Below are 137,282 nucleotides of genomic sequence, written 5' to 3' on the forward strand. Positions count from 1 at the left end.
GTGGGTTGTCTGTGTTAAAAAAATCACTTTCTTTGTAAATTTTCCCATCACTAAAATCTGTTAAGGTTTCAGGAGCACGGGATTCTGGCCTAAAAATTTGTCTTAAAATGTTAGGATCATTACATATTAATTCTAAGACTTTTAGAAGTGACATATACTGAAAAGTGTCCTGTTTCCCAGTAAAAGGATCTATCCCCAGGATACATTCAACAGGTTCAATCAGGTTTAATTTCTCAACACAGTATCTGTCTAGTTGATATGTGTTGCTGACTGCACTGAAGCAATGTTCTACCAAACTATTGTCATCAATATAATGAAAACTTGATATATCAAAATTAAGAGTCTGCAAACATTTAGAAAATATCTCCCTATAGTTTTCAATGAAATACTTGAAAAGTGACTCTACTTCACTAAGAACAAATGTTTGAACTTTTCTATTTACAATACTTTTCTCTTGAAGATTCAAGGAAAACAATGCCAGTTGTTTTCTCACAGTCTCTGTAAAGTTCTCTACAAGTTCACTCAGAGTTTGTTCAGATGATTGGGGAAATTCAACAGTTTCCTGGATGACAGGGTCACAGTCTGGGGCAGACTCTAATCCTTGTTTCTGATATTTATGTTTCTTCCTTGTGTGATTTTTCAAAGATTTCACAGACAAAAACTTTCTGGGACAGTCTTCTAGTCTGCAGACAATGAAGAATCCACATTCACTTTCATGGTATATCTGTTGATGTTTCAGCAGTTTTTCATATGTTGGTTTTCTTGTGGAGCACTGTGGACACTGATATGGCACATCCATAGAAATGCTCACCTACAAAGACCTGTTGATAATCTGCCAATTCATTTTCCCCAAGCCAAAGAGATACTTCTCCAACAGTCCACTGCTGAGCCATGATCTGTTAAAACAAAACAAAATGCCATTACATTGTTTTATTCTGTGACATCAAAAACTTATTTATTTTTTATTCATTCATTTTCCAAGCCGCTTTATCATCATAAGGATCGGAGGGGTGCTGGAGCCTATCCCAGCTGTTTTTTTTAGGCGGGGTAGACCCTGGACAGGTTGCCAGTCCATGGCAGGGTCGTCATTCAGATATGTATGTTTGGATTGTGGGTGGAAACCCACACAGAAACAGGGAGAACATGCAAACTCCACACAAAAAGGCACCCGGTTGACCCCGGGAATTGAACAGAGTCTTTCTAGCTGTGAGGCAGCAGCGCTAACCACTATACCACCGTTTATTCTAACTTTTAAGCCTTCTTCAGATAAATATTGATTATTTTATGCTTTGGATTATCTGGTCTTGTTAGTATAATGACCTCTTTTTTGCCTAATATATGATGTTGGATAAATGAAATGTACATAAAAAAAATTTAACTATAATAAAAACGGACATTATCTTGGTAACATCAAATGACTGGAGCATAATTTGTCAACTACTCTGAAAATAAGTTATACAGTAACAGTCAAAGACACAACTTCTCATGTGTCACATTTCTGTTTATTCAAAACACTTATGCATTGCTGTATTTTATACAGCTACTCCACAATTCAAAGTACAGGCTACTGAATTTCTGAGTTTCTAGACCAGACACAGAGCTCACACAACAGGCTTCAGGCGCCATTTTGGTGACTTTAACCATATTATTAATTTTAATATCTGTCTAGCTGACATTAGTTTATGTACGCAGCACGCAATATAGCCACATATTTTACAGGCCAAATTAATTGGGAGCACCTTCACTTAATTGTAACAGTGGTTTTGTTAGGAAAACAGTTCTTTATACCAGATACTAAACTGCGTTAACGTCAAAGGCTAACGTATCTAACCATTACTGTTAGCACAACATTAACAGCAAGCTACAATGACGAGTAACAAAAACAAAACAATAAAAAGGTTTTATGAAAATGTTTTACCTTTTCCAACAGTCCAGGAATCCAGAATCCTTTAAAGACCAGCAGGTACTGAAGACTGTTATCCACTGGCAACGTCCGAGAGAAAGTTTTCTTTCCGTTAGAAAGTTCAAGGCTCGCGCGATCTGTGTGCGCATGCGCATCCCTACAGTTGCCCCCCCCCCCTTTGGTTGTACTACGTGTTCTAACGTCTCTCTCACTCTCCATGTCTCTCTCTCTCCCTGTCATTTATTTGGCTTGACACATATAATAATAAATTGCGCAGTGATAAACAAGTACTCAGATCACATGTGCAATTATTATTTACTTATATTATTTTATAATTTGACTTTATATACTGCTGGGTGGTTTGTAAAGTTCACAGTAACTAGTATTATCATTATGATATATGATATATATATATATATATATATATATATATATATATATATATATATATATATATATATATATATATATATAAACCCTCATTAAAGTGAATATTATTTATGCCATTTACACCATCAAACTTAGATTGCTAAGGATGAAGAACCTTTTGTTCTTTAAAGAACCATTTGTAATAGCTGAAGAACCATCCACAAAATAAAAAGGTTCTTTGACGTATGATGGTTCTTTAAAGAACCATGAAGACATCTGAAGAACCATTTAAGAACCATAATTTTTCTGAGTGTACAGTAGAGTGATTCTACAAAGCCACACTTTAATTAACCTGATTTATGGTGACAGGAAGAAATAACAGGAAATCATTAATAATTATGGAGTTTGTGAGATGTTGTAAAAATAGATTCAAGGATAAAGATGAGTGGCTTTTTAGCATCTCTTCTCTGTAGGTAGTTAATAGTACAGATAATGCTTCAAAAGCAATCTTCTTAGAAATCTTTCTACATATCTGTTTAGTGCAAGATTAACCATACAAAACAACTTTCTTTGTGAAAATACAAACATAAAAAGAATCTCTCTCCATGACCGCCATCAGCCTGTTTAAAGTGGAAACTTTGCACTCTACTGTATGTCCCGAGGCCAGACTTCATATAGGAATAATGCATCATGCAGGCAAATACCGCACGCAATGTTTACCACATGAGCGCACACAGAACAGCATGAAGAAGTTCATGCACAGAAACACAAAAAAATTGTGTGGTGAGCAAAACAAAGCGTGCGTGTACTGTCTTGCAAAAATGACAGTAACGAGTCATAATATGATATTATTACAGATTAAAACCTTGAGATCTTGATAAATTGTTATGCACACATTCAAACAATATATCTTGTAACTGTAGGCGGAAAGAGTGAGCAGGTGTTAAATAGATGTGATTTTCTGAGGATCAAGTTTGCATAAAATTTACATCACTAATGTAAGCAGAGCTAATGCTACATTTGATATTTTCTAAAATGATGCAATTTAAAATAATTTGAAAAATTAATCTGTTGTTGAATAAAAGATGACATGATGCAAATCCCCTTCAACACTGGTTTTAACCCAACCATCTCCTTCAAGCTCATTTTGCTTTTACGAGTCCTTGGATTTGTATTGTAAATGTCCTTTCTTTTTGGCTAGAAATACTTATCCAAGTTATTATAAAGTTTCTTTTTAAGAACTTAAGAATTATGTGTATTTCCTCTTTGAGGAATCTCAATTTGATGTTGCTTTCTTTGCTACAAGTCCAGGAGCATTATGCCAAAAAGATTTTTCCAAAGGCAAAAAAAAATTTTTCCCAACTCTTTTTTCCCCAGCACTTACAACTTCTTGTGGTCATGCAATCAGTGTATTCTTACAAAAACATAGCACAGACATTGTATACAGATGACACATATACCAAGACACAATGTTGTTTCCTAGTAATGGAGGGCAAGCAATTTGCATTCACAGCCACTGGGGTATATGAATACATCAGTGCTTTGCAGAATCTGAGAATTCAACATTAAAAGGATTTAAAGTACCCTTAACATTATTACCCTATAAAAGATACAGATTAACACCTGTATATTATAAATAACTGCTATTTTCTATTACTGGGATCTTGCTTTAGAGACCTTTTTTTAAAAATTCAAGTATAGTTGTAAGCAGGCCCTGGGAAATCTGGCTCTGTCATCTACTGGCCACAAGTCCTCTTTCTTTCTTTCTTTCTTTCTTTCTTTCTTTCTTTCTTTCTTTCTTTCTTTCTTTCTTTCTTTCTTTCTTTCTTTCTTTCTTTCTTTCTTTCTTTCCACATGTGCATCACAAATTTTCAGTTACTCAGTGTATTGCAGAAGCTCACTAACCCATCAGTGACCCTCTATTTCTGAGCCCAGTCACTCACATTGACCTTTTCAGTTCGTCAAAGCTCTGCCATCTCCATCGCTCCTCAGCTTCCTTCTCTTCCTCTTCCTTTTGTGGGCACATTCATGGCTGGAGTGGCACTCGAAACCCTGCGTTTGAGGAGGAATATTTTATAGCATGGAGATTTTGAAAAGCCAACAAACCAGTTTCACTTTCTATTCTCTTCTTCATAGAAAGGTCATACAGAGATCCTAATTTAAAAATATATATATCTTAAGTATTTACTTAAAATAAGAGGGAAAATAAATCCCAGTTGCTTGATACTGGTTCACTAGAAATAAATAAATAAATGAATATATGAGTTTTGAAATTTGACTGATATCTTTTCTACTAATGTCTTTCTTTGAAGTCCAGTATTCAGGCTTGAAATGTGAATCCATTTATCTGCCTCCATTAAGAGACTAAAAGAGGTTACATAATTTGTGTAATTATATCATTAGGGTAGAGTCAAGATGTGAACCTGCAATTGTACAATACACAGTTTTTCCTGTTTGCTGCATCTTTCCCATATGCCGATACCCACAAAAAGATATCGCAGACATTGCATGAAATGTTGATGGACAAATGGCGAAAAAGGAGCATAGCGTAAATGCAAAGTGTCTCGTGGGGAATACAGATACACTGAAATGTGCATACATAATGAATTACTGTTGAATTCACAAGAGAGTTGGCAAGACTCGGTAGGGTTGATTGCTGTAAATGACCTGAGAATGAAAAGCATTAAATTAGATTTGCACCATCTAAAGGCAAGGGAATTGAATGAGTAAGTAGGCGGGTTTGGTTAAATGATGAAATTCCAACTACCAAATATCTCGTCCTGCTATTTTTTGTTCCATGTTATTTTCTTTCTTCCCTCTGAATCCTCTGTTTTCATCTATATTTTTTAAAGGTCTTGTATTGCATTTAGTCATGTTTTCATGCATCTTGCCCTCAGTTCCACAGATCTCTTCATCCATCAATCACATGTGCATATTACACAACATACCAACATATACTTTTTGTGCACTCAGCACAGTTCAGAGAGAGTGAATGAAGCGAATTCAGCTGAGAAATATGCACACTTCTATTTACATCAGATTACACCGAAGGGAGCACAGCTAGAATTTTCCATCCACCTCATAGTGGTTGTAACAATTATTAGGAAAATTTCCAATGCACAAAATAGCTTAAATCAATTTTTATACTGACGTTAAGTTTTGAGTGCTTAACAAGCACTAAGCATGAATTGATCCAGAAAACAGTAAGACAGATCAATCAGGAAATTGAACTGTGTTCAATATTGGCATGACTTGTGTCACGGCTGCACAGCAGTCGTGTGGTGAATTGAGAAAAGGATCCAAGATGCAGGCACTGACTGGGGTGCGAGTGAATGTTTATTTGCAGAGGTGATAAGGTGACAAAAACAGGAGGAGCAGAGCGGGGAGTAAACCAACCTAAACTGGGGAAAACTAAAGAACTCAACTTAAACCAAACACGCACAGGAGGAGGAACAAAATACACAATGAAAGATGGCGGAGAGACACAGACTGACCACCGGGTTACACAGAATGATGCAGACAGACATGGCGTTAAACAGACGACGCGACAGAGAGCACAGGAAAACACAGGGCTTAAATACACGGGGAGTGATCAGGGAATGGGCCACAGGAGGGAGACACAGCTGGGAGCAATTAGGCTAACGAGACAGGGGAGAGGTAAAACTGAACACACTGACATGAGACATGAACTTTCAGAATAAAACAGGAAACTAACAGACACAGAGAACCAGACAGGACACTGAACTTGACAGGCAGACTCATGAGCAGACACAACACCATGGACAGACAGAGGGAACACAGAGAAGTGGAAGCAGGCAGGCAAAGAACAGAAACCTAACAAATGGCAAAATCACAACAGAATACACACTCGGAATGAACAAAAGCATAAGGAAACACAAAACGCTGAGTCCTCAGACTCAGGACCATGACAACTTGTACCATCTCAAATGTTTTATTGGCCACATGACTTCTTATATGTGAAAGAGGTTGCATCTAAATAGAAAGCCCCAGAAAGTTATTGACCTACTCTGCGGCTCCTCTCAGCTCTTGTAAGCTGTAGCTTATGTTTAAGCTCATTGATTTTGTTCATTAGCTCACAACATCCCTCTAGCCATTTTCATAATATCATTTATAACCACACTCAGCAAACAAAAATGTTTTCAGCGAAACAGGGGGTTTAAGAGCCAAATGTCCTTTTTACCTGCCCAGCTCCAAGCGCCAGGCAGACAAAACTAGCAATTAGCTGGTACACAACTGGTTTATGATGTGTTCATTTGGCATTGATTGTTCTTCGTGCATATATATATATATATATATATATATATATATATATATATATATATATACATATGTATATGTTTCTAGATTTATGGCTGAAGGACATGTGCCAGCCGTAAGACTTGAGCATTTGTCCTGTCAGGTGGAGGACATATCGTTAATATTTCTCAGTGAAGGAGAGCATCTGTCATCTGCTGTGCAAGCTGCCTGACATTACACCTGCCTAAAGCAAAAACCAAACAGAACACAATGAAAAAAAAATCATAAATATGAGCTGGCTTTGTGAGAGGGCTGGATTGTGCTCAGACCATTAAAAGTTACTTTAATGGTCTGGGCTTGGTGAAATGCTCATTTGTGACATTTGTAAGCACATGTGCTTCTGTTCATAATAAGCACAGCCTAGCCAGGTAACCATGTTCTGTTGGCAAGCACAGAGTTGGTTACCATGTTCTACCTGTACAAACCAGAGAAAGTGAGCAGCAGGTACAGATGGCCAGTGGGAGTACATGGCACCATGCTGGAGACACACAAATGCATGCAAACAAACCATAGGGCCAAATTCAGATATTAAGCTCCTCTCAGCCTTTTTTGTTTTTTCAGATTAATCCTCAAATTTCAGCTCTATAATTACATTATGCACATGAATACATGGAAATAGAGGTGTTAAGTAAATTATTTTATTCTCATGATGCAGAGTGTGCCTCCCTTTATCCTCTGTTGAGCACGATCAGTTTTGTGGTGTAAGACAGCAAATCTGCATATTAATAAAGATAATAAAACGTGAATCAGGCACACAACTTAAAGTCTGTCATTAACTTTGCATGGATGTTAAAGGATAATCTGAATGATCCCCATTTTAGAAAACGCTTTACCAAACATGCTGTCGCTGCACACCTCCATCTTTCATCTCACACAAGTCAAATGAATTTTTAAGGAATACTCAAAGGCAATTTCAAGCCATGTGCACCGTGCCAAGAAATCATGCAAATGGGCAGAGCTGTATTGTATTCGGGGGGGGGAGGCAGACAAGTGTGGAAACCGATGATGGGTGGAAATACACAGTGCAATTAGATGATGTTAGAAACGTGTCAGGATGTTGCCATTTCAGGTATCATCAAAGCCAATTCAGACATAATATTATTCTGTATGTGACTGACCGCAAAATTTCAGTGTGATGGTTTATAATTCAACAAGGACGATGAACCCAGTACAGTAACAACATCTCCTCTTTTTTTTTTTCCAGCATTCCATCAATGGTCATTTTTTAAACCAGTCCATTTTGAGTCCAGTAGTTATAACATTAGCATTAAACAACCATGCAGTATATATAATCTATATAATCTAACTGGGAACTCACCTGACATCCACACCCTCATTATAGATTCTTATTCATTTACTCAAATGATTAAAGTCATTAGTCTGTAAAGCATGCACTCTTTCCAGGTGTCATAACCCTGATACGAGAGGCCCTGAGTTTCTTTGCTGTTTTAGCGTTCTCTTGAGATGGAACCCAAGGATTTAATACACAATTACTGCAGCAATTTAACATCACATTTCATATTGCTACTATCTTTACAAAAGGTGAAGTTGTGCTAGTGTAGAGCAGACAAATAGCTTCTGAGTACTATATACTGTTCGTCAAAATCTCTAATCTGAAAGACAAACTGTTCATTTGTGACTAAATCCTGAGCTTATAGGAGGCAAATCCTCAGTCATTTAATGTGAGAGTCAAAACTGAATGCAGCATTGTGAAGACTAAATGATAATTATTGCAATTATTAATTTAAAATTGTTTTCTCTTGGGCCCATTAAAGAGTTTAATCAAAGCATGTCCTGATAAATTCCCTGAACACATTTCTCAGGGGCGACATCCTGTGAACTAATTTGACATTTGTGAGCTTGCCATTTGATTCTGTTGCATTATTTAACCTTGATAAGATGTAATGAGGTCTCCTGTTGTCTAATAAGAGGATCAGGCTCCTTTAATCTGTTTCAATTTGATCCCTCAATGAGAATCTGAAACACATTAGACAGCACACAATATGGCCACTATCAGGTAGGAAATGTTTATTAACCTGTGGACAGCAGGACATGAACCCTTACATGCAGATAAGTGAGCAGTTAGTTACCCTCTGTTACCCTGTGGGGACATTTTGCTGGCATTTTTGGATCTGTTTGTATCTTTAGATGGACAGATCGCTGTATGTTTGTTTTGAGGGATCACCTCATGAGGCTGGACTCCTCCCGGATGACACTGTCTGTATATAAGGTGTCAGTGATTGCTTTGATGGGTGTGTGATTTACCAGATGTCAACCCAGTACACCTATGGGATATATTTGACCAGTGTGTTAAGACAACACTCTCCACAACGATCATCAAAACACCAAGTGAAGAAATAGCTTTTCACCCACTTGTGTTTATAATATATATTAATTTAAGTATGGCAGTCTATACTGTGTCTACTTTCAAATGTATTGAAATTTGTTCATAATATTCTGTCACTTCTGTGTCCAATATTTGTTTACTAGCTCTGTCTGGCGACAGTTTTGTACTCTGACCTTTAACAACGTGGTTTTTTTTTTATAGTGGAGCAGGCTGTCTCACAATTATGACCAGAATACCAAATAGTAGATTTATAGTTGTCTGTGCTTCTGTTAAAAAAAAAAATCACTTCATCTAAATTTGAAATAAAATTTTAGCTAACATCCTGTGTCACATCAGTGCTGGTAAGTGCATGTCCTATCTCATTTATCCTGTCCTTCACATTTCCCACTCTCCTTTTCTGTCAGTCTGTCTGTTTATAACACTGTCAATTTGCATGTGAAGGTGCAGCATAATATCTATATTTATATCAGTCACAAGCTGTTTTACCTCAAGACACAAACCTCTTCTTTGTTGTTGACTAGATAACTATTTCAATGGAATAAAAGTATCCATTCATCCTAAAAGCAGGGAAAACAGCTCTTAAAAGGGTACACAATTGTAATTTCTTTTCACATTTATTACAAGTCATAGCAAGAAGTGACACTGATGTGGTGCATTGTCAAAACATGAAATGCATTTTACCTCATTCAGTACTGAATTATCTTCTGATAGTAATGGTCAAGGAAAGTCCAGTGTTTTTACTGACTTTCTTTTCCCTTTCTTATGTTCAAACTGACAAACTGACTACAAGCATTAAATCCAAAGAAAATTCAATTGGGAAATATTGCAATGATTACTTTTATTTTACAGCAATTCAACAAAAACACGCTTAGTATTATATTTATAAATGGAAAATATGCTTTAAATATGCCTGTGCAGGTCATTCTGTGTAAACAGAATCTACAAACAAAACATAATTATACTGGAACAAAAACATATTCAGAGGGCTGGTAATAGCACCATCACATTAGAGTAAAAATAGTTTAACAACCTCCTTATGACTTGGGAAAATCAGTGATTGCCCAGGGATTCCAATGGATTTTTTCACATTGCTAGTAATTGTGGTGACTAGTCGCTCAGAGGTTGGTCCTGCAAAACCCTCAACATCCGGGCAACAACTTTCCATTTCAAGGTGATTGCACATGTTGACTGGTGGGAGAGCCCAACTCAAACTGACTGCAATCACTCCCAAACAGCTTGTTGTCTAATTTATAAACACAGCTTGCCAACACATTTTGAATCAGTCTACACCGATGACTGTAACTTATCAATGCATCTCTTTACAGACTCAACTGGCTATTTGCTTGTATAAAAGTAAGGTTTACAAGCACCTTTATGATTTTGGAGTTAAAGTGCCATTCTGCTGCAACTATTTTACTAGTGGAGGACTATCTAAGTAGTTAATCTGAATTTCTATCTATGTAGAAAGTGACAGATTTGTGACTTTCTTCAACTTCTCACACTTAATCACTTTATTATCACATACAGAATGGATGTAAAAACTGACTTGACACCATCTAATTCAGTGATAGCAGACTAACGACAGACTGATAGCAGACTCACGACCACTGTTGGTCAAGTTACTTGAAAAAAGTAATCAGTAACTAATTACTGATTACTTCCCAAAAAAATTAATCCCGTTACTTTACTGATTACTTATTTTCAAAAGTAATTAATTACTTAGTTGCTTAGTTACTTTTTAAAAACACGATTTACAACCTGAATAGGTGATAAAGCGATAGATCTTTCAGCCCAATTCTACTTTTTCTGCATATCCATCATACAAAATGTAATCAAATGGAAAAGTCTCTTTTTTAAAACTTGTTTTATCAGTTTTAATCTTTTGACTTTATGCATCAAGCAAAAATTTAATTATATGCAACATTCTCTGACTTGAAGAAATTAGTTTAACATTTAAACTATTTTCTGCGCATTCCAGCACATACAATTAAAATATTTTTTGTGTTTACACTCACTCTTTCAAATAGATGCAAGTAAAACACAGCAGAAAATAAATAAAGTCAAAGACTAGCGGTCCTGTTGCTCTATTTTCACCTGTAAAGCAGGAGTGGGGTAGGTGGGGGTGTGCTCTGGTGCAGGTGTGCCGCAGCAGTCAGTTGAAGAATCCGCGAGTTTCTCTGTGAATTTCTCATTACGTCGTAGCGCACTCGGTGCTTGTTTAGGGTTTTTTTTTTTCGGTGTACAAAGAAGTTTTCTTCTCACACACAACGGACGCTAATGTTTTTGTCACTTTTTATGGAATCAAATTCAAAGTAAAGTGAGTACTTCCACGCTTTAAACGCTGCACGCTCATACTCTCTCCCGCACTCGATATATTATCCATTGTTAATCAGCGCACAGCTGTTGTCACGAACGTTGCACTCGCTTACGTCACTGTCAAGAGACATTCTCGCAAAAAAATCACGGTTTTAGTAACGCAGTAACGCAGCATTCTTACGGGAAAGTAATGGTAATCTAATTACCGTTTTTGCAATAGTAATCCCTTACTCGTTACTTGAAAAAGTAATCAGATTACAGTAAAGCGTTCATTACTGCCCATCTCTGCTCACAACAGATAGCAGACTCGCATGCTGATTCTGTCATATTGCTATTTTATCACCATCCCTGTTTTCAAAGACAGAGAACATTTGAAATCAGCTGTTTTTAAGTTGTTGCTGTAATTTTAATCTTGATAAGGCCTCCAAACACTATTTTCTCTAATGTGACTGCAGCAAGTAACATTTACTTAACTCAGAAAGGGTATGTATGAATATGGTGTGCTCGCCAAAAGTTAAATGCAAAATATAACATTTATTTTGTTTTTCATTTTCTACCCGTGTACCAATACGTTCTTATACTTCTATATTAGAAACATATATCCTTCTGCTATTTATGCACCATTCAATTTCAGCAAACAAGCAGTTAATTTGTTGCACAAACATTTTTAGCTTCCTTTTGCACCTACCATCTTATTTGAATTTGCTCCTCTAATGTCTGCCAGTCAAATCAATGTGCATTGCTGTGCAACTAACCAACAACTGTACATCAAGACAAGCGGCCGTGTCATCAGACAAGAACACTCTCTCTTCTGAAATGAGAATGAGATTGTAGATTTACTCTGCAGAGTGGAGCATGTTCACTGGTGTTGAAAATACTGTCACCATCAAGACGGTTGATGTTCAAACCCGTGGATATCCAGGTTGTATCACATGTTTCTGGTTTATTGCCTAGTTTCAAATATGTCAAAAAACTAAAAGGGTTAATAATTTTCTGTAATATGTCACATTTCAAATACAGACTTCCCAACACTAGCTGCTTTGTACACATGAACACACTCGCTCTTCCTTTACTACAGTTAGAGGGTGTCCCTCATGCTCTCATGCTTCCTACGTTTTTTTACTAATACAACATTTCTACAACCAAAGCAATTATGTATAATTTAGAAAGTACATATCTTTTTGACTTATTATGAATCCCACATTATTAACAAAGATTTGACTGAATAGTCTTCCAACACAACAAGGTTTGCAAAGTTTGTTAAACTGATTTTGCCCATCCTTTAGTAGGGCGATGAATGATATTCAGGTTTTAAAATCTTGTTCAACCGACATGACCTTCTGGTTCCAAATCAAATAAAATGCAGTAGCATTTATAAAATGCGCGTTTTTTATCACAAGAATGCAGCAAGAATAGGCTTCTGCTATAAAGTGACTGCGGGGGCTGTTGAAGGCTTTTAAGGCTATTTAAAACCTTCAGGTGGGTTTAAACTGTTTATAGCAATAACTAAAATTCCACATTGGGTTTTCATTTTGGTTAAGTGAGTATTCATAACAACTGGATCCAAATTTAATTGGAATCAAGTTGACCTTTGTTTTATTACATGCCTGCTAGTGTATGTATTGCTTATTTGATTTTTTTTCTCTCCAGTTCCATTGTTAGTTTTGTAGATAGATGTTGCATAAAAATGTCTTGTGGCCCATGGAAAAGATAAAAGTTACACAGCTGGTTAACTGGGGGTGATACTCATGGGTTGTGGTCTGGTCTCTGCTGATGCACCAGTTAGAATAGAACAGAGCTGCCCTTTTGTCATTGTACATGTACAACAAAATTATGGTTGGTTATCTCTAACCATAAAGTATAAAGCAGCTAATCTCCTGATGTCATTTGTTACAGTAAAGACTGTTGCTTTGTATATTCAGTGTATTTGTGTTCAGCTTGCATTTGATTGCCTTGGCTTGCCATTTTGGACCCCTGCCTTAGTCCCTAGTTCACCTGCATTCTCATTCCCATTAGGTTTGGAGATTTGCTCAATCTTGTCTAAAAGTTACCTAGACTCTCAAACCCCCTGGACCAATGGATTCCTTGTACTTCTATTATTCTGGCCTATGAAAATATTTTAATTGCTGTCTGCTCTCTGTTGATTTCACTGTACTCTCTTATTCGTATCTTAAATACAGAACAGGATTAACAGCAGAGTGCAAACCATAATAAATGCAAATGTATTTTGGGATTTGATGCCACATTGATGTTTTGCTTCACAGCGGATGCCGTCAGAAGCGGATATCGTAGTAGTTAAGTTAATAAGAACATAATGTCGAGGCTGATTCACACATCTCTCAGGCAGCATAGCCTGCAGCACTGTGCTTGGTATCCTATATATACGTAAATCTTCAGTGATGTGTTTTTCCTGTTGTTGTAGAGAGTTTAAGGATGAACTGTGACTTCGGTTACCTCCCAAGACAGAAATTGCAGAAAAAAAACAAGAAAAACACCATAATAATCAGACATTAAAGGGAATGCTTAAAGAGAACAAATACAGTGTTTTCACCTGAGGGATGTATTTGTCTTATTTTATTGTGAATTACATTTGTTTGGAATAGTGCATAACCCAACATTCTGCTTTTATGTAATTCCAAAATGGTTTTTTATAGCTTCAGGCTTAACAAAGGGTTTGAATACAGAACATTAGTGACAGAGTTCTGTGTTGGTTACAATCGCAGAGATTGAACAAGGAAAAGTCAAAATGATTGCAAACACAAGCTGTGGGTGCTTTGTTGTACCTTATTATACCACATAATCTGAACTGCTCAATAAGATAAAGGGAACACTTGGTAATCACAGTATAATATAGTCAGTTAAACTTCAGGAATATGAATCTGTCAAGTTAAGAAGCATAAACCATTTTATTTCACTTTGTAAGTGACAACATGTTTAGTGGAAAGGCAACAACGAGACGATCTGCGGTGGCCACAGTTCATTGCTTTCTCCTTAAACCCTCCGTCTGATTTTCTCTCTGATTTTTCTGGTGTCCTTGTCACCAGTGGCATGACGTGAAACCTGCAGACCAATCTGATTGCACAGGTAGTCCAGCTCCACCAGGAAGTCACATCCATCTGTGCCATTACAAGACAGTTTGCTGTGGCTCAACGCAGTTTCAACAGTGTGGCAGAGATGGACCACACGAGAAGAGCTTGACAGGGGGAGAGAAGAAAATCAATCCAGCAGAAGGCCTAGCATCTGCTTCTTTGGAGAAATAGGTAAGACACTGACAGAGTCCTACAGTATGACTTGCAGCACGCTTTTCATGTGTAATTTAACATTTGTTTAACTGTAATAAATGTCTCAGTGAAACACATCAACAACTATTTGCATTTCTGTTTTTGCTTTTCTCTTGAAATAAAGGTTAGGGTTGTGTTTTGAAGCTGGGGTTGGAGCTGTAAACAGTGATGAATTAGACTTAAGAGGCATATCCTGAACAATTAAGCAGGAGTGTGTAAAATTTATTTAGGCTATATATTTACATAAACAGATTGTTCATGATTTAAGACTTTCTGTTTCATGCACTCAGTTACAGTGATTGTGTGGTTTAGAGATATGGCAGGATTTAAAATTATGGTAATTTTTTAAAACTTGAGTTCTTCCAGGGCCATAAAAACTGAGATACAACCAAGGCTTAATGAGGACATGTTAGTGGTATAAAGCAAGTTGCGCTGCAGCCAGGTGTTCCTTCCAGCTCTAAACAGTAATGTCACCCTACAGTTACAGTTACACATTCAACACATTGTTTTTTCCTTGTCATTCCAGATGTCAGTACAGATACTCAACAAGTATCAGCAAGCACAAAAACTCTTTGTGTGCAGTTTTACAAAAACTTTTGCAAGTTTTCCGGTCTGTCTATGAGCTAAAGGTACAGTTGTTTTATTTTCCAGGGAGACAACAAATCTGAATGTGTGATAAGTTATGTCAATAACAGTGTTGAGGTCATTACTCAAAAAAAAAAAAAGATAGAGTACTCATGGGAGAAAGTAATTTGTTACACTGCTTGTTGCATCACTTCATCATTACTTGAAACACGCGGTCTCATAATTACCAGTTAACAATATAACCCTTACACTACAGTCCCGCAGTTAATGAAGTGCACCTTTAAACCAGTGGACTATATGTTATTGGAAAAAAGCACAAACTGAAGATTTAAAGCTTTCTAAAGAGCCGTTTGATGTGTTGCAAACAGCAGGGTGTATACCATCACAGCAGGTGGATCTGTAAATACTTTGAGCCCAACTTCACAATTGAGCAGGATGAATGTGGTAATTCAGAATGCTGCTCCTCCGTGGACCTGGATTGGGTTCCTTGTGTTATTTAGGAACATTTATCCTAATCTGATTAGGATTAGCTCAAAAGCAATGAATGATTAATGTAGATAAAGGAAAAAGAATCCTCCCACTCATCTATCCAAGAAAATAGCTTTGAAGGACAATATCACTCATTTAATGTCTACAGCGTCTGTAGTGTCGTGTCTATATCAAATGTATTTGGTTTTGTGTGGTGGTATGTGGTATATGTTGTTCTGTTCCCATTTACATGGCCACCTGGAATCCCATAGTCCTTTGTTTTCAGTGCCAGACTCCCTAGAGAACCACTTCACAGTTTTATTCCTATGTTTTTCTGGCACCTGGCGACACACCGGGATCCCTTTTTTCTACCTTTATTCTTAGTCTCCTCTTTTTAAATTCCAAGGGCAGGTTCATGGCTTATATGCTTTTACATGCATTGGGTGAATATGCTTCTCCTCTGTACATGAGAGCTGGGGATTTATTGAAACCCGAGCCTTGTAAAAAGGATCTGTTTGTGTAGGTGGCCAAATCCAAAACTGCTAATTCAAATATTTATGACTGATGTATTACTGATTGAAATTATGTTTTCAGAAAATCATCCCAGAGGTGCCTTAAAATGGCTTGTATTTGTATAGCGCTTTACTAGTCCCTAAGGACCCCAAAGCGCTTTACACATTCAGTCATCCACCCATTCACACACACTGGTGATGGCAAGCTACATTGTAGCCACAGCTGCCCTGAGGCGCACTGACAGAGGCGAGGCTGCCGAACACTGCCAGACACTGGCGCCACCGGGCCCTCTGACCACCACCAGTAGGCAATGGGTGAAGTATCTTGCCCAAGGACACAACGACCGATTACAAGACGAACTGCCAACTCTTGAGCCACGATCGCATAAGGAACAAGCTTAAAAACATTCATTGTTGTAATTACTCATTTTTGGCTTGGCCTTTTTGCCTAATTTACATTGTTTTCCACTGGCACTCATTAAGTAATTTATTCAAATAAACACTTAGTCAATTGTTCTGAAGCAAAAGAAAATGCAGGTTAATTGTATTAACTGTAGGCTACAAGTATTATTAATTATTGAAACATTCCAAAAAAAAGTTCCAAATGAATTTCAGAAGGCCAGTATTTAATTGAAAATCGTGTCGTGAAAATGAGGCTTTTCATTACCTCGTTCTAGCACACGATCCCAGAGAGTTATGTTTAGAAAAAAAATGTAGCGTCCTTGAATTTACTGCTCAACGTTTGAAACCACGTTAATAGAACAGAATGTTTTTCCCTACAGCAATATAATCACAGAAATCTTAACAAAGTGAGAGACAGACAAAATGTTTTTACTACTTAAGCATTTTGTCATGTGTTGGGGCGATCGTGGCTCAAGAGTTGGGAGTTTGCCTTGTAATTGGAAGGTTGCTGGTTCGAGCCCCGGCTTGGACAGTCTTGCTCGTTGTGTCCTTGGGCAAGACACTTCACCCGTTGCCTACTGGTGGTGGTCAGAGGGCCCGGTGGTGCCAGTGTTCGGCAGCCTCGCCTCATTCAGTGCGCCCCAGGGTGGCTGTGGCTGCCATCACCAGTGTGTGAATGGGTGGATGACTGAATGTGTAAAGCACTTTGGGGTCCTTAGGGACTAGTAAAGCGCTATACAAATACAGGCCATTTACCATTTAGTGTGGGAAGCATAGTGCCATTTGCAACTTAGAGGCACATAATTTATTAAGAAAGTCACTATCTCTCTTCATCAACAGGGTGAATGAGGCTTTTACATAACCTGACAAAATTCAGCAAAACACCTAAGGAGACTTGAAGGTGAGTTTAGGGATGTCTGCTAGATAAGAAAGACTGAGACATAGAAGATAGCTCGTTTTACATGGCATGTAGAGTCAGAAGCCCAAATAAATGTCACGATCAAAGTTAGGACAAAGTAAAAGGTAAACTAAAATTAACCAACAAAAAAGTACATAAAGTAAAATGTGATGCGTAGTTACAGATTAAAATTTCAAATTATAGTGAAGTGTAGTTCAGGCCACCGTGTATCTACAATATTGACCGTCATTGGCAGAGTGTCCCGTTCCTGTTCTGGATTCAAGTATTTTTAATTATGTGTGTGTATTTCACTATTAATGTTTGTAGCTGTGTCTCACTAATATTAACCTTTCACATCAGCTCTGTATGAAACTATTTTCTATGAAGACAAAATATTTCCAACTCCCTGTTGCTTTCAGCTGGCTAAACAGAGGAAAGCGTTTACTCCAAAAATTTAGAGTAAAATCAGAAATAAAAGTATTTATTGAAAAGACATAAATTTTCACTCTTTAGCCTTAAAAGCCTTCAGATTCAAGGTCAAAGGTCAAGCTCTGTGAAAATCTTGTAAATACATGTTAGAATTAGGTACTGTAGGATTTTCAGAATGATACCATAGGGGCATCTACTAGAAGGCTGAGGGGTAACACTGGCAGAGAGTATTTATTTAGGAAATGATAACAGGTTGCACAATGTATAAAGTTAGAAGATCAATATAATATAGTGCTTAAGTAAAGGTGCCTTTTAATACAATTTTTTACTCTTTAGAGGGAAATACTGTACTTTTCACTGCATTTCATTTATCTAACAGCTTTGTTATTAATTACTTTAAAAATTAAGATTTATGTGCAAAAAACATGTGGAAACAAAAAAACAATATGATGTTGTGTTGCGGATTAAAAAACCTATAGTTTATAAAACAAAGTTTATAGTTTATTATAGCAAAGCTGAAATGTTAGCTTAAGTAATCAATCTGACAAATGAAAAAATCATTCCACATTTTTCACTATTTGTAAATCTGCTATTATTTGTCACTGGAGAAAATAATGAGCAGATTAGTCCATGATTTGTTTTTTAAAGAAATAACAATCATTAAGGACATACTTTTACATACTATGTACTTTCATAGTAAAATCAATTATATAATGATATCCACTGATCAGGAATTGCATTTAACCACCTAACATTGCCTTCCTAATATTGTGCTTGACCACCAAAACAGCCCTGACCTGTCAAGGTATGGACTCGACTAGACTCCTGAAGGTGCGCTGTGATATCTGGCACCAAGATGTTAGCAACAGTTCTGTAGGTGGCGTGGCCTCAATGAACTTGTTTGTCCAGCGCATCCCACAGATGCTCCATTGGAATGAGATGTGGGGAACACCTCAAACTCACTGATGTTCTCCTCAAACCGTTTGTGAACCATTTTGCACTGTTGAAGGGCTCATTGTGTTGCTGAAAGAGGCCACAGCCATCAGTTAATATCATATCTATGAAAGGGTGCACATGGTTTGCAGCAATATTCGGGTAGGTGATACTTGTCAAAGCAACATCCACATGGATGGCCAAAGTTTCCTAGCACAGCATCGCCCAAACCATCACACTACCCTGACTGGATTGTGATCTCTCCATACTGCATCCTGGTGCCAGGTGTTCCCCAGGGAAATAACACACATGCACCTGGAAATCCACATGATTTAAAAGAAAATGTGATTCATCAAACTCCATTGTTCATTGCTCATATGCCCATTGTTCTTTGCTTGGACCGCTGTTAATAGATACTGACAACTGCAGACCGGGAACACCCCAGAAGAGCTGCAGTTTTGGAGATGCTCTGCCTCAGTCGTCGAGCCATCACAATTGGCTCTTGCCGAACTCACTCAAATCCTTGCGGTTGCCCATTTTTCCTTTTTCTAACACATTACATCTGCCAACAACATTTTTACTTGCTTCCTAATATATCCCACCCACTGACAGGTGCTGTGATGAGATAATCTTTGTTATTCAACTCACCTGTCAGTGATCATAATGTTTTGCCTGATTTGTGTACACAGAGCCAGTCACAGAGCCATTTTTATGCATTAAGTACTTTTAATAGCTTAAACCCAGGAAATTGATCAATTTTCTCCTCTTATGAGCTGACTTAATGTCATTAATGTCAGGACATCTGTCACATTGTTCTACTTCCCTGCTGGCAGCCGTGTGACTGCACTGGGATCCTCCAAAGAGTTTTTGAAGGATTTATTTTAATTACAAACCATAACATATGCATGGTGTCAAAAACATCCTATGGCACACCTGGGCTTACCTTATATCACATCGTTTGGTAACCACTGTTCTAATCCACACTGATTTAATAGAACTTATCACTTATTATTTGCTCTTATGCAACACTTGGATGTGAATCTTTAACACTATGTCCAGTGTATCAGTACGAAAAACGAAATCATAAAAACAAAACACTGTAGGTGTTAAAAAACAGCAGTTGTGGGATCAACACCCTGATCAACAGAAATATTCTCGGCTGTCTGTCTGGGTCTGTGCTGGTTTCAACACAAGCAGCAGGATCTCTCAGATAACAAGAGAAATCACATTTTCTCTCTTAGGTCTGTAGCCCCGGGCCTTAGCTGGTCTTTGAGAAATAGATTGCTGTGGACAAAGACGCTCTTTGCGAGCAATAGTCTACTGCGTTTGGCTGTCTCTGCTTGTTGTGTCAGCTTTGAATGCATCCTCGTGTCCACAGCAGTAAAGACATTTGGCACTGGTCAGCGGGCATCACACACACAGAAAGAGAGCAAAAAACAACTTCTTATATAGTTGTGGAAAAATTTTGAAACACTCAGTGAAAAAAAATACTAAATACTGACAAAACTTGTAAGGTAATACTCATATAAATTGGCCATAAAACCAACATAATAATTAGAAATTATATGTGTGCAAAGCATTTCACAAAAGCAAGACAAGAGCTATATTATTTACATTAGCAAAATTACTCAATTAAGAAAAATACAAAACCAAAATAAAAATATATCCAACAATAAGATTAAACATAAACAGTGTACATTTATTGTACATGCCTGCAGTTGTAAAACTACACTGGTATAGAATTAAGACAATTATCAGAACATAAATTATTGTGATTTTTCTCTCTCCAACCCTCAAAATGACAAAATAAGGATACTCTTACAACATAAACTGGGTCATTTAGGTGCCTCTTTTGTCTTTCTTTTTCCTTTCCCCGATCAACTGTCATCCATCTCCTTTCCAGCTGATCTATACTGTCCTTCTTCCTTTCTCTCCTGTCTGTACACAAAGCAATGCCCCCAGGAAATAAATCTGTAAGTGAAGGTTTGCTTTGAAAATTAACGTCTCTTATTGAATCAAATGAAGCATGGACTCAGGGAGGAAGGAAAAGGTCAGCAGACTGAGAACATTTAATGAATATTGAATCCACCATTTTCTCTCTTTTTTTAACAAACACACACACACAAATAGGGGCAGGAAAACACGTGCATATAAGTAAAGATATGTATTCAGCATCAGAATGTTCACAATCTTTTTCACTGTTATGATATCTTCTCATCTCAAAAAGCACTCTTACATCTATTCTGACAAACATGACAAACATTGTTCTCTTGTGAGTCATGCTTGCTGGCTTTCACATCATCAGTGAAATCATCGCAAAGAAAATGCTAACTATTGAAATTCAGGGAAAGAATGTAAACTTTTAAAAGACAATAACAACTGAAATACTTTGTATGCTATATGTCATAGTTCTGCCTCCTAACATCATCCCACTTCTGTCATGTTTACGGCTGAACACATCTGACCAGTAAAAAAAATATCTAAGCATCTGGAGTCCCTCTGTGTTTATATTAATAAACTGACACATGTGCTGTGTCAGTTCTGCTTCACACGCAGAACTGACACAGCACATGCTATTATTTCTGTTTCATCATTACAGATGTAGCATTAGTTTTCATTAATTGTGGCCCACTGTGCAAAATTTAAAAAAAAAATTCACTAAGATACCATATAAAAGGTATTCCTCTGCTACGATCTGGTGTTGCATATTTCAATATTTCAATAGGTTAGTTTTGTTGTTGTGTTTTTTAGATACACTGGGTGGTTTCTCAGCAGACAGGCCCTTTTCTATTCACTGTATAGTAATATAACTTTTTTCTCTTGTTGTCAGGGGGAAAAAACAAAACATCAAAACTCAAAGTCTCGATTGCTAATTGTACTGACAGACAACAGACAAAGGATTTAATTAAGGTTGGAATCAAAAGATTCAAGGTTCAACATTCCAGACTTTTTATTATCATTATGCAATCAAAAAGAAATTAAGGCAATTACAGCTTTTATGCGAACAAAATCATATTCTTGTGTTTACTCATTATATTCTTATTAAAAAGAAAGAACGAAAGAAAAAAGGAGAAATCATAACAACAGAGATAGGAAAGATAATAACATTTAAAAACAAAACACCCGATTGACCCTGGAATTGTAGACATCCATGTCCATTTTATTGTGGAGGTTTAGATTCTTTATATTGATGAAAACTTTAAACCTAACCTTTACGAATTATTTTATCTGCAGTTTGCTTTTTTTCTATCTTTCTATCTTTGATAACATCAGTGTTAACCATCAACAAACGTTCATAACTAGTATGCTAATTCTTAATCTTGTAATTTGTTTTTGAGGAAATGTTTTCTTCATGTTGTGCTTGTCTGCAGCACATACACCGTCTGTAAACCTGGATAACAAACCATCCTTATCAGCACTTACATTTATGGTTAGTTTAACTTTTTGCTCATTTGGGTGTCACACTGATCCTTTCCTATACTGTATGTCTGAAGTTTTGTCAACTCATTCGTCAAACAAGGCCTTGCTAAACAGATTTTATGTCTGTATATAACATGGAGGCATAAAGTTATTGCAATCACAGAGAAAACTCTCCTAAAACTCTGAGAAAATTCCCACTCTCCCTTCATTGGTCCTTAACCAATTACTTTACCCTTACAATGGCTCCAGGAATAGTTTATCCATAATAGTGTACCAAGCTGGAGCTGAAATTTAAAAAGTGAAATATTGCTTAAATAACAGCATTTGCTGGTGTAAATGAATTGAGTTTTTCAGATCAGTGAAGCTGATTGTATGGTGGAAGGACACATTACTGGCAGCACTTTACATGTTAGTACATGTGCTATTAGTGGCACCTCAACCACATCCATTTTTAAATTTCACGCTGACATTTCAGGCTGGAAACTACATCAATGATGTCAGAGGTCGCGGGCCAACAAAACAGGTTTTATTTTACTCAAAATGAGAACAAACAAAGCTCTGCACTGCAGACATGAGGAAAAATCCATATCGCAGATTTTATGTATCAGCCAGTGTCTAAAGTTAGCACAGACATTTCTGAATTACTTTAATGCAATTTGCTATAAATAGGCAGTAGGCACCAGTAGAAATGGAGAGGAAGTCTGCAATAACAACAAGTAACAGGAAAGAGGACATGATGATGGCTCAAATAGTAACAAATATATGAAAAACAAAATAAAAGCCCAAAATATAATGTGGTATAGTTCCATACATGATTCATGTCATTGAATTAGCTGCAGTTGCTTTACAACAGAGCTCTCATTTATATGGAGCTATGCAGATGAAGAAGAGACAGTCCAACAACATTTTGAACATGAGTCCTGCTCAGACAGAATGCACCAGGTGCTGTGCTTGGACACAGACATCTGGCAAATTTGCACAAGATCTGCTTCATAGTACAAAGATTGCTGCAAATGCCAACCAAGATGGGGGTTTTGCACTCCCCTTTTTTGTCTTTTGGGTTGTCTTACTCATCTTTTTCAAAAGCTCAGGTTTGGCTGGTACAGAGAAAATCAGATGAAAGACAAATGCTGACTTTGAACATGTTTCACTAAATATGCATCTGATGTGCATGTATGGACTGCATGACAATAATTCAATCATTCTTTTCAGTTGAACCTAAATAAAATTCATTAAACTTCATGTAGAGTGCTGTGCAAAATCTTGAGTTGCCTTTATTTTCATTATATCTTGCATCCAAAGAGCCAGAATTTCTTGCAAGTTTATTTATTAGCTCTCCATGTTTTCTGATGGTCTTTCAAAGTTTTTCTTTGGATGTTGCCCGCTTTCTAACTTGTGTTTTATTTGTTTGTTTGTTTGTTTCTTAAGCCCTAACCTCCATCTGTGGGGAAAGAGCGAGACACCTGCCTGTCCCCTGTGCTCTGGAAGAGGGACCCTAGAACACCTCCTTAGCAGCTGCCCAAGGGCCCTGGCCGATGGTTGGTATCGTTGGCGGCACGACCAGGTGCTCAGAGTAGTTGCTGAAAAGATTGCCTCAGCAATCAGCACCAGCAAGCATCATCATGCTCCGAGGAAGGTAATCTCTTTTATTAAGGCTGGAGAGAAACCCCAGGTGCGCCCACATTTGACAACTGGCCTCCTCAACACAGCCTCTGATTGGCAGCTACAGGCTGACCTGGGTAAACAACTAAAGTTCCCTCAGAACATTGCAAAAACATCACTCCGGCCAGACATGATAATTATTTCTGAGGCCTCAAAACAGCTGATCATGCTGGAACTCACAGTGCCCTGGGAAGAGCGGATTGAGGAGGCCAATGAAAGGAAACGAGGAAAGTACCAGGAACTAGTGCAGGAGTGCAGGGGAAGGGGCTGGAAGACTTTCTATGAGCCCATAGAAGTGGGTTGTAGGGGCTTTGCAGGACGATCACTCTGCAAAGTCCTAGGCCGGCTGGGCGTGGCTGGGGCAGCCAAGAAGAGAGCCATCCAGGCTGTGAGTGAAGCGGCAGAGAAAGCCACAAGGTGGCTGTGGATCAAGAGGGCTGATCCGTGGGTAGCTACTGGTACACAAGTCGGGGCCTGATCACCACCGGCTGGGTTGCCTGGGCGAGGGTGTATGATGTTGTGAGACCCGAAACACCTGATGACCCTAGGATACATCACTGAAGATGCGTACCAGTGCATCCAGGAGATGTGTCTTTATAGTATAGCCACTTAAAACTGCTCTATTAATCATTCAAGCATATAAAGGCACTTAACTCAAGAGATGAACCCGTGATTTGTCAACCTAGCAAATAACCAATTTTAAGTTGTGTCTTTAGCCACTTTTTTACTGGCAGCCTGTCACAAAAACATATTATTTATTCCCATTCCTTTAGTAATTTTTTTTTTTTTTTTAAAGAGAGAGAGAGAAAAAACACATTTGACAGACATAGTCGTATTTTGTCTTCTACCAACAAGGTGATTCCTAAAAAGCTACTAACTGAAAACTTCGCATATCTCAGGATGGTGTGTAGTGTGTCCTTTTGAGGAAATTGGACAAGTGGGGGACAAAAGAAGTAGTGGCAGATGAACAGTATCTGAATATTATTAAGAAATAGGAATAACTGGCACAAGACGTGAGCGATACATCTGGACCTTGAGTTGATTCGTCTGTGCTTTGCTGAAGTCTCATCAGAAATGGCCTCAGTGGAAGGGTGGCTGAAACAGCGAGAAAAGCCTCACGTAACAGTGGCAGTTTTCTTGGTTCTCAGGAGGATATGAACACAAAGTTGTTTTGTTTTCTTGTTTTTTGTTTTTAATTGTCAGAGGTTTCAATAAACACAATTTTCAATTATTTCATGGTTTCAGCTTTACAGGGTTAAAGTTCAGGCTTTGCTGAAGAATAAAGGCCGTCATACTAAATATCGACTTTTAGGCTTATTAGAATTGGCCAAATTTTTTTTTTTGCTTTATATACTTTTTTCCGTGATTGCTTGAACATATTTTAAAACATTTCTCCACCTCTTTCCCATTTTCATAATGAAGCGTGGCTCAAGTGTTTTGCACAGCACAGCAAGTTATCTTTATGTAGCACAAACTGACTCAGCAATATAGTCTTTTAATTTAGACATCGTTGAGGTTAAGATTCTTTTTTTATTTCATTTTCACCTCCTACAACAGGATTCAAAATAAAGATGAAAATCCAAGTAAATTTCTTTTCCAGAGAATGTGAAAAGAGCTGCTAAATCAAGGGGTTCATCTGGTTTGCATAGAGTGATAATTAAAAGAAAAATATATAATTAAAAACAAATAGCGGGGGGAATTAACTCTATTTGTTTTCTCTGTCAGCAAACGTAGTTGAAATTTCAGTAGCCATTAAATATGCATTAACACTTAACAACAGTTTTTACTTCACCAAGAGTTATTTAGAAAAGCATACTATATAGGACACTGGGTATTGTTCATATATAAGAAAATTATTGCCAGCTCTGTTGAAACAACCTTGAAATAGTTGTCGACAGATTTTAATATGTTGAAAGTTTTGTTGATGAGGAGCTTTTCCAAGCAGAGCTATACTCCACACTAATGCGATGCCTGCTCCTGTTGTTCTCTGTGGTTGTATTAGCACAAGTAATAAGATAATCGAAGCCTGTTTATTGCAGTGGCTTGGTCTTAACGACTGTGTTTGTTTCAGGTCACTGATTGAATATACTCTTTATTTCATTATGACTTTCCTTAACACCCACAAGACATCGAGCCCCGCTGATCAAATGTCTGCTAACTGAGAGTTTTTCCCTTTTTTGTCGTTTCCTTTCTCCTTTTTGCTTTCTCCATTTTTCAGTTTGTGCTTCACTTGTTTCACTCTTCTTTTTCTCCTGTGTCTCACTGCTTTCATACAACATCTCAAACAATTTCTGTCTTTCCACCTAATGGAAGCTGAAGGGAGACAAAATGATGCCATCATCAAGCATGCTTTATATAACAGTCGTGCCACTGTGGCGCTCCTTGTTGTGACACAGCTTCCCACTGGCCTAATGTCTCTCTCCCCTTCTTGAGTTACCTCTCCAGGGACTTTTGCCAGAGTTGGGCCAGAAATTCTGGCCCAGTGTCATATTTTTTAATCTATAGACATATTGTCTTTGTGCACTGTTTTAAAAAAAAGATAAAATGTCAAGGCAAGAGTACATTTTGAATCATTTTTCATTTGATTTTTCTCTTGTGACTGCTGTTGACTTTACTAAGAGTTTTGGCAACTTGATTTTCTTGCTTATTTAATTACAATACTCCTGTGTGCATCTCATTTGACACGTTTTTACAGGAGCACACATGCTTTTTTTCCCCAAACTATCACAAAGCTGCACACAGAGAGAAACAGAGACCATTCATACATGCCTGTGCCCATATGGCCGATTTCATATTATTCAATTTTCAGTTCAATTAAAGAGAGCAACAGAGAAAGTGAGAGAGAGAGAGAGAGAGAGACAAATCACAACAACAGTCACCTCCAGATGCTTTATATTTTAAGGTACAGATCCTAGAATATTAGGGAGAAAATCCAACAATCAAACGAGACCCTTTGAGGAAGCACTTGACGACAGTGGGAAGGAAAAACTCCACTTCAATAGGAAGAATCCTCCTGCAGAACTGGGCTAAGGGAGGGGCAGTCATCTGGCACGACAGGCTGTGGATGATATGAGGAAGCCAGAATAACAGACAGACTGTAAACAGAGCCAGAGATTCATGATTACATGCAGTGTGGTGTGGAAGCACATAGTGACTGAAAAAGGTCCACCCACTGTATCATGGGAAGCCCTCAGTAGCCACGACCTATTGCAGCATTACTCATTCAGGTTCACTTGATCCAACCCTGACTATATGCTTTATCAAAAAGGAACATTTTAACCCTAATCTTTAAAGTAGAGAGGGTGTCTGTCTCAGTGAATCCAAACTGGGAGCTGGTTTCACAGAAAAGGAGTCTGAAAGTGAAGGCTCTGCCTCCCATTCTACTTTTAAATATCCTGGAACCACAAGTAAACCAGAAGTCTGCACGGGAAGTGCTCCACTGGGGCAATATGGTACTATGACATCTTTAAGATGGATGGTACCTGATTATACAAGACCTTAACACAAGGATTTTAAAATTGATTCTGGATTTAACAGGGAGCCATTAAAGAGAAGCCAATATGGAAGAAATTGGCTCTCTTTTTCCAGTCCCTGTCAGTATTCTCATTGCAGCATTTTGGATCAATAATAACGAATTACAATAGCCAGCCTAACAGTTATAATCATTGAACATTTTCTCTTTGAATTATGGGAAGAAACTAGAGACACTCAGATAAAACTTGCACAAGGCATAGACTCTTACTTCAGTGCAACAGCACAAACCGTTCTTGCTAAAAATTTACCAACAAAATAGAAAGGAAGAGAAAGTTTAGTTATTTATTCATCAGTTAACTCACTCAAACATTGCTCACTGAGTGTGCACAGATGCATATGGGGATGCTGCAGGTGAGGTAGACCACTGTGATGGGACAGAGAATGAAAAGTATACTTTTTTTGCAATTTTCTGATATTTTTACTGGGTGGTGTTGACCTTTCATGCTAGCCAGCTGTCCATTGGCAGGTAGACAGATTAATTAAGTGCGGCTCAATCAGTAGCAGATTCCTGGTGGACATTTCTGCTCATTAAATACCAACGCCTGTTAGCTGTAGAAGCTGTAAATAGAGATTAAAAACAAAAAAATGCTGAGAGAGAAATAAGGGCTGAAAATTTCAAGAACGTTTTGATTCTTTTTTTAGTTTCTTACATATGTAAATGAACACCAACTGATGAAAGTAAAGAGTTATAACAGCCAAATTATTCTAACTATGAATTAATTTGGTTCATCAAAAGGGGTACATAGTCTGTAGAAACGCCGTTTGATTAACAGTGCACTAAATGGGTGCTAAAAATGTTTTAACCTGAAAGGATATTTATTGAACATTTGTCTGACTTTGTTTTTCACATTTTATACAACCGGGTAGGAAATTGCAATTAAATCCAGGCATGAATACATCAGCATTCATCAAACATTAGATGCTTCAGCTTTCTGCCTCTGTTCCTCTTTTTATATGCACCCTCTAATTTTGCTTGTAAGTTTGATCCATTATTGCATGAATATTCTGTTGTTGTGTTGTGGCAATGATTCTTACTTTATGCACTGAACCCTGCAAAATCACAGAAACATCTGTTTATTTGCTTTTGGCAGGCTGTGTCTTCAAATTTCAATATATGCACATGTAAATCTTTTCATTTTTAGATGATCAAATTGACACAGACCACTAACTTTTAAACACTAATGTCTACATTCTGTTGGGAATATGACTGGATTCATCCTGAAGGACTGTGTTAGATTTCTGATCAAATGACCGTGTGATTTGTTTTGGACTTTTGATGCTGCCTGTGAGATGCTGCATAGCACGCGCCCACAAACCCATTATTGTTTTTCTCTCTCCCAGCCTCACTTCACTTCAATTCAGTTTCAGCTGGATCAGATTTATTGACAATAAAGTTCTGAAACAATTTTATCAAGAAGTGCAGTATAATGTGTTTCTGTCTCACTTTTTTTGTCCTCACAGTTTAATATAGTCTAACTGAATTCACTTCAGTTATTGTGGTATATAAGCATGAACGTTATAGAAACAATATACTCAAGGTCGGATCAATAATAAAAAATGTATTTTGTCTCTCAAAAATTTTGATTATCTCAGCTTTTTTTGATATGTAGTGAGCAAAACCAACTATTAATAATAGTGTGTGTGTGTGTGTGTGTGTGTGTGTGTGTGTGTGTGTGTGTGTGTGTGTGTGTGTGTGTGTGTGTGTGTGTGTGTGTGTGTGTTTGTTTTAACTCCTTTAAACTTTTAAGGTAACTGACCACTGACCCAAACTGTAAAAGTAGTTTTCTTCTGTTTCTCAGTGATTTCAAACAATAAAAGCGTTTCTCCTTATACATTTTTTGGCATTTAGATCAATTTTGAAGGATCACACAGTTTTTAGTTTTTTATCTGTTTGCCTGTTTTGGTTTGTTTGTTTGTTCTGGTTTGATTTGCAGGGTTTCTGTTTGTTTGCTGGCTTATTTTTATGGGTTTTATATTATATTATCTTTCTTTTCTACCACACCGTGTTAATAGGTGGTGTCACTCATGTACAGGCTTGATTTTTGTAAATGTTTTACCTTTTATTGTAATAAAACAAAAAGTCAAATCTTTAGGTAGCCTTTCAATGCTAAACTGGCCTGTGTGCAGTTCAGTTCTTTCACCAACTGAAAACATTTGCTGTATCATTAAACACAAAAAGTACCCAGGACTGATGCTTAGAGACTGTAGTTAAAAGAAGAGGCGATGCTACACAAGTAGTAAAACAGGTTGCTGCCATCAAGTTTAACATTAGTTAACATTTTTATTGAAGTGTTAACTAATGGCCCACCTTCTTAGCTGTAGGTACCAACAACAAATGAGAACATTTTTCATTTTAAGCTGAAAAAATGTTTTTCAGCTTAAAATGCATAAGCTGAAAAACATTTTTCAGCTTATGCATTTTATATGTTTTCTGTGTAGTTTTGTGAATAACATATGGGCTTATGAGATTTGCAAATCATTGCTTTTTGTTTTTACTTATATTTTACACAGTATCCAATAATAATAATAATAATAATAATAATAATAATGGATATCAAATTCTTTTCGTTTTCTTTTAGAAAAACTTCGCATCCAGTTAACAGGTATCTTCTTTGGTATCTCCTTTAAGAAAGCGGTGTTTCCGTCATCCCAGTGTTTTAAAGTTACTTGGTCTTTTCAACGGGTACTTGAAAATAGAGACAGCATCCATACTAGTACAGTAAACGCGTGGAGGCTTTCTATTTGCTGTCGGAGTCTGCAGCCTTGTTGCTAGGTAACAGCGCAGAGCGGCATTTCCAGTGTAGTTCAAGGAACGCTCTTTCCGCTTTAGTAGCTACAGAAAGGCTGCGCCAAGAAAATACATATCCCACAGTGCACTTCTCGCGGAAATGCCCGCCTCTTTTGAGCATATGACTTTCGGTACTCCAGTGAATCACAACAATACCCCGTTTGTGGTGCTGTGTGGTTCATTTAAGTATTTTGGTGGTGTTTTTCTGTCGTTAGTTGCGCAGAGTTGTTTTGAAAATGAGGCTGCAGTGTTTGTTCGCAGCTTTGTGTCTCGGCGTTGGTGTAATGGCCGGGAAATACTCCCGGGAGCTGAATGAGCCCAAACCGAACGACAGAGATGGGCAGGCAGTGGAGTTCAGGATAGCTAAGCTAAACCAGGTCTGGGAGAAAGCTCAAAGGGTATGTATTTAAGACGATCAACAGCACGATTCATGTAGCACAAATAATTTGAGGAAAATGCTGAAACAATGAAGACAGGGCAATAAGAGATACATGATCGACGTACTGAGCTATGCACAGACCCAGGGGATCAGGTGGACGTTTCCTTAGTTGGAAAAAAAAATCAGGCGTCTTTTGTTCATTGTGAAGTTGGTACTTACAGCTAAGACGGTGGGCCAAGCTTGGTATTGGAAAATTGTTGAAAAATGCGTTTTACTGCGGCTAATCCCAGTGAGCATCATTTAGCATTTAACTGCCTCTTCAGCTGCCTCATCAGACCTTTGGTCAATATTTAATAGACTGTTATTGTGAGCAAAATTCTCCAGTAGGATTATGGAAAAAAAAATATCTCTCTGTGTACTTTTCTGTTTCTGCAAACTTTCTCCCTCTGCCTGTCTAACAAAGCCAACATTTTCTACTCTTTTGGATTTAACAGATGCAGTTGTCTCCAGTCCGACAGGCTGAGCTGCACAGTGACCTGAAGATCCAGGAGAAAGATGAGCTGCAGTGGAAAAAAATGAAGGTGGAGGGATTCGATGAAAATGGGGAGAAGGAGGCCCAGCTCAGGCGCAACTTCCATGGTAAGACAAACTGCAGACTGCTTCAATCAGCAGTAGTTAGAGCTTTGTCCTGAGTCAGTTTCCTCTAGATCCTTAATCACCATCTTTAATAATCCCTGTACTGACATTTTTTATGGGTTTGATTAGTAATAATGACTGCAACGTATCCTAACACACTGGTAGTCACTAAAGCCAACAAAAAAACAGGAACAGAGAGTATCACAGGATTTCTTCTTCTTCCTCTCCTTTCACTGCTTCCTTTAGGGGCCACCACAGCAGATCATCTAGCCTATCCCTAGCATCATCTTCCATCCTCTCTGCCACTGCAACCCTCTGTATGTCCTCTTCAATTACATTTATGAACCCCCTCTGTGATCTGCCTCCTTCTCTCCTGCATAGTAGTTCCATCTTCAGCATCTTATCTTGCCTCTCTAATCAGTGGGTCACGATGCGTTGGTAAGAGCCATCTTCTCTCATCAAAAAGACAGATATTTTTAGAGTTAATGAATTTAAAGTTATTCCTTTTAATTTTCTTTTTGTCTAATATGGGAAAGCAGAAGGTTAATGACACCTGGCTTGAGAACAGCATCTTTAGTTTTTGTTTTAAACCTTGGAAAATAATAAAACGAAATCCTCTCATGCAAAAACACAAACAAAAGACTTTACAGAAGTTTTATCTTGTAAAACTGTCTGAGATCCTCCATTTTTCTTGCCACTGTAGACATGAAACGGGTCCTAAATTGCTTTGCTAGTGGTGTAAGAAAATAATAATAATCTTGAATCTAACTTTTACAAACTTTCTGAATTTCAATGTCATTTAAACCCAGTGCTAAAAAGAGACATGTTAAGACAGATTGTTTAGGTAGGTCTAATTTAGTCAAGGCATATACTGTAGATGTCAATCGAACAAAGACAAAGAAAATGTTTAATGATAGATTAAGTACATGTACTTTTTATAGTATATGTGCTAAACATGGCAAAGTTTAAGGATCACATACTTGACCATAAAAGTAAAAGTTTAACCGGAGTAAACATTCTGATGTACTGGTTTGTCATTTAAAATAAACTCTGAAGGTCATACTTCTAAGCTGTGGTAGTGATTCCCCCACTGCTCCTTCCTGCTGTTATCAGTAGCACTCTTCATATCTCACTTAATCTGTTCACTTGTCACCTGGCAGATGAGTTACTAAAAGCATACCAATTTTATTTTATGTGCTATTCAGGCTGTGGGTAAAAAGATATTTCTGTATTTTGAATTACACTTTAGATATTCTTTATGTAGTATTTAGCAGTGTTTAGACTGAGGTCCTATTGTATGATTTTTAAAGGATAGGCATACTGTATCTCCCTTTATTCCTTGTGAGAGCTCGGCCAGCAGTCCACCTGCTCTGGTTCCTCTCCTTCCTCGCTCCCCTGTGGTGCAGTGACCTTCCTGCTACAGGCAGAGCAACACAGTCCCTCCTTTAGCTGGCTAAATATAATTTTTTAAGGAGCACGTCGAGTCATCTTTTCCATGCTGAATCCTGTCCTTCTCCTTAACTCATTCTAATTGAGCTTCACAGTCATTTTGTCTCCCTCATTACCTTCATTTCCTCTGCGCTTGTTCTTGATGTATTTTATATGTCAAAAGACACTCCTCACACCGGTCAGTCGGAGAACGTAAACACACAACGATGAAAGTGTGCAATGTAAACTGTTTAACTCCTCCAGCACCACAGAGATTTTCTACGGTCTTAATAAAGATTTTAAACTAGCATGCTGTATATGTAAACACACTTATTGAAGTTAATAAATGACACTGGTGATTTGCAAAAATGCTGTGATGGTGCTGAATCAGCACCTACAATAAACGTTTACTGGAGAATAATGAGGGCAGAGATTTCTCAGTCTCAAGTCCATCTTTATATGCTTTGTTTTTCAATTTGCCAAATTCATCAAATTTTTTTTTTGACCACTTATTCAGTTCAGGGTCACAGAATAACTGGAGCGTGGCTGGTACACCCTGGACCGGTTAACAGTCACTGACAAATATTTACCTTTTTATTTGCCAATAATAATAGTTATCTTTCCTGAAGGTTTTTGAATGTGCTTATTATCGTTATTATTATTATTATTATTATTATTATTATTATTATTATTATCTCTTGTCTTATTCACTTTATGATGTAGACATTCTGCAAAATTGTGGGGTTGTTCACGATGCCACTGCTACTAAATTAATTAATTGACAAATACTACTTAATGTCTTGAAAAAATATTCATTCTAGGTTGTTTTTAAAAGCCATTGGCAGCCTTATCATTAGGGGTGCAACGATACTCGTATCGATATTGAACTGTTCGATACAGTGCTTTCGGTTCGGTACGCATATGTATCGAATACAAAATAAATTTTTAATTTATTTTATCAACTTTCCTTCTGACGATGCTGTCTGTGTTGAGCGCTCAGTGGATCTGCGCTCGACAGTGCAGCCTAGGCGGAGTAGTCGAACGCAGATTCACTGAGGGCAGGGCAAGCTAGCGAGACAGAAGTTAGGCTCTCCTTGCAACATGGCAAATTGAACCTCTCCCACCCTCATTCAGATCTGGCGTTTGGAACTATTTTGGTTTTCATGTGACGTATGACCCTGAAGGTAAGCTGTCATGGACTAAAGTAAAACAGTATGTTGGATGTGCCACGCAATGCTCAATTACATGGGTGGGAGCTAGTGTGTTAGCGCAGTTAGCTCGTTAACGTGTTGGCCGTCCAGCCCCATGCACGGGCGATCCGCGGTAGCTCGTTAACGGAGATTTGCCGTTGTGGCATTAAGGTCATTTCAATGAGATTTACGCTGACAGCACCAGTGGGAACACAACGAATATGACTGCACATTTACACCGACATCATCCTAGTGCAAAGACAAGTGGAAGCAGAAAACAACAAGCAGCATGCTACAAACTTTACCCGAGTCATTTAGACAGCCGTTAGCACATGATTCTCCTTATGGGGACCTGATATGTTTAATATGCTGCTGAGAATATAGCCCAGAAGAAGCGTATAGTACCGCTTTTATTTTGGAAAGAGCCATTTCTCTGTAATAAACTCTCTTTTCCAAAGATGAGTGATTCCTCAATCAGATACAGGGCTCGCAAAATCGCCTGCCCAACGTCCCTGGGCTAGCGATTTTTCGGGCTACCAAAATTTATCTCTGCCCTGCCCGTCGGCCTATCGTAGGAAGGAAAAATATATGTCAATGCTTTTGCATTCTTTCGGAAATGTAGCTGGGTAATTATGTCATTGGCATCGGTGAGCCACTGTCAATATGTGACATATTGAAATCGCGTTTGAATTTGCGCTTGTTTTTTGCTTTCACTTTGCAATTGCGCACTGTGTATAGAGAGCGACAGCACTGATTGGTGAGTGATGATAATTTGCGCACCAATTCCTCTGACATCGTCTTATCAATCGTTAGCTTACTATGCAAACATGACAAGTGAAATCTCCTGCAGCAAGCTTAAACATGTGAGAGGTTGATCGCGCAGAGAATCGCTGAGCGTTATGTGAGTGCGTGTGTAAAAGCAGCAGGATATATATTGTAGCGGGTCAGGGCTGTTCGGGGTTCTGTTTGTACAGTTATGTTTTGTTTTTATTGCCATAGTGACGGGTGACGCCCTCTCGCTGCGACGGTGTGTCCTTCCGGGGTCAGAGGGCGCCCTGTGTGGTGTTGTTGTTGTTGCTCTGCTGTTGCGGCGCTGAGCAGTTAGCTAGCGGCAGTGTTCTTCTGCAGATGTCAATAAACGGCTGTGCTCCCTGGCTAGCTCACGGGAAGCAAGACCAAACGACACCTCCGTCTCCTCCTTGTCTGAGCTCGCCACATTGGTGTCAGAAGTGGGATGATGGTGGCACCCCATGTTCTGACCCGAGTGACTTTTCCCCCGCCGGTCGTGACCGGCCGGTGCGCCAAAAGAAGGCACCTGGACATTTGCAGGACTTTGTGTGGGGTAATGGGGTCGTCGGGGACGACTGACCCCTTAGGTGGGGGCTATGTAGCGGGTCAGGGCTGTTCGGGGTTCTGTTTGTACAGTTATGTTTTGTTTATGTTGCCATAGTGACGGGTGACGCCCTCTCACTGCGACGGTGTGTCCTTCCGGGGTCAGAGGGCGCCCTGTGTGGCGTTGTTGTTGTTGCTGTTGCCGCGCTGAGCAGTTAGCTAGCGGCAGTGTTCTTCTGCAGATGTCAACAAACGGCTGTGCTCCCTGGCTAGCTCACGGGAAGCAAGACCAAACGATACCTCCGTCTCCTCCTTGTCTGAGCTCGCCACAATATTTTAGTTCTGCTGAGCCAAATAAGACAGGTCAGGGTGAAGAAGTGACAGCCAAAGAAAAGCTTACCACAAAACGGAAAAGTTATGACAAATCAGACTATAAGGCAAAAAGAAAGTGCAGCTTTATGGTTTCACGGACAAAAGAATTTCTGTGGCTGCAATATGACAAGCGAAATAACCAGGGCTGCACATAAGTGGTCCGCAGGTGCGCATTCGCTGTCAAAATAAAAAACGGGCACAAGATAAGAAGTTGCAACGCGTGTTTACATACATAAGATTTTCAGAAGGAGGACAGACATTTGTTTAGAACTCTTAAAGATGTCGAAGAAGCAAGCTCCTTTAAGCAATTGCTGTGATGTTCCTCCACCTCCAAAGAAATGTCAGGAGTCCGAACCACAAAAGAAGCACGTATTCTCGGAAAAGTAGTTGCAGGAGGTGAGCTGGCTTCAAACAAATGATGAACGCACAGAGATGTGGTGCGGAATGTGCCGTGAAAATTTAATAAATGACAAATTAAAAAGGCATGAACTTTTTTTTGTATCGAAAAAATATCGAACCGTGACACCAAAGTATCGAACCGAACCGAGAATTTTGTGTATTGTTGCACCCCTACTTATCATGTGCTATATAGACAGAAATATAATATAATACAGCAGACATGGGCACTCAAACAATCCTGAAAGGAAACCTATAAATCCAATGAAGTTGGCCTTTGTCCAGGGTGGCTGTAGCTCACTCAGAGCAGGTTACCTACTAATCAGAAGTTTGTTTGATCACCATCTGCTCCAGTCTGCATGCCAAATATCACTGGGCAACATAACCCCAAGTTGCTCTCCAGTGCATCCATCCGAGTATGAATGCGTGTGAATGTTAGATAGAAAGCACTTACATAGAAGAAAGTGCTTGTGTGAATGGGTGAGTGAGACAAGTAGCCTTGAGAGCTCAGAGTAGAAAGGTGCTATATAAGAACCAGTCCATTTACCATGTCCCACCCCTGCCCCCAAAGAGCTATAGCTTTATAATAGATCAGAACTTACTGCTCACTTTTTCCATATTAACTTAGGCACAGACTTATTCTTACTGGCCCAAAATGATTTCCCAGAGGTCTTTGACTCAGTAGAGTTGACCAAGTTATTGTTTGGCTGGTATTTAGTTGCTATAAAGAAAGCAGAGAAGGCTGTCATCATATGTCAGTCAGGGTAACATCTGACTGTGTTTTGCTGCTAAGTCACAGTTTATGTAGATTTGGCTGATATATGATAGAAACTATGACAAACTCATAACTGGATGAAGCTGGTGGAAAGTGATTAATTTCGCATTTGGGAGAAAATTACGTGCAGTGATGCATTAAGTCAGCAGCAACTATGTGATTACAAAGTTTTTAAATTACACCAAGCATCTTTTTTGCTTTTCTTCAGGGGAAGAAAAGAGTATATGCTTATATTAGACAACAAATGCATATTCCATTCTCTTCCACTTATCCTTGTCAGGGTCACGGGGGAGCTGGAGCCTATCGCTGCTACCATAGGGCGAGAGGCAGGGTACACACCTGGACAGGTTGCCAGTCTTGTCACAGGGCTAACACAGAGAGAGACAACCATTCACACTCACATTCAAACCTATGGACAATTTAGAATTACCAGTTAACTTAACCTTACTAACTGCATGTCTTTGGATTTTGGGAAGAAGCTGGACTCCACACAGAAAGGCCCCAGGAAAATAAAATAACCACTAAAAATATATCTATAGTCCGACATCGACTGACTAAAATATTGGTCTGGCTCTACTTCTTCGTTACCTTCATTAGGGATCCTACTCCCCTTGATGTTTCCTTTGAAATTTATGAGTTACTGTCAAGGGGTTTAGAGTCTTGTTAAATGATTAATATGCATGTCTTAGTCACTTTAGATTCTCTTGCCTATCTCCCGCTTCCTCCCAAGATACAGCCTCTGTTGTTGTTCCTTAGAGGCTCATGTCAGGATAATTCAACACAGCGTTTGTTTAAAGTCTTGTGGTTGTGTTATGCAGTGATCCTCGCCAAGTATGGGATGGATGGGAAAAGGGACACACGGCCACTGGAGAGCAACTCACTGAAAGATCACGACATCAAGGAGGAAGATGCATTTGAGGATCCCAGACTGGACAAACTCTGGAACAAGGTTTGTGTTTGTGTGCATAATTCTGAAAATGCTGAAGTATTGCTTTATGTAAGGTGCTTTGATTTAATGCTTGCATTGTTTGTAGTGTAACTGTAAGACTTCAATGCCAACCCTGTTGCTGTTCCTCTTTAAAAACCTTATCACAGCCAGTAAAAAGAAAAACTTATGGACATGAACTTCAGATCAGCTTAGTGCCACTCGGCTTCCAAGAAACAAAGAACAAGAGAACTAAACACTTTACAAGGTAACAAGCTTGTAAAATGTTTAGTGAGTCTCTGATTTCATCATTTTCACTGAACACAGCAAATCCACTACTGCGTGACAAATACATTTTTGCCACATTCTTCCATACACAGTCAACAAATACATTCAGTCTAATCAGAACTTCAAGACTCATTGATCAAATTACATCAAATCTGTAAGATCTAAACTTGTTTAATGGCCAACCAGTCACAAAGGGAGCAGCGTGAGCTAGTTCAAGCAGGAAATTCGAGCTGCATCACACACTGACAACACTAATGCAAGTGCTGATTGCTGCCTTGCATCACTGTTTCAGCTTCTCTTCCACCCCAGCATTCACACCGTAGACCCCAACTCCCCAATTTTCTAAAGTCTTTGTGTGAAAATGAGCAATCTCTGACTATTTTTATATGTCCAATATAGTTGATTGGCTTTAAAATATTCATATAAATGTAATCATTAAAATCACTACACTTAATAAGCCTAAACCTTCTCAGACTCTTACCAAACAGTCCTGCTGCACTAAGCGTTGATTCTTTTACTGCTACTTGTAATAGTAAATTCTTTCCCATGCAAAAGATCCTCGTTCTTCTGATGCCTTTGAAACTAACTATATCTCTAATGCCTCTTCCCCCACCAGGCTAAGATCTCGGGGAAGTTCTCTGATGACGAGCTGCTGAACTTGAAGAGGGAGTTCCAGCACCACAAGGACAAGATCCACGAGTACAACATCCTCATGGACACCGTCAGCAGGACTGAGGGTGAGCCATGTGAATCACTCCCTCTGATCCGCTGCAGGCGCATGTGTCGCACTACTTCTGTTTAGCTTTATTAGTGTTTTCTGAGGCCAGGTTTAAAAGCAGTTCAACCCAGTCCTCCTTTCTGTTGCTTCGTCCTTCGTCTATTCAAGAGATCTCCTGCAGAATATCCCTTTCTATCTTAGCAGCTCTTATTGACCCTTTTATGCCATTTACTGCTATTTTTTTTTTTCTCTGCAGACCTAGCTGGTGTTTGTGATCATATCAGAATCATTTTAAAAAACATAAAGCGGAGTAAATGTAAGAAATGTAAGAAATGTAAGAAATAAGGCTTACAAGGTTATAAAGTAATATTTTCTAGATGCCATGGCTGTTCTGCACACCCGTGTTTTATAGGGTTGAAGTCTGAAGTGCTCTCTGTCTGTCTGCTCAGTCTTGTGGTCATATACGTAGGTGGCAGGTATCAGACTGCACATGTTACCACCCTTTGTGCTCTATCAGTGCTTGTCAAATCACATCAAGCTGTGAGTTTTAAGAGGAGCTGACAGGCCCCACTGTGTTTCAAGTAGGCACGGGGAGGACAGGCACGTCTTCGGATGTGACTTGACACTTTGCAGCTGTTACGTGCCAGAACTTTCCCGATAGCGCTGCACAGCGCTGCGTTTTTGCCATACAAGCCGGGGGTATTTCTTCTGCTTGTCTGATGCTTTTAAATATTAAGCCAATCACATGTTGCCTTGAGGGATTGTCTGTGAACTTCCACAGTACCTCCACCTCCATCCACTGCCTGTCTAGGTTCCTCAGTTTTCATCCAGTTTGGCTTCTCTTCTTTTTTTCTCCCCCTTTTCTCATCCAAATGTCAACCGTTATCATTTAGTCAGTGTGGTGCTGTACACTTAGGCTTTGTTTGGCTTTTACTTTTTTCTAGCACCACACAGGCTGTTCAAGGTTCTCCTGAAAAAGTTGCTAAATAAATGACAAATAAGCCAGTTTTCTAAAATGACCTTAATCTTTAACGGGTTATTTAATGTAATAATGTAAAAAGCTGCTAATAAAAACTGCCTTTCTTTTTGTCTTTTATTAGTTTAATTTACTTTTTGTCTCTTTCCTATTCCCTTCTGTCATCCATCCCTCATTTTCTCCATCCATCTCCTCTGCCCTCACTCCTATCTAACCCACCCACACTACCCTGCGGGCTTTTCACTTCTAATTTGCCCCCTCTCTCCCTCTTCTCCCCTTTATTTCCTTTCATCTGTTCCTCTCAACAGAAATACACAAGAACGTGATCTCTCCCCTGGAGGGTGATACCAAAGAGCACGTGCTGCAGCAGAAGCACACAGAGCTGAAGCACAAAATGAGAGCCCTCAACCAGGGCTTTGAGCGCCTCCGTAAGCTCAGCCACGAGGGCTTCAGTGAAGATAGCGGTGAGACATGAAAAGCACACACACTCCCCGCTTGTCTCTTTTTGCATCTCCATTAGACGCTACATTTATCTCATCAGCTTAATTACTGGGAGTTGTAATCATAATAACACATTACTGTATCACGGCTGATGGCTTTAAGTGTTTTGCATTTTTAAAGACGTTCATTGAAAGCAGCTCACTACGCTGCATTCGCCCAGTGACGTCAAACAGCTCGGCCTTGTGCTGTTTAACAGACGAAACATTTCACTCACCAGTGCATTTTATCTCCACTCCTCAGATATGTAAGGCTGCTGTTAGTTGAGTGTGCTGCAGTTTGTGTTAGGCTTCACTTGCAGGTACAGGTTTCAGCGGGAGGTTGTTGAGAAGTTTAGATGAAGGCATTGTACCTTCTGCTGATTCATAATGATTTTGTTGCTGCGCCTTCACGTCTTTGCTTCCTCTTGCAGAAATCTGTTTTTGATCCCCTTCCCTCTTTTTTTTTTTTTTTTTTCTTTTACACTTGCAGTGTTGCAGTTTTGTAGTACTTCAGGAGCGAAGAGAGAGTGTGTGACAGCACCTCAAGATTAAATTCTTAATGCGAGCATTTTGCCTCTTTCATATTTTGTGTGTATTTCTATAAAATGATAGGTTGTTGTGATTGCATGATATGAAATATCTGCTGCGACTGCTCCTCCTCAGAGCTCCCTTTCTCTTGAGTGTTTGTGGCTCCAAAATGTCTCTTTGGATTGTTTATCTTTTCATCTGCCTTTCCCTTCCTGGTCTGTAGAGTTTCGGGAGCCGCGTGTGATTGAACTGTGGGAGGCTGCCAAGAGAACCAACCTCAGCAACGATGAGCTAGAGTCTCTCAAGGTAGTGCTTACATCTCTTGTGACTGTTTTTATGTTTTGGACACGCTCTTGCCCTGTCTGTTCCTAAATGACACTTTTTGTTTTAATGTGGTGCTACAATCTAACTTTGACTCCAACTCCACAAAACTTTTTAATCGAGCGCTCTTCTGGCACAGAAGCATTAACTGTATTATTTTCCACTACTTAGTAGCTAAGTACTACTTGTGTACTGTAAGCCACGGAAAGTGCAACTTATTATGATCATATTTTTATGTATTGCACTTTTGAAATTCACAAGTATTCCACTCTCCTGGATCTCGTTGTGCTCCTTTCACCGTTTGTCCCCTTGGGCAGCAGATTGCAGTGAACAACTCAATTTAAATGTTTTGGGGTTTCTATCAGGTTTCAGGATCAAATCTATCACAGGAAACATTCAGCTTGAATTTCCTCTGTGGCACTTAACTTCTATTTGCCTCTTGAGATACATATAAGCTACTTGTTCAGCTGTGCATGTAACTGAAGGTTAACTGAACTTACACCCCTCTATGTTGGCTGCTCTTATTCATTTAGGAGGAGCTACGTCACTTTGAGACTAAGGTAGAGAAGCACAGTCATTACAAGGAGCAGCTGGAGTTGTCCCATCAGAAGTTGCAGCATGTGGAGGCTCTAGGAGACAAGGAGCACATCAAGAGGAACAAGGAAAAGTATGACACACTCGCTGAGAAGACTAGGGAGATGGGCTACAAGGTAAGTAAGAATAAAGAGGTTCTCTTAGCATTTAATATGCTGTTTGACTTCTCACCTGCATTAGAAATGAATAATTATATGTAGTATTTGGTAATTGCTTGTAAGGCTGGAAAGGTCTGGTTGTTGGAGGACTGCAGTAATCCCAGTGTTAAGTGGCTTTTTATTTTCACAGCTTTTTGTTTGCGCTTCAAAGTTTATAACCATCTCAAAGCCATCCACACTTATCTAAGTGAAGTGTATGTATTAACGTGTGCTGTAAGGCCAGATGCATATAACAAACATTGCCAATACAGTAACATAAATGCATAAATAAAATCAAGACAACTGGTTTTCCAGTTTTCACTCCCTGCAACTTGAGCTTGAAATGTGAACAGAATTACAATTTACTATGAAAACAAGCAAACTATTGTTTTCATAGGAAGTAAACTAATAATCATTTGTGTTGACAAGCCCCTGTTTAGCTGCATAGTGGTCTTGCATTTAAATGGCGTGTGTGTGTTTGATTTCAGATGAAGAAACATATGCAGGATTTGTCCAACAAGATTTCTCGCCAGGGACTCCAACACAACGAACTCTGAGAGGTCATCACACCAGTGAAAGAACTGTAATGTTTTTGTTTAGTCACACACAACCTTGATCAACCATGCCACCATTTCTTTTTAACTTAATCAGTGTTTTCTGTGAGTCTTTTTCTACTTTTCTAGAGAATGAAATGCTTAATGAGTGAATTCCTGGTTATTTGTATGTAATATGCATGAAGTATTATAAAGCAGCTTAGACTGTCAGTCAAGGTACAGATAAATTAAATATAGAAGTGTGAGCACCAGTGTGGTACTCCATAGAACAGTTATTTGTATAACAAGTGGAAATAATGTCTTATTGTTGGTGGTAGATAAGGGATAGACAGCATTATTGGCTGTCTTGACCAGACCAGGTGCAGTTGGTCTGTTTGTCCACATTACATCATATGTGCTGTTGCCACTGTAGGACCTCATAGTTTCCCTATTGACATATTTTGGTGTTACTCGAACTGTCTGATCAATATAAAATGAAGATCAAGAATAGAAGCACTGAAAACTAGTGATCTGAAAATAAAATAGCAATCTTTAATATTCAGTAAGATACAGGTGCCAACAACAGACATACAGTAATATTTTAAAAATACAGATTTACAACATTCGTATGCTTTGGCATGAATAAAAGCACTTAATACACTGTAGAGAAAAGCGGTCTCTGTAGTGACATTAAAGGATATTTTTTGCAAAACGTTACATTTTCGTGAGTCATCCTCATGCCGTTTCTTTCTCCTCAGAGACACTAGTGGGGAACCAAAATTATAAAAATAAATTTGCATCCATTATTTTACAATTTGTCCTGATGATATCAGGAGGGAGGTGAGAAATTGAAACAAACACTATGCTTTTCCATTCATCTGTCCCTGGCCTCTCACAGACCAGAAGCAGAGGCATTGATTACTGTGATGAATAATGTTTCTGGATGGCTGATTACTTAGTCATGTCCTGCTTGGACCACATGGGCCTGGATTAATGTAATTTGCACCCTGGGTATAACTGTAAGCTGCTTATTTTTATCGAATGCTTTTCCGCTTTGAGGTGAAATGATCACCAAGGAAGTTGGGGCTCTTGGCATTCAATTGTAAGGCATGAGATGAGATGGGCTTTATCTCACTGTGAAATCTTATTTTGATCCAAACCCAATGGCAGTCGGTGACCTCTTGTGAAAAGAGGTAGCATAAATTATATGGTGATCACAAAGCCTGAAGAAAATCAACCCAGCAAGAAATGTAAATACATTGTTTTCCATACGCAATAGCGATGATAAACAATAGTTTACGCCCATCCCCTTATAATTAAAGCCATTCAACCAGTAATCTTGGTAGTCTTGAGATTACTTGTTGGCATCGGTAAGGTAGGTTTCCATCAATCCAAAGCATATACAAGGTGTGATCATAAAGTTCCAGGACTCATATAATAAAAGGACTGTTACATTCAGCTGCGTGCTCATTCCCAAAGGCTTGCCACAGCAGATGGATTCGCTGTTTTTGATGTGGCACAGATTTTATACCTGATGCTCTTCCTTATCCAGCCCTCCCTTTAATCCACACCTGGGACTGACACTGAGTACACTCGCTTGTGATCACCTGAGGATGGGTTTGTGTGTCCTCCTCAAACCAGAAATTTTTGCCTGTAAGGCAAATCTGGATCCAAAAAATACTAAAAGGACTTAAAATATGACTAAATTTGGGGAATCGCCCCTTTAAGGCCTTTTCCTGGATCCCAAAACACAGCAGATCATTTGCAACTACTGCTTAACCACAGACCTTGTTAATGATTTTGTTTTAAACTGGCTTGACTTTCATGTCTGTGTTGAAGAAGACATTGAGGGGGTTGAGTTTTTTGCATCTTGCATAAAAGCCAAGCAGACAACTATGTAACATTTCTGTGATAAAAGGTATCGAGACAAACGCAGGAAAAAGCTAGTTTAAAAGCAAGTAAGAGAAAAACACTTAACACAAAATAGAAGCTGCATAAGAAAGCTCCCAAAGCTTTACCGTTAGTGGAATGGACTGTGGGAATTTCATTACAATGTCACAACTGTGGGTGTGTTATTAAGTACAAAATAACCGGTATGATAATCCACCACATTTGAGTATGTCAGCTTTTCCAGAGAGTTGGAGAGAATCTGCAGTCAAAACTATTCTGAAGTGTCATCCAGTTGGGCGTTCCAGAGTCAGTTTGGTGGCCCTTGCCGCCTGCTCTCCAGCTGAGTCAGTCTGTCCTCCCTGGCCTGAACATGCTCCGCCCCCACTCTCTGAGCTGTTTCCATGGCAGTGATGTCCAGGTGGGCGTACCTGATGGAGCCCTCTTCTGGATGAGAAAAGGATGGAGGGGGTTAATAAAAAAAAAATAAAATAAAAAAAAGTCTTGCTACAGTGTGTCATATAATCTTAGACCAGTCTCCCAGAGATGCATTATACCCTCACTCTGCCCCTTCTGTCTCCTCAGACTGATTTTTAGTTGGTATTTCTGAAATACACATTTAACACATTAACTTCGTCTGTGTATTAAAAAGCCATAAATTGCCTGTAATCGAAATGCTCTCATTTTATTAGGTTTTAACTGATGTAAATTGCTTTCCATCCCTCTAATAAATTGCTTCATTTTCACAGTCTAAATACGTCAGATTATGTTAATTCAGTTAGTTTACACAGAAGCACCGGGAAATAAATTGACTGTTTTCTATAAAAAAAGAATTGCACCTCCTCATTTATTGAACGTATTTATCAGGTTTTTCCTAACAGTGTGAGCTGATCCAAGAACACATTTTCATACATATATATACATATATATGTGTATGTATGTATGTATGTATGTATGTGTGTATGTATGTGTGTGTGTGTGTGTGTGTGTGTGTGTGTGTGTGTGTGTGCGCGCGCAGCGTGATAGTGTAGTGGTAAGACGACCTTTTGAGTGGGAGTCACAAGTTTGATTCCAGTAAGGGATGTCTGGGTCCAGTAAGGTGGGCAAGAGAAAAACTAGTAGCTCAGCTTTCCAACATTCGAAAGAAGGCTAGAGATTGAAGGTACAACACACATGCTACGGCAAGGGGGAGCCAAGACGACAGGTTGGGGGGAGAATATCATCAGCCCCACCCGCTTGGGTGAAAGCTGCAACCTAGTACCTTATACCGGGTACAACAACAAGGGGGCTATGAACACCTGCCTGTGATAATAAGCTGGCCAAAGATGGATATTGCTGTCATAAGATCCCCAAATAACCATCATGGAAGGACAGTATACTGCCCAGTATGAACCGGCAGATAGAAGCAGTAACTGACATCCTGTGGCATCCATAGTGGTGGCTTACCATTAAATGATGCTCAAGAAGAGCCCAGTGGTAATCAGAGCACTAAGTGCAGTGACCCCCATCATACCTATCATATTGTTATGATAGATATGCAGAGAATAATCAACAAATCAACCATCTGTTTCATAGCTGTTTGCCCCAGCTTTGCTTGCTATTCTATATTCTAACAACGTCTCAAACATGCCATGCATTATAACAGTGGAGATATTGCACGCAAAATGGGATTTGAAGCTATTCACTTGGCATATATAAAACCAAAAAAGAAAGCAGCAGCAGGAAAAGATAAATAGTTATCTAAAACTGTTTGAGGTGCAATGTTCTTACTGAGTCTGCAGAGCTGCACTGAGTTACCTCTCTCAGCACTGTGCGGACTGGAGCCTGGAGCCGAGCTGGGTTTCTGCAGCTCCAGCTCTGTGTAGAGTAGCTCTCTAGTTTTATACAGCAGAGGGCTAACGGGGATGTTGACATAATTAGTACTGCTGTTACTGCAAGGCCCGCAGTCCAGGGATGCAGGCGGAGGAGCCTCGTGGGAAAACCTGAACATGCCTGAAGGAGAAAACCAAAAGCAGGGGAATTAAATCTGTTGTTTGCAGGACAAAAAGTGTTAAATGTAATTCATTTTAGAGTTAGAAGTCAGTATAGCAACAACAAAACTGTTACACCAGGAAAACATGAGATGTTTTGATTTATTGCAAATTTTCTTACCACAAGCTGATGTTGGTCTGTGCATGCTCGGTGGGACAGGAGGTGGTGGAGGGGCATGCAAGAGCAGAGATGGCAACAGTTTCTTCAGACTTGCAAGCTTAGAACTGATGTCACTGCTGTCGTGCCGTTCCTCCCTGATACAGAGAGGAGAGTCTGGAAACACATTTTTAGGACACTAGGATTAGACTCAAACATTCAGTATGCAGTATACATTAAGTAATGATGTAAAAAACAGTCCCTTAAGTTCTTATTTAACATTAATCAGCTAAACATCTATTAATATTTCCAGCAGATGTAGTTAAATTATGTAATTATTATTACTGATCCATAGACAGCATGTATTTATTTCACCATTTTAGGTGAAGGTCATTTTTAACAGCCTTTTCAGTCGGGTAGTTCAGTCTCAGCGGTGACTCATATTTGCTAAACTCTCACTTTTTAAGTGAAAGTAACTGATAATTGTCCCTTTGAATAAATGTACTGAAACATAATTTCTCATTAAAATGTACTGGAGTGGAAGCAAAAAAGTACTCATCTAAAGTACATTAATAAAACTGTACATCAGTGCAGTACTTGGATTAATATAGCCTGTGTTTCCTGAACTGCATTTGCAAACTGCAAACATATATTTACAATATAAATACATTTCTGGGGAAAGAACGTTTTTGTATGGAGGAAGTATCTTGCAGTGCTTCTAATGAAATAAGGACACAGTTTCATTAACAAACACACCTTGTGAATCTGCAGAAGGTGTCAGGTGCATCAGTGGAGAGCTGTCAGTCTAAAACATACGGGACACAAACAATTATTTTAAAGATTTCCCTTAAAGTGCTTTTGAATTGAATCAAAAACGTCTCAATTTACAGCTCAGTTTTAAAGACAAACATTCGAAGCTGCGTTTTGTCGTCCATTCAGAGTATTAAAGTACCATGCAATTATGCTTATTAATGGCCTTAAAGGGGCCTAGTATGCCCATAATCAGCTCCATACACTGATTCTTGGACTCTGCAAGAGTAGCAACTCTGCTACTGTCTTTTTATGCATCCTCTCAGTTCATTCACTTTGAAATGCGACGTTTCAATGTTTAAGACCCTTTTAAGACCACTCTTTAAAGCCCGTCTTCAAGCTTGGCTGGTGCTTGCAAATAGAAGGTGTGAACAGCAGGTGGGGCTACTGCGCTCACTGTTGTTCGTCTGAGACGTCACTATTAAAGGCGTTCTATAGCCTCAGCGTAGACTAGAATTCGTTTGCCTGCCAACTTTTTGTGACCCCCACAGGCTTATCTGCAGGGACACTACATTACAATCCACATACTATGCACACATCTTTTAGACACACTGCAAGCAGAATTCAGAACCTGCATCTCTCTGAATCCATGTCCATAACCTTGCCTAAGGGTATCTGCTTTGGTTCATTGGGATAATCGATTGAATATTGATTAGTAAATAATGGAATTTGAAAAAGGGGGGTTTAAAGTTAAAACTTCATTCTACTCCTTTTCGAGCATAAACGTTGTGTAGGTATAGAGATATTAATGAAAACTTGATGTTTTAAGTTTTTCAGTTTGACTAATAACCAAAAAGCAGTTGTATTTTTGTCTTCATTTCAGACAAGTAGTGATTATTTACAGCCCAGATGGAAGAAGTCAGCTCTTAACTTGGTAACTCGTTAAGCCTCTTTTAGCTGCAGCAGCCTGTATCAGATGTTTCCTGTATGATGATGAGCAGGTTAAACAGGACAAAGATTTCTGAGATGTCTTGATTTAAAAACACTCTTCGGGTCATGTCCGAACAGCTCATTAAAATGAAGGTCAGTACCTGCCAGTGCTTGACCATTTGATAACAGTTCCTTTCTTTTGGTTTATTTCTTTTCTTTGGGTTGTTTTCTTGTTGATCACCTTAGCTGCCCACACTTCAGGTCATAAACTACAGCTTTGACACTTTTCTGTTAAATTTCCTCCATAATCCCAGTGTGACCAGCCCCTGAGGTAGCAAGGCAGCCGAAGCCATGATGCCCCTGCCACCATGCTTTACAGTTAGGATTTTGGTGTGTTTTGCCTTTTTCTTTCAAATTAAGTTATTTCAAAAGACATTCAGCAGTCAGTGTTTTGCAGTGTTGAATCAGACTGAAATGTTTATGTAGAGAGCAGTAATTTTGTTTGTAGTGACCTTCCTTTAACACTTTTCCTTTTTCTTATAGTGGACACATACACAGAGACTTTAATGTGAAGAGATTGCTGCGGGCGCTTTGAGCTTTTACCTTTGAGTTCTTTAGTACTGAGCATCGTGCTCTTCGTGTAATGGTGGACAGCCAATCCTATCAAGAGTAGAAACAGCACAAGCATCTAACAGCAGCCTCAAACTTGCAGAGGAGCTCAACACCTTTTTTGCTTGGTTTGAGACCACCCCTCCACGACTCACCCTGCTCCCCACCTCCCCTTCACCCAGCACATCCCCCCTGTACCTCCAGGAACATGAGGTCAGGAGGAGACTGGGGTGAATCCCGGAAGGCCGGACAGCATCCCAGGGACTGTGGTTAAAGCCTGTGCGGACCAACTGGCAGGGATCCTCATCAGGTTATTCAAACTCTCCATGACTCATGCCACCGTTCCTACCTGTCTGAAGGCCTCCGCTATCATTTCTATGCCCAAAAAGACTGATATAGACAGACTCATGGACTACAGACCTATAGCCCTCACATCTGTAGATTACAACATATATATTGTTTGGGACTGCTTTGGTACCTCAGGCCAGTAATTCACATAACAATTAAACCAATTACTGTAACTATGAAAGGTTGAAAAAGAAGAAAATGAATGCTTGTGAATCGCCAACTCAAGGAATCGTGACCTTAACCCAATCGATGCTGTGGCATGATGTGGATAGAGTCGTTCAGGTTAGACATCCAAGATCTATTTATGAGACCAGAGAAATGGTCCAAATACCCGTCTGATCACTGTGCAAGTCTCTAAAGACCTTAAAATACAACTGTCTGAGTGTTATTAGTTTATTTGAATTTTAATGACCACTTTGCTTTTTGGAAAGGTCAAAACAGTCACTGCAGGATGCTTGTTTAAATACATGAACAGAAGACCGAATGTCTGCCATTTCCACTAACAATATTTATTACTTACAGTGTTTGTTTCCGAGCAGAATTTGAATTTTCTATAGTAAATCTAATTCTATAGCATCAAAACAAAACAAAAAAACAATACACTTGTGTTGGGAGCAACATCTGTGTGAGGTGAACCTCTTTATTTTATCACAGCTGACTAAATGGTAATAGCTCTACTCCCCCTGGCTTTTATACATATTTGGGGTTTGTTTGTTTGTTTGTTTGTTTTTTCTAACATTGTGACTGAAGATGCAATCATTAGAGATAATCAGTGCAGAAACCCTTCTAATTCCAAAGGGCAGAGTATTCTTGCAGCTGAAGACCTGCTTTAATCTTACAAAAGTAATTTTATGGCTCCTGCCCTGCACAAGCCAAAATGGGCAGATGCAATCTTACCTGCGTGTAGCTTGTGTTCCTCACTGACCGCCACTGCTCTTGTGTAATGTAGTTGTCTAAACCATGACTGCACTGGGTGGGAGATAAGAGGACATACTGTCAAGGCTCGGTTAATTGCTTTTACTGCAAAATTCAGGAAAAAGGCATGATTTTAAGGTACAGAGAAAGGGGATGCAGAGGAGGGAGGCAAAATAGCTATAGCCAAAGAGGCTTGAAAATAAACTGGTTTGGAGAAAGACTTAGGAAAAGGGGGAACAGAGAACAAGAGGTGAAGAGGAAAAAAAGCTGCAGAGCTGAGAGGTTAGAGCTGACATCTTTAGAGGCAGACTAAAGGATAGCTGGCTCAGACTCCTCTCCTCAGCAGCTAATAACACAGCAGGCTGGAGTTTCACAGATATTATCCATCATACAGTCTGTCTCAACAGACATGATGGTACACGTGAATTTAGTAGGGGTGCAACGATACACAAAATTCACGGTTCGGTTCGATACTTTGGTGTCACGGTTCGATATTTTTTCGATACAAAAAAAATGTTCATGCCTTTTTAATTCGTCATTTATTAAAATTATAAATATATATTTTAACTCAAAAGTACAGTTTTTAAATGTAATGTTGCTGAAACAAAAGTAATTAAAAAAATAAATATATCTCAGGGCTCTCAAAATTTCAAAATCCCTGGTAGCCCTTCGGGCAGGGACTCTTCAGTTTTTGGTAGCCCAAAATAAATGTAAGTAGCCCGAATAAAAAAAGAGAGCAATTTTTTGATTGATGTTTTGTTTCCTGTTTTGTTTCCTTTACAATATTATACATTAAAGTATAATATTGTAAAGGAAACAAAACATTAATCAAAAAATTGTTGAAAAACAAATTACAACATTGTATAAAAATTACAATCATCAACTCAAATACTTGGTTCTAATTGAACAGAAATTTCTATGAACTTGTAAGAACTGTGTAGGACATGAATCAGTCTGTGTCAGATCCTGAATTTGAAATTTCCACTGAAGTCTCGGGTAAGAGACAAGTGGAACCAAGATCTAGGCCATTTGCTTTTTGAAGTTTGCAAAGACTGCTAAATTTTGCCAGTGGTAGTTCACTCTTTGCAACATAGTACGCTGTTCTAAACAGATTTTTCAGGTTTATTTTTAGTATGTGATTTGCAATTGGTGTTTGTTCTGGGAAAGATATTGCAGACTGAGCAATAATGCATTTCTTGCATTTCTCATGGGTTCTAATGGGGGCCTTTCTTAAAATGACTGGTCCCAGTAACAAAGGCGCTTGTCGACTCAGAAATCGAGAGAAAACCAACAACACACCCGGCAGAACATTATGTTAAGTTAAGTGTTAAGTGGTCCGCATGTGCGCATTCGCTGTCAAAATAAAAGACGCGCACCAGATAAGAAGTTGCAACGCGTGTTTGCGTCCATATAAAAGGCACTGTTTTTGTCCGCTAGAGTGGGATTTTCACGGCACATTCCGCACCACATCTCTGTGCGTTCATCATTTGTTTGAAGCCAGCTCACCTCCTGCAACCACTTTTCCGAGAATACGCACTTCTTTTGTGGTTCGGACTCCTTCTGACATTTCTTTGGAGGTGGAGGAACACCAAAGTAATTGCTTAAAGGAGCTTCTTCGACATCTTTAAGAGTTTTAAACAAATGTCTGTCCTCCTCCAGAAAATCTTATGTATGCAAACACGCGTTGCAACTTCATATCTTGTGCGCGTTTTTTTTGGTTTTTTTTTTGACAGCGAATGCGCACCTGCGGACCACTTATGTGCAGCCCTGGTTGCAGCCACAGAAATTCTTTTGTCCATGAAACCATAAAGCTGCACTTTCTTTTTGCCTTATAGTCTGATTTGTCATAACTTTTCCGTTTTGTGGTAAGCTTTTCTTTGGCTGTCACTTCTTCACCCTGACCTGTCTTATTTGGCTCAGCAGAACTAAAATATATATCCTGCTGCTTTTACACACGCACTCACATAACGGTCAGCGATTCTCTGCGCGATCAACCTCTCATATGTTTAAGCTTGCTGCGGGAGATTTCACTTGTCATGTTTGCATAGTAAGCTAACGATTGATAAGACGATGTCAGAGGAATTGGTGCGCAAATTATCATCACTCACCAATCAGTGCTGTCGCTCTCTATACACAGTGCGCGATTGCAAAGTGATAGCAAAAAACAAGCGCAAATTCAAACGCGATTTCAATATGTCACATATTGGCAGTGGCTCACCGATGCCAATGACATAATTACCCAGCTACATTTCCGAAAGAATGCAAAAGCATTGACATATATTTTTCCTTCCTACAATAGCCCGACGGGCAGGGCAGAGATAGATCTTTGGTAGCCCGACTGAAAAAAATCGCTAGCCCCGGGACGTCGGGCTAGCGATTTTGCCAGCCCTGTATCTGATTGAGGAATCACTCATCTTTGGAAAAGAGAGTTTATTACAGAGAAATGGCTCTTTCCAAAATCTATACTATACGCTAAAGCTATACTATACGCTTCTTCTGGGCTATATTCTCAGCAGCATATTGTAGCGGGTCAGGGCTGTTCGGGGTTCTGTTTGTACAGTTATGTTTTGTTTATGTTGCCATAGTGACGGGTGACGCCCTCTCGCTGCGACGGTGTGTCCTTCCGGGGTCAGAGGGCGCCCTGTGTGTTGTTGTTGCTGTGCGGTTGCCGCGCTGAGCAGTTAGCTAGCGGCAGTGTTCTTCTGCAGATGTCAATAAACGGCTGTGCTCCCTGGCTAGCTCACGGGAAGCAAGACCAAACGACACCTCCGTCTCCTCGTTGTCTGAGCTCGCCACATTGGTGTCAGAAGTGGGATGATGGTGGCACCCCATGTTCTGACCCGAGTGACTTTTCCCCCGCCGGTCGTGACCGGCCGGTGCGCCAAAAGAAGGCACCTGGACATTTGCAGGACTTTGTGTGGGGTAATGGGGTCGTCGGGGACGACTGACCCCTTAGGTGGGGGCTATGTAGCGGGTCAGGGCTGTTCGGGGTTCTGTTTGTACAGTTATGTTTTGTTTATGTTGCCATAGTGACGAGTGACGCCCTCTCGCTGCGACGGTGTGTCCTTCCGGGGTCAGAGGGCGCTCTGTGTGTTGTTGTTGCTGTGCGGTTGCTGCGCTGAGCAGTTAGCTAGCGGCAGTGTTCTTCTGCAGATGTCAATAAACGGCTGTGCTCCCTGGCTAGCTCACGGGAAGCAAGACCAAACGATACCTCCGTCTCCTCCTTGTCTGAGCTCGCCACAATATTAAACATATCAGGTCCCCATAAGGAGAATCATGTGCTAACGGCTGTCTAAATGACTCGGGTAATGACTCGGGTAAAGTTTGTAGCATGCATGCTTGTTGTTTTTGTCTGCTTCCACTTGTCTTTGCACTAGGATGATGTCGGCGTAAATTTGCAGTCATATTCGTTGTGTTCCCACTAGTGCTGCCAGTGTTAATCTCGTTGAAATGACGTTAACGCCACAACACGGCAAATCTCCGTTAACGAGCTACCCCTGCTTGGGGCTAGACGGCCAACACGTTAATGAGCTAACTGCGCTAACACACTAGTTCCCACCCATGTAATTAAGCATTGCGTGGCACATCCAACATACTGTTTTACTTTAGTCCATGACGCGCTTACCTTCAGGGTCATACGTCACATGAAAACCAAAATAATTCCAAACGCCAGATCTGAATGAGGGTGGGGGAGGTTCAATTTGCCATGTTGCAAGGAGAGCTTAACTTCTGTCTCGCTAGCTTACCCTGCGCTCTTCCTTCTGACGATGCTGTCTGTGTTGAACGCTCAGTGGATCTGCGCTCGACAGTGCAGCCTAGGCGGAGTAGTCGAACGCAGATTCACTGAGCGCTCAACACAGACAGCATCGTCAGAAGGAAAGTTGATAAAATAAATTACAAATTTTGTATTGTTCGATACATATGTGTACCGAACCGAAAGCACTGTATCGAACGGTTCAATATCGATACGAGTATCGTTGCACCCCTAGAATTTAGGTATTCTAACCATTACCAAACATGAAGGACGCTGAGTTTCTGCTACACTGAACCACCAACTCTTGAGGAATGAAAATAAGGAAAACTCATTTGTGTTTCACACAGTGGGATTCTCCTCTCTGAGGATTTCAGCCAGTTTCATCACTACTTATTAACTTTTTCAGTCCCCTTTGCTCCCTCTCACTCTCTGCAGCATGCACGCTGTATAATGAACACACACACACACTCCTACACAACCTGTCAGAAATCACAAGACATGCTGTTTCCTCTCCTGTTCTGATGATAATTTGCCTGTTACAAGGGGGAAGCGCTTTTCACAACCCATCAAAAAATTAATTACACACAATGTGGGAAAGTCTCTTCTGAGAGCATTTGAGGTTTCAGACAAAAGTATGAAAATCAAAAACAACGCCAGCTCGAGACAGGTGTGCGACAGACACCCACACTGATTTTGTTTTCCTATATGGGCGATTGAGTGGCTCAGCGGGTGGAACTGTCACCTCACAGTGAGAAGAACCTGGCTTTGGTTCACACATACTTCTGCCTGTTTCTAAGTCTTCTCACCATGGTTCCTCACCCTGTGGTTTTCAGGCCAAAGGCATCTAAAATCATTTGGACCCTAAACTGCCCATATGGAAGAGACACAGGAAGCATGCTGCAAGTGCAGAAAAGCACCGCACTGTAGAACAGAACGAAGCGAAAAAGAAATCACATTTTAAAACAAATGAAAGGAAAAAAGTTTTGTCCCTAAAGCCCTGTGATACATCGATAAGGGTTTGCAATGCTAGAGCGCCTCAGCTTGAATCACAGAACAGAATATTTTATAGAGAAATTCATTCTTCCTACTTTTCTGCTCCTCTGGCAGATTTTTTCTCCCCTCCACAGTTTTTTCAGCTTCCTAATGATCCTTTAAAGCATCGACTGTACTGTAAATCACAATTACAAAAGCAGCCACCCAAGTTAGTCATTAGTTCCAAAGCAAGTAGTGGTGTCTATGTGAAAAGGCCAGATAATTGCTGCTTGAAGCACTGCTGCATCAGTTGCAAACACTGCAGGGTTATGTAATACTGTGAAGCAGAGGGCAAACAGAGGAAAAGTGCTTTAGGAAAATAGACCATAGACTTATTAAAATAGACTTAAGTTGAGATCTCTGGTGCTATTAATTTAAAAAGAAAACCCACTAAAAAAGTCACCAAATTACTGTTTAAGGGTATATTTTAGCAGGTGTTGGTGTTCCACTTTCAACTAACTTCCACTGCAAGTTTCTGTTTTAATCCAAGCTCTTAAATATTTTTCCTCTTGATTTTACTAGCAACAGAATTTCTGACATTAAAGAGAAAAAATACTAAATAGATAATTGGAGTATTCGGTCTACATAGAATTATTGATAGGTGGATGTAAATACAATAGTTTAACTTTTTTCTGCAGATGTTGCATATATATCACAGCATTAACAGCTGTGGTTTATTTTTATTTTAATTAAAGAACATAAAATAGAACATTATAGATTTTATTAATAAAACCAGTGTTTTTGAACCTTTGAGGGATGTGATTCAGGCTTATTTGCTGCACTAAGGTGGTTGATTTGTCTGTTTTTTAAGTTACAGACAGATTTGATTCACCTTTACTTGACGTTGATCCAGGAAGTTTTCTGAGGATTCTTTTACCGTTGAAAGATAAATAAAAATACAAATGAAGCTGAAATTTTAAAAAAAAAACTACATGATGAAATTGTTTATATGTTTTCTAGACATGATGACATTAAAATGTCTCTTTGAAAGCAGGAAAAAATCTGGCGAGTGATATTTTTGTGTTGTATTTTAGTAACTTGGGGTCTTATTCTGCAAAATGATTGACTATACTTCTTTAAATGCAATAATAAATAATAATGTTTCAGTACTTTCACACAAATAGGGGTTTGAACACAGAAGGTTTTCTTTTATTAGACAGGGAATTATTTATTTTCTACTAATTTCACTGAGGTACCTCAACTCTAGTAGAGCTAAATATTTTTGACAACAGGTCCCAGATTTTCAGGAATATCACTTATAGTCATCTTGCTCTCTTTCCTATTCCCATAACTTCCAAACTCTACTTGGGAGCACGTTCTTGCCTATTTACACAGGAGAGTTACATAAGATCTCTTTTAATAGCATAAGAATAGAAATACGCCATAGTGGGTTTATTTAGTGAGTTATGGAGATTTGCATTAGTGGGGGCAAAGTATAGCATGATTAGCAAGAGTGATTAACTTAATGATTGGTAATTATTAGTATTTCATTTGTTTTGTTTCTTTATGGAAACAGCAGAGAGAACAGAATGAGGGAGTGAAACACTGTGACCCTCCCTGTACCTGCTTTTCTGCATTAAACAAGCCTCCAGGGACCAACAAGGGTCTGGGTGTGGCCCTCCCCTCACTGTCCACAGAGGGCGCCCTCTCGCTACCCCAGGAGTGTGAGCGCTGCATCATGACTTGACGCTGAGCCATCACTCCTCCTTGTCCCTGACCATCACCTCCATCTCCACTGCTCTTATTGTCTTTGCTGAGCTCAGACTGGGCTCCGTGGGACCATGGCTTCTTTTGAGGTTGAGCTCGGAGCAGACTCCTGGGGGTATCATACCACAGTCTAAGCAGACTGGGAATCCGGTATTCTTCACTATGCCTTCGAGATGTACGAGATGCAGATCTGGAGGAGCAGGAACAGGAGGCTGTGTTCCCCTCTGGGATAAGCATGGGTTGAAAAGGAGAAGAAGGAGGAGTTGGCGGTGGTGCAGAAGGAGGTGAGGAAGGAAAAGAAGGAGCAGGAGGAAGGCTGGCCACCGAGCCAAATTCCTCCCCTACTCCCCCGCTGGCCATGTCCAGACTCCCCGTACATGAGGAATAGCTCCCTGAGTAAGAAGAGTGGCTGCCTGTTGCTATCCCAATCCCACTGTCTAATGAACTCTGCCGCCCGCTGTCATGGAGACCGCGAGGATGGATGTGGGTGGAGGAGGGATGGCTCCTGGAGCCTCCCACTACAGCAGAATAAAGCCGGTCATCTGAACTGGCCAGTGCTTTCAGCGTGGAAGAGCTTGAAGCTGTCTCACTGGAGAGGTGCAGTCTGCCTAATGGCTCCGCCCACACTGGAAGTCTGCTTCCATAGCTCGCATCTGATTGACTGGAGGAAGAGCTGGAAATACTGCTGTGGTCATCTCCAGCAACAGATGTACTGCAGCTGTAAGAGGAGGCTGAAGAGGGAGAGAAAGGTAATTGACTGTAATGAGTAATAAGTGAGACACACACTGAAATAAATCAGTTTGTAAGCACCAAACGCCAAGTTAAACTGCAGATAGTGATGTTTAATCAATAATATATAAATCACACCTTTAACTTGGTGCTGTGGGCAAATTATTACAACTCTGTGAAGTCAGTGTTCAATCATCTGCTCATTAATTACAGTACAGGTCATTAACAGGTGCTGCTAATCAGTGCAGGCAGGAAAAGGAAATATTTATTTCACTAACTCTCAGCAGACATGAATCATCTGCTCTGACTATACTGACATTCACATATGTACACACATAATTACGATGAAAATCCCGAAATAGCAGCATGAATATAGAGCAGGGATTAAACGACTGTGTGGTCAGGTCAGCGGTCCAAATATGCACGGAGCAACAACGTGAAAGAGATTCATAGTTCACAGAAACATCTGAAGGTCCTCAGATGATGCAATTTTTCCTTATGAAACATTATGAAAAGAGTTATGTGTTGGCTGTATAAGCTGAGGTGAACTTTACAAAATAACGTACCTGTGCTGCTTGCTAAGCTGCACTGAGACAACATGCTCAGTCTTTTCTCCAGCACTGATGCCTCGAGGTTGATTCGTTCCTCTGCTGAAGCTGGATCGGCACTGGGATCTGCTACGTAAATAAATAATTGAATGAACAGTTATTTGCAAATCTCATTAAGCCATACTTTACAACACAGAAATCTGAGACATTTTACTATTTAATGAAAAATGTTAGCTCATTGTTTTTGTTTTTGCTTTTAAGTTGATGACAGCAACAAATCTAAAAATCGGGATGGGAGCAGAAACAGGGCGGAAAGGTAGGACACACCTACAAACCTCAATCTACCGACACTGTAAAGAAGACATGGCCGAAATTCGTCCACAACAATGAGATGATTTAATAAGTTCATGAAAATTATACTTCAAGTTACTACTACGAAAGGTGGTTCTACTGAATGGTGGAGTGTGCTTTTAGTTTCACATGAAGTTACATTGCAGAATAAAACACCAGGCCATTGACATTTGATGATTTGTTAAGTATATTTCAGATGCTGCTGTGATCTTAATACAAAATGTATAAAATCAAAACTAAAGTTGTAAGACATCTGCTGCATTTATCAGACTGCTCTTTAAAATATGAGTGTGTGTGCATGTGTGTGTGTGTCCATCTAATTCTTTCAACAGCTTGTAAATTTAACATCTCCCGAGGACGCTATAGGCGCCTCGACAATCTGTTAGAACACTAATTTTGTGTAAAACCTTGCTAATTACACTCCTAATTCCTGCTATATATACATACTGTAGAGGTGAGTGAGTGTTAGAGGGGCAGCATGGCTCCTGTTTGTGTGTGCGCACCAGTGTGTGTGCACGCCAGTGTCCGCACATTGCAGTGGGTCAGTGGGTGCTTGTATAGGTGTCAACAACCTAACACCTGGAACTCTACTCCCTGGACTCCAGCAGCTAATGCTAATATGTAGATGCCAAGTTTCTTCACTACACTATGTGAGGTGTCAGCTAACATTTGCTAACGTAGCTACTTGACTAATTATAGCCAGTTCTCAGCACTGAATGTCACAGTGGGGTTACAGTGGGCCTCATAGCTGATGACGCAGGCTGGTTAATGCTGGAATAAACTTTGGTTTATTTTCAACCTGGAATTCATTTTCCCCCCATTCCTGTCAAACTGGTTGACCCAGATATTCAACGCATTCACACAGCTATTTGCCCTGATTTTGTTTGATCTAGTCCTAGTTTGTCTGTACACATGTTTTACTCCAATACCAGTATTTGCACTTGCAATGTTTATCTTTAAATATAGATTTATAGTAAGCGAAAAATAAAATATGTAGCGCATAAAGTTATGTAATGAATGTGGGCTTAAAGTGCAGAATTTGCAGCTTTAGCTGAACAGTACTGCATTTATCATTTTCATGAGTATAAGGAGCTTGGAAAGGAAAAAGAAACTTAGAGAAGTCCAGTCTCTTTCTTTCCAGGCTCTTTGTACTGCCGTGACCTTGATGACTGAGAACCTACACAGACATTTTCATGAGTCATTCTTATACATAGTTTCCAACTTTTGTCACTGTTCAGAAATGTATAGACCTACCTAAACACTATATTTAAAGGTATCCTCTGGAGCTACTGAACAGTACTGGGGGGCTATGGAGCAATGTTTTTAATCACTGGCTCTTCTGTTTTGTTTGTTTGTCTTATGCATGAGTTCAAGAATATTTATTATTCCTGGCTATGATTTCACATAATTCAGCTAATCTAAAGAGGGAATACACAAAGAAATGAAACAACAACAGGCAGAGAATATGAGGAAAAGCATAGATTCAGTATGCAAATGTTAACGCAGATAAAAACCTGTCCTAGTAAGCTGGCAAAGCCCTTGCTGTTAAAGAAGAACAAGTCTTAGGACTGATATTTGTCCTCAGTGGTATAAAACTTCAGTACAGCGTTGTGCTTACTGACATGTGAGATATAAATAATTCTTCAGAGACTTCCAGTATGATGGATGACTGGGGGGGAAATGGGTCCGGGTGAAAAAAGACATACTATTTTAAGTTTGAATGCAGAAAAAGTGTAGTAATGCTAGCTAATGTGCAATGCTGTGTCAATGTTCATTTCACTACAAACTGTAAAAATTATACGTTGATGCTAAGGTAATGTTTATTCAAACTCTCTATTCAGTTCCTGGAGCAAAAATTACTGTGGAATTAGAAATATATTACAGTAAAGCACAAGTCACACACAAAGGAATGACACCCTTAATCTACAGCATGAGTCTTGGGGGCATAAAGCATGTGGTGTTTCTGTTACTGTGGCGCCTGACACAAATGTTAAACATGTGCAGGAAACAGGCGGTAAATCTTTTCATGGAAGTCACAAACCGAGTCAAGTGTCCTTGACTTGTTTGGAAGTTGTTCTTCTAAACATGGAAATAATAGCTTCCTAGCTATCCCAGCTTATACTGGCATTGCTTTCGGGCTCATATATAAAATTACACAAACAGACTGATTATTTCTGATCCTCTGAAAATGTGGGACTATTAAGGACTAAAGTAAAACACATCACCACCACAACAGCTGTCCACAGTCTTATCACCAAGGCCTGTCCATCTTTTACCTACATTTTTTTACTTGCACACTTTTGTAAACATATTCCTGACAAATTTCACTTGTGTTCTGTTTGCAGTTTCTAAGTGTTTTTACCTGGCAGGTCAGGTTGCAGGCCATGTGGTGCCCTGCTGGGGTTGATGCCCCTGACGATGCAGTCGAATAGGAAACTGATCTGCTCTCCTTCTGAACAGGACAAGAAGAAAACACCAGCCCCTGGACAAGCGAAGAGGAGATAATGTGTATACCATAAAAAGCAGTTTAATAAATAATATAACAGACAGCAGAAGTGAGAAAACTGCTGTAGTAAATTGCTGAAATATTGAGTGAAACATTTTTAAACAAGGTCAAATAATATTCACTGTGGTTCAGAAGCCTGCTGTGAAGGCAAAGCTATTTTTTTAAAGGTTACATGTCTATCAATTCAAGCTCCCACTCTCCTATAAAACCCACACAGAGGTGGATGTCAGTGAAAACAAAAGGAAGGGAAAAAAATAAGTAAAAAAAAATAAAAAAAATAATGTAACATCAAAACTTCACGCTACAAACATTTAGGGGGGGGGGAAACAGCCATAAATCAAGGCATTACTCAGGGTTTTGGCTAAGAAAGAAAACAACGTATGAAACTGAGTTTGCTGTTAATATAAAAGCAGCTCAGAATCCCAAACAGAAAATTGTACACACAATCTATTGGCATGATAACATCATTCAGTCCTAAATAATGCCACTCAGTCTTTTAAATGTATTTTCAATAGTAGTAATTTTCTTAAAGGAAAAACCCAAATGTCACAAAGAAATTGTGCCCCCTCCTTTAATAAATAAGGAGCGCTGGTACAATATGCTTTCAGATGACCGTGTGGCTCCTCAGACTGAATAATTGAAAAGAGTTTCTCGTTTATATCACCACTGAACATTAAATGTAATGGAAATGCATTAGCTGAATTATGTGTTGCATTTTCCCTGAGTCAGAGCTATTAGACCTATGAATCATACAAAAAAAATACGGAGGTGGAAATTAGCATAATATTAGCCCCCCTTTAAACAAAGAAGACACATCGTAGCAGTCAGAGTAACTGGTATATGTTAGGTTGAAATAAACTCTTTTTTTCTGCAATTATCTCTGGGGCTGTTGTAGCGATGAGACCTTTTTGTACCTACTTCTCATTTATTTCTCACAAATTTACAAAACTCTGCTGTATGACAATTCATCTTCAAAGAAACAGGTTTTTATTTGCTTGTTGCGGTGGCGTTTTCCACTGAAAACAAGAAAAAAAACATTCCTGTGTGCAGGGGATTTGTGTTCATCTAAACTAACTAAAAACTATTTTAAGAAGACTTGTCCAGTCAGTCAGTCTGTTTTTAATATCTGCTGGATTTTCATTGTTTGGTTTTGATCCAACACCCAGTCTACTGAAGGATGCCCGATGGCTTTGACTGTTTCACTTCAAGAGAAAAAAATCATTTCTAATGACAGATTGAGACAGCAAGAGACATTTTAACCTCTGTGGATCACTTGACACTTTATCAAAAGACAAGAGAGTTGCTAAAGTTAGATTTACTTTTAAAATGCCCTTTCATCAAGAGAACAGGGAATAAACTAAAGGATGGAAAAAAGTGTGCAATGTACGACACGAAAGAAAAATGCTGTAACACGTGCATTAACATACTACAAGATCGGGGTGGGTGTGCCATTACCCACTGAGAGGCACTGAACAATTGCTGACATAGCATGTGAGCTTAAAATTGCTTTTATCTGGATCACAGGACTTGACGGCGATCCAAACTCTGCGGAGCGTCATTTACGTCTCTGCATGTGTGCATAAAGACGCGTGTGTGGATGTGCGTGAGTTTCTGTGTAACCAGGTCGCCGTGAACATGTGCGGCCCTGATAAGCCAGGAAATATCCATCCAGCTAAGATGCAGGCTCTCTTCCAAACATCATCGGTTACAGAACACAGTGGCCTCATTATCACATCTAATAGAAGGGGCTCTGATATCACTTTACACTGCTACAAAGTGCATGCATGTGACTCTACAACCCAAGGCACACACCCAACAGGCAACCGTGAAGACCTGATTACTGATTACTGCTATCCCAAAGGACCGCCTGGTCTGTTGGCTATCTGAGTGTGCATGATTAGTGCCCATGACACTAAAAAGGCTTGTCATCATTACTACAGTGCATGTCTTTAATTCTGAAGCAGACTTTGAAAATGCAGATGCAGCAGAAAGTACTGCAGGACTTGACAAGAGCAAGAGCAGTTCTACCAGCTTTCTGTAGCAAAAAAGGGCCACAGAACTGTTAGTCTCATTTAGCATAATTATTCCAACGCATTTGCACATCTTTGCACTGATGATGTTATAATAATCTTCTGGGAACCTTTAAAATTTACAAAGAGGACCACACAAAATTGCTGGTCTGTGAAAGAGCGCTGTGATTTCTCCAATGATGAATAGAGATCATAAGATTGTCCATGATTAAAAGCGGAGTGATAAACAGTATAATTTCCTCTGCTTACTGAACAGATTTAATGAGACTGATAACTCGAGTAGAGCTAAATACACTCATATTTTATTACCAAGTATCCCCAAGCATAGAGTGGTAAAGGAATCGCACAATATTTGCAGCAGAAAACACACAACTTAAGCAAAATTCAGGGAACAGTTTGAAAACACTTTAGATCTCAACTGGGAAAAATCTCATGCTGGATACTTATACTGATATGGACTGGGTAATGTGTTAGGAACGAAAAAATACCACGTCATTTGATGGATATTAAATTTGTCGGCCTGCAGAGTGCTGAATTCAAAGTGAAAAAAGATTCAGCAGGCTAGGCCATTTTGCCTGGTTTGTATGCCCCCCACATGCTTGTATGCATGCAATGAAAACATAATTTCCCAGAGGTGTTCAAATGGATTTAGTTCAGGCAGGTGTGGGCCAGGGACTAATGGTATTCATTTCTTCAACATCCAGGAAAAGTTGCACTCTTGACACAAGAGGCCGGGCCCTGTTGTGGATCATGATGCAGCACTGTATGCTCTGTCAGTAAGTCCAAGGACCACATCCTGATACCTGGCAGTCAGTGTGCCATTCTCTAGCCTGTAGAGGTCTGTGACCAACAAAATGTTATAAGCAGCATAACATTCTCCATGGCTTCTCCAGACCTTTTCAGGCCTGTCATGTGTTCACAGGGAGAACCTAATATGTGAAAAGCACAGGGTCCCAGTGGTAGACCTGCCAGTTCCAGTAGTGCTAGCCAGTAGGTGCAGGGTCCATAGAGGATGTCGGGCCCTCAGGCGACAGGCGAAGTTTGGTCCTGGATGGTTTTGTCAGAGACATTCACACCAGAGGGCCACTGAAGGTCTTTTTTTTAGTATTCTGACAGATCTCCAGCCTCTCTCCTAAAATCTCCTCCATGCTCTTGAGACTGTGTTGGGAGACAAACCTTCTGGCAGTAGCACGTATTGATGTGCCATCCTGGAGGAGCTGGATTGCCTGTGCAACATCTGTAGGTGTCGCCTCATGCTACCAGCAGTGACACTGACACTAGATATGAGAATGCTAACCACTGTACCACTCTTCCTTCGTTGACGTTAAAGTGTGGCTCTTCTGGCTTATTTAGAAAGCATTGTTTCCAGTTTCATGAGAGCATTTACAAGAGGATCTACAGAGAACAAGGCATGGCCCAAAAATATGATGTTCATTCTGCAAAAAAATATCAGTTTTCGTTATAGCCTCTATAGATTAGCTCTGGCGAGGTGTCTGGTAGAGTTAGATGCGAAATGTTGAAAGCCTGCACTCCACAAAACTACTGCTCGGTGTGGACGTGTCACATGTACTCACCAACTACAAATAAACATGTGAAAATGTAAACTAACACTCCGCTTTACCTTGCACTCATGCAAGGAATGTCAGTTGCCTACTCGACTCTCACATCTTTCTGCTTCTCGTGCTATGCCAAGAGAGTCTCTTCCTACTGCCCCTGTGACTGCTGGGTAATATGCAGATCAGATGAAGGGGAAAACTATGATTGGACATGCAGCCACCAGGGAATTTGTGACTGGCTGAGTGTCCACTACAGGGGAGTGACTGGTATTTATAGATGTTGCTCATCAGAACACTGAAACCAGACCTTGTGGTTATTCTTGTACACACACACACACACTCAAAAACACAGACAATCGCAAAGCAGCATACAAGGACAAAGAGTTCTAACTAAATGAAAAATTTAATCTTGTATTTCCAGATACCTGGGTGACAGCAACTTGAAAACTTCAAACAGGTTCCATTATCACCTTTGTCCATGTATCTGGCCCCTCCCTCTCTAATTCACACACACACACACACACATCCCACCTAAAAACATAAAGCTGCCAGTCATTCTTTACATTCATGCCCACATGAGCTGGACATTCAGAGGATATCTAAACCCTGGCAACAACACAAACACACACATACATGCCATTATTTGGTGGGCAGGTGGGCAGTGTGGAGGGTTCATACATAGAAAGTGGATATAGTTACGCTATAAACACTTGTAATAAATCACGTTTTTGCAAAGGTGTGTTAGCGTTAGTGTGACAGCTCTATTAACCCGTGAGCACTGAAGCAAACTTTAAAGGAGGTTATATTAACCTAAGTAAAGACCTTTTTAAAAGTGGAACTGCTGCTGTGATTGTGCACTCATCAACTGTTTCTGGACCAAAGAATTAACTAAAGAACGGTTGGTTAGATTTTAAAGTTGAGCTTCAAGTATTGTTAAGATGAACATCTGTCTTTGGTGGCTGAATGAATTCTCACGGGCGGTGACTTTCTTCTGTTGCGTCCTTCAGTGTGCAATTTCCACTTGAGTGAGTGAGACCTTGAATTTCCGTGAATATACTCGGGTTGTCTCTAGAGGACGAGCACAATCTGTGATTAACCAGGCACAGTTTTCTCTGTGGTCATTCGAGCTCACACCTTGTATGATTTTATATTTAAAAATTTTTAAAAAACGTATTAAATGGACTGTCAGTTCATTTAGTAGTTCTTTTGGAGCTTTAAATTACTGCAATAGAATATGATTGAAAGCAATGAGCGCAACAGCAACTGAATGAACAGTGAAACTGTTTTCTCAACTACAGTTTCCAAAATGAACTTTTCAGCTTAGGCTAATACGTCAAGAATGGAGAAAAAGAAGAAAAACATCTGTAACTTCATGACAAAAGGGGAAGTTTCATCTGCTGAGGAAGGTCATGTAACATGATCAAAAGCTCCAGAACACTTTATAAATGTGGGCCTGTTTTGTCAACGTACAAGCCCTTTCATGTCTATATGTCGACAATGTCAGATTTCACCTGACTGAACATATAAAGGTCTTTGATTCTGAGGGACTGAGATCGCATTGAAGTTTTGTAATCTCTGATCTGACATCATCCACTAAAACATAACAAATAATAACATCAAAGGACGTGATGTAGTACAGCACTGCGAGTGATGATTTTTCACTTGGTAATGTCAGAGTGTTTCATTTCTGGGTGCAGGCTGTAGGGCTAAATAAATTAAAGCTTCTCAGTCCACCAGATACTTACAATATCCACACCGAGTCCCTCCCTCGAACACGAAGCCATTTGGCACAGCACCGTAGCGACGTAACGCCGACAACTTCCAGTGGCCAACGACGACGGGAGGGAGGCCTCTGGTGAGGACCAGCAAGTTGTTGCACAGGTGGAGTGACGCAGGACCGCTTTCCAGTTTGGTACCTGGTTCAACGTTGACGCTAAACCTGTGGACTGGCAGGGAGAAGAAAGACAGACATTTGAAAAGAGCGTTTCATGGCCATGCAATCATGATGGCTTCGAATCACTTAGGCTGCAGACAACTAAAGTGCCACTGATCGTGCAGCACATCCATCACGTAACAAATGAGGTGGAGCATAAAAACACACACGTGCATAAACACATATGCACCACGTAACTGATGACTGTGGCAATAATGATTGAGCAGTTTTTTAAGCCTGGCAGGCTGCAATTTGTCATTGCCCAGTTTGTGCAGATGGCCCCAGTGCGGTGCCAAGGACTGCCTCTCCCTCTCAAAGCCATGTACTGCACAGTGCCACATAGAGAGTACAAGCATGGGAGTGAAAGAGCCAAGTAAATGATAGGAATTATCCTTCACCGTGTAGGTGACTAAGCACGAAATAAATCATCTAAAAATCTATAAAAAAACACTTTCAAAGAAACATTATGTAAAGACGTAATAGATCAAGCTCACTTTGTCGCCCTGAGCGAAGAGCTAGAGCAACAAGCAGGCTTTGAGGCTTTGAGAGGAGCTAAATACTCCAATGATGAAATAATGTGAAACAGAAGGGAGCTTTACAGGCAAAAGCAAAATAATAAAAATAATAATTTTAAAAAACTGGCAGCTTAAACAGCAGTGTAAATTGAGGGGAGATAGTTTCCAGAAAACAAAAGTGCTCAGTTTTATTGAGTGATGTTAACCCAAAATATTTCTAAGATTTAATCTTAATACTTAGACTGGCAAAAAAAATAATGCTCTGTGACATTACAACCTAAAAGGCAAATCAAGAACCGGCCATTTGTGGATTTCAAAGGTAGATAACACTGTGTGACTTCTACGTAGTGGTGGAGGATCAGAATGCTTGTGGATAATAACATTAAGGAACAAGATGGACATTTGTAAATATCCTGAAGGTGATATTTTAGGAGGAGGAGGATGAATTGCATGGTCAGAGAAATGTTTAGAAATATAAGCAGTGATAGGACCAGCTGGTGCTGCTCAAAAGAAATATCAGTTCATCTCACAGCATGGCTGTTCAAAATTAGACCCGAGCTTCAATAAGTTATTAATATTGGTGATGGTTAATAAGACTAGTTTAGGAGAAACATTGAACAGGATCAGAGTGTTTCTGAAAGTTCTCAGCGGGACGATTTTAGGCCAACTACTGAGATATAACTGAGAGTTTTAAATAATAGATTAAACACTCGTATTTATGGCTGTTTGAAATGTTCGGCTGGAATAGTTTTTGTTTTCCTTTTAAACTGTACCGGTGATATATTTCTATCATTGCTTTACTTTTCAATATCCCTTATAATGAGGAAATTGGGATGTATTTACACAAGTTTACACACAGAGGATCACTTTCAAAGTTTACTGTTTGCAGTGTGAGAAATTCAATTCAATTCAGTAGATAAGTAAGAATACAATGCTCTAAATTTTTAAAAAGGAGTATTTGAACAGTGAATAATGACAATAAGTCAATTAAGTCTGTAGAATCTGCTGAAATTTCTGCCTCTCCACACATTTTTTATTAAAAGTAAGCTTCTGGTCAGATCAACAGAGATCAAGGAAAATACTCTTATGAGCAGTCATGAGACAATAACTACAACTACTAGAGCTACTATTCTACTTAGAGAATGCTACACCTACACAAGGCCAAACCACTGACCTTCTCCCAAGCTGTAGCGGATGCGGGCATCCCAGGCCAGCAGGGTGTCCCGGTTGTTGAACCCAAGGACCAGCATGTGTGCCAAGCAAAGGATGGAGAGGGTGTAGGACACGCCATCGTATCCGAGCCCTGGCTCCACGCCACAGATCCCCTGAAGAAGCAGAGTAAACCAAAGGTAGAGTTTGCGTTTTACTACTGATATGCTCCTTAGAAATTGAATGGAGATGGAACAGATCTAGTCTGGAGTAACTCAGGTCAGATAGATGAAATTCTGACATCAGGTGTAATACTTTTCTAGCTTTTTGGGGACATGACACCAAAGCTCAAAAAGATTTGTAATATCAACGAGTGAGATCTCGATTCAGAGAAAACAGCTTGTTTATTTTACAAGAGCGTGTGTAAACCTCCGGTTCATTTGGTGTCAGTTTACTGATGAGATCACATTGTTTCTACAAAAGAGTTCATTCAGATACTGATGATGTGCACTTTGAAGTTGCTTTTATTTTTTAATATATCGTTAGCTTCATAGCATAATTGCCTAAGTCATTTGACTAAGTCAATGACTTAGGCACTTATGCTATGAAGCTAACGATATAGAGGATAAATAAGTATGAGTCATCCCTATTGGGTATTTTCAGAAAGTGCCCCTATTCATCTTTAGTTCCCTTTTGACTATTTGAGCAGCTTACTCCAAAACCCACTTTACCCTTATCTATCCATGTGGCATTTACATTATAGTACCTAGAAGAGACAGCAGTCTCCTAAAAGCTGTAGCTTAGAAAGGCTTATTTATGTGAAGGAGAACTACTAAAGAGCTGCTACCAGTACAGAGCACCTGCACTTGAGATCAGAGACAGCCAGGCTTTGTTCTGCTGCTTAACTTACCTCCAGTGTTACATTCAGCCTCTCCTTGTGGCCGCTGCCCTTCTCCTTCCCTTTCTTCTTATACACCAGCAAGGACAGGCAGTCTGACCACGTGCGGAGAAAAACATTACAGGCCGACAGAGTCAAAAGTACATTTCGTGTTTAATAGCAGAATAATACAAGTGTCACTTGTTGTAATCCCTGCTGCATGCCTGCTGTCTACTATGGCACAGCTGTCATAACAAACCCTAAAACAATGAACTGATCCAGCTTATAATGAAAGCGAGCCACAAGCTCACACAGGTTTTGACACACACAAGCACAGTCACAGGGTACAGAGCAGAGTTGCCCATTATTCCCACCACTCTTGCCATTTTTTTCTTCCAGGGACAGAGCAGCAGCGCACTGGGCCATATGTTTTTGTATGCTCAGAGGATCTATGTCTGTCTCCACAGCATCTCAAATTAATCTCTGTTTAGATTTCAAGACATGCGCCCCCAGTCATGGCAAGCTACAGAGAAGACAATGCACTGTGACAGTTTATGGTTTTGACTGGGAGGTTTTCAAATTATTAACCCTAATTCGAACTGGCACCAAAAGTCCCCCTCCAGGATTTAATATCCAGACTCAATTTTTTTCTGATCAATTACAGAAAATACCTTCACTCGATCGATTGACCTGATGCATTGCACAATGTCCGCACGTGTTTACGCGGATACGTTGCGTTACGCGCTCAGTGGCGCACAGCCAAGAGACCAACTGACAAGTTGGTATCAGTTTAAGTGGAGGAAAATCAAAGAGTTTAGTGCATCGTTACACGAATCAATCAACAGATCGTAGTGTCACCGTGGAAATGTTAAAATCTGGGTGGGAATTAAGTGAAGCCAAAAAAGACACGAACCTGCGACCGGAGAGGGCTTCCGAAGAACGACCCACCGAGTCTTCCACTGTGAAGAAGTTTGGAAAGAAGTAAATCACAAAGGAGATTCCTGTATTTGGCCTAGAGGTATGGGAGCACATTTAAAGTGAAAAATGAGACGCAAATATGTGGAATTAACCTTTTTTCCATCTCTAAACTTGACTTGTCCCTCCGCGACAACTGTGTCCGTCATCTTCTGTCATGGTTTCGAGCAGCTGCGTGTGCGTGTGTGTGTGCGTGCGTACAGGGGCTCACTTTTCAAAATAGCCTTTGGAGTCCGGGCCCCCGCCGGCAGACTGCACCCTGCCTCCTGCGCCATCAGACCACCGAGGCAGTGAGTATTGTTTACAGTGGAGTTCATTCGATTAAAAGCACAGTCTGCGCACCTTTCACTTAACTCTCCCTCAGTCCGGTATCAGACAGGGATTAGTGTTGCCTCGACGCTAATCTGTAGAGCCTAAACCCTAACTGAGAAAATCCAAAATTAATCCATAAGGCTTTCTGGAGAATAATGCCAATTAAAAGACATTAAATGCTCAAATAGTTTCAAATCTGAAAACAAAATACTCTAAATTAATTATTATAGCGCCATTATTCCTGGAATAAAGGTGTTTGTGGGGGGTGGGGGTGTCTATGGGGCGCCGTTTGTTAAGTGAAACATGCTGAAATTAACAGCAACATTTTCCATATTTAGCTCAAAACCTTACAAAAACATGTTTTTTCAAGTCATTTTTTAACGACATATAATATATATCGACAATATAATATTTGTAACTTTTCATATTTAAAACACAATTTTAAATGTTAAGAACATGTTTTTGTAAGGTTTTGAGCTAAATGTGGAAAATTGTTGCCGTTAATTTCAGCATGTTTCACTTTACAAACTGCAGGTTTTACGGGGTTCACTCTTTTCTTAGAGCAGCATGCTCTGTCTGGTATTCAGTCTTCTTCCACTGCTATTGACCTCTGAGGATCAATGATGCTATTTGCCCGGCTAACAACAGGTGAACCACACTGCTGGTGCCAGAACAACAACTTACATTTATTTATCCTTAGGCATCCTAATTGCCTCCTCCGAGGAGGTCGTCGTGTTGTTGTTGTTGTTGTTGTTGTTGTTGTTGTTGTTGTTGTTGTTGTTGTTGTTGTTGTTGTTGTTGTTGTTGTTGTTGTTGTTGTTGTTGTTGTTGTTGTTGTTGTTGTGTTTAGTTTTTTGGTAGTTTACCTGCATCCGTGCCTGTCATCATCTGTCTGTAAACACTATAGCTCGAAAAGTTTTAAATGAACTCTGAAGTGGGGTCATGTTAATACTTCGTTACAGTTTGGCTTACATCCACCAAGGTCAACTTACTGATTGGTCGAAAAATTGGCAAAAAGTTTTATAACTCAGAAGCTAAGATTCTTACAGGTGTGTATTGTCATCATATTGTGGCTTACCAAAAGTACCTTTTTACAGTATGTCAAATTTGACCTCTAACCTCTCCTTTGGTATCAAAAGACTGATTTAAAGGTCAAAGAATTAATAATAATATTTTTTTAAACAAACTATAAACTGTGTTTATTACTGCCACTGATTGTATTGAAAACTGAGTAAAAGGAATAATATAGTCTCATGTTACTGATGTTACTAAATCTCATGTTACTTTGGACCTCAAAGAAGAGGTCAAACTTTTATCTTTTATCTTTATCACTATTCTCAGTGTTGTACTGCCTTTGTTTGTATCAGCAGCATTTAGGAAATTATACTGGGTATATTTTAGTATGCATCTAAATTTAGCACATTTAACACCTGACCCCATTTACATATTACACATGTGCATTTCTCTCATGTTCACCCCAAAATGCATTATTTTTACTGTACTGTACATTTCTTAAAGAGTGTTTAAAAAGAATAAAAAACTAAAGTAATATATATAAAACACAATACTATTCCCTTTATAACTGCCTTGGTGGAGACTTGTTCTCTCTGAGAGCTTTTTGTGATGTTAGGGTTTTCTCTTTTTTTATTTTTTTTAATGGCACCCAATTTATTTATTTTTTAAATTATACACATGAACACGATCACTCACCGTGGTTAGTTTGTCATCTGTAAAGTTTTTTTTTCTCTGGAGCTCTAGAGGAGCTTGGTGAAGTCTGAGTAAATAATTGGATGATGTTATCTAAAGCTGCATTGTAGGAAATGTAGTCTGAAATGTTTGCAGACTGTGACTCACTGGGGACTAAAAATCAGAATACATTTCAACATGTGCCGCCCTTCAGCCCTATCATGAGTTTTCTTTAGATAGCATCAAAGAAATCAGGAAATCATCACATTAGCCAAACTTTCACTTTAGAAGGTCGACTTTTAAACTTTACGAAACAGCATATTTCTGACGCTTGAATAACTATTGTTGTTGGAACTGATTCATTGCTCAGCTTTATCATTTATGTCTTATTTTTGTACATACGATTGTGAAATTATCATACTAATGTTTAAAAGAAGATTTTTTGTCTATTGTTGATTTTTTTTTTTTGTTTATTATCTTGTTATTCATCTGTCCTGTTGGAAAGATCCCAAAATCCTGATTATAAAAAAGAAAGCCGTTTTTCAGCTCTTTATCAAACCAAAGTTTAGCTAGCAAAATATTATGTGGCAACACAGTAAATGGATGTAGCCACTATGGAGGCTCACAATGGTTTGTTAACTTCCATTTGTATTTGGACCTGTGCCATCAGTTTTTATTTATTTTTATTTTTTTAGGAGATGCAGTGAGCAAGTGGTTCTGACTAAGAGGCAAGGACACTGCAGTTCATATCATGAGGTAGCCTGGAGGACACTCTGCCTTAATTCTCTATTTATCTCTATTTGGAACCCCAATTTCAAGTTATTGTGTAACTAACTGTGTAAAATGTAAATAAAAACAGAATACAATGATCTGCAAATCTCCTAAATCATTTTTTTTTCCACAGCAGAGCATTAAATCATTAAACTGAGAAAAAGTACAATTGTAAGAAACTCAGGTCTGTAAAGTATCAGTGCTCTTTTCATCAAATTCAAAATGAGCTAATATTTTCTGACTATAAATATAAATAAATATTGATATATTTTTATCTTCTACTGTGAATAAAATATGGGTTTATGAATCAAATCAAAAAAAGTGTTTGAGGCCATAAATTCAGCGAGCTATAGGATCATTTTCTGTTACATACATTATATACAACTGGGCTTCTTTTGCATCCCCCTGCTGGCCGTTAGAAAGAATGCAAATGTAAGACACATCTGCACTGGTTTCTCTTTTTAGACGCAGAAGCTAAATCCATCTTTTAAACACAGTCTGTTTGGCATAATAGCTAAATTATGACCACTGCCATTAGTAAGTGTCATCTAGAGCCTGTAGGGTGACATTAGTATCAATGTTCAGCCCATGTAGCTGTTAAGGATTCATACTTTTTTGTACTGCACACAGAGATAATCATATATTAATGAGTCAGCAATAATTTTAAATTGCAACTTCTTTATATTCTACAATGCATTGTCATTAAAACGATCAAAAGCTTTATGTGAATACTTGTAATCAAACCACAACCAAAAGCTGCCAGTGGAAAAAATATTGGCATTTGATATGTGGGAAAAAAGTGTGAAATAAGTATTTGTGCTTTAGTACATCGGCAGTGTGAGCATATAGCCACCGCTGTGCTGTAAATGCTGTGTATGAGCACACAGTATGGAATTGGGACACAGCTTTGATTAATCTCAGGCTGCCATCCACTAATAGCAGCCCTCAGTAGGGAGGTCTGAGAGCAGCTGCACAGTTGTTGACACTGGGCCCTTAGCCTCCACTTTCAAACTGAGACAATATTTCAGCTGCTGTAGAGAACATCCGCATGGTGTGAGTCACGGACAATGACCGCAGCCCAGACAGTCTGTGAACCAGCCAAACGCTGGGCTCCTTAAACAAAAGTTGCTTTCAGTTTGCTCCGGTCGATCTGCCCTTTGCCCTCACTGTGCTCCACCTGTCTCTTGGCTTTGTACATGGAGGGCAGCTCTGAAGTCTGGTACACTGCTGACCTCATCCTGCTGCCTCGGCACCGCAGCTCTAAAGCCACACCTTCCCATTTCCTGTCTAGCTCTGAACCATGATGGCCTCGCAGGTCAAGGGACCCTCTGCAGGTTGGCCTGGCGTCTTCTGCGTCACAGCTGTGCTCAATTTTGTCCAAATCCAAGGCTCGTTTTGGAGTTATGTGGTTAGAACGAGAGGAAGGCGATTTGGATTTGCGGCGTGAACGAAGAGGTGGTCTCGGTGGAGGTGGAAGAGGAGGTGATGGAGCGATGGGTGGGTTGGAAGTTGTCCTTCTGTTGGGCATTTTAAAATCCCCTCCACCTCTTTCCCTTCCTCTTCCCCTATGTCTGTCTTTACCTGAGGAGGAAGAGGCTGCTTTTAAAAGACAAATGGATAGAGGGAGAGATGGAGGAGAAATGGCCAAGCACTCAATGCCACTGCAAACACCCCACATGCAGGAAACACTCAGAGGAAACTCAAAATGCCATGAATTTCTTGAAAAGAGTGTGCAGCAGAGAGAAGGCGAGAGAGATAGAGAGAGCTGGGAGGCAATAGGAAACAAAGTGAATGTGACAGATATTCCCATGCTGGCTGTTGGCTATGACATCATGGGAAAGATGGTTAGATGGCAAATACTCTGTGTGCATCTGTGCGAGTGTAAAGACCCCGACTTTAATGCGGGCTGCTGCCATCTACTGGCCACAAGAAGGAGGGACACACGTTCTCATTTGTTAAAGGTTGAGTTGAATTTGATGAGTCGAACTTTGTGTTTAGCACCAGTTAGCAAAAAAAGAATATCTAAAGACAAGCATGGGAAGTTTAAAAACTTGCTTTTGAGTCTTTCAGGATTCATTTTACAAGAAAAGCAGGCTGCAGTGGTCCAGTAGTTCATCTCTTTGCAACTCCACACCACCCCTTGACTTTTTTTAAGTTAAATTACTTGAAGCATTTGATCAAGCTTCAAACATCAGCCGAAGAAACTTTTTTCACGTTGTACTCAAGAGTTTGCCGACACAGCTGATTTCACTTATTGCCTGATTAGACCCGTTCTCAGTCCCATGTGATTCATGTGACAGCCCACTCCCTCTGCTGTCAGCTTCTCTGTACTTGTTAGGGAGAAACTGCACCTTTGCCATTTTACTCCTATATGCAGCTGTGATGTATAATTCTCAAGAGCGCTGGCTGAATTAAACCTGAATAGAGTCTAATCAGTGAGAGTGACTGAAAATACCTGTGTGAAAGGCCTTGATTGATTGTGGGCTGTTTTGAATATTCCACTGAATTACTTATTAATACCGTAATAAAGCAAATACATGAAACACTTTAGGACTCGGGAGCTCTGTAACTAGGACCAAGACCTGCATTAATATAGCGGAGTCCTTGTTGTCCCAGCTCTATTTAAAAAAAAGGGGGTTTACTTGTTTTTCTCTCTTCATCTCGCTGCCAGTCTAGATTTATTTACTTTTATTTAAACTGAAAATCCCACTGAGATCCAGTTTCCCCTACAGGGGAGACCTGACCAAGGTAGCAGCCATACAAACTCAACAAATGCAACAAAAACAACATAAAATGAAGGTTTTGCAACATAATATAGAACAAAAACACTACTGGGACTCTGAGAAAAATGTCCGTGTGTCCTTCAGCGTGTTCCTTAAGATGCTTTTAAATTCAGGCCTAGATATCAGTATGTTTAAGATGATTATATTCATTTGAGAAGCACAATGAGGAGCAAATATTTTTAGCATATGGACATGGACCCAGCATGAGCCATTGAATTTAAACCCATTATTCATATACCAGCTTCTGTAACCAAACATTTCCCAGTTAGCGTGACAAAAGAGGACTCACCAGGTCCTGTGCTATGAAAACAAGAATTACACCCACAGATTGGTTTGCTCAGAGAACTAGATTATCCCCATGTTCACAGACACAGATGCTTGTTTTTAATCCCTTTTATCAATGTCTACTCTATCAGCAGAGGCCTCTGGTAACTACTTTAGAAAACCAGAACTCCTCTGCCTCATACGTCTCACTTGGACGGTAACTTGATTTAGAGTGGGCATAAAGTGAAACAGGCAATTGCAGTTCATCTCTCTGTTTCAATATAGACATGTTTTTCTAAATGATCATGACCGGTTAAATAAAAATCAGTCTCTGCTGTCGTCACATGTTAACCCCGGAGGAAACGCAAACACAGCGAACAACAATGAAGAATTATTCTAACGATAACCACGACAGAATAAGATCCTCATGTGATGTGAGAGATGCACAGATATAGACGATCTTTCTAAGTAAGCGCATGCATGTGTGAAGTGTGTAAAATGAGCATCGGTGTATGTATGTGTGTGTGTGTGTGTGTGTGTGTACGAGGAAGAAACAGGACCTGGTTTTGTTTGGTGACTACCAAATAGCCCAGCATGATAAAGCTTGCTTAACAAGGCATTGAGCAGAGGGGAACCCATGCATAGCTAATAACCCAGTCCTCCAAAAATCCTTTGTACCCCAAAACAAAAGCCCTGTCCTTTTACACACACACACACACACACACACACACACACACACACACACACACACACACACACACACACACACACACACACACGGCAACAGAGAGAGGAGAGGAATATCAAGTACGATAGGAGAGAAATTATACAGATGGAGCGAAGTAGACAGAGGTCAACTAAAGGATCTGTTGTATTTTCTTAGCTGTAATAGAAAAGAATCTGAATAGAGTAGCTGTCAGCGATTTCATGAATTTAAAAACTTTAAGTCTAATGACCTGAAATACAAACAGAACTTTTTTCCTGGGCGTGGAAGAAGTGCTCAGATCTTTCACTAAAGTTAAACTATTAATTCAACTATATAAAACACTAGTAAAAGACTAATTACAAAATTAAAATATGCTATCATTAAATGTTTCTTAACTGTGAAAATAAAGCCTTTACGTCACATATTAGTTCTCATGTCAGATTTAAACAAACTCAAAAGGTTGCTTGAGTTATAACACTATTTTGATGGCATTCCCAAAAATTCCCTCTTCCGGGATTTTTTTTTTAACACTGTCCCAATTTTTGTGCCTTCTAGCTGGAAAACCTCAGAGGCGCACACTCGAAATACATCCAACAAATCGGATATTATTGAAACTCTGAGAAAAGAAAGGAGGTCGCTCACGTAAGAGTTCAACACAGAGTTTAACCTCTAAAACATTTATTAGATCTATTTACAGACAGTACAGTTCGCTGAACAGAACAGAGGAGAATTGATTCTTATTGTGACACAACTGAAGAAACAGTATTGCAATTCAACAATGACTACAGCAATATGGTGGCTTCACAAAGTAGACTATATACAAATTAATACTTTTAACTGATAGAAGGTAATTTTGAAGAGGAGGAGAGATGAAGTGATATACTCTCGATGATACAGAAGCCATATTAAAACCTTCGGCAGTTTTTACGGTTTTGACTCATTTGTACAATTCTACTTTCTACCACAGCCTCTGCACAGAAGCGACAGCTTATCGATCTGTTGACTGAACATGAAATGACGAAGAAGAAGAGTGAATTGTTCTACCACAGAAGCTTCTGGATCGTTTGGTCAGAATGCAAGACTGGATGCACGAGCACTCGCGTCCTGTTTTTATTTTCTGTGAGAAATGCCTGAGGTGAGAGAATAGGTGTGGAAACCCAGAAGTTGCTGTGCTTTAAAGAGAGTCTGAGTAAATGTTACTTCTGCATACTCTACCCATAATGAGATCAAGCCTGCTGCATGCTCAAAAGCTTGTAATAAGTTCAAATATCACATGGCTCACTTGTAAATCTGAAATGTGCTGCAGCTGGATCTGACTCTTAATAGATATGAACTGTTTTCTGGAAAGATGGCAGTCACAGTGGCTGCTTGAAAAGTTAAAGAGAAGAAGTGAGAGTAAAATTTTTTTTTTTTTAAAATGTGGAGAGTCTTGTTTATAATTGGCTAAAGTGCATTGTTAGAATCTGTACATTGAGGGGCTAGAGGATGAAGTCTGGCACCGGCTATAACCATTTCATCCTCAACCTGCCCTCAAGTTTTCGTCTCCAGAAAGAAATCCACAGCAAGTCTGCTCAAAAGTTCACACAGATGCACACCATGCAGACAAAGTTCTAGGGAGAAGTTCTGTTCAAGCTTAATGCATCCGTTCTTCCTCACTTTGTGTGCCTGACATATTTTATCTTAGATCTGTTGTTGACTCACAGTGGATTGCTGGACGCAAAGTAGGGATGTAGCACACACAGCACTTAATCAAGTCAACGTATTTACTTTGACTAAATGAACTAATTGTTGATCTATGCTATATTTTGTTTATATTAGTTGTGTGCATTTTTACACAGATCTGAGCGAAAATGCTGTGATGTGTAATAAATTGTAGAAAGTGATCTTTATAACTGAAAGTCACTGGATTATTTGGTTAAATGGGAGGAGGAGCTCTAGATGCATTTTGGACTGTTCAACAACAGACAAACAGCGGTCAAGTTCATACTGACTCCGGCAGGACTCCAGTTCCGCTTACAGTCAAGGTGGAAAGAAAAAAAAAGGAGGTGAAACTTTAAAGTTTAAAGAGTTCACACTGGGGGTGTACCTGAGCTAGGCCGACCATCCTGTGCTTGTGATTTGGGACGGGGGTGGGGTTTGCTGGGAAGGGAAGAGGGAGTGACGTAGTTGAGGCTGGGGCTGTTAATGTCCCCCTCGCCCACTAGAGTCAGATCGGAAAGAGTGTCCTCCTCCAGCATCTGGACTGATTCTCCCCTGCCAGAGTCCTGGAGGAGACCTCGCTGGGCTCCCTGACTTGGGTGGATGGGGGAGACTGTGCCAGGAAATGGAGGAGGTGGTCTGCTTCTCTCCCCTCTTCCACTCTCAGTGCCCATTCCAGAGTCCAAGCTCTGGGACTGATGGCTTGCATTAAGCAAGTGGGTGCCGCCTACTCCTCCTCCCCTGTTGCCTCCATTTGCCTTATTGCCCCGGTGACCGCTCCGAGGGAAGCTGCCGTTGTTGGAGTGATGAGAATTAGGGGTGGAGCAACTTGGTTCAGGGTTGTGGGGAGCAGGTGGAGTCTGGTTTGTTGCCACTGGTGACAGGCGCAGAAAGTCTGGGAGCTGCAGGTCGTTTTTGTTTAGCAGGCCTCGCTGGTCGTCTGCTCGGTTGCTCTGAGCTTTGGATATGAGGTCGAAGAACTCTGCAGGAACACACGCACACACAGAGCACAGCGCGCATACACACACAAACACGTGAAAGTGTGTACAAGTGTTTTCATTTACACAAATTTATAACCCATGTAACATCTTTAAAAAATACAGTAAACACTTTCATTTTCATTCAGTAAACATGCAGCATTGTGTGTTAATCAATTAGACAGGTCAAAGCTACATTCAGTATAAGCAGAGGTGACTGTGCTACATATAGTTAGCTTTGAAAGCATTTGGTGCTTCTGTAATATCGCAGACAGGCAAAAGGGTTAATGTAATCACAGCCACACAGCTACAGAAACAAAGGAGAGAGATAGAGGGAGGTTGTTCAGTCTTTACCTTCAGCTTCGTCTATATTAATCTTTTTCTGCTTTCTTTTCTCCGGAGCCTTATGGAGAGAGAGAGAGTGGTTGGGCAAGGGCTGGCTGCTTGTGTCAAGGCTGGGCCCAGCCCTGCCGTTTTCCCCTTGGGGATGGGCTGAACCGGCTTTCCCTGAAGGCCTGTCCTCCCCCTGGGAGCCACAAGGAGAGCGGAGCAGGGCATTAGAGCCCTGATGAATCATTGTGGAAGTATGGGAAACAGTAATGACAACAAGTGGGGACCAGTACTACTGATGGTGAGGAGGGTGACAAGTTGTAAATAAGATGTGTGATCAAAAGGTTTCAAAACTCTGGCTATAAAAAGCAAAAATCCGAGTTGTCTCTGTGTAAAGTGCTGCAACACTTCCAGCACTTCTGGTAGATTTAAATCACTCCTAAAAATTTCCCTTCTGAGTACTCGCATCTGGCTTTCTCCAACGTGCACTGGATTTTGTCAGGATTTGACATGTTTGTCTAGAATAGAGAACAAAGCTGACAGGCACCACATTTTAGGTTTTTCCATCCAAAGTTCTCCTTTTAACACCTCAGGATATTGCAGCAGAGCATGGATGGCCTGACCCTGGGGGACACAATTTATACACCATAAACTACTGGATGTGACACAATGAGGAGCATGCTCCTTTTTGTGCTTCTGACCGAATTCTTCAGGGTTACTGCGGGTCTGGAAAATACTCGATGGTCTGTGGGTCGGAGCCAGAGTCTGGCATTACCTGACATGGTTGTTTGACACAGAAGTTGAGTTTTGATTTCCATTTTTGTCCGAGCTCCATGGTGATACTGTCAGCAGGCACTTGCAAGGGGTCAGAAGGGAACTTCTAGGGAGAGATCTAAAAGTAGCAGAAGAACTGCAAGTAGTGCAGCGCTTTACAACGAGCTACCCTCGAATTTGTGTTAAAAATCTTTTTTTGCTTAATATTTTTAGAGTTCTGGTTCCTTGTAAAAACAATTTAATGGGCAGTGATTGACACGAGTTTCACTGATTTGGGGTGTTTGAAAAACAATTAAATGGGATCAAATCATCGGCTGTTTTGCGATAAAGAATCAATGACAGGTACTGGAAAAACTTCAGACATATGCAGTTGATCAAAGACAGCTGAGATGTTCCATTCAGACAGCCATAATGTCCATTGTGTGCACTAAGCATCATCAACGTGTAGGCTAACAGTAGCATACACCACAACACAAGAGGGACCAACTATCAACTACTTAAAGCTGCACTACTAAAGATTGAAGAATCAATAAGGAAGGCGATGAATGACCACTTCAGCTGGTCATCAAACCCCACTAGCTTCAAGAAACCCAGACAGCAAGTTAAAGTTCTACTGCCACCACGAACTACAACCCTTCAAGTGCCCAGAGTGAGTTTTTGAGGTTCCGATACCCGGCAAAAGCTCTATGAACACGAGCTCACATTGCCCAGCGGGTGGGTTTGTTATGGAAAAAAAGAGAACCAGAAACCAGAGAGAAAAGTTGATGATGCATTTGGCCACAGGCAGACCACAGTAATGGAACATTAGGAACCCTGACAGTGTGACGAGGTTATCTGCCCCACAGCAACAGTCCACATAGACACAGACACAGCCACATAATACACCTGCACATTTGTACCACATTGCAAACAGACATGGGTGATTGAAGACAGCAACAGAGACACTTAGTAGCGTGATATCATCAACCAGGCAGTGGAGACATTCGGTGGGTTATGGAACATTCCAGAGCAAGAAATTGGAAATAAGAAGCTGTAGGAGATCTTACTGTTGTTGATTGGTTTCTGCTTGTAGAAGCCGGGAGGTGACTCTTAGAGGGAGCTACTTTCTGTTTGTCTGCTGAACAACACCGGCGTACAGATACACATGCAAAAGGAATAAGAAATGAGACAGTTTTCACATTTGGTATTTACAGGAGAGTGTGTGTGTGTATGTGTTCCTCACCTTTTCCAGGAGAATGTTCTGCTACATCTAATACCACTCGAAGGCCGTCCAGGTTGGAAATAGGAAGACCTAAATCTAAAGGCTCGGACTCTCCACTCTGCATCACACAGACACAAATTCAATAAGAGTTTGATATCATTACCTACATGCCTTTCTGCAGTCTGAGGAGGAGTGACTTACAATGCGTGCCACCAAGTCAGAAAGGTGCAGGCCATATTTGGCCACAACAGGTCTCAGGACTTCAGTCACCGGCTTCGTAGGCTTCGCTTTCAGACCCACTGATCGGTTGATGGGAACCAAGTCCAGTCTAGATTAAAGGAATACAGAGTTACCATTCTGAAATAGCAACTTTAATGTAAACCAAGCTTTTAAAGTCAGAATGCGCCAATGTGGAACTGTTTTTGTACTGTACCTGAACAGGGTGCGCTTTTCTAGTCTGAGGTCCCGAGAGCACAGAGTCATACAGTCTTGGTCCAAAACAAGTGGCTGAGAAACAGAAAAATAAGCACATCAATCATTAAAGAAATCCGGCTAGTTGCATGGTCATAAAGGTTGACAGTTGTAGCTTCTTTAGGTAAAAATCGCCATGCTCACAACAAGCTAAAAAAAAGTACCTGACACGCTTTGAACATAGGAAGTTGATGTATGGTATTTCTAACATTTTGACAAATTGCTTCTTTGTTTGAGAGTGAATAAAAGTATTAAAGCTGTTCACCATGAATCCAAAACATTATCTTTAAATAGAGTAATATGCTAGTTTTATAAAGTGAGGATGAACTACTAGGCTGGAAGCTAATTAGTTTATCCTGAGCCCCATGTTAATTAAAAACAGACGAGAAAACCAAGCCAGACCTACTTTTGTTCGTTTGTGTCATGTGGAATTATTTTTGATTTGTATAGAAGCTTTGAAAAAAAGGATCTTTAAGACTGAACCATATCTAACAGAGTTTTACCTTCTCCCCTCCAACCAGGAAGAGGTCTATAGCTGCCAGGTTGATGCAGAGCTTCTCACAGATGCCCAACAGCAGGTCTCTGATGGACACACCTGCCCTCAGTGGCACAGAGCAACACGAGCCATCTGGCAATGTTATATTACACTGCCTGAAGGGGGCGCCGCCTCCTCCTCGCTCTGCTGACACTGACAATGCACTACGAGAAACATCACCCTGGGAGAAGAAGAAAAAGGTGAAAAGTAAAAACTCTGATTAAAAAAAAAAAGTTGTTATTTTAGTTTTAAAGGAGAAGCCGCTCCATGCTGATACGCATCTGATCATGTTTCTTTCCAGACTGACCTCATTCCTTCCCAACCCTGACGTCCCAAGCTCCAGGCTGGCTCCTGAAGACAGCGAACCCTGAGACTCACGGCGCCCATTGCTGCCAGCAAAGTCTAATAAAAAAACAAACCAAAAATATCATTAGTCGTGTCGAGAAAAAAACAGACACAATCATTTCAAACCTAAATTGACAGCAATAATCGAGCTTATGTAGAAAAGAGGGAAAAGACAAAATGAGTTTTATCTATATGTTTAATTTAGCAAGTTCTTTAGAATGTCAAATGCAAACAGCTTTTTGGGATCTGCACACAATCAGTTTTCGGTGACCTTTATGATGAAAAAGTAACTGTACGGCAACTGACATTTTCTAGAAATATGTTTTCCTTCCTGAAAACTCTTAATCTGCAGGAATTCAATGGAAAAAAAGAAAAAGACTGACTGTAGTTAAAGTCTGTCAGCTCTCGTTTCTTGGGCCCTTTGCCAAAACTCCTGTTTCGGGACCAAGAGAAAAACATCCCTTTCTTCCGATCTCCCGAATCATCTCCTCTGTCCTCATTTACAGATCGACCCGATTTGCTCTTTTTGTCCTCCTGTATGACACAAACAAAAACAAAGAAGAGCACAAACTGGTAAAAACATACAGAAGTACACAAATAATCAGAAAAAATAGTTCTTGTAATCCCATTACAGTACACAAAAGTGCAAATGCACAAGACAGCTGCTGATATTTTAGCCCACAAGTTATTTTTCTGACGTGCTCAAGATAGTTCACATTCCCTGGCCCACAATTTCTATCAATCCTTAATAATAAAAGGAACCCATTTGAATTTTACAATAAATGTGATCACAGTAGCCTCAACAAACTCCCGTGACCTTCTACGTCTATCAGGAGGGTCCAAACCACACTGTTTTTTTAAAAGTTAAGAACAAAGTTTTTGTTTCAAACTAAGCTCTGTTGCATTGCAGGGTAGAAAGCTTTTTGTTGAATTACCTTCTTGGGTGTAGAGAGGTTGGAGCGGTCAGACCCAGTGGTGCTGTGTTTGGAGGTGGGGCTGCTTGGGATGTGGTAAGGATCAGGCAATGGTCTGCCCTCAACCTCTGCCAGCATACACTCCTGGTACAGCAGAGACTTGAGAAACCTTGTGTAACTGTCAAACTTCATCAGGTTGAAAATCTAAAGGAGTGAAGAGAAAGGAAAAGGTGATGAGTGATCAAAAGAAAAGAGCAAAGCAAAAACGAAAGAAGAACAAAAGATTGTGCCCACAAGCAAACACTACAGAATACGGAGAGAAAACAAGAGAGGAGGAGGATTGTAAAGGTTAAGAAACAGCAGCAAAAACTGACAGAAGGAAAGCAAAAAAAGACAAGAGGTTCAACACAACAAAAAATAATTAAACTAAAATAAGATTATATTATTAGATCTGCAAGTCTATAAACCTAATGAATATTTATTACTATTTTTCTGGATTATTTTTTTTGGATGAACAGATGAAGAGGAAATGATGTAAGTATGTATGTTAGTGTTTATATGTTCAATTCAGCATTTGTATGTAAGTCTGAACCTACATCTTTCCTAAACAGTACCATGAGATCCTGGAAAAGATGTGATGTGTGATGTGCAAAAGTACAGAGGGTGCTGGTAGGAATGCCCTCCTAGCCTTGTGACTTTTATCTTAGTCTGAACATCTGAGCTGAGCTGTAGAAATCGATAGCGCTTTTCAGCAAATTCAACCCCTTCAGAAAATACACATTTATGAAGCCATTCGCATCCAAGATACTAGACAGCAATAAAAGAGAAATACTTGACCTTTTGGGCACTCAACACTGTTGCCCATTTTCAATAAGAGTTTGTTTTTCATTCAGTTTTATAAGTAATGACACGTTCATCCTTCTGGGAAATGCTCTTTTCACTTTGTTCTGATGGGGAAGGTCAAGTCAGTGTCACTTAAGCCTTTCAAACGTTACTGCGTATCACCTTGAGGCTTCAATAAATAGTTTTTTCTCACTTAGTATACTACCTGTAGTTGCTGCTCCTTGAACATGTCGGGTTTGGGGGCATTGAGGATGTCATCAGCAAGCTGAGCTTGACTGTCAATGTTAACTGGTGTTGTAGCTTTACTGGACAGGAAGGTGTTGTAGATCTCCCTGGCTCGTTGAGAGAGCTGGAACAAAGGCCAGCAGAAATTGAGAGAGGTGATTAACACATAACTTCATCCCTCATTATTACTAAAAAAAATCCTGGATGGATGTGTGTCATTGGATAATAACACGCTACCTGTTTGTTGTCGTTCTCAGGGACATGGCTGAAGAATTCGCACGCTTGCCAGAACAGGATATTCTCTTCACTGAACTCTTTCTTTAGGAACTCCTTTAGCAAAGGAATAAAAATGGTAATGATTTAGAAAAGTTTGATCAGACAGAGATGCAGTCAGAAGACCCAAGTACCTACACAACAATAAAGCAGGTTTAGAGGTAGTGTAATTATCAACTTCTGATGTGCAGCCTGTCAGCAACTGGTTATCACCAAGGATAATTCATTTTGCTTTTAGATTTCAGAAAATGATTTGTGTGAGGCAGATTTAACAGCGATAGAAACCAAAACAATATACATATATATGTATAGACAATACATGCAATGCAGTATAATGCAGTATACAATATAAATGTGTCAGGTAATATGTTTGTACCTTTAACTTTTATTTCTGCAGAAACACGTTTAAAAAAAATCCAACCTTTAAATAATGCTTTAGCTGATCTTCTAGAATAAAAGGATTTTTAAGCTGGTCATTACAGTGCTGTAGAGTACATTTCAGTCTTTTGACAATATATGATACTGCTGACACAAAAAAAACTACCCTGCACTTTTCAGTACACCATTAGAAAGAGTTGCTTAAAGTCATTTATCTGTCATGAGTATGCGCAGGCCAACACCAGCCAGACGTTGTTATAGTACCGAGAAGTAGCGGACCCCCACGGGGTCCTGCAGCAGTCTCTCAAAGCACACGGCCCAGCTGGCCACTCTCCTCTCAGTGTGGCGCCGGTGGCTCTGGACACTAGGCAGGCTGGCATTACTGTTGAGGCTGTTGTCACTGCTGCAGCCCTGCAGCTCCACGCTGTTCAGCTCTGTTCACACACACACACACACACACACACACACACACACACACACACACACACACACACACACACACACACACACACACACGTCAAGTGAGTTGAGTTAATTATTATTATTGATAAAGTTCATTTTTTGATTTAATTTCTATTTTAATTACACAAGTGCATTGAAAGCAGCACAGCCTTAGGCTATATGGTCCAGATTATTCTAGTTATAATATAAAGTTCTTCTTTTTTTTTTTCTCAGCCTGTTTTCTTCTGATTGCTGGGGCTTTTGAGTACCTGAAGGCAGGCCTATCAGCAGCATGGAACTTACCAGGGAAACAGTGTCCCAGGAGACAGTCCAGTGAGACTTTCTCGTCCCACAGACATACCTGCTGTGGATTTCCATTGTTTTGTTTTTTGCTTTTTAACTCTCAGAGTGTTATTGAGCAAACTTTCATCAGTACAGTCACAACAAATCGGATACAAACTATGTGATTGATTATGGTACATCAGATTTTTTACTCCAGATGATTTGTTGTAAATGAACGTCCATTATAAGTCCCTTTAACCCAGTGTTTCATAAATAACCAAAACAATAAAATATAACTAGTTTGATACAGTGAAGGTCTAAGATCATATAAAACGACACTTTTACACTCAAATGTAAATTACCTCACAGCAAATATCAGGAAATTCATCACATGAACATTTTTTGTAATTTAGTTGATGACAAATGATGCAGTCATCTAAGATTCTGTATCATGTGATACTGCGATTTACAAAGTTCACATCAAAGTGAATTTCCATAGAAAAATAATTCATGAATACAATGAAAAAAATACGCACTTCCTCTTTTCCTAAGGTCAAATCTGCATGTAGCCACGCTTCACTTGTTATCTTTGTGTAACAATTATATTTCCTTATCCAGATCATATACTTGAAAAGAACCAAACTGGAATTGAAACATTACCTTTGTATCTTTAACAGTGGAAATACTATTGCTATGGTGCACACCCTTGGTTAAAGATAAGCTGTATCACTGTATTTCAACAGACCATTTACATAGATTTTTGCATTAACGCGTCATCATTCTGTTTATTTTTCCCACTGCTAGACCACAGTGCAGCCATGTCCCTAATGCTTAGACAAAATCAGGAGACAGAGAAAGAGTCACACTGAGAATAATCATAATGGAGCTTGAGGCCTGATGAACTGAAAGTGGGTTGCTAAGTTGAGATAAAACAAAACACAAGAACAGCCAGCGGGAAGACATCACCGGTCAGGTGCCCGAAACGACGCACATCCTGTAAATAAACTAAAAAGACCAGTATTGAGCCTACAGCTAAGGTCTTACATGACTTAAAACTTGGAAAGATACGAGGCTATTAACCGAAAGTCCATTGTGAATTCTGCTTCTGCACATTTTTCTTGCGTTTAATGTTATCAGTGACAGTGTTCACATAAAAGGTTATCTCTAATCAGTTTTTCCAAACCGCTTGGCTCATTCATTCGTCTTCAGTTCTCAGCGGCATAGTAAACAACTACAGGGGCTCCTCCTAACATTAACAGCAATCTCTCACTGTGACCGAGAGGCAAACATTTATCCATGTATTGTCTAAACCAAGTATCCTGTTCCATGTCACAGGAGCTGGAGTCTATAACAACACACAGCCAGGACTAATTATCAGTGTATCAGTGAGACAGGCTTATAATACAAAGTCATGGCACAAAAGAAACAACAGGCTTAAAACGACCAAAAAAAAAAAAAAAAAAAGCCTCAGACACGATTTCTTGGAGGTTTTGTTATTTACTTGCTTTACATATATTTATTTCTTTACCTTGCATATTTTCCTCTGCAAATTAAAATCTTAAAAGAGAATCTTTCAATACTGACTGCTTTCCGTCCTGTCCACCACCATCCCTTTTGGATGATATTTTTGATTTTAAGCCAAATGCTAAGCGGGTTATAAGTGATGTTTATGAGCTGTTGAGTAATTTTAGGCTGTCCACATTGCAATCACTTAGGGAACGATGGGGAAGTGATCTTGGCCAACGGATTACAGATGAGACTTGGCACAAGATAATCAATAGCATTTCTTCATCATCTATTTGCCTTAAACATGTGGTGATTCAGTTCAAAGTTGTTCACCGTCTCCATTGGTCTAAAACTAGACTGAGCAAAATCAAGGATGGGTTTGACCCCACATGTGACCGGTGCAAACGAGAGCCTGCTTCCCTATTTCACATGTTCTGGGCGTGTCCAAAACTGGGTAGCTTTTGGAAAAGCATATTTGAAACCATATCCAACATATTTGGTGTTCCAATTGCACCCTGCCCGTTTATAGCTATTTTTGGAGTGACGCCTTGTGATGCCAGTCTTTCCAAATCACACTCTGATCTTCTGGCCTTCTGCACTCTTTTGGCCCGTAGAATGATATTATTGAAATGGAAAGAGCCACTTCCACCTGTATATGGGCAATGGGTTAAGGATGTCATGTACTATACTCAGCTGGAAAAGATCCGCTACACTGTAAAAGGTTCGGTTCGGCGGTTCTATGACACATGGCAACCTTTTCTTACTTACTTTGAAAGATTAAGTCCGGATACTATTGCTTAATGTGCGTGTGAGTGGGGTTTTTTTTTTTTTTTTTTTTTTCTTCTCTTGCTGTTGTTCATTTATTTTATTATTTACTTTGTATCTGTAACTTTATTTTATTTTATGTTATTTTGTCTCTCCTTTCCTCTCTGGCTGGGTTTTAGTTACACTGTTCTGGGGGGGTGGGGGCACAACTGTTTGTTAATTTTGCCATAATTGTTGTTGGAAGCAATTCTTTGTTCAATAAAAAGACCTTGATCAAAAAAAAAAAAAAAAGAGAATCTTTCACATTATTCTCAGCCAGAGTTTTACTTGTCTGCAGACACAGCTAAAGGCAACACTTATACTTTTTCCTAGCTCCCATGAAGTCTCTGCAGTAGAGTCACAGCTGGCAGACATCTGGATCCACACACAGTCTTGGGTTCACCCTCTGATGATGACATTTATGTCATTTAGATCTAAGCAGATGCCTGTATCTCCCAGAAAGCAACTATAAATCATCCAAGCCAACAGACATACCAAACAGCAAGCTTATCCCGATCAGCAACTCCATTTCATGCACACACACACACACACACACACACACACACACACACACACACACACACACACACACACACACACACACACACACACACACACACACACACACAATTGCACTCCCTTATGGCAGCAGCCTCCCATAGCACTACACTGAGCACCACCACAGTGCAAACACTACAGAGATCCCAAAGTGTTAACACTGCCTGTCAAGCCTCCGAGTCCCAGTTTGATCCATCACTGGCAGGGTGCACTTAAACAAGCCTAAACAAGCCTGATCCAAAAAGTTGGATCTTTACACACTAAGACCCCCAAAAATCTGTAGTGCCAGACACCACAGGAAAAAAAAACTCCCATCCTCTGTCTACACCAAGGCTTCAGAGATGTTTCAATGGCAAAATTTTAATGTTGTTACTAAAAGGCATTTTACAGTGACAATTATGATAAGCAGTGAGTGAGATGAGTAAAGTAAGATTTACAAAAGGAATTTCTTAGGATTCTGTCCAATAACAGAAATTTAAAAAAAAAAAACTGACACAAAGTTTCTAACTCGGTATTCCACTGAAATTCCGTTTAATTTTCAATAGATGAGAAACAGCACAGCAAACACAAAGTGAACTGTAGGAAAACCACAACACTCAATCATTGCCCTACTCAGACTTTACAACATTAACAGCTGCTGTACAGACAGGTTAAACTCATTTATTATCCACCTGTCAACTGGTAGTTCCAAAACCATCTGTCTAACAAGCAATCTCCATCTTGTGGTATTTTTCTTTAACTTCCTTCACGGGCCTAAAAAAACCAAATTGAATTTTCAACATGAAAAACCTTCTGCTGTCCAACATGTTGGCTTCATTGCTTCCCTGTGAACAAAATCTGCATTTCCTTCAGTTGGAAAAACAAGTATTCAAAGCTCCAGCTATCTCCTCACCTGGGTAAAGCTGGTAGGAGCCTGTGTGGTGCCAGCGGGGCAAGTAGCGAATCCTAAGGGGTAACCAAGTCCCTCCATCCATAATCCCCCTATCGGGGCCCCTCATGAACTCCAACACAAGAGGGCTGAACGCATAGTCCAAGAAAGGGCCCACGTACACACACTCACACACACTTTTACACCAAAAGAGAAACAGAGAGAAGGTGGGAAATGGAAAAAGAAGGAGGATATAATGAGAAAGAGAGAGAGAGAGAGGTTGCTGCTGGTGAGCAACCTGGATGACAACCTGAGAAAGCACAGAGAGAGTCAGGTCACAACATGCACACGCACCTGCATGTGCATTCACACAGCTCTGTGAGCTTCCAGCCAGGGTAACCGATACAAGCACACACAGGCCTCAGAAAGATGAATAATTCAAAGCCGAGAGAGAAGGGAGATAAAAATGCCGGGCACACGCGCGCGTATACATAGTGACACGGACACACGCACACGCTGCAGTATTGATGAGGAGCTTGTTAAAGGAAGGCCACTACTGAGGCTAATGAGGCCTGCAATACAGATGTTGTGGCGCATCTGGTGGAATCCAGTGGCTACATCAGGGCTGGTATATAAGGAGATGATTTAAAGCTACATTTTACACATTCTTTTAATTTTTTTCAATAAATCAGTCTAAGCATTGAAATGAGGCAATTTTAGACTTGAGCAATGGAAATGGGCTCCTACATTATGCAGGAGGTAAGCCGGCTAAAATCTACTCGATATACATAATTTATGCATCATAACGTATAGTGATTTTACCCATACGGCGTGTGTGTGCACAGAGTTACATTTCTCTCACTTGATCCTGGTGACAGTGATCTAACACAAGACAAAACGAGAACACCGTTGCAAAATGAGGAACCTGATTAGTCCCTTAGTTGTCATGTTCCCTATCTCATGCAAGAAAAAATATTAAAGGAGAGAAGTCTCACAAACAACACATTCTATCTTCCAGAGACATGCATTGTGGAAAAAGTGATGATAAACACTTCTACATTCAAGCTCACAGTAAACACGTCCACCATAAAATTCAGCGCTTCCCACCCCCCGTCTTGTTTCTCACCTCCTCTGCATTCTTTTATCTCCCATCTGCCATAAAATTTATCTTTCATATACATTTATGGGGTGTTAAAGCACAGTTTATCACAAATTAGAGCCAGTCTAACAAATCATGAAAATACACTGTGCGAATGGTCTGTCATCCTGATTAAAACAACAGTACCAAGACAACTGAAAAACAACAATGACAAAACACTAGAAAAGCACATCCTATGCAGCTTTCCAACAAGTCTCACGGAACTGGAACTGTTAGTTTTTGCATCTTGTTGGCACAGACGTTAAAAAATGCCTATTATATAGCCCCACCATGGGAAGATATGTAAAGTGAGTTATACAACCACTGACGAATGATCAAACAGCGTCTGTAACGCCTTCCCTTTGCAACACCTTCTCAGCCTGGAAACTGGCAGCCTGAATCTGATCAAGGCTTCTTCACAGATATTTGCAAGCTGTGATGACAAAAAGTGAAGTTCTATCTCGTCACCTGGGAGGAGACTTTGTCTGAAAGTTTGTATTAGTACAACTGTTGCAGCGTTTTTTAACTTTTAAATATTACACTGTGGTAATATGTGAACCATTATATCTAATCTACATCTCTGTATCATAAATACGCTTCTAAGGATTACAGAAGCAGAAAAAAAACCTACCAGTTGCTTCGTTATTATATTTACAAATTTGGCTTTATATTTAGCTTGCAGCCAGCCACCAGCAGCAGAATAAGCACAGGTGTGGCAGAAAAGCAGGCCAAACTAGCTCGCCTGTTGCTAGAGAAGTTATTGAAAGCAGACCAATGTTAGCTGGGTGCTACTGTGAGCATGGCCACGATGAAACGCAAGACCTAAACTGATAAAATACTCGATACACGCTAAATGAACCGCATCCTGACAACTCAAGAATGCAAGGTTTTGTACAATTATGGTAAAACTCACAATGGAGTTTTCTTTTCCATTATCGTGCATTTACTGCACTTGAAAAATGTCTACTTTAATTTTACTGAACTTGCAACGTAGAAAAAAAACAGCAAAACTAAACATGTCCCAGCTTGATGAGGACAGAGTCGGAGCACTGAAGGTGGTGTAAAAGCCACCTCTGCAGAGAAATTGATGCATCAAAGTTATGGTGCAAGACAAAACAAGATCACCATTTCTAAAATGATTTCAGAACAGCATTTGTTTTCCCTTTATTTTAGTGCTGTTGTTTTTCCCCCTTCTAATTACTACACAAAACTTTAAATTTTCAATAAAATTCCCCAGCTCAAGTAAGAAGAAGACCTGAAAATGATACTGAAATAATACAAAAATTTAAGGCATATTTACTCACCTCCATCAGAGACTGCAGCAGACTGTAAAAAGCAGAAAGACATGAGTTAGGATCTTTCTTCATCACACAGATGACACACATTAAAATCAGCTCACACAGGGCATGAGGCCCAAGAGGCCAGAGCATGCACTTTTGGCCACATGGAGACACAGACAGACTGACTGAGTTTCTAATAGGAATGATTCCATTATCAACACAGTTTCACATCATGACACAGCCAGATTAGCACCCACATTCATTGTCTTCTGCGTGGGTGGAATCGTCTGTTAACTGGCTGCGCTTGCTCTACAAGAAAACTCAAAAGGGTGGGGCCTACTGTCTGGGTGTATGTGTGAAAAGGTTAAGGATGGGTCCCGTCTCCTTTCAATAGGCAGGTGTGAAGTTTCCCTGCTTATCTCACAATCACAAACAGAGAGATGAAGAAACTCATTCAATCTCCATTTTAACGGTTTTCAACAACACAAACACGCAGATGTTAATACAGACACATAATCAAGCCAAACTTACTTCAGCCTAATATCACATTTCCCTGACACAGACCCAAAACGACACTCAGAAATACACACATATGGCGTACAGTGGGTTTTTCTCTCAGACATGCTGAGCTAGGATGAGATCACTCAACGCAGACATCAGTAATGTAGATTACTGTGGAACAATGCATCACAGTGTGACTCAGGCCAAAGCCGAGCAGGAGACAAAAGAGGGAAAGAAAGGAAGGAAGAAAGAGAAAAATGGTTTGAGAAAGTTGAAAACTCCAAAAAAAAAAAAAGGGTTCAAAATGGAGCCTAATTTGCAATATGTGTCTTTTTATGCTCTTAATCTAACCGCTACCCTTGCTAATGGCAAACTTTCTGTTTATTCATGTTAAGAGAGCAGCCTGGTACCGAAGTGATCTGTAGGAATTTCCTACAGCGCATTTACCTTTGGGAAATTAACTTTTATTGAGCTCGTCATTACTCAGCACAGACATCAGAGTGTTCTCCAGATGAGCAGAAGTTTCTATAGGTCACACAGTCCATTCTTTAGAAATGCAACAACAAGTTGTGTGAAATAACATTGTTTCTTTCCGTGCTAAGGTTTACTGAATAATAAAATCATTCATTAGAAAGCAAATTAATGTGTTATAAGATCATTTTTATATTATACAATAAAGCTTTGAGCTGCAGCCTCATGTGCCTACTGTCAAACTGAAAGCTTTACTAGAGAGAAAAGTGATGCTATCTCAAAAAAGAAAAAAAATCCCTTTTAGTTGTAGTTATTTCATATTCACTTTAATTACCCAGATTTCTACCAGCAGCCTAGATTTGGTTTTAGACACATGTGTCTCTGAGGAGTTAAGATAGGGAACAGCATAAGACAAAAGGTCAACAGTAGGAGTACACCTTTGTGTTCAAAAGAGTTACTAAAACTGAAACTGGTATTAAAATAAAAACAGAAGCACCACAAAGTCTAAAAAAAGGCAGTGTCTGCAACTGAGCATTACATTAGGTTCCAAACTATGCAAATTTTACAGTAACTAAAATACTGAAGTGGAAGTTCTGCTATTCTAATAGATTTGTTCACCTAAACACTCGTTAACCAATTTACAAAAACAATAACATTCTCTATTTGTAATAAGCCTACAGCATTAAAATTCTAAAATATCCAGACTCATATTCAATATGCAAACTGGGTACATCTAGTTCATTTGAACCCTTGGTGCTGTCTGTGTATGTGCTACCTGTTGAATTTTGGCTATTTCCTCTCTTAAATCAGATCTAGTCCTTCCCAGATGGTTCTGTCAGTGTAAAGATGTTTTCATACATAAACATCAAACAATTTCAGGTGACCTTGAATTCTCCCTAAGTTACGTAGGTCTGGGGGTTTCCCATGATGCACCGAGTGCTTCCTTATCAATCACTATGTGTTTATATAGCTCTCTGCATTTAATCATTAGTTATTACTAATCTCTGGCTCTCTTCCACAGTCTGTCTTTTGTCTTGTCTTCCTCCCATCACCCCCAACCAGTTGAGGCAGATGGCTGCCCCTCCCTGAGCCTGAGGTATCTTCCTATTAAAAGGGATTTTTTTTCCCTGCCCGCTGTCCCCAGGTACTTGCTCAAAGGGAGTCATTTGATTGTTGAGGTTTTCTTGGTATTACTGTAGAGCTGTTATCTTGCAATATAAAGTGCAACGGTATATGTGATTTGGCACTATATAAATAAAACTGCACTGAGTTACAATTTTAGAAGAATCAGGATGGAACATTTTTTATAGTTGTCTTTTGCCACATGCAGCAGGAAATTGTCCTCTTAAGATATACTACTGGAAAAACCATGTGTGGTTTAGGTAAGGGAGTTGCCTGGATAGAGAGTGCAAGAGGAAGGACACGGGATGCTCATTCGCTAGTGCGTTACCAGGGAGCTGCTAGGATAAAAACGGGCTAGTGTCCAATCGAACATCCCCGCATGCTGCTCAGTTGAGTGATGTCGAGAAAAGGTCAGGGCTGCAGTACATGTGTGAAAACGGCTAAAGTTTCTCAGGGATTAACAATTCCACACTGTCCCTTGAAGTACAGAGGTTGGCGCCAGTGGATGGAAAGAGATTATTCTGAAGCAGCTGTTTGTGGTACAACCACGAGAGAGGATAACCAAAAATTACCAGAGACACAAAGTGATTACACTTATTAGAGCAAAAATCAGATTCACAACTCACACGTTCCCAACAGCATTTACTGTGTCTATGTGTGTTTCTGTGGGTCAAGACATCCTGGCCTTGTTGTAGTTGTGAAGCCTACAGTATGTAAGCATATGGCCAACATCTGTCAAAGATGTGTCTTTTGTGTGTAGCATGCATTTTTTTGCATTTATGAATCTGTGTGTGTTCACCCCTATCCCCAATTCAGCGCTAGCATGATCACTTCCAGACACATGCTGTGGTGGAGAGGTTTGGCCCCTGATCGAGGCCCCTCTCCCCCGTTTTCACTTGATTCCCCCTCTAGCCTATTTTCACTCTCTCCTTCCTTTTGTTTATTCTTTTCCCAGAATGCTGTAGCCCCAGTCTTTCTTCCTTTCTCTCACTTATTCCCTTCTCCTTAAATCATTCTCATATTCTTGCCCTCCGTCTCGTTTCCTCAATCATTCCAGTGGTGTTTCCCTTCCTCTTTTGGCAAGTCCGGGTCATTCCTGACAGCCCACAGAGAACGATTGGGGCTTTTCAGACATTCCCTCTTCGAGTTCCTTTCTCAAGCCTCTATCTGTAGAGATGATATGTAGATGGAAAATACTTCAATTTAAGTAGGATACTCTCAAATGTATATCCCACTGTAAGGAACAAATGTGCTGCCAGTTCATAGGTGCCACGTGTGCTACTTTTAGCCTCCACTGGTTTCAGTTATTATCACATCTTCTATAATGTAGGCTGAGGATCGGTTTCTTACAGATATTAGTGGGCCTTTCATGTGTATTGTGGTGAACGCACTGATAAGATCAGCAGAAAATGACACAACTTTAGAGACTGGTGATCACGATTACAGTTGTGGAGAGCTTGTTTGTTGTTGTTGTTGTTGTAGGAAAAAAGCAGAAACTATGTGTAGGATGTCAATTCTGGTTAAGCAAGACAGAGCTGCAGATAATGGTTCTTTCTTATTAATAAATAACACATTACATCTCAGATTAGAATCCCTTATGATATTATATTGCATAAAAGCCCATTTCTGTGCTATTTTGGACAAAAAAACCATTTAGATACAAATCTACCTGACTAGTATGATATCTGCATTTAGTTAACATTTTTATCTAATGTTCTCATTACAAGTGGACAAACTGAAACTACAAACTTCATCATATATATGTATACGTATAGTATAAAGCTAATCTCATCAACAACATGTGAGAGTCAAAAACAATGGAAAATAGAATTAAAAAGAAGATGAAATTATTTGCAAAACATTTAAACAATACATTTATTTGAAAATGCGTCTGTGTTATAAACTGTTTAACCAATTTAGGGCTGCCTATCCTAACTCTCATAGGTTGAGAGGCAGGCCAAGTCTGGACAGGTTGCCAGTCTGTAGCAAGGTTTAGCACAGACAGACAACAATTCATGCTCATATTCACAAGTATGGTCAATTTTAGGATGACTAACAAGCAGAAAAACCGAGGTCCACACAGAAAGGCTCTAGCTGATTGATGCATTTAAACCCACTGATATGGTGAGGTGACAGTGCTCACCACTGCGGCACTCAGAGGTTGGGATATTGGTGACCGATGACAAAACAGCCAGTTTCTTTTTTTAAAATCCTTGGTTGTCCTGTGGAGTACTAAGAACACAAGCGAAATAAAAAAAGGAAAGAAAAAATGTCCAGTCCAGGTGGAATCCCCCCCCCCAAACAAAACAGCTTGGTAGAGTGCCCCACATTTTTAAACACAGTTACTTAGATAACTTAGTGAACTAGATAACAAGGTGATGGCTTCAAATTGTTGTCAAATCCCTAGAAACACAAACATGTTCAATTAAAATCCTAAATTTTGAGAAGCTGAAGCTAAGAAATGTTGTTTAATGTAACTTTTTATCATCAGTTGTTGATGTTCTTGTTGACTCACAGATGAATTTATACTAAACAGTCGATACTGGAAAACAACCATAACGAACCACATCACGACTTTGATCTGGAAATTCACAAAAATGAATGTTTTCGGTGAAAAACTTCATAAGCTTATTTTGGTATTCTAGGAAGCCATGTGCACTGAATACTGACACAGTGGAAGGGTTGTAGACCGTTACACAATGATCACATCACTGTGACACCCACTTTAACAAAAGATAAAAGCTGAATCACATGATTGTGCAACATTTAGTGGCAACACACCCTGGTCTGAACCAAAAATTCAAGGCTATGTTTTTATTAACAGTCATTTCACGTTTTTCCATTTGATGGCTTATCGGGACCTCTTTAGAAGAGAAAAATTGGATTCATACATAAGACTTAATTACCTTCAGTAGGAACAGGGTGTGGTGTTGTGACTCTGTCATTCAGTAGGTTACATTACATGGAGGTTGGAAAGTATTTTTTAGTCTACAGGTCAAAACTTGTGTGTTTACCCGCATTATCCTGCTTTTAGCTCCTTGAACACAAATTGCCACCTTGCAGATACATGCCTGGACTGCTTATGCTGTGTGTGTGCATCTGTGGCTGTTTCTTAAAGGTGAGAAGCAAAAAAAGCACAAATACTTTGTTAATGTACTCAGGTACATTACTGTACTTGAGTATTTATTGTTCTGAAAACTTTTATTTTTACTACCTACATTTGCAAATGAATGCAAAGTATTTCCATATACTAATATTTTATTATTACATTAATATAGCTTTAATTTACATTGCATAAAAATAGATCATATTAGAACTGTCGTTTAAAAAGTTACTTTTTACTTTATTACATTTCAAAGTCTGTACTTTTTCACTTTACAGAGTAAAGAACAGAAGTATCTAAACATCTGTCTAAGTAAAGAATATCTGTGCTTTTGCCGCCTCTGCTGTTGGTGGTTATTGCTTGCGGAGGTCCAAATCCTTTATTAGCTGTGACTAGCGTGGAACGTATGACTTACATCATCTGTTATGAAGCCTGGACGTCGGGTTCAAGCTATGACTAAGCACACTGTACAATTTACAAATGCTCACTTACAGGGTCATAATATTGAAACTTCGAATGTAATAAAAGTCTCTTTAAACAACCTCAAGTTTCCGAAACATGCCCTGTTTACGTTTGAGCGTTTAGGCAGACGGCAGAAAAGGACATTCTGTTTTAATGGATGACACACAGAGTGACCAGTAGCACTTAACAAGGTGAACAAAAATGTCTATCTGTGGGAGAAAGTGTGAGGGATAACATATGCAGTCGCACACACAAAGACTAGACTGTTTGTACGACAGGAACCTGTTCCTGGCTCAAACACTGGAACTTAAACGGCCACCCTTGGAAAGGAAAGAGATTCTACTCTTAGAGTAAAAGATGACAAAAATATAAAAGAGTGCTGATCATGTCTTGTGATTTTACATCACTACAGGAGACCACACCCATAACTGAACAAATGAAACATACACACGAACACACACAGAGATTCTGTCCATAAAAGCTGATTTAGAATTCATAACACAGATTTTCAGACTGCACACATTCATAAACACACACATCCATCTGAGGAGGAAGCTGTTGGGCTAACAGTCTCAATGTGTGCGTGCCACTGTGTTTACTTTTAAATATGAGGTGAATAGTGGCTGCCATTTAGAAGACCAGAGTAATCCTGCCAGGACGGGGGCTGTGAGAAAGCCTAGCTTGAGCATAGCTTAACTCAAGAGAGGCAAGGATGGAGTGAACAAGCTGATTAGGTTGTAATGTTTCAAACAAAAGTCAAAGAAAGGGTGTGAAGCTGTGAACATGAGCAAGAACGTCTTCCATGGAACCTCTGGGTTAGTATCAAATTTAACAATTTAACCAAAAAACATATACAAATCAATAAATAACACAGAGTAGCTTCTCTGAGTTGCCTATATCAACATCCCTGCAAATATGTATCCTCTGGAATTCTAGGATAAATCCCTGCAGCGCACTAAGAAATCAATATCCACTCTCAATGAAAGGAAGGAATGCGGATAGTGTTTGTTTCCCCACAAAAGAGCCACACAGGAGGTGTGACTCAGAGGCTGCCCCGGTGATAAATTTCTGTTTTACTTGGCTTGATGCCTTAAACACACTACTATCACACAGACAAAGGAGGAAACATGATGTAAACACATATGAATCTGACTGAGTACCCCTGGCTTAACACCTGCAGACATGTTCTCACAGCTGGCAGTTGATGTGCTAAATTAAGCAAACTTCACAAGAAGTGAGACTTCTGACTCAGCTCACCATTCCACTGTCTTACAGCTGTTATCTCTCACTTTCTTGAAAAAACACAAGACCAAAAGAGCCTACAAAAAGCAGATCTTTTCCGACATTTTTCACAGTCTCTGGCTTTGTTTCTACTTCTCTTTCTGTCTGCCTCCTGCTCTGGCTCAAAAGACATCTGGCTTTGAGAGGAAGAGAAGCAGCCGCCTCAAATTTTTGTTAGTCTGTCTTACTTTATCTCTATGCAAACGTACCACCACCAAACCATTTCTTTTTGAAAATAACAGACAGAATGACTTGTTCATTTTAACTTGTACCCTGTTCCTTTCCCAGGAGTCTTTCCTTATTCTGTCTTCATTCATATCCTGTCCCTTTGTTTTTCCTCAGCTGAAGGTAATAGATTCCTTTCCTCACCGTGTACCTTGCTCATGGTAACGGTCCCATTTTCCGTTTATCTCTCCCCGTCTCACTTGTAGCGAGCAGAACAACACTTTAATGAAGTGAATGATATTTACACTCTCGGTTTCTTTCTCTACCTTGTTCCATCCCTTTGTAAAGTATACAGAAGACAAATCAAAACCAAGACTTGGTTATTGTTTTTTATTAGTATTATCAAAAATGGTTTTAAACATCAGGTAATGTTTGAATATTTAGTTAAGATGCTTCTATGAGCATTGATCGACAAATGAGTTAATAACAGAATTAAGACTCTCCTTCCACTCCTTTCACTTCCACTCTATTTAAAAAAACCACTGACTAGAAGAGCAGTTCCTCTGTGAATGCCACCTGTAAAGCACTGTGTGTGAACGTGTGGATGCATTACTCACTGTATTGGAGTTCCAGACCCGCTTGAAGGAGAGCCTCTTCCTGAGGCTCATCCTGCTCCCCTCTCAAAGAGGAGGAAACCCAGTGACTGTTTAATCTACATAACTGAACCACAAAAACACAATCACTCATGTGCACTGACGGAGTTTCTTCAGGACCTATCTAGGACTTGAAATCTTTGCAGACAGCTAACTTGGATGGAGCCATAACTCAGCAAGTCTATCGCACACTCACACCTTAGAATTAGCTTCAACTGCCTGTTAAAGTCGTATTAAGACACTGTTAACGTCCTTTTCCTCTCTTACAGCACTCTATAGCTCTCCCTCTTTTTCCCACACGCTGAGCTGACAGACTGACTAGGAAGTTCCATTCTCTCGCAAACACACGCACACACTGACACACACTCACACGGCTCAGTTTCCATAGTGACACGCCCCCATCAGGCAGCAGTTACTGAGAAGGGGAGGGAACAAAGGTCAGTCTGCCAATCATGTTGCAGCAAGGCCATTACCTCTCCACGCTTCTCCTGTTCCTCCCTGTTCAAATCAAAAACAGGCGCAGGTATGAGAAAATTCAACTTCTCGTCTGGTCACAAGTATCATGAGAAGGACAGAAGACTTTCATCTCGAGCAGCTGCTTCAAAAAGAGATGATTGGAAGTTCTGCAGGTCTGCTAAAAGGTCAAGTGAAAGCAAAGCACTTCACAAGACAGAGTGGCCTACTTCTGCGCACAAACACACACGCACACATAAACAAAGACTGCAATTGAACTTGTGCACATGGCCTTAGGCCTACCTCACTCCCCCTAATTTCCTGTTTTGTCAGAAAGAAAGAGCGTCTCTTAAACCTTTCCTACACATCAACATGATCTTTTTTTGGTATCACTGTCTTGATTGACTAACTGACTGATGACTCATTTCTATACTCAAACAACACATCCACTGAATGACTGTGTCATTTTAATTTGCTTGGAGTCCAGCAGACAGTAGCTGGCTCTGTGTTACACTGTGCTAGCAGTGTTTGTGCGGTGTGTTTATGTCACACGCATTGTGCAACCCATTTTCTTTTCTTCATTAAACAAAAGAGCTGAATATGAGAATACAAATGTTACCTGTGTAGTGTGCAGTGGATTCACAGCAAAGGAAAAAGTTAATGAGACAAGCACCTTTACCTAATGATTGATTTGTAGTGCTACATTAAATCTGCAGCATAGACTAGGGATTAAGTCTGTACCCTACACTGTAGCCTGACATCCAAGCACAAGTAATGGCAATGCAGACTGCAACAACTATGTTGTTTGGTAGTAATAAGCCATGTAAACACAGTATATTGACTTGCACAAGGATAATACCTCTGTCATACAATTGAATTGTGTCTAGCTTGCTCATTAGGTTAATAAAATCTTCATAGCTCTGACTACGTACATACACTCGGTTATAGTTTGGAAGTCTTCTATCCTCTCTGCGTTTCAGTAAAAGTAATTGTTCAAGATTTACTAGCTCCAAGTCCAACAGTTCTGATTAATGCAGGCACAAAAGCGCAAAAGTATAAATGCAAACAACAACATCGTCCATTACATATCAACGCACTACTATAAATTACACTTAAACCAAACATTTCCAATATCACCAGCTATGGACTAAGAGTCACAAAGGCAATGACAAGATCAAGATTCTTTTAATCTTGATTATTTAAAGTAAACATAGACAAACAGTCAAAAATGAATGCAAATAATAGTTTGCACTTACAAAACAAACTAAAATAAAATGAACACACAGAAAATATAGTTGGACTTTTGGTAAATTTCCTCAATACTGTCGAAAAACACCTTTATGTAGTATTATGATTTTTCTCATATTTTACCCTTAAACAAATAATCACCATATTACAGTAAAATAAACTAAAAGTACCACTAAAAGTAACATAAACCAAAATGAAACAAGCAATAAAAACTGCCAAACTTTAACAACTGTGGTCTGAACACAATTCTCCCAATACTGCACAGAGTTCACATGTTAAAACTGTTTATTTTTTAATGACAGTTCATTAACATCTGGTTTATGAGTTCTACATTTCTTCTTTACAACTATGGACTGGGTTTTAATGTTACGGAGAATCCAAATATCCTTCAAACAGTTTTTTGTTTTTTTTTAAAGCCTTGTCATTATTTAATATTTGTTTTGGGTTTTTGTACTTTTATCTCAGGCTCTAAAATGTGACACCTCTCAAAAAAGCACCAAAAAGCTTGGCTTCACCCTTAAAAATAGTAAGACGACCAGTAAACAGTAGAAGCTATGTTGGGCCCTATGCCCATTACATTTCCTTCAACTTTCTATGGAAAAAAAAAAAAATTTCAATGACTACTGGCCCATAACAGGACATTTTTCTCCTTTCTTTTCTACGCCACAAGCACCATTTGAGGCCATAGAGCGCAAAATGTTGTGCCATATTGTTAATGTTAACCTTACACGTCCCTGTATCATAGCAACATCAGAGATGGCTCCAGCACTCAGCGCCCCCACGACCACTCTACACACATTGACAGAGAAAGGCTGAAGGTGCTGCCAAGCACTAATTACCAGAGCTTTTAGTGCTAAAGGAGACTGCCCAGATGAAGTCTAATTTTTAAAAACGTTCAAGTTTCTCTGGTTCAGCTGATTTTATTAAATGCACCACAAACGCTAGTAAAGCCAGACTGATTAAATCCTAGCTGTGCCATTTGGGAAACACCTATCTGGTCAGCCACACATCTTTGACAACAGGGAAGAACCATGAGTAATGATAAGAAACCTGTGCTCAAACAAATCTCTTAACACAAGGGAAGAGATAGGTGGCAGGGCGCCACACAGGAAGAGAGGGATATGACAAAGTTTAGGTTGGCTAAATCCGCATCCTGGTGATAAAAGGAGAAAGAAAAAAAGAGCAGAGGCTGAGAGAACAAAAGAACAAGGAAGACGTTAGACAAAGAAATGTCGCATCTCTCACTCCTCTCTTCATCCTAATTCCTATGGTCGAGCAAGCAGCATTTTTCCTTTGTGTGTTCTCCTCCCTAGATAGACCCATGCTTATCCAACACAGAAGCATGTGAAAAGTCCTTATTAAGCACACATTTTTGCACTTCTAGAGTAAAACAAAGCTTCTTACACTGTCTTCGTTTAGAAACATTTACATTATTGAAATATATAACTAATAGGGTATTATTTAAATGTGTAAACAAGTACATTTGAAGACACGCTGCAATCCAAGTCTATGTTCCATCACCAGGTTTAACTGTCTCACTGACCTCTTTCAGTCTTTATAGATGCAGTATAGTGAAATACTGCTGTAAAATACTTCAAGCCTACAAATCTTACATCCAGAAATCCAGAAAGTAACTGGCATGTAAATTCAATGTTGCTGAATGTTTGGGGGAAAAGGCTCATTGGGGTGATAACGAACAGCAAACAGGAATTCAGTTGCAATCAGAATCAATCAGCTCAGTTACAAACCATCTTTATTAAAGAGAACACATTTTATTTCCTGCTAAGAAGGGTTTAGTTTGGCATCTATCCATTTGTTGCCCTTTATTGCAGACAATAACCCAACATTGCCCCCTGCTGTTGCCACTTAGGTAAGACAGAATTCATACTCCGTGTCAATCTCAGATCAATCAAAGTATGGAAGCGAATCAGCTAATAATGAATAGTGACTGCCAGGATTATAAGATACAGTGGAAATAAATGAGGTTAAAATCTATTTAAAGGTAGAAACGTAAAAAAATATCTGCTTTATGAGACAGCTGTGCAGTATTTGTACTTGACGCACCATTAACTGTGCATCTGTTCCTTTTGCAAACTGCCTAATGTTTCCTTTGAAAGCTCACTCTTGAAACTGGTGACTTTCAGATCTTTTTTTAAGATGACACATTTTTTCAGTTTGGTATTTGAATTACAACGACTCATGTTGCTGTCATTAAAACTGCAAATATAGGTAGTAGTAAACTGTGATTCCACTGACTGAAACACTTGTTTAACAGAGATAAAAAGTACAGGTTCAAACACTGTTTTCCTATCATTTTATCTGCATTTTTTGACAATTTAAGTTAACAAAACACAATCTATCGACTGACTTATCACATGACACAGTTTGACTGTGCTGATGTGGTAAACTGTATCTGGCACTTGTTGACGATAAAAAAGAAACACTTGTGTTTATTTGAAAGTGGAGCTGCGTCTAACGTGACTGCTGGCCTCCTGCGGTGTTTCATGTACAGGAGCAGTGTTGATCTTGTCTCATTGTCTCGTCATCTGATTTTCCTTCCCTAACACACTCTGCTCTCAGGGGATATCACGAGGAACAACACACACAAACAGTCACTTTGAGAGTACACACAGACACACACAGAAAAATGTGTGTGCAGGTTCTTATCTCTGGGTGTTCTTTTTCACTTTTTTAAGATATGAATGAGTTTTTTTATGCCTGAATGTGTGTGTCTGTGCTGTGTGTGCCGGGTCAGAGGCCTGGCAGGCTGCTCTTTTCTCACAACTGTGTTTAGTGAAATTATGCTCTGTGCTGCCTTCCACCACAGTGTCAAAACTCCCTGACAAAAAACTTAATATGTGTACACACACTCATACACAACCACCGACCTGTTAGGGCAGCGGTCCCCAACCTTTTTTGCGCCACAGACCGGTTTATGCCCGACAATATTTTCACGGACCGGCCTTTAAGGTGTCGCGGATAAATACAACAAAATAAAACTAGTACCGGTACCAAAAAAAAGAAGATTTATTCATAACACACATGAAAAGACCCAGGAAAACCAAGTTAACGATAAAAACGATAACAAAATAACGCTGAAAACCGATAGAAACCCTGAAAACTATACAATTCACACCTGAGCCTCAACTCTCGTGGCCCGGTACCAAACGACTCACGGACCGGTACCGGTCCGAGGCCCGGGGGTTGGGGACCGCTGTGTTAGGGTACATAAATACAGAATCACTGACAACATAACTGACCCACTACCTTTATACTTTGCATAAGAGGTGGTTTTTGCATTGTCTTTTTGCAACACAGTGGACATTTCTTAGAAAACGGCTTTAAAAAACCAATTTGATGAATGGATTCAGAGGACTCGAGAAAAGAATCAACAGGTTTTCTTTTACTTCAACAGAGCCAAAAGGAGCCTGCTGATTGGGTTGTGCATGATCACATGATCTGTCATTCCAGAGAGAGCCTTCACAACTAAACTCTGAGTGCATTAAATTCATTTTAACTTAAATAAATATGTTTTGGATGCCGATAGTGCCTAGAGGCCAACAGCAAAATAGAGAAGTGTCAGTAAACAGGAAGTTTGGCAAGGCCTTTCATAGCAATTACCAAAGAAAGATATGATTTTATGACTCAAACTCACACAAACATCCATTTTTATTTTCAACTGAACTTTAAGCATCTGTTCCAGCAATACTGTTCTGAAAAAGTCAAGATTGTGTAACAAAGCTATGATGCTACAAATGACAGAAGCCAGAGAGCCGTTACTGGGATTAAATATTTAGGATGCATCTCGCACACACTTGCATAGATTCCTTAACAAACGCACGCAGCTCGTTTACTCACAGGATCAACTGCCGTTTCAGAATCTGCGCTTGAAGTTTGCTGCTCCATGAAGGAAGAGACAAGTAATCCTCAGCACTGCATGTGAGAGCTCCCCTCCGTGCACATCGTCATCAGCTGTTGAATGTGCGTGTCTGCGCAGAACAAGTGGCAAAGCCCGATGGCTTTGAAATGTCCAAAACGCTACAGAATGTCGCCGTCGCTAGATATGGTTCTCTCTCTTATCCCCCCTCCTCCTCTTCTTCCCTCTCTATAGTCTCCTTTGCCCTGCCTCAATGCTCTCCCCCTCCTCTGTCTCTGCTTTTGCACCCACCCTTGTATAATTTCTATTCCACCCACACTGCTGTGGGCAGAGAGGCACGCACAAACACACACTTGAGACAAGTGCGTAGGCAAGGCTGCGGAGGGAGACCCCTTGCCATTAAGGAACACACCCACACATAAAATCAGGGTTGGGATGAATGTGTTACAACACATTGTGCTCTTCTGTCAACTGTTTAGTATGCCCCACGCTTGTCTGGGGCGTGGAGAGTAAACTGACATTCACGATGGCGGAGGGGAGGGCAACAAAAAGCAAAATAGGGAGGAACACACTCAGTGTTTTGCAGCAATATTTCCATTCAGCTGACAGCTATGACTGGTGTCTGTTGCCATGATTAGGTTGTTTATGACAGTTGAAAAGTAGCTGCATTCCTCAACGTGCCTTGACATACAGTGAATGTACTTGCCCTATTACCCCACACTCATCTCTGCTGGTTTTCCTCCACTTGGCCCAGGGGTGAAGACTGAGAATAAAGCAACACCTCGCTCACACTGATCACTGATAAAAAAGTCAAATGCATTCAGATTCAGTCTACTGCAGAACAGGATGTTTTCTCATTTAAAATCTATACATAAAGTGTTCTGTCAAAAACACATTCTGGTGCAATTTGAATAGAAAGATAGAGTTAGATTTTTGGACAACTACATGAAGTTCATTTTACAGTTCAGAGCTTTTATGTTTGGAAACTCCACCTGTACTCGACCAGCATTACACATAAAGTACACCAACTTCATGTGTTAGTACAGGAGACGAGGCATGTGGCCCTTTTACTGATACAAATTTGGGATGGGTAACTGATTCTTTAGACTTACTTAAACGTGTGTAGTGTCAATAGCAACCTTGTAACTAACTGATCATCAGAAACTGTGACCACCTGTATAAAAGCAGAGATTTTGATAGTCTAGGGCATTCAAATGTGTGTTAACACAATACCACAGTCACCTAACACCTGTAACACCTAAAGCTTGGCCAACAAACAGCAAAATAACCTCCAACACATCAGCAAATCTATAACAGAATGGATGAAAATTAAGAACCAAGGTGCTGCAGTTGCCCATTTAAAGTCCAGACCTCAACCTCACTGAAATGCTTGGATGGCCCTTTAAAAAAAGCTGTGCATAAACAAATGCCTGCAACCTGAAAGAAATGAAGCACTTATAAAGGAGAGTGGGCCAAAATTCTCCCACACTGATGTGAAAGTCTGATACAAACATACAGAATACAATTACTTCAAGTTATTGCCACTAAAGGTGGCTTTACATGCCACTGGGTGCATTTTACAGAGGATAGTATTGAGTCCTTTGACCGCTATTTTTTCATAACAAGCATTTTTTGTGGCTCTATACAGATTTTTCCCAAAACGGCTCTTTTGATAAACATTAGTAGTAAACATTAGTAAATGCTGCTGTCAACCCCTGAAGCCTCTGAAAACAGCTGTATAATATACTCTGTAGGGATAAAGGAAGCTTTCCAAAATGTGATACATTAACCCTAATCATGTCACCAAGGGTGAGCCTTGTTTCAACAGATAACCTGCATTACAAGCAGGGCGTGGAGTTTGAAAGTAGTGGGAAAGAAAAACCCGGAGAAGGTCTAATGAAAAATGGTAGTTGCGTTTTTTTACATTCCAGTATAAAATTGTTAAACAAATAGAGGTCACTTCTTATTCCTAGCTTTGATTAATTTTGATGTTTTTATGAAGCATTTTATAATTTTGTGTTCATCAGCCAGATGTTATAGACACAAAAACAACATCTAAAAGGATGATAAATTAAAGTAACTAACATGTTTGGTCATAAAAGGCATTTCAAGTCTAGACCAATAATAAATGTTAATACATTTTGAGCACTGAGTCTTTGCTACGACAAGTAAATCACGCTCTATGTAAGCTAAGATTTTAATTCATCTATGTCATAGTTAAGCACAAGGATTAAACCAAAAGCAAGACTTGATGATGCCTTATCCTTATAAAGATAAAGTTAATATGTGGCTTTATTCTAACTATGCTTAATAATAAATTTAATAGCAATAGCACTTTCTTCTGCTTCATTGGTGATCATTTGCTGAAACAAATATAGATAATGCTAATGTCTTAAATGTAATAGAACACTAAAAAAGACAAAAACCACATACATTAAACTGAAATAGCCATCTGTCAAGAAATGTCCATCTATTAAATGCCCAGTGTTCAGAATTGCATATAGGATATAAATAAAGTTTTAAAAGAAACACTGTAGTTTCCTCTGTAAAACTGCATTCTAACTTCAGTTAGAGTTATATTGAGATTTCAGGAGACTTGCATGCATTCTACTTAAATGACCAAGTCTACAAATTAAATAAACAATTGTAAGTAATGCAGAAAAATGCTGACAAAACAAATAGAAGACATTTCAATATTTTGCTATGTACACTTGATGATATATACTTGTCATTTGAAATACCCAAATTTTACAATACCTTTATAATATGCATTAAAAACTGGCCTGAGCTAACAGATAATAAAGCTCTTCATTTTATTTTATCAGGAAGCATCAAAATGATTTAATATTACAGCACCAGTTACTTCTTAGATTTAATAACACTCCCTGTTTTTGTGCCACTGGGATTTTGCTGGACCTGTCTTCAAGCTCAACACTGCACAGTGGAGAAAAATCTCACCTTCTTCCAACTATAGTTTTCTTTCAGCTCATTGTGCAAACAGCCACAAACGGCCCATTGTGAGAATTGCTTGGTGTTTGTGCATTTATTCTGAATCATTTCTTGTGACCGTTGTTAACTAAGTTCAATCGAGTACACTGCAGATTTCAAACCTCCAGGACCAGTTAAAAATGATGTGTTTGCTTTGAAATGGTTGACTCAGTTAGAGTTAGGTAGCTCTTTTTTTCTTGGTTGGTGATGGTCTCTAAAATAGCTCTCTGTGGTTTTAAACATTAGTATTCTGAAACAAAGGTCTGTGTGTACTATTCAACACGTTCTTTAGCGTCTGTATGTGTGTGAGCGTATCTGTATATGTCTAAGAAGACAAAGAAGTTAAATGCCTAACTAAAGTCCCACTAGGAGCCTGACACACTGAAGTCTGCAACTTGTGTGTGGGTGCTGCGCGACTGCGTAATAGTTAGGCTCTAGAATCAGATCTGTCACAAGACAAGAAGGGAACTAAGAGGCAGACTGCAGGTTTCCACCAATAGCAGTTCTCCCAATGTTAAAGAAGGTGATCCAGAGCTGCACCAAAACTGTTCGTCTTTCATCCACCTCTCTGCCAAGCTTAATCACATTCTTTACTGGCAGACAAACAAATGGACAAATGACACTAGTAAAATCATATTTCTCCCCCTGACAGATGAATACGAAACGAGCCTCAAACTCTGTCTTTTATTTCTGCTAAACGAGCCACAAACGCGCCTGCTCACACAGTCTGAAAGCAGCTCGAGCAGCACATCTAACAAGATCTCTGATAGTTGTGTGTGTGTGTGTGTGTGTGTGTGTGTGTGTGTGTGTGTGTGTGTGTGTGTGTGTAAATATGCTTGTGTGTCACCGATTTAAAGCTGGCATTTGTTTGTGTATTTTCATGCACAGCTCTTCCTGCATGTGTGTATATACACTGTGCATTTGTGTGTGCATTTGTATGTGTGTGTGCTTTTGTGTTGAGGCCGCACTAACGAGGGGAATGTCAGCTTGTTGCTCATCAGAGCTCGTTAGAAGTGCAGGCTAACACTTAGAACCCCATTACCCCCCACCATCGTCACCACACAAACACACACATACACACACACACACACTCCAATCTCTCTCTCTCCTTCCCCCTCGACACAACACAAAGCCCTCTCTGTTTGTGGACATTACTGCATGTGCAGCGAGTGAAAAAGGCCTAACGACCGGAAGAAAAAGGTGGAATAGAGAGAGTGGGAGGATGAAGGGGTGAAGAAGAAAAAGAAGAAAAAGAAGAAGAGAGGAGCCCTGCCATTGGAAGCTCTGGCAATGGGACATCTACCCCTGTGAAGCTCATACAACAGTTGCCAACTCAAGTAGCAGAAATTCTACACTGCTTCCAATATCATCCTTGATTGTGTATGGTTTTTACATCGTAATCTGCTCTCAAGAGCCTGTAGGTGACGTTTGGACTTTCCATTTCGAATGCAAATTAAATATAGTTTGAAATGAACCTGAATAATAAAAGTGTGAAGTTAATTTGAAGGCTCCAAGTGTCTACTAATAGACTTTCGCTTTGAGGAATTCGATTCATTCAAAAGATTTTTCTCATTAAAAAAAAAAGAAAAAAAAAAGAAAAAAACCACACACACACAGCAGCTTTAATTTAGCTAAATAATGGTCTCACTGTTTAAAATACAAGTCCTCCACCTTAACTGCAGGCCCGGGACCTCTGCGGTATTTAACTCCCAGTCGTTTTCCCTCTTTCTCCCATGCTTCCTGTTGCCATCTACTGTGCTGTCCAATAAAGGGAAAAATGCCAAAAATGTCTGTTTAAAAAAAAAAACTATCACCACTGATGCAACAGTGTGGGATTTGCTTATCTGCTCCCACGGTACCCCAGTCACCACTAAACGGCGGAAACATTAAGCTGTCCTCTGATCTCTATCTTAGAGCCAAAGCTACTGTTAAGAATTTTGGTGGAGGCAGCAGGACTCTACCGTGGTCTTGGCAACCTTCACGCAGACACACGTAGAGACAAGTCATGATGACAGCAACACTCTTTTACACTGTTATCACCAGGACAGTTTTATGATTCGCTTCCAGAAATGGAATTTCATAATAAAATCCCACCTTAAGTTATACAAACACAACCTAATACAAGTAATAATAAGTCTTTGTATCTTTCCCATCTAAGTCCAAAAATAGCAATTGCTGATTTTCTCTGTATTAAATCCTGTAAATAGGGATATTGTTGGGCAAAACTCATGGCTTTCAAATGACTGGATACTAGGTCATTTCTTGAAGCTAAAAGAAGCGCAAAAGGCTAATTCTTGCAACAGTGTAGCAGTGCTGCTATTTTCGCAGTTTATATTTAAGAAAACAAACAAAAGAAAATCATTAACTTGTCCCTATGACAGAACAGAAGCTTGATTTCTTTTTCTTGGAGAAATGTAAAGAGATCTTCTTCTGTTGCTTACTGGCCATCAGAGCTTTCAGAATCAACAATTTAAAAAAAAGCATATACAATCAGAATTTGATGGGGTCTAAGTGTCCTTACTTACACTCCTTGTGAACTTGGTGAAGCTCTGGAAACTTTTAGGTGGTAAAAAGCTAGAGATTGCTGATGTGTGTGTTATTTTGACTATAGATCCCTCTAACTTTTTTATGTAATGTAATGGAACCAGGCTCTTATTTTCTCTTAGGGAGGGGAACAAATTAATGTTTCTGCTTTATGTTTATTTGAAATATACCGATGCATCTTTGTGGTGTTACATTTTTAAAATTAATAAAAACAAGTGAGTACAAAAGATGGCTCTGTTCTTTACTGTCTATGTTGCCATGGTGATATGAGAAGATGTATCAGCTTGATGCATCATGTGAGCATGTATGGAGTGCATGAGCTACTCTTACTAGAGACAGAGGCAACACCTGAGCCTCAAACATGACAGTAACACAGTAGCCAGTCTGACCTTAAATATTGCAGTAATGTGCATTACTTGTTGGTACACTTGTGTTGGAAAAGGTCCACGCATATAGATTGTGTGTTGTATATATGCTACCTCAAGATCATCCAGGGAGCGGGCCAAGCTGAGACGTTTGGAGCGTCCAAAGGAGCGCCTAGCTGAGGAGCGCTGCTGGAGAGGTGGGAATCCCATGGTCAAACCTCGGAAACGACCGCCCTGGATAGAAAAGAAACACACCATCAGTTTACATTCATATTGTAGACATTTTATTAACTAAAAAAATCTTTGTAAGCATGTCCATCTGTTCTTGCCCCATCTCAACAACTGTTTATTAGATCTACTTAAAACTTGGCTGGTCTATTGCTGGCACTCAAGAGTAATTGCAGTGCAAAATACGAGTTTATTTGGATGACTGATTCTCATATTTTTGACAAAAGCTGCTCTTTGTTTTACTCTTTCGCCATCAGTAACCGCTGCCTGCTCCACTCTGTGCGTAGGACGAGCTTACGGTGGAGATGTTAAGGGTTAGCGCTAATCCTAACAACAACCAAGGCCTAACTTTATTTAAATATTCTATTCTGCTTCCTGGTTTATTTAACGTTTAGATTTGCTTCGTGCATTCTTACTGTACTTGCTTTAGCTCTCAGTTCCTAGCAGCTTTAGAGTTTCAGTGTTCCATCACCCTGTGTCCTTTGTATTTAAGTTCATGTGTCTGTATTCCCCATTTAGGTTTTGCACTTCCTGCTTTATTTCCTGCGTTAGTTGTTCCTTGTGCTTTGCTTTTAGATTGCATCTTTGTCTCATCTCTTGTGATTCAGTTAAACCATTTCTCGTTCTCCCAGCTGTCTGCACTTCCCCTAATCGCCCTTATGTGTATATGTAGTTGCTGTATTCCCTTTGTCAGAGTGTTTCTTTATAGTTTATAGTGTTCCTCTTTTGGACTTTTGTTTACCTTTTGGATTACTGCTAACATGCTTATAATAAACAGCTCACTTTAAGTTTATCATTGCCTACCTCCACATATTTGCACTTGGGTCCTCTACACGACAATCAGTCTGCATTTCCTTTAGAGTATGAGAGCACCAGTGGCTAAAGCAGCACGCACACATAGACTGGCTTTCTTCACAGCCTCATTGTGAACTGGCACAATCACAAGCACACGTACACATTCAAGGAAACTATCTTCATATTTGTCATCTGTAAACTATTCAGCAAAAGTCCTGAATCACCTCTTTTTTCTTTATATTTTGTTTCAGAGGAGCCAGACTTTCTGGTATTTGGTCTAGTCAAGGGCTTATATGCATATGAAAATAAAGTGTCTGTGTCTGCCACCACATTCTGCAACCACTTCACATTCACTGTCGAGTTTCTGGAGCTCTATTGATGTAAATGAACGCCATTCTTCAGAAAAAGATGCTCCCTCAACTCTTTTTATGTTTTGTTTTTTGTTACATCTTCCAGTGGGTTGAAATTTGGTGACTACAAAGATTAAATCATGATTTACTATTTTTTAACTCAAACTATTAAGTAACCCCTCACATTTTTGGGGGGGATGAGGGCAATCTCATCCTGCAAGAGACCATCCCATTAAGATTAACAAGCAGTTTCATTGTAGGGTAAAGGTGATCAAGCGGAACAACCTTGTATCAGTGTGCAGTGACCCTTTCCTTTGAAAAGAACATGTGGACACTAACTAGGCCAACAAAATACCTCTTATAGAATAACAGAGCTCATATAGTGACTAACCATTCAGGTTTTTACCCTAACACGACACACAAATAATGGTGAAATATTAGCACTAGTGTCCTATTCTTATTCATGAGAAATTTCACCACAGTTGATAGATGGCAAATATACTTTGTAGGTGACTGGAGGACAGTTTAATAAAAAAAAAAAAAAGATCATCATTATTATTATCACAGATTACTACTGTATGTAATCATTATCATCTGTTAGTTAACCAACTATGATATGTATTCTGTCAAAGATAAAAGGGAAAGAATGTCAGTTTATCTACAGTTTACATCAAATCTTCCGAATGATATAATAATATTAGATTTCCTTTGTTTTTTGGCTGAACTTTAATTGGGTTAATCAGAAAATTTCACTGAAATTCCTTCCATGATGTGACCTGAGGCATAAGTGGGCAGGCTGCATACCACATGGGCACTAAGCACCAAATCTCCAGGTCAGATTGCAGCTAGTTGGCCTACTCATTGCATCTCAGTCTTCTACATTTTCTTTCTATATTTCCTGACTCTTACTATCTTTAACAATATAAACTTTAAAATAAAATGTAAAAAAAATATGCAGCACTCTAGATTTCATTCATCCAGTAAAAATATATCTGTGATTTCAGCTCTGTTGTTCCAGCCGTCATAACGGACTAAACCTTCCTAAGGAGCTCAGCACTACTAATGATAACTATAAAAGGGCACAAAACATTTGTACTACCAACATACACCATATTCTAAACTGCCATATTACATACAGTAATAAAAAGTGGGTTTTTTGGCTCCCTAAATCGGCACTCAGTCATTGAACGTTTAAGAAACCCAACCGTGTCTGCACATGCACGGGTTGCTGTTTTTGAACTAAATGTTAAATTCCACATGTTACACGGAGGCGTGTGCAATCCTGTGATTTTGCATGCAATACCAGAGAGCACGTGAGTCAAATGCACAGCCACAGAGGTAATACAGAGACACGCAGGTACAAACAAACAGTACTAGCAGAACTCTTCTTGAGCAGCATGATGTGCTTTTGCAGTTTACTGTAGCATATTTCACTGACATCCCTACTAAGTGTAGTTCCATGTAGTATTTATTATACCAAGGATACTTAAAATTGTATAGTGTTCATAGGAACACTACATTGGAAACCCACCAATTAGTGGAATAAAGTTAAAACAGCCAAGCTGTTGCACTATGCCATAAACTGCCGCCTAAAAATAACCACATCAGGCTCGTGAACATTTATTATCCAAAGCCATTAGACAATAACGTAACCACTCTGAGTGCTGTTAAAGAGGAGAGGAAATTAGTGCTGTTTTGCCTTCACAAGTGTACAATTAACCTTTTAACAACTGTTGCTCTTTAATCCTTTGAGAACAACAATATTCTGCCTTCTTTCTCTTCTCTTACAAATTGCATCAGTCTACTTTTCTAGTATTATAAGAGGACGCACACAATCAGTGGCCCTGTGTTGATTAATGAGTAATTAGCCAGTGCTGACAGGCTTCAAATGCAGGTAGAATCTGACTGGCTGCTTAGGAGCAGGTCTCCTCTGCATTTCATCATGCGATGACCAGTGGTGTTGCCTGGATACTGAGTCACTTCTGCATTTGTGTGTGTGCGCGCATGTGTGTCAGACAATGCAGATTTGAACACTTAATGGCATATGCAGACACAATCATTCTCACAGGACCTCTGTATAACCAGTGAGATTAATCCAAGTTTCACTTGTAACTGCAAGAGAGCTTAAAGCCAACAAAAAGGGGGATTTTTGGAGAAGCTGAGATTTAGGTTGAAAGGGAAATGATAAAGTGTCGATCTGACTCACTGGTGCTGTGGTTGTTTTGGGCGTGGTTGCGCCAGAGCCTTTCCAGAGAGAAGAGAATGTGAAACGACTAAATTTTAGTGGAAAATCCACAGCCTTTATCTGCGTAGCTGATCTTGACGCCCTCTCCCTCATACGCACACTCATAAACAAACAGATGCGCTTCATGTTTACAACAGCACTGCTATCAACATAAAAATAACAAAAGCAAAACCAGACACATGTCCTGTAAAAACAATAACAATGTGAACAAGTATAATTTGAGCTTAAAATAAAAACCTAAAACATCCCAAAATATAGATTGTTTTGTTTATGAATTATAGTAAACAGCAAACTGACTGATATTTTTCAGTCCTTTTCTACCTTAACAAACAGCTCGCTTTTCATTTAAGCTCTAATTCGTGTACACTCACTAGGTCACATTTATCAATATTCAACTGTTTGTTTTTAAATCTAACAATCCAACACAAACTTATTGTAGTAGTATTTTCTGTTACTGAGTCAATCATAATCATAGATGAACAGATTTTTATCAAAAAGTCGCGAAAGACTTTAAAAAGAACTGATTTTTCTTTTTTTTTTTCGATTTTAGCTGAAATAAGTCTGCAGAGGTTTAGTTAGTGAAACAGTGCCACCATGTGTCAAATATTAAGAGTCAATTAATGTTAACGCCTTACTATGTTACATGCAATAGTTAACAAGAAAAATGAAAACAACAACAGTCTTACACAACTGTATCTGTTTTGTTTTTTGTTTGTTTTTTTGGCTTACCATAATCACCACAGTATCCAAAACTCTGCTTCTCCAGTCCGAGGACATGGTTCATATCCACCTTCCTGCCTCTGTCTTAAACACTTACTCTGGTTGTCCCTTAGAGTCCCTGGGACACTGTTTTCTAAGATATCTGTTGGAGGAAGTCCCAGCCTCCTTTAGTATCAAAACAACTATCTTCTGTACGTTAATATAATAATACGCAACATGTAGATGTAGGCAGGCATAAGTGGCTGTTTTCTATATTCGTGCATGAGCATTTCTGTTCACAAGCTGATTAATACTTATGGAATCTAGTCAGGCTGGATATGCAGTATTGTACCTTTTCCTCTTTGCATTTCCTTGTCATTTTCTGAAAACAATGATCAGCCCATCTACTATATATATATATATATATATATATATATATATATATGAAGGTAACGGTGGTCCCCGTGGTAATCGGAGCACTAGGTGCGGTGACTCCCAAGCTAGGCGAGTGGCTCCAGCAGATCCCGGGAACAACATCGGAGATCTCTGTCCAGAAGAGCGCAGTCCTGGGAACAGCTAAGATACTGCGCAGGACCCTCAAGCTCCCAGGCCTCTGGTAGAGGACCCGAGCTTGAAGGATAAACCGCCCGCAGGGGCGTGCTGGGTGTTTATATATATATATATATATATATATATATACCAACCATAAAAACAGGAAGTGTATTTTCATACAACAATGCAACCAAGCTATTTTTAAAATTATGCCAAATAGATAAGAGGATACTACACAATTACTTCACTAAACCTTAAACCTGCTCTGCTGTTATGCTGTTAATGCCATTACAGTGGAAAACAGGTGGTTTTCAGGTGAAGGCAGCTATCTGGCTAATGCATAATAAATGATCTGATACTGGAGCAGTGAGGGATAAATAACATATCAATCCACTTGCACTAAGTCTAGGGATAGAGCCAGCTGGGTGGTGTAATTATCCAGTGACTTTCAAAACAAGTTAAAAGTTTTGTATCAAAGTGAAATGATACTTTGATCACAGAAGGAGTGAAATTCTAGGCCTTGAGAAAACGATGCCCACGTGGATTTATAGCCTCAATAAACTGTCGTTTTGAACAGACTCTACACAGAATAAATTTCAACAACAGAGATGTGCGATGGGGGATGCCAGCTGCATACTGGGCTTCTCATCTCGCGGTCAGTTTTAACACAACTCTCCCAAAACCTACAAACTGACACTACACAGCACTTCAGGGAATATCAAAAAGTTATATGACGGATTTGGTTATGTAAATAAAATGAATAAAGTTACACAAAATAACTCTGTTTATCCAGAATTTTACTAAATGTAATACTTTTAAAACTTTCTTAAAACATACCTTTTTCTCTCCCTCCTTGACATTCCCTCCTCGTTTCTTCTCTTTTTCACTTCTCTCGGCTCCTGTCCGCTCCCTGTCTCCTGTACCAAATAACTTCTTAGCCCACTCATCTTTCTGAACAGCCAGCCGGTGGGTGTGGGGATGTGACAGAGGTGGAGGCTGGCTCCCTCCAGGTGGTGGCAGGTGGTCTCCAGGCACCAGCGGGGCGCGATAGCGGTCGGCTGGGATCTTATTCATCGGTGGGGGCAGGGTGCTGCAGTTGGCAGATGACCATCCGTCAGTGGATTCTGCGTAGGATTCCTGATCGCTGCTGAGGCCCTGGAGGTGGCTGTGGTGGTGCTGCTGACGCCAGTCTCTCAACACATGGACTGGTAGCCACCTCTGCGGTTCCACCCCTACTGCTCCTCCAGCCCCTCTCCATTCTCCTCCCCCAACAGCTCCTCCCCGCTTCCCTGATGAGTAGTGGTGTGGGTTGACCCCTCGTGAGTGCCTGACAGGGACATCAGGGTGAGATAAGGGGAGAGGGTGAGGAAGATCAGCCAGGTGGGGGTCATTACGATAATGGCCATTTCTCAGCGTTGGAGGAGGTGGATGAGAAGCTGCTGCTCCCAGAGTGGGACTCCAAGCCTGCTGCGATGACGGTGGGCTGTCCCAGTGGCGCGGCCCAGAGACGTGGTTGTGATTTGGAGGACCTCCAAGGTCAACTAAAAGCACTCTGTTGCTCTTTTCCTCTGGTAAAAAGTTGCCAATCCCACTATCGCTGTTGCTACTGGTGCTGTGGTTTTGCTGGGCATCGTTGTCTGGGTCATGGAAAGCACGGGCGCGAACCCCTTCGATGTTGTCTCCCATGTCCCGGTAAAGGACAGAAACAAACTGGAGGAGAGGCTGAGAGCTGGGTGGGAATTCCAAGCAGCCACCTGTGTCTGGGTCAGGGGTACACTCAAAGCCAAACCTCCTGGCAACACCCAGATGGACCTGAGGAAGTAACAGTTACTGAGAGTTTGTCCTAATGCAATACAGAAAAAGTAGCTGCTAATAAATCTTTGGCTTACAACCATCGCTTCGACTAGAACAAATTAGGTTCACCAGATTTAAGATATATGAGTAACTTCTTGAGTACTTGATCACTGTGTTGTAATATTACCCATGCCATTAAAAAACAAAACAAAAAAAACAGACATTCTGCAGATATTTCCTTCCCATCAGTTTAAATTGTAACGCTTACTTGGTGGTGACACAGATCTGGGTCCACAATAAACACATGACAAGAAGTCCTTAAACTCCCCTCGTCATCTCGTGCAATGCTGAAGTGCCTATCATCATGGTCGTCTGTAGCTTGCATCGTTACCAGTCCGAAGAATCGCCGGTCATCGGGACAACATGCACTGAAGGCTAGTTTTTCTGCAGGATAGGTGGCCAGGACCTGACCTCTGTCACTGCACAGACGCACACTGTCATGCATAACCTGGTAGGATATAATTAATGCATGTTACCAAACTTGATACCAGGGAAAATATGGTTAACAATAATAACACAATCACATTAAAATTAACACAAGGGGAAAAAAAGAAGAAGAAAAAAAACCTCCACTCGCACCTTCATGAGGACCAATGAATGAATCTTTTGCTCAGCCCGGAGGCGCCTCATGCTCCCTCTGATGGCCTGCAGACTGTCACTTTCTAGATTTGTGCCTGTGGAGGCGAGCTCAATGGAGCCCAGATAGCCAACAATCATTCCCACATTGAGGATACCCTCACTGGGCTCTAGGCCCAAGTCGCCACCATCTCCATCATCAACATCCTGCTCTTCATGGTGTTGAAGGTGGAGATGCTGAAAGTCTGATTCTAGGAAGACCGAATCATCATTCAGAACTTGGGCCATCTCCTCTTCAGAGAGCAGGTTTGGGTTGCTCTGGGAACGTGAGGAATTCCGATATGCTGGGAATTCGGAATCAGACAGCGGACGTGGCTTTGACGAGGACGTACTTACTCCAGGTCTCTCTTTGTCTGAGCTGCTGGAGGAGTGGCTGGAGTTCTCAAAGATCATGTTAAAAATTCCTCCAGACTGCAGCTCTGCCACCACCTTCTCTGCCCGGTTGATGCCCAGCTGCTTAGTGTCCAGTTTGGGTTTGTACCAGCCTCCACGGGCTCCACAGCCTGACCTGCTGTTGTTGTTATTGTTAACACTGTTATCACAGAATCCATCCAACTCATCATCACTGGAGCATGAGTCCAGGTAGGATGCCGCCATTGTGTTGCTGCTATGGTGACGACCGCCGGCAGAGCGTTGGTGGTGTCGCCTGTGACGTTCTCCCTCAGCGATTACTAGTTTCAAAACACCAGAGCAGCGTCCGATCAGTTTGACCACATCTTCGTGTGACGCCTTGGAGACGTTGATGTCATTCACAGAGAGGATGTAGTCCCCGGAGCGCAACCCCACATAGTCAGCAGGGCTTCCTTTCAGGATACAGCTAAGGACACAAGGGCTTTGGCCTGACAGCGTAAAGCCATACCCTGTTCTCCCTCTTGCTACCTCCACAGCCCGTATACAACCCTGCTGAGACTGAGGGAAGTTCAGACCGCTGCCACCGATGGGGCGCCTTTTGCATGACACATCCATTTGCCTGGACATTGTGCCAGGAAATTTTCTCTTGTCCATTTATTCAGTGAGTTTCAATTTACATTTGTCATTGTAGGTCCCTAATCTCTACTAAAGCAAGAACGCAGCGTGCCTCCAACGTCTTCTCGTCAAGCAGCCCTGGCGTCAGATTGCTACGAAAAATGAGCAGCAGTTCAAAATGCAGCAGGTGGGTGAGAACCCAAGCCTCAGCCTTGGCACCACCTTGCTAGGCCTCCCATCCTGGTGTCACCATCTTTTCTCCGGGCAGGTTACCTAAAGTACAAAAGAACAGAACCAAATCAATCATGACCGATTTCTTAACCCTAACATGCTTAACATGTGGGCTTCTACACCAAATGCTCTTGGGCCCATGTAAAGTGTTCTATCAGATCACTGGAAGTTGGGAGGACACAGCCACACCTATAAAGTCACCAGTTCTGTCAGGTCTACAGAGACCCAGCCCAGCACACCTGTGCTGTGCAAAAACTTCACAACTTTCTCCTTTTTTCCCCCCAAACAACTTTCGCTTTTGTTTACGTTAAATAAAAGCTCAGTGTGATAAATGTGAGCACATATGTTTTAACTCTTGTTAGAAGGACACTGACATTAGCTGGGACTAGCTGACGCGTTACCGTTAGTTTAGTTAGCTGTGCATGCTAGCAGAGTTATCCCTGCTTGAACAGTGCTGTGAGTTAACACCCCAAACAGCGCGTTTATTACTTTACGCTGAGAAACGCATGCTTCTTCTCAGCTTATGGAGTTACTGTAAGTTTTCTCTTTTTTTTTCTTGCCGTGACTCGCTGTTCAAAAGCGCATCCACCCGTGCTTAAACTGTAGTCCCGCCCCTCGATTTCCAGATCTTTGGAATGTCGGTGCGTAACCGTGGCAACGGCGGCGTACACAAACTTTCCCATCTTGTCATTGGCTACTCCAGTTGTCAATCGGATAGCGAACAGTTATGCGGACAAATTGACAAAAGTTAGATAGAGAAATCACAAATAATAAAAAAAAAGTACTAACGGTAGACGATTCCACAGGTGTCAGAAACGCAGCGGGAGAGCGAACTCTGCAGCTGCTAGCTTGTTTAATCACGGGGAGTTTTATTGGAAGCACAGCAAATTATCTGTGTCTTTATAAGCAGAAAACAGCACGAAGCGAAAACAGCTGGCTGAAGTGGTTGTTAAAAAAAAAAAGTAGGGATGGCTAAGTAAGAGGTGGATGCAGGTCTTTTTCATGTTCCGACAAAGATGTTTGGAGCAGACGGTTCACTCAACACGAGATTAACATCTGACTTACTTGTCGGTGTCCGGCGGTGATGCTCCCCGAGAAGTTTCCATAGTTGCGTAGCTAAGGTTAGTTGGGTAAACTCAGGGGCGATGGGTAAACAAAAGAAAAGGCTGCACCATCTGGCGAAGTAGCCTTAAGAGGAGGAGGACTGGAGGAGAGGGAGGTGTGTTTAGAGTGGGCAGCGGAGGAGGGTGTACAGATGATTGGAGGGGGGACTTTTAACAGCCGAAATGATACAGAATTAAAGTTCACCAACTTCGTAGCCATGTCATTTCATGTAAAAGTGCGATCCAGTTGATTGAACTTAACCAAAACCCGCAATATTGTGCAATTTGAACTAAACCAGCCAGAAATCTGCAAAAGTGTGGAGAAGTGTGCAATAAGCTAAACTATAACATCCAAATGCGTTCTAAACTGGAACAAGTTATAGTTCACTAAACTTAAAAAAATAAAAGCTAAGGGTGGGTGTGGAGGGTGGAGGGGAGTGCACTCAGGATGTCTACATTTTAGAATCAACTGTCTTCACAAAGCACTGTATTTTTATTTTTTAACCCAGAATTTATTAAATATTTAGCCTAAAAAGTATCCTGCTTATTAGTAATTACATTTGAAGTTTAACAATGAATCCGCCAATTTAAAAAAAAAAAAAAAAAAAAAAAGATTACACATATAAAAGTATAATAGCTCTGACTGGAACAACTGGTTATAGCACACCAGACTTGTTGCTTTAATGCTTTAGGCTTCATTACATCTCAGTGTGGCTCCACTGATGTGCAAAAAGAAATGCCAAAAGAAGCCCCATCAGTTGTCAGCTACTACTCTTTCAGATGATGTGATGTAAACTTCAGCTATAAGAAGCATCTACAGTTGCTTAACACCTGTGCCATCCTGATTTCAGTGCTTCACAAACCATATGGCAGCTGCCTAGTAATCCTGCTAATATCTTTTAATCAGGAACACCCATCTTAATGATGCTGTAAAATAAGAGCATGCTTTCATACAGTGTGGTCTATAAAAAGGAATTTTACTGCCTAGCTGAGAAAAGGAAATTGTACAAAATGTGATAACTTGACCGTGTAATCGGTCAGTTAATTTTACGGTGTGGACCTTCACATGAGCACATCTCTCAGTTACTTGTGTCCCCAGATTGGCTTGACCGCTTTGTGGTTAATTGAAGTTGGCTGGCAACAGCTTGTTCTATCTGGATAAGACGAGGACGAGGCAGAGCATTTTAAACGTCTGTCACCCAACAGGTTGATCGTGTTAGAGACAGACACACAAGGGGTCCTGTGGGTACAAAGCAGCCATGATTGTAATATTGTTATTTGCAAACACAGAGTACCTTTAGCTGGTTTACAGTCAGAGTTGTCATCCGTGACTTACAGCTCTCACTCAGCAAATCAAATCTCAGAACGGGGTTACATGTTTAAATAATTTATTTCTACAACAGATCATATGCAGTGATTAATCTCTTTGAAATATTAAAATTAACAAATACACAATCTCTTCCAGTAATATTTCTACAGGCAAATGTAAATAAAAGAGGGGAACACAAAAAAAAAAAAAAAAAAGAAAAAGAAAAAAAAAAAGATGTGGACACTTCAGGTTCTTTCAAAGATCCTGCCTGAAGAAAATGTAAAGAAAAGCATTTCATTTTCAGTCTACCACCTTTAGAATCAGGATTATGGGAAGTCGTTGCCAAATTTGTTTCAAACCACGATTCTCAGCTTTATCCGAGAACAGTGACTACAATATTTTCTGAACGATTTATTCCTAATGTGGAACAAAATAAAGCCTTCACTAGAAGCGTTAAATCAGAGTAACATGAGCTTTGTTGACAGCCCCAAAGCCCATCTCCCCAAATCACAAAAGACCTCTGCATAATCGCATTATCCCCAGCAGGGGTCCCCTGCTCTTTTCCTTCCAGAGACTAGCTGAAAAATCTACATTTTATCAACCGCATTTTTGAGTTTTCTTTAAACGTCGAAAGTAGTGTGTAGATTAGAAAAAGACTTTTCCCATCATCTTTAATTACTTTCTCCCCACCCCAAGAATTCGAAATGACTTTGAAAGCAGGACTCATTTAGGCTCCTTTAATCTGCTTCAGCGAGGCCTCACATTGGAATTTCAACAGCTGCAGAGGACTCTGTCATTCATTGTGTGAATACATTATTTTCTCATGATCAAAGGAAACCAGTCACCAGCTTTAAGACTGGTGAGCGGTTACACATTTAGCATACAAATCACTGTGATGTTTACTTTTAATGTACTGCAGCACTCATTGCGTATAAAGAAAGTGTCTAACATCAACATCAAAAGAACTTTCTTTTTTCTCTTAGTTTTTTTTGTTTTTTTTAAGTGCCATGCGTATTTAATATTCTGCACAAAGACAATGAATAATGAAGTATTTACTGCTCTGAGACGAAACAATATTTTAAAGCTCAACAAAAAACAGACAAAGAACTCCTGCTGTGACGTGGCACCGCTATGCTACACTTCCTCATCTGTTGATTTGTCAAAGCTGCTGTTGGTCGCTAAGGTTACAAGGCTCCCTTTGGATTGTGTTGCATCTCTTCCACACAAGTCAACCGTACCCATGGAAATACAGTATTAAAGACAGAAAGAAAATAGCCATAATGCTAAGCATGCTTTCAAGCTTTCAGTGTATAAGACAAACATATTCAGTCTTTTATCTAAGGCAAGTGTATGTACAGAGTAACAAAGCCCAGCACACTCCCAGGCAGCTCGAGGTCAAGTCTTTAATAAAACACTAGAAGCTTGCAGCTTTCCGCATTCTGACGATTCTTCGCTAATTTTTCATTTTCTTCTGTGCTCGTGCGCGTTAGGACAAAAGAAAATGGCATCACATTATCTTACCGTCTAAGTCCTATCGTTTTTACAGTTCTCATTTCATCATGCACCATGGCTTTTATGTTGCTATACAATTACTTTTTACAAGATATGAAGGTGACTATTTTACGAGGACTGTAAATCACTTCCAGTCTTATTACAACAATAATATAGTCACATCTTACATCCTGAGAATTAACAAAAGGTACAAGAAAAAGACAGGTGGAATCATTCAGGTGCACTGAGGAGCAAACAAGACTGCAATGAAAACCAACAAAACAACAACAACAAAAAGACTAGACAGACGTAAGCAAGGTAATAAAAATCAAAAGGGAATCTTTTGCCCCCTCTGCTACTAGTTAAACAAAAGGAAAGAAATGAAGACAACATCACTGCAATTTTGATAATTTTGGTATTTTTCCATGCTTGACAGTTTCCGCTGTTATGTCAGTGCAGATATATGGAAATGTGGCCGAGCGCTGGTTATAAGTTAGGTACGTTTTTTTCCCCTCCCTTACAAACAAAATCCATAAACACCTTCTGCTGGGACAAATTAAAACTGCAAAACCAATCCCCTGGGGGGGGAAAAGACACCCCCCCCCCCCCAAAAAAAAATAAACAGATGCACACACAAAAAAAACAAAAAAAAACAAACTATGGCTATTGGTGCTCATTCTTCCACCTAAAATATTTTTCTATTTAACTAAAGTGTGTGAATGACCACAAATAACTTAAACACATAAAGAAATGTACTCATCGACTTCAAGCAGGTGTTTCTGACTTTTACGTGTCAGCCCATTGTCAGCATCCTAACCAGACCTTAAGCACATGACTCACTGAAAAATAGATGCACTGAAACTTTAAATACTTTTCTATTTTTGTTTACTTTACTAACATCACAATACTCAATCCCCACAAGTTCCCACAGGAAAATAAACTCATCCAATTCTTTATTTGATGATCGTCATCGTTTTTTTTTTTTTTTACTAAATATCTCAAAAGGTGCTGAAAGGGAAGTGCTGAAGGTGCAGTCATGTCTCAAGGATTCATCTGAGGGGCCCGTTTGGGTTGTTGGGTGCAATCTCCACACAGATACAGAAGCTTGCTGTTCCTCGTCAGAGAATGCTCCTTTTACATTTAAACACACAGCCTAATATTGAATTCAGGTTGGGGTTTTTTTGTTTTTTTCCTCAACCTTTTAATACTCGCTCCACTGAATTTGTTGCCGTGGGTTCAGTAGTTCTACTTATCTCATTATCATTGAAAGGGCAAAAAGGGATGAAGCTACAGTAGTTTTTTCCTAATAAAACATTCTGTTCTTACCCTTAGTCACAATTCATCCAGGAATTATAAATAGAGATCTAATTTCTCACCCTACCACACCTCACTTGAAACCACTTTTCTCCGTGTGCTTCCATGCCCTTCTCTGTCTGTTGCCCTCAGAGTGATGTATCCTGATGGACTGACTGCAGACAGCCCAGCAGCTGGTAATAAGGGCTGCCTGGCGAGGCCACAGTCTCAAATACAGACTGGAAAGCTCTGCGGTCCAGCTCCTCGTCAATCTGATGCCGGTAGAAATCCATGGCCACCAGGCAGAACAGGTTAACATCCACCACCTCACTGGAGCCCATTCGGCTGATCACGTGTGGCAGTCTGGTTAAAAGCGGGTGGGTTAAGGACAACAGATCACACTGTCTGCAAGCATCAGCTAAGTTGTGCTGCATTCACGCGTGTGTGTGTAAAATATAGAAACTCTGAGTATATCAGAGTTTCTGATGGTAGTGAAAATGTTCTAAATATAATTATACAATGATTATTTTATGAGGCTTAAATCTATTAAACTGCTGATCATGCTGTCATTTCTCCTATCTCCTGCCCCCAATGCAGGTAACAAAACGACTGTGGATCAGAAGCTCACAAAAAGAAGCTAAACTATAATTATTTGATCACAGTTCACAGAGTAAACTGTTTTACTAAAACATTAGAAATAATTAAAGTAAAGCGTTGTTACAAATCACTGCAACACTGAGACATCAGCTGCTGCTGCTTCTACCACCACCCAGCCACTCCGGTCCAGTCTCCTGCTTGTGAGATCTTTTACGTGGTATGTAAGGATACAGTGCTGAGATCCACTGGGAGGTGGAAGCAGACACAAAGAAGCAGGAGAGGCTCCACATGGCCATGGCCACTGGTGTCCTCTGAGTGAAGTTGGACAATGACAGGAGCACCCAGTCTCGCACCATAGAAGACTGGCCTGTAGCGTGGAGTGTCTGGAAAACCTGCATATGAGAGCACAGGAATAGGAAATTTTTAAAAAGTTGGCGTTCTGTTACATTTCCAGCATGAAGTGGTTTTTGAAATCTGTGTCTGTAAATTACAAAGATCTGAAATAAAGAATGAGTATGCAAGATTTATACTTTATAATGAAAGGTTAACTTTTCAATATAATGCATCCTTGACTCATTGCTCTCACTCGAATTCAAGTGTTACTAACTGCGCTGAAATGTACCTTGATTTACATTTTTGGGAAAATAACAAGAACTCACTGTATTTGTTCCAGTGTGATTTTGTAAATAGGACAATGGGATGTGAAAAACAGTTATAGTGCAGCACTTGTGTGACCAAAGAAATAAATTAAACAACTAAAAGCCTGATGTTCAAGATTTTCGTTTTTTAAAAATGTAAACATTTTGCTTGTTTTGTTGATGTGAATGTACTCGTGTTCTGCTGCTGACCTTGTAGACGACTGTCGCCATGAATTGCGGATAAGGCTGCTGATTAGACAGGAACTCTCCTATGACCTTGTTCATGACGTCCTGTGGCGGAAAGAAGTCATCCAGAAACTGTGGCAGAATCCTGGACACCACACGAGCCTCACTGGGTAAACCCTTCCTAATCCTACAAACAGGAAACACCAGAAGAAGAGCAAATCAAGATCAAGACTGATCAACAATCTGATCATTTTTTAAAGTAATAAACTAACAAAAGATTTTTTTTAAAGTTTCATCTTTCCAACTACAAAAGCTATTTGTATGATGGCAGGTGTGTGTGGTGTGTGGTGTGTGGTGTGTGTGTGTGTGTGTGTGTGTGTGTGTCTCAGAGTGTAGCAGCAGTGTACCTGTCAAAGAGCACAGAGACCCTCTCCATGGCAACAATGATTGACTCGCTGTCTGGGGCCTGAGGATCAGAATGGGCGGGGCGGCTGGCAGGACTGGCTTTCTCCTTGCCTGAAGAGAAACCAACATGACCCGCCGTGACGCCCACCGCCTCCGATACAGCAGAGTCAACCTGACCTCTAACCCCTGTCACGTCTGAACCCGACGTAAGCACAGCTGAGAAGACGAGAAGGGGGGTGGCACCGGTTGAACCAGTGGGGCAAAGGTTAGAGCGGAAGTCGGGAAACTCATATCACAAGATTCAGATCAGAATTTTGTTCATCTCAAACAGAAAATTTGTTAATTTATGGGCGCTACTTTAAGTCAAATTACATTCTTAAGTTTTTTTCTGTAAGTGACTGGTGTTTAAATGATTTGAGGGAATTTAAATGCCATGCTTCCTGGGTACTCACTGCTGTGGCCCAAATGTGCTTCAGTTTGTACATACAGCACAGAGGGATATACAAAAATTTATTGAACCAGTTTACATTTTAAAGAGCTGGGGTTTTGTCAAGGAATTTGCTGGCTAGCCTAAGCAACAGAACTTCATATTAGTGTATTAGCATAAAGACGAGGGCACGCTAAGAGCTGGTAGAGTTAGTAAGGTCCAGCGTAAGGGTTAGAGGTAGGTATACCAGAAGTACAGTATGGATAACATCTATTACATGCAGGAAGCAAGCGGGTGTACAAGCGTTATGCTCAAAATGAAGTACTGCCAAGTTTTAAAATGCAGTTATGCTGTAATAGAGACATAATGAATGAAATCACTAACAAAAGGTATGCTGTGATTCTTAGTGAGAATGTGTTAGTAGTGGTAGCAAGTGTAAAGAGGCCACAGGTAAAGAGCACAATGCAAAACTGCTGGTGTATTTGTAATGATTCGGTTTCAGATAAGGGATGAAGTGAACCCAGTAAACATTTTAATTACAGAATTAGCGCTGCTGTTTTGGACACTAGAAACACGTTTTCTTTCACTCTACTTGAGCTCACTATCTCAGTAATAGCACCGCCTCTTTGCTCTTTACAGTGTTAAACAGACTCTTGCTCAACGTTACACTGTGCTAGCGTCATAATCACTGCTGCTGTGTTATCAGTGCTTTTGTTTAAAACTGGGGCCTGCGTGGGCTTAATGTTGTCGGACTCTTTATTCATACGTTGCTCCTAAATACATTTGTATCACGTTATCAACGTTTACATCATTTAACACATCAGCACGCTACTATGCCGTGCTTTAAATGAAGCATCGAAGCCCAAAAGGAATTTGTGTCATTATTCAAATTACTTGATGAATTGTTGCTGCCCTATTATATACATATACACAGACCACCAACAACAATACGAGGTGCTTGCTAAAGCAGCATGCACAGTCATTCATAAGTTTGTCAGTTAGCCATTTACTAGGCTTAGAGACAGCTATGCATTCCTCTCCACTTTTAGCCTATAGATTATTAATACTTGATCAATTAGATCCCTCTACATTCTTGTTTTCTAACTGACTATCGCAAAGGCAAATCATTTGTATGTGGGGTATGGGGTCTGACTCTTTGAGGGGGACAGTACACATTACATAATGTTAGTAAGAAGAGGGTCAAGGATTCGTCCGGAGGGATTAAATGGGGGGGGGGGGGGGGGGGGGGGAAAGCTCACTGTGGCAAAGCATTTAAGTAGGAAACTTAAAGACCTGCAAGTTTATCTGTTTCTTTGAAAAGACCTGATGCAAAGTATTACATCAGAGTTAGCCAGCTAGCTTGATGCTATAGCAGGTTTGGAATTGCTTGGGAATGCAGCAGCACTAACACCAGTCCTAATTGTGCATACCAGTGATTAAGCCAGGATGCCAGCAACACATTTTTGATGACGTTAAAGTTAGCAGTCATGTTAAAGCCTTGCTTACCAGTATACATGCAGGTAAGCATGAGGCCCAGAGCAGCCATGGCTCTGTGTGGAGATGGCATGTTGACTCTATCCACGCTGAGTTTGACCAGCGCTTCACCGTCCATCCGTGACAACTGCTCTGACAGAAGGAGGCGCTCAAGACCACGAAGCACGCAGTGATAGATGATGGAGGGAGTGGAGTCCTCGCTGGCTGACACCATCACGCCACATAACTAGAAGACGAAGATGAGGAAGAAGACGTTATTAGAAAGTGCAAAAGATAAAGGACATATGGCACTAAATCAAAATACTTTTTTTCCCCTTCAAGATGCTTAAATATATATATTTTATGTTTTTGCTTTCATTTTATTGTGCAATATGTGAGCTTCCTTCAGCCATTTTCACTTCTGAACTCTGGACAGCATCAGGAGAATCAGATCAGGACACAGGAAGGAGGTCTGCTTCTTGTTCTCACTACAGGAAATACTCTGGTTTAAGCAAGGATGCTGCCTGGAGAGAGCGTGCAGGTGGCAGAATACATGACATCCTCTCAACAGAGGTCAATGTGCCACACAATTTCCTCCATGCTCACATGTGCAGTCAGACATCAGTCAGACTTTGTACTTCAGAGCTAGCAGGGTAAACATCATTTACTGCCCAGCTGTCAGATAATTTGATTTATTTTACTTTACCTGTATTATTCCAGCCATAAATTCAGCTCCCACATCTAAAGGATAGTTCTCCATCATGTAGAAAGCCACTGCACACATCACCAACACATGCTGCTGGTTATGCAGGTTCACACAGCTGCAGAATAGAGATGGGCGACACACAGCAAGTAGAAAAAAATCATTATAATTAAACAGAAAAATATACATTCCAGTGGCTACAGATGAATGCCAACATAACGTAAATGACAGCATAAAGTGTTAATAAGATGCTGGGCTAGAACAGCTTCAGTAACAACAATCTCTGTAACTCCAGAAGTGTTTCCGCAATGGTGAGAGTTCTAGCTAAAACGCAGGTCCAAAACATCCCATAGTTGGAAGACCTGCTGGCAGCAAATGCTACAGCGTGTGATTCATACCATTTCTATACTCCAACCTGTCAGTGATCCTAGAATGCCCCATTGTCATTCTGGAAGACAACACACAAGTTATCCCATGAAGCATTTCTATCTTAAAGGTGATCACTTAGTATTAATCTCCTTTCGGTCTACAGATGGATTTAACCCTGCAAGCAACTTGGTGCATTTAGCAAAACAGATACCCTCCCAGTAGGAGGTCAAGAGTTCAGGTTTTCCTCTTAATCCGCCACTGTCTGTATTTATCTGAAATGTAAAAAGCAGCATCTAAGGGCCAACAGTTGCACTGCACTCTTGGTTCCATCGCTGTATTAAGCTGGATGAAAACTAATTAATTCGCAGATCCTCTTACAGAGGAGGAAGGTGGGGTGGTCACACACACTGACATTAGACACATTAGTTCCCAAGGCTCTTTCATCACTTAAGCTCATTAGAAGATGAGTTAAGGTCAACGTCTGCACAGGCATGACATTTATACTCACTGAGCAACAGCCTTGAGGTTCGATAGAAGGTACTCAGAGACAGTGGGAATGAGCTGTTTAGCTGTGTCATCCAGAAGGTCACATTCCAACACATAGAGCACCCCATGCAGGGCTCCCATGCGGCTGGGAAGGTGAGTGCTGCGCAGGGTCGTCTCCAAAAGGCGACACACGGGCTCGGCTATTACCTTGTCCTATAAACGTAAATTTAAAAGTTTTATATAGTGGGAGCAGTGGCGTGCTGCTATATTGATAACTCAAACACATCTTGAACCATCTCAGGTTCCATCACACACAGCTCCTCTCACCATGCCCAAAACAGCTGCTGCCTTGCAGATGGCCGGCACAAGGTACTGATTCAAGATCTCATCCTCGGGTGGATGGTGCTTCTGCAGCTCCATCAGGGTGGAGAACATCATATCAAACTGATTCCTTTCTGTGAACAGATCTGACACTGCCAGCAGCTACAGGGAAGGACAAGAGTGTACAATCAGCTGACAGAGTAAGCATGGCTCTGGTCTCAGGCTCATTTCGAGCTGCCAGAACAGACAAGGCGGCATACATTTTAATATGTCTAAATTAAAGAGTAAAGTTTCACCTAAGTGTATTCTGTCACATCAGTGAAGGACAGTCTACTGGTCTTTAAGATCAGATATTTAGGCGAATACGTTTTAACTAAGCACATGCATCATATCTCACCGATCGGACCACTTCACTGACGAGGATGGTTGGGGTTCTCCTGTTACTTGGAGAGCTGGGGATCAGCCACTGGCTGTAGAGCTCCAGGAGAAACTGAGAACATGAATGAATATCCACGCCTGCACGGTGTTTTCTGAGAGAAACACAAACAGTCAATTAGAGTGTCTCATCTTAACTTACAACAAGATGCCTCCTGTGCACTGAAGGACTGTGTACACGTATGTAATGTTGTGTTTATTTGACTAACCTAGAGTTTATAGGAGATAAAGGTGGGGAGGTGGGCGCCGGAGTGTCTGCCTCATCTTCTTCATCCTCACCCCACTCTTCCTCCCTGAGAGGCGTGATGTTGTTACCCAACCACACTGAATGGATGGAGACCTGGAGAGTGACATGCCAAGTTAAAAAAAAAACCCAAACATATTTGTTCATAATGTTAAAAAAAAAAAAGAATAACTGTTGCACTGCTGACAACGTATACATTGTTCCTAACAACAGTTTACCCTTTCCTATGATTCCTACCTGCCCCAGTTTGTATTCCATGTTGCCCATCTCCCTCTCTGTGTTGATCTGAAGGAGCAGTTTCTCATGGCTGATCAGCGTACCTGCTGAAACAAATAAGTCAAGCAGTTACTTTACAAATACATTTTAAGAAGTGGTTGATGAAATGAACAAGCTGAGGCTAATGAGAGTGTGACTGCACTTTTTCTATTACCTGCAGAAGCTGCTGATAGTGAGGGCACAGGATCCCAGGCATGGTATGGGTGGTATGTATGGACGTTGTCCCTTTTTGACACAAGCGCTTGAATCTCTCTCTCCACCTCACCTCTAATCACTGCAAGTTTCCTTCCAAACCTGAGCATAAACATTAGCAAAAGGGTAAAAAAATCTGTCTGTCACTTGCTCATTTTAGGCAGCTGCACAGTTACAAATATTAGAACCATAACTACCGTGTTTCCAGGGCTTTTAGGCTCTTGTTGCGAGGCTGCTGTTCCAGACAGCTAACTGCTGGGTTGCCAGGAGTGGGAAGGGTCATGGCACTCAGCACCAGGCTGGTGATGGCTTGCACTGCTAACACATTCAACTGGGTACGCTCCAAGTCCTCCTAGAGAAAAACAAATAAGAAAGACATGCAATAAGACGGCAACAGATGTATTATCTTTTTGCAAGGCATCATAATATTTAGAGCATGTGCTAAATGACACATGACAAAAATATAGACTATTACATACTCCAATATAAACAAATAGTTCAGTCCATATGAGCATGCTGCAAAGTTTGTACTTCCATAAATCTTTCTTCCCAGTAACATTTCTAGAGTTCAAGTTGTGTGCATACCTCCTGTTGCGGGTCCTCCTCCTGGTCTTTAGTGATGGGTTGGGTGACCAGCACCCCTAGTAGAGTAGCCCAGGTCTCCTCAAATTGAGTCCTGCTGCTCCAGCCTGAACAACCAAAAACCCACACAGATGCTTAATGCATAGGGTTTTTTTTAAAAACAAAAAAATGTATACTTAAAAAAATAATGTAATTTAAAAAAATGAAAGCATCATCGATGTGATAAGAATGGACTGATTGTATGTTTCTGTACCCAACGTATTGATACGGTAAAGAAACTCTCTGAAGACATCCTTTTCCTGAAGGAAGTCCACAGGGATCTCAGGCAGCGTTGTGCCGAACTCTCCTCCTGGCTGAGGGGACCAGCCCAGTTTCCAAACCTAAACCACAAAGACAGAGCATATAAACAGGTTTTTTTTTAAAAAGAAGAAGAAATGGATTTTAATTATGTGTTAAATTCAGTTACCTACTGGCACAACTTCTTTCAAAAACTCACCAGTGGAGGTACTCTGGTGTAGCTGTTGACCAGAGGAAGCCGAGACAGACTGATAACAATGTTGCGCAATGTTGGTGTGAGAAAAGTGGGTAAAATGGAGTTTCTACGATGACCAAGGGAAAGGATGCTCGGCAGACCCTCCACCAGCTCAGCCATGATCTCACATGCTTGCCACTCACACATGTCTGTAACACAAAGACTTAAATGTTACCCTAAGGCTTTCATCTGAGAAGAATTACTCACAACAACACCAACAAAAAAGATGACTGCAATAATAAAACTAGATGAAACAACCCTGAACTTTAACTCAGTGTCTAATTAAGATTCTTACGGTCAGCATGTCCTGCATCCACTTGGTCTCCATCATCTTTTTCTCCTTTTGCCATTTTCTTCTCTTGATGCAGCAACTGGTCACCAGGACTCACAGCCACTGCAAGGGAAAGGCGAAAGTGTTTTAACTAGCAAAGATATTACAAAAAAGTGCAAGAATGCATCTTTCTGCTTTGATTACCTGCAACAATAATAAGGCGAAGGCAGTAAATGAGGGAGCAGGTATGGGTGGTGTACTCTGGGGTGGAGAGCTTGTTCCAGACGCAGGGCTGCTGCAACGCCAGACACAGGCAAGAAAGTGCCCACTGCAAGTCCACGCTCAGGGGCAGCCGGTCCTGGAGCAGACGCCACACTACAACCTGTGTAACCATGATGTCACATTCACAAAGGTTTAAGACAGTTGTAAAGAAATCAAAGGTTGTGCAAAGCAGTCATATCATACTAATTTGACATGGTCTTCAAGCTTTAATTTTCTGAAATCAAATCAGTCGTTTACCTCAGTGGCAGTGCAGGTGAAGGTGGTGATGAGGTGCTCCTTGTCTGAGGGAATATGTAGTGAAGAAGGGAGCTGGCTCACACTTAGCAGGTATTGAGATAGTGCTCTACAGAGTGACAAAACTCTGGGGTAGAACCCTGGTTCATCTGAAACATACGGTAAAGAATTTAGGAAAATAATGAATCAAAACTTTATTTTGAATTAAATTTAATTAAAAGACTCCAGTGAACAAAAACCCAGACAGAACAGATACTTGTGGGGTTTTTTTGCTAACTTTTTTCTAATGCATTTTTCCCCTCCTTCCCAGTCTCACCATACACATCACCCAGCTGGTCCCAGTAGGGCTGGGGTTGGGACGGTGGCAGAAAAGACTGGTGAGGTGCAGGAAGTGACCCGGTGACCCCTGCTAGTTGTTCGAGGGTCACCTGCAGCGCTGTCTCCAACAAAAGTGACCCCTGACCGCGTGCTAACCGCTGCATTCCCATACTCAAGCATGGACAGAGAAGGCTTAGATTGAACTCCTGGGGGAAAAAAATGACAGAATTCCAGGTTCATTTGTGAAATCCTAAAAAAAAAAAAAAAAAAAAAAAAAGCCCTAATATACAGGAATTGACATATTTAAGATTTTTTTTATCATCACTGTGGGCTAATGTTTGCGCACTGGAGCGCCAATGTGTCTGGATGCTTCTATTATGCAGATGATAAAATTTAAGTGCATAATAAGACAGTGTGTACGTTCTTTACCTTGCAGCTCATGACACTGAAGAGATCAGCAGGAGGTAGTTTGGTAAGAAGTTCTGTCGTCTCCAACAGGGAAACATCTCCACGGAGACAGCACTGAGACTTCACCAGAGCCACATACCACTCCTAAAATCAAACAAACAAACGGGTAAACAGATGGTCTGCACAGTCTGACAAACCTGGATTATTAGATTCATCAAGTCTAGTTCCTCACCTTGTCTGCAATGACCAACTCAGGAGCGGGCGGAGGATCCCCGTCCAAGGGATGTGATGTCACTGGAGGAGTGGGACTGCTTGTGTCAACAACAGTGGCTCTGAACCTGTCCAGCAGGGAGTAGAACCTCTGATGTCTGGGACAGAAATAACCAAACAAAAAAATTTACAATTTAAAAAATAAATCAATCAATCAATTAAAATTTGTTTTTAGTTAACATATGGATATAAGAACCTGCAGATTCAGTACAGCCCTCTCAATAACCCACTGGGTAAATTAACTCAACACATATCACATTTTAGTTTGTGTGCATTATTTGGGAAATCCAAACAACATACAATTCCTCAGTCTATCCTTTCAATGTGGTCTGAACAGGTGACTAATCCAAGGGCAAAACTAATTTCAACAGGCACAAGAAAAAAAAAAAAAAAAAAAAAAAAAATCACACTTAAAACAAAAATACAAACTGTGGGGTAGCTCTCAAAATGGCTGCAGTACACAAGGTTTTACCTCTGAGCTAAACCACTGTTCTGGAGATATTCTTGGATCCTATCCAGTTCCTCCACAGGAAGCTGTGCTATGCTGTTCTGAAGGGTGAAAGAATGAACACAATCAGGGTTTTTAAACACACAAAAAGTTTGACTTTAACAGTTCTTCCCATCTGATCACTTTAAAATTCGAGAACAGGTCCCAAATTGGACCGGGAAAAACATAAGAAACATGTTCAGCTTTTAGATGCACTTCCAATGAAATACACACTTTACTAAAACGTACCTGTAAGGTCTCAGCCAGCAACATCTCTACCCTGCGACACGCCAGTGTGTCCACCATGCGAGCCAAAACGCGAAAGGGTGTATTAAGAAGCTTGTCAACATATAGCATCAGTAGAGATCCAGACTGACTAAGGTGGATGCCTTCCAAACACTGCAAGGTCTTTTTCAACATGGTAGGCTACAAAGACGAAGAGAACAAGATAGTAAGGGAGGGCAGTGGGGCATGAAATGAGTAAGATGCAGGGACGGGGAAGAAAGATAAATTGAGAATTAAAAAACAAAATAAAAATTTCAACCAGGTAGTCAAGAGATTAGAAAGATGAATAGGATGTCATCTTACAGTAGTGAGGTTGTCACAGCGGGATTGGATGGCCTGGATGAAGAGGCCACTGGCAGCAGAGTTGCGGTGGACAGCACTTATGAAGTCCTGCACTGGCGGCTCATGGGAAAGGCTGATGAGGTCACGAACATGATTGACAATCAGCCAGGTGAGATGCTCCGAGTCATGGAGATTCTGACACTACAAAGGTGAGAAAAAAAACAATGCTTTTATTATGTAAAGCACTTACAAATCTAATTTACTTTTGCTCATTAGTGTTTTGAGATTTAAATATTGTTCTTCATAGATAGTAAAGAGCAAATATATCCAAATGTAATTTTCAACATGTTTTCTAGCTGAGAATAGTATATCGTGATCTATGTATAATTTATCCCAACAGTATGGTCCCATATTCTTAGTAATCTTACCACATAGTCACAGAAGAGGATTACAGCTCCCCTGCGTACAATCTCTCTGTTAACCATTGCTAACTGGGACTCAGGCTTGTCCTCTTCACCTTCCCCTGAGGAATGAGGGCTCAGCAGCTTTGTGGATGAGAGACTGTGTCGTCTGATAAAAAGAAAACAAAGCACAGTTTTAAAAGGGAGAGTTTTTCCTCATTTTATATCCTCATTGACTCATTTATAATAATTAAAAAGTGCACACAAATACACCTGACCCCAGTCAATCCCCTCGCACTGTTCTTACCTGGGTGTCTGATGAACCTCAGCCCACCAAGAGTAGTTGGTGTAGTTAATGATGAGAAGAACTTGGCACCAGAGGAGCACAAGGGATGGGTGGGTGGTGATGAGGCACTGTACCATGCTGTTAAGACCTTCTAAGGGGTAGAAGAGGTTGGCCTCTGTGACTGTCTGTCCATTCTCACCCTTCAGGAGACGGCTGGCTGCAGCTGTGATCCTGCGAAACATTCCTAGGAGGGAACAAAAATGAAAAATAGGTAAAAGAACTTAATCTGAATTATATTTGATATATTATTTTTAAAATATCATTATGGGAGTTTGTGCATTTCCCAGATTTTACATGCTTACCACTTTTGAAGACATGTATGAGACACATGAGCAGCGTGCCCAGCTGCTGGCAGTAGAAGGTGTGCTGCTGCTCAGTGATCTCTACTTTAACCTGCCTGGTTGAAATGTCATCCAACAACACACCTACAAGCTGGAGAAGGAATCTAGATGGGAGGTGCAAAAGAGAGAAGTGAAAGAAAGTAAAAAGGCAAGAAGAGTTAGACCCTTGGAGGCAATCTGGTAGCTGAGAAAACAGAGCAGAATAGAAACCTTTCTCAGCCTGTTAAAGACAGTAAATAATAACCTGGCAAATGTTTCCTCAGGTGGAGCCTTTTGCGTTTCACCATTAGTTTCCTGTTTGTAGATTGTGTCAGCAGCAGGCGGGTCGTTTGGGGAGGGGCTATGCTGATGCAGGCGGCGGATAGCGTGGCAAGAGAGGAGATTTGGAGAGAGTGCCAGCTCATGGACACGGGAAAGCACAATGTCTTCAGTGGACTGCGAGACCAGTACCCTAAGCACTGCCAGGATACCAGATACCCACAGCTGGACTGTAGCTACAGATGCCTGCAAGAACCAATGTCAGATTTCACATCAAATCTTACCTTTTCCTGTTTTTTTTTGTTTTTTTTTTAATAAATCAGTCACTTAAAAACTAGAGGAATTGTGAAAAAGTGCACACTATCTGATGAGATGTCTCACCATGGTGGCTGGGATGGTGAACATACTCTTGAGCAGCATGTCAACAGGTCTGAGAGAGGAGGGTGCCACCGTCTCAAACAGAGTGTTTAATACTCCTAATGCCTC

The 137,282-nt window shown here is 40.1% G+C and overlaps 5 protein-coding genes across 17 annotated transcripts in view; 1 reads left to right on the forward strand and 4 right to left on the reverse strand.

Annotated features, from left to right (window-relative positions):
- The window catches only part of LOC309707918 (sterile alpha motif domain-containing protein 3-like), an 8,571-nt gene extending 6,425 nt beyond the window's left edge, over positions 1-2,146 (reverse strand). For both annotated transcript variants that reach the window (XM_082535513.1, XM_082535512.1), the window contains exons 1-2: positions 1,919-2,146; positions 812-896 (exon numbers count right to left, since the gene is read on the reverse strand). In XM_082535513.1, the coding sequence (XP_082391639.1) occupies positions 812-896; positions 1,919-2,143 (310 nt within the window). In that variant the 5' untranslated portion in view covers positions 2,144-2,146. The remainder of the gene's footprint in view (positions 1-811; positions 897-1,918) is intronic.
- A 28,115-nt stretch (positions 2,147-30,261) lies between these two features.
- On the forward strand, positions 30,262-42,345 carry lrpap1 (low density lipoprotein receptor-related protein associated protein 1). The gene is made up of 8 exons (XM_082537321.1): positions 30,262-30,562; positions 31,038-31,182; positions 37,491-37,621; positions 38,502-38,622; positions 39,888-40,043; positions 40,810-40,892; positions 41,441-41,617; positions 42,127-42,345. Exons 1-8 carry the CDS (start codon positions 30,401-30,403, stop codon positions 42,193-42,195), a joined length of 1,044 nt encoding a protein of 347 aa, XP_082393447.1. The 5' UTR covers positions 30,262-30,400; the 3' UTR covers positions 42,196-42,345.
- Positions 42,346-42,997: 652 nt separating this feature from the next.
- On the reverse strand, positions 42,998-70,279 carry dok7b (docking protein 7b). 2 transcript variants are annotated; one of them, XM_082537315.1, is made up of 14 exons: positions 69,495-70,279; positions 69,338-69,383; positions 68,458-68,540; positions 67,573-67,723; positions 65,696-65,896; positions 60,221-60,340; positions 57,526-57,636; positions 56,087-56,961; positions 49,720-49,791; positions 48,469-48,525; positions 46,942-46,990; positions 46,210-46,362; positions 45,856-46,050; positions 42,998-44,505 (listed from the first exon to the last, which is right to left on the reverse strand). In XM_082537315.1, the coding sequence occupies exons 1-14, from the start codon at positions 69,546-69,548 to the stop codon at positions 44,369-44,371; spliced, it is 2,304 nt and encodes a 767-aa protein (XP_082393441.1). In that variant the 5' UTR covers positions 69,549-70,279; the 3' UTR covers positions 42,998-44,368. The 2 variants fall into 2 exon arrangements, with proteins under 2 accessions (XP_082393441.1, XP_082393442.1); XM_082537316.1 differs by lacking the exon at positions 48,469-48,525 and having other exon boundaries at positions 45,829-46,050; positions 69,495-70,277.
- A 6,303-nt stretch (positions 70,280-76,582) lies between these two features.
- rgs12b (regulator of G protein signaling 12b) lies at positions 76,583-120,784 on the reverse strand. 7 transcript variants are annotated; one of them, XM_082535440.1, is made up of 19 exons: positions 120,617-120,784; positions 118,298-119,593; positions 117,927-118,166; positions 116,702-117,676; positions 111,110-111,229; positions 91,787-91,808; positions 85,150-85,319; positions 84,472-84,564; positions 84,215-84,358; positions 83,188-83,370; positions 82,636-82,786; positions 82,215-82,309; positions 81,876-82,088; positions 81,335-81,408; positions 81,103-81,229; positions 80,923-81,019; positions 80,747-80,814; positions 78,951-79,122; positions 76,583-78,601 (listed from the first exon to the last, which is right to left on the reverse strand). In XM_082535440.1, exons 2-19 carry the CDS (start codon positions 119,357-119,359, stop codon positions 77,991-77,993), a joined length of 4,617 nt encoding a protein of 1,538 aa, XP_082391566.1. In that variant the 5' UTR covers positions 119,360-119,593; positions 120,617-120,784; the 3' UTR covers positions 76,583-77,990. The 7 variants fall into 7 exon arrangements, with proteins under 7 accessions (XP_082391566.1, XP_082391562.1, XP_082391563.1 ...); XM_082535436.1 differs by having other exon boundaries at positions 80,747-80,817; XM_082535437.1 differs by lacking the exon at positions 120,617-120,784 and adding an exon at positions 120,112-120,163 and having other exon boundaries at positions 80,747-80,817.
- A 1,901-nt stretch (positions 120,785-122,685) lies between these two features.
- Positions 122,686-137,282, reverse strand: part of htt (huntingtin) — a 31,331-nt gene continuing 16,734 nt past the window's right edge. For 2 of the 5 annotated variants that reach the window (XM_082535433.1, XM_082535431.1), the window contains 30 exons: positions 137,178-137,282; positions 136,783-137,042; positions 136,500-136,642; positions 136,159-136,381; positions 135,879-136,020; positions 135,472-135,651; positions 135,133-135,309; positions 134,869-134,945; positions 134,359-134,494; positions 134,148-134,270; positions 133,717-133,924; positions 133,404-133,549; positions 133,089-133,266; positions 132,909-133,007; positions 132,578-132,762; positions 132,335-132,461; positions 132,085-132,188; positions 131,697-131,851; positions 131,462-131,601; positions 131,269-131,354; positions 130,997-131,127; positions 130,750-130,882; positions 130,359-130,514; positions 130,054-130,244; positions 129,180-129,294; positions 128,507-128,720; positions 126,576-126,789; positions 126,193-126,355; positions 125,576-125,736; positions 122,686-125,110 (listed from right to left, as the gene is read on the reverse strand). The exon at positions 137,178-137,282 is cut by the window's right edge and continues 18 nt beyond it. In XM_082535433.1, coding sequence (XP_082391559.1) covers positions 124,897-125,110; positions 125,576-125,736; positions 126,193-126,355; positions 126,576-126,789; positions 128,507-128,720; positions 129,180-129,294; positions 130,054-130,244; positions 130,359-130,514; positions 130,750-130,882; positions 130,997-131,127; positions 131,269-131,354; positions 131,462-131,601; positions 131,697-131,851; positions 132,085-132,188; positions 132,335-132,461; positions 132,578-132,762; positions 132,909-133,007; positions 133,089-133,266; positions 133,404-133,549; positions 133,717-133,924; positions 134,148-134,270; positions 134,359-134,494; positions 134,869-134,945; positions 135,133-135,309; positions 135,472-135,651; positions 135,879-136,020; positions 136,159-136,381; positions 136,500-136,642; positions 136,783-137,042; positions 137,178-137,282 — 4,686 coding nt within the window. In that variant the 3' untranslated portion in view covers positions 122,686-124,896. The remainder of the gene's footprint in view (positions 125,111-125,575; positions 125,737-126,192; positions 126,356-126,575; positions 126,790-128,506; positions 128,721-129,179; positions 129,295-130,053; positions 130,245-130,358; positions 130,515-130,749; positions 130,883-130,996; positions 131,128-131,268; positions 131,355-131,461; positions 131,602-131,696; positions 131,852-132,084; positions 132,189-132,334; positions 132,462-132,577; positions 132,763-132,908; positions 133,008-133,088; positions 133,267-133,403; positions 133,550-133,716; positions 133,925-134,147; positions 134,271-134,358; positions 134,495-134,868; positions 134,946-135,132; positions 135,310-135,471; positions 135,652-135,878; positions 136,021-136,158; positions 136,382-136,499; positions 136,643-136,782; positions 137,043-137,177) is intronic. The other 3 variants (XM_082535435.1, XM_082535432.1, XM_082535434.1) reach the window with 3 other exon arrangements.

Source organism: Aulonocara stuartgranti (assembly GCF_965226115.1).
Source record: "Aulonocara stuartgranti genome assembly, chromosome: 6".
In the NCBI taxonomy this organism is placed as follows: Eukaryota; Metazoa; Chordata; class Actinopteri; order Cichliformes; family Cichlidae; genus Aulonocara; species Aulonocara stuartgranti.

What these genes read in the sequence shown, in the direction of transcription:
- rgs12b (XM_082535436.1), bottom strand. Translation starts at nt 119,359, where the DNA reads ATGGACAAGAGAAAATTTCCTGGCACAATGTCCAGGCAAATGGATGTG. An exon ending in TCCTGGTTGGAGGGGAGAAG is followed by an intron (nt 81,409 to 81,875) that starts GTAAAACTCTGT and finishes TCTGTTTCTCAG; the next exon opens with CCACTTGTTTTGGACCAAGA. An exon ending in GCAGAAACCAATCAACAACA is followed by an intron (nt 79,123 to 80,746) that starts GTAAGATCTCCT and finishes TGTGGCTCCCAG; the next exon opens with GGGGAGGACAGGCCTTCAGG.
- lrpap1 (XM_082537321.1), top strand. Translation starts at nt 30,401, where the DNA reads ATGAGGCTGCAGTGTTTGTTCGCAGCTTTGTGTCTCGGCGTTGGTGTA. An exon ending in GCTCAGGCGCAACTTCCATG is followed by an intron (nt 31,183 to 37,490) that starts GTAAGACAAACT and finishes TGTGTTATGCAG; the next exon opens with TGATCCTCGCCAAGTATGGG. An exon ending in CACCGTCAGCAGGACTGAGG is followed by an intron (nt 38,623 to 39,887) that starts GTGAGCCATGTG and finishes TCCTCTCAACAG; the next exon opens with AAATACACAAGAACGTGATC.
- dok7b (XM_082537315.1), bottom strand. Translation starts at nt 69,548, where the DNA reads ATGACGGACACAGTTGTCGCGGAGGGACAAGTCAAGTTTAGAGATGGA. An exon ending in AGTTTAGAGATGGAAAAAAG is followed by an intron (nt 69,384 to 69,494) that starts GTTAATTCCACA and finishes ACTTCTTCACAG; the next exon opens with TGGAAGACTCGGTGGGTCGT. An exon ending in AGGGACTCGGTGTGGATATT is followed by an intron (nt 60,341 to 65,695) that starts GTAAGTATCTGG and finishes TCGCTTGTCCAG; the next exon opens with GGGCTGGTGTTTTCTTCTTG.